We start from the raw sequence: 119,589 nt of genomic DNA on the forward strand, positions 1-119,589 counted from the left end.
TGAATTATCCATAGATTCAGTACACGTTAAGATGAATTGTTCATTCATCTGGAATACTATGTCTAAGTCAAACTTTTATAAATGTATAGTTATAAGTAAACATATTTAATTGAAGCAGTCATAACAAGGTACTCACGAAAAGGGATGCCTTTTATTACCCTCTCTAAAGGAACGAGTATCTAAGTTTTACGTAAAGACATATTGAATTATCCATAGATTCAGTACACGTTAAGATGAATTGTTCATTCATCTGGAATACTATAACTTCAAATACTCATTTATTATCACATTTCGTTCATTAATGAGTGACGTTAAACAAACACTGTTTGTTATAGGCCTAATATATTGATTTTTTTTCGGGACATAAGAGGTATCAATTGACCAAAAGGGACTACATAATGGTTCATTTGTGATATTTTTTTTTATCTAACAGTCATTGTTGTATTAAAGCTAAATATAAGTAGATAGGTGAGATAAGTATTTGATCATTTATTAGTCAACATTACATTCTATAATGATGCAGCTTGGGTTGGATTTTTCGAAGACATTTTGCTCGAATCGTCTAATATTAAACTAGATTTTTTCATATATTCAACTATGACGAAAATAAATAGTTAATATGTAGAATAACGAGTATTATTGTACAGCAATAATTTATTTCAAACAGAAAGTAACCAAAAGTTAGCGTGCAATAAATCTTCAAAATTCATGACGTCATCAATGAAAAAATCTTAGTTTAAACCGATTTTTACTTTCAAATATTATATTGCTATACAATAAAAGGGTTATTGCATGAATATTGGGGAATATTGTCCCTCGTAGAACATATATTGCACTCGCAAGCTCGTGCAATATTCAATTCTACTCGAGACAATATTCCCCAATATTCATGCAATAATCCTATATTACCAAGAAAAGCAATCATATTCAGTTTATTCCACACAAAAAAAAAACCGGTTGCATACAAAACGGGTTAATACATCACTGTACATGTTTCATTATTTTCAAATTTCTGAGTCATAAACGTATATTCAAGGGGTTTCAAAGCACCAATATATTCTTATTGTATAGCTTTAGAGACCATTTTGCAAACTTGAAGTTACATGGTTAATAAAGCTTATAAACAAGAAAAAAAGGAGGTTAAATTTTATTTGTTAACTTCTTGAAAGGGTTATTTTTTCAATGAGCATATTTACCTGTCATTATAAGATATTGGTATTTAGTAAAATCTTAACCGGAAATTGTGATTTTATTGCCAAATACAAACATAGATAAAACGTAAATAATGCAAAATTGTTAAGGCTTTAAATACATATCTTTTTGAGTAAGTTTATGCAAGCTCACGAAGTGTATTGTGTCTTATACTGTTAGAGATTTATAATCTTTAAAAACCTTAGTGTATCAATGTGTTACGCGTTAATTATGAGCAATAATAATCCAGTAGTTCGTGCATTTTTCCGGGTAGGTTCAAAAATAATTTTAAAAATTTATTTCACTGTGGGTTAGCATTTATCAGCTGTTATTATCCTATAGATTTACAACTGGTAGTTATGTTGATAATTCAGAAACGTTATTGAAGGTGGTGCATGACGTATGTGTTAATTAGTTCTTTTGGTGTGTCGTTTGTATGGAAGAGCTGTTGTCTATCTTAAAGAGGACCAGAATTTCATAATTGACCTCAACATTGCTAATAACACTTTCCCACGACATGTGTTATCAAAATGTCCAAAGTATCATTGGCCTAAATCCATCAATTGAAAAACAACTTTAAAATTTGATGGATTTAGTCGAGGATTATGCCAGGCAATGCGCTAAGCGCGAGAAGGAAGACTTAGATAAAGGCAACAGTAGTATACCGCTGTTCAAAACTCATAAATCTATGGACAAAAAACTAAATCGGGGTAACAAACTAAAACTGAGGGAAACGCATTTAATATTAGAGGAGATTAACGACACAACAACTTTGTTCCTGTTTGGCTTTATAACTTTTGTGATATGAGCGTCACGTATGAGTCTTATGTAGACCAAACGCTCATTTGGTCTATGAAAATATAAAATGCCAATACAAAGTCAATAATATTACTTTTGTTTTAAATTTGCTTGATGTGTTTCAATTTTTTTGTAATGTCATGTTGGATTGAAAATATGTAGGGATGTTTACCAATGTATCTTTCATCGGCTTGGAGACAAAATGAAAACAATGAATGATAACATGTTAATGTATACCATTTATACACTGGAAACATTGATAGTAGGTATCTTTAGTACTTGATATTTCATTTAGGTATATATAGGTGTCGTTATACGTTAATCAGTTATATTGAAGATGTGTATGTCTTTGTAAATCAACATGATCAACAAACCACGTCGAATTAAGGGCACTTTTAAATCTAATTTTAGATCTAACTCCGTCAAATTCGTTCACCCTGTCTTCAAATTTGCAAATGCAAAATTTATGTACAAAATACACAATATTTTATTAAGTGCGCGTTTTTCTTTGAATGGTAACGCAAAATATATATTCACAAACAGTTTTCTGTTGTATGGCTAGATATGAAGAGGGCTGACAAACTAAAAAGTGAATTCAGCATCCCAAAAGAAAGACAATATCACTTGAAAGACGATGAAGCTTTCTTGTAAATTGGATGAGCTTTGTATTTAGTACTATATTGAGATTATGCTATGTGTCATGTAATTTATTATACTGAATGTCCCATCATTATTGTCTTTTACAGATGAATTGTATTAAAAAATTCATCTTCACAAAAGGAAGTCAATATCCATTGAAAAGAGTATAGAGCTTTCTAGTGAATTGCATGAGCTTTGTATTTAGTACTATATTGAGTTTGTGTTTTGAGTTAATAAAAAAATCCTAGTAACAGAAACCTTATGTGGTTCCCTCCCGCTGCTTCTCTGTGAATCACTCATTATTATTAGGCAACAAGAAGGACAAGGTCTGGTCTGCTCGGATATGTGTCAGGGAATATCTTCTCATGACTGAGAATTGTGAGCAAATACATTAACAATCCCCCTTTACGTTTAATATCCATCTGAGGAGATTTTTTATTCACAACAAATCACTTGGTATCGAGTTCACTATAAATGTTAATAATTGACTTTGTTCAAATATAACATTTTCCTATGTAAAAAAAATTCAGGATTCCAGGATTATAAAACGTCAGGAAAGCTTCGACAAGTTTGGCTTTTTACTAAAACAAATATACACCGATCATCATATCTAGATAACATCCTAAGCAATTAGACTAATTATAATTGAATCAAATATAAAATTCATTTTATGATGCTTGATTCGTGTGTATAGTCTTCAGTATAGATTGATTAATTGAAAGCAAACTTATTAAACTTTAAACACCTTTTAATTTGTTTAATGCCATAAAAGACACGTAATCAATCAATCACGTAAAATGAATGCCGGCAAACATATTTAAATGGCAAATAACTGGAAAAACTAAGCAAAGCAATATTGACAGAATGATAAAATATCATAAATAATACACCATTCAAAATATGACGGTGAATAGTATCAGCTTGTATCATTAGCCAAAACCCGTATCGGTAATTCTCTGAGGTATTAAATATTCTACTAGCAATTTGAATCATGTCGAAAAATGCATAAAGTAAAAACTTACAGTGTGTACAAATCAACCTATTATATATAAAAAAAACAATTCACAAATATAGATTTTTGAATTACTCCAGAGAAAAAAATTGATGGCATGTTGTGTTCATAACACACAGATCGCAACATGCACTTTTCAAACGCATTGACTGCATATTGACTAAAGATTTGTCACTATAAAACAGACCAAATACCGATCACAGCTGATTGCTTTATGTGTCAAGTTGCAGTGAAATGGGAATATTGTTCTGTGTTGATGGCAGCAATGTCATTTTGATAAACCATACAGCTATATATGTTTTTCTGCTGTACTGATTTTGTGTCATGAATATATTTTTGCTATTATGTGATCATGGTTAATAAAATGTGCGTGCTGATTTGGATGCAGTTTAAATATTATAAGATTTGTTAATGTATTGATAGAAAATGCAAAAGATATTTTTTATATGACTGACTGAATTGCTCTGTTGATATAGATTTTGCAAGTAGACAGACTATGCAATCTGATTCTGTATAGCTATCGATGTTCTGAAAGCAACCGATGTCGTTGCTTTTGTATAGACAACAGAACAAATATCCGATGGAATAACATAAACTTTTATAGAAATGTCTCCTATATAATATCTAAAATCCTAAGAGTCGGGAATATGTTGATAAGTCTGTTGAAATATAAGCATATTTAACCTTGTCGCCAACTCTTGTACGCGTATTAAATAGAGAATAATACATTGCAAAATCCGTATCATACGCTGTTTCACATCGAGAAACCAATATCAGCCAGAGGGCCTTTAGGCACGAGGGATGATTTGGTCGAGGGTGATACGGCATGTGATACGGATTTTGCATTGTATTATACGCTTTATCATATATTTCAACAGGAGAGTATATATGAACTGCTTTCTGATCCCTAGCACCTGGGTAACCTTCAGTTCTACTTTTGTCATGTTTTAAAAGCTTTAAAAGAACTGCTCAATTACTCATCCGAAGCACATTGGTTACCTTACAATTTGCGTACTGAGGTAGAGTAGGGGTGTGATAAAGGGTGCGCCTCAAAGTTGCGCGATATGGATTAAACCAGGCTATTTATCAAATATTCAGAACTACTGTATTTACTACTAAATGTATGACAATGTCTATCACTGCTTAACGGATACCAGCATAAAGAAAAGTGATCCTATCTCCGTATATAGTGATTATAGATATAATGTAAAAACCATATTCATCATGTCAGAGACGAAATTTTACCAAGCCATGTGACAACTAATCTTAATTATGATAGGTATAATTTTTTTTCCCTAATTAATAAACGAGGGTTAGATGTTGTTTTTTTTACTACGTTTTTCATGTAGATTAAATGACTGTCCTCTGCACAGTAAAAACCATTGTTTATGACTTATGACTAGTGCTGTCATTTTTATCTATAGCTAAGCAGTTCAGCACACATATTTTCTTAATAATATTGGTCTTTTCTAATTAATTAAAGTACACCAAGTTCACGATGTACTTGATCTATTAGTACTCCATGATATATACATGGTTTTCCATCACGCAAAGATCACTGATTGTGATTTATAGGATTGTAGGATTAAAAAAGCAAATTCGATTAAAGGTAGCTAATTACAGTCAATTTCATTAGACCAACTTCGAACTTTTCTTAGAATTGAAATAACATTTATTTTCAAATTGACTTGCATCATAGGTAAACATAAAGTATTAGCCTGAAATTCAGATTATCCAGATTAAATTATAATGTACTTAATGGTTTAAGTTCAAATGACATTGATTTGAAGTATTATTCGAAAACAGCTGAATAAACAAATCTAACAGCCAACCAAGTAATTAATTTGATGTATGTTTAATAACAATGATAGTCTGGGTCATACAAGGCTATAACAGTATTTACCGATAGTAAATACCGGAAATTACCTAATCATAAAGAAGAACCAATGAAACAGAACATTTCAAAAACATCAAATACCCCAAAAAATAGAAGAAAAACAAATTGATAATCCTTGAGTTTTATACTGTGTTAAATACATTTGTGTTGATGTTTAATAACAATGATGGTCAAGGTCATACAAGTCTATAACATTATTTACCGATAGTAATTACCGGAAGTTACCAAATCATCAAACAGAACTAATGAAACAAAATATTTTAACAGCAAATACCCAGAAAAAAAGAAGAAAACGAACTGATAATCCTTGGAGTTTATACTGTGCTAAATACATTTGTGTAATTATTAACGGGTCAGGATTTGTAAGCTGCAGAACTGATAATCCTTGGGGTTCATTCTGTGTTCAAAACCTTTGTGAAATTTATAACGAGGGCAGGATTTGTAAGCTGCAGGAGCAATTAGATGCTATATTAAAACATCACACACATATTTGTTCAGGTCTCAAACAATGTCAAATAAGTGCATAACATAGATCAAAACATGCTCGTGTTGTTATGCCTAACACAGTGTCGAACGTGTTGGTGTGTTAGTGCACAAAACAGCGTCCAAGATGTACGTGTCTTTGCTAAACACAGCGTCAAACAAAATATGTTTCAGTGCACACCCCAGTTTACATAGATACAAGAAAATGTGTTATGAGTGCCAATGAGACAAATCTCCATTCAATCTCAGTTTGTAATAGTTAACCATTTAAAGTTCGGTCGTCAACACGGAGTCTCGACTCATACCATGTTGTTTTTCATGAATGTTTTGGTTTCAACCCTAATTTTAAAACAGCGTCCGACGTACGACTAACGTACATGAACAAACGACAACAACTGAACTTCAGGCTTCTGATTAAAGATAGCAATATACCGAATGTAGGGGGTAAAACATGTTTGTGAGCGATCACCCTTCCCTAATATTGGACAGTGGTGTCACAGCACAAATAGAATAACTTATCTCATTCAGACGATCAAGATCGATACAAAGCAGAAAAACACCAAACAAAACACAGACAGGACGTGGCAGGGTTTTCATCCATCTACAATCCCTTACAAAAATAAGCTCAGTAAACCCTTTGGGTCAGGTAAGTTCACAAATGAACTAAAAAAGAATATAGTTTAACTAATAGTTCGAACTAGGACTAAAGCTAGGTTTGGTCAAACAAAAAATGTCATATTTCTTATGCATATACGTATTTAAATTTTGCCTTACGTTGTGTTTTTCCAATTTTTTTTTAAAGAAACATAACATTAATTTTTCTGTTACTGGCGTTAGACTCCTCGGATGGAACAATTTTAAGTATTGTAGGTTTTACTGTACTTCCCAGCATATTTGTATTTTGCAAATGGCAGATAATCACTTCTGGAGATGCAAAATGCTTTTTTTGTAATCAAGAATGTAATATATTAGTATGATTGCACCTGGGCTTATAATTGTTAATTTGTAACACAATGAAACATAAAAACGAAAATACCCAGTTGAAATTACCGAGTAGGGACCGGTTAAAGTCACAAAAGTAAAAATTATTTCACATGTTAGATTATCAGAATTTATCACAAAGGAAAATTCACATAAATCGCAATCATGTACAGCATAATACATATATTTCAATACCAGTATGTCATTCTAACAAACGCCAACTTCATCAGATCTTTTAAAACTCTAATATTGCTTGTGTTTTATTAGCTTAGTTTGCATTGCTAGGTTCCATTTTATATTACGCATATACGTTTTATGTGTATATGCCTCTTCCTTTTACTGGGTATAATACATACGTTCTATTTGCTCGTAAGCCTATTTTTTTGTATATACTACGTTTATTTGACTGTAGATTCCCATTCTTTTTTTTTTCTTTTTTTTTTACATGTATACTACATGTACGTTTTAAATGTATTTGCCTCCTAATTCGTTTTATCTGTTTATGCCTCTTCTCTTTTTGCATGTATATACGCTTAATTTGTATACGCACCTTCTTGTTTATACAGCTTCATACTATGTTCTTTGTGTGTATTGATACGTTTTTTTTTGTATTTCTAGTATATGCTTTCTATTTGTTTCTTTTCTATGTTCGGATTAGTATTGTTATCTTACTAGTTTACTAAGTACTAAGATCTAACAATCAATTCTAAATCCAATCACTCACGATGATATTTATGTTAATGATGCTGTTTAAAAACCATGGTAACTAACGTTTTCAATCTTAATTCATAATAACCTCCTGTCTTGTAATCAACCGGATGTATTGACAAGACGTCCATAAAACCCGGATGTGCAAAATCATTTCAAAATGTAATAAAACGTAAAGCGTAAACTGGCCGCCGTGATAAGAAGCAGTTATTATGATTAAATTGAATTTCCATTTAAGGACTCGGCTATTCCTTCTTTGAACTGATCATCAAGTCTCAAGATCAACAATACAAAAGGTTAAAAAGAATTTTGTCAATATATCTTTATCATTTAAAACAGTTCATTTATATCACGAATACTATATATGGATGTCATCAAAATTATAATCTATATATATGTTTGCTCTTTATTCAAAACTGTGTTGATTATAAGGATTTGTTTGTTAACTAAATAAAATGTTCCTCCCCGTTTTGAGCTTCAGATTTCTAGTTTATATGATAATCAAAAGTATATGTTCCACTACATGTATATCATGCACTATATGTAAATAATTAATTATTGAATGAGAGGGGCATATACAACTTACTAACAGTATACATATGCAATTGACAGTTTGCTTAAAAAGCTAAAAGGTCATATTGTAATTTCACCATCATATTCCACATTTCCACGTTTCGATTTCTATTCGGCGTTCATGTTGTTGGGGTTATTTTTGCTGCGTATTCCTACTAAGCATGCAGCTTCTAAAAAAATTGCTATTTTAAGTCAAAGCAACCATTGTAGTTATAAAGACATTTCACTGGTATATCTATACTATTTGTAACTTTTTTTCACAATGCATATGCCATTTAAGAATATTTAAGAAACAGTTGAATTATTTATCATCTTCGTCATCCGGTTATTGACGAAAGCATCAATACTAAAAATAATTTCTGGATATATAATAACAGTTTGATTGTTTTAATGGAATATATTAAGTCGATACAATGGCGTGACTATGCAGTGCATTAAATCCCGTAACTAAAATAACATTGGAACACAAAAAAATAAGTCCTGTAAATGTATCACAAATCGGATTTATTTTGTATATCAGTATATGTGGTATTTGATAAGAGTATATTTATCCAATGACATTTTGTTTTAAATCATTACATTTGAGTGTAAGCTTCTTTTTACCGATATATACTTATTTGTTAAATATCCAACCAATGTAAAGTGCTGGTGTGCTGATAAAGTATATTCAAGGCAATGGCTGATCGACATTAGTGATAACAGACGTTAAACTAATTGTTCGGTATTTAACCGAAACTGCCCGGCCATCCTATAAGTGTATATAGTTATCTACAGTAAGTTAACCCTAACAGGGATGTCAAATGAGCGACTCTCTAAATGGATTTAAATGAATGACGCTCATCCTTCTATCTCTCCCGGTCAGCTTTTAAAGTTCTGTATATAGTGAGTCGTCCGTTTTTCGGTGCGGGATGCATAAATACGCGGACACATCCAATCGAGGTATATATAAATATGAAGCTCTGTGTAGGAAGAGTTCCCTGTTGTCTACATTTTTTGAAAGTTTGCAACTCAAGTGGTGTTTATAATTAAAGGTGGCTGAACCGATTCATTGTCTTGATTACTCATTTGTTCTCGTTATGAATATGTATGAAATATTTGCCATTTGACGATATAAGGCAAATCTCGATCAATCTCACTCTCTATACTCTTAATTGTATATTTGGATGATATTTTTAACTGATGATATATATGTCTGGACACATTTAAAAGACAGAGAAGTGAAAATGTTAACAGTTTGAAAAATAAATATTGTCTACTAGATTGAGAATTTCATTTCTATTCATTTTGCAAATCATCCCATTTATTTATCAAAAATATTACAATTTACAATGTATCTCGCACAACGTTTAGTACGACATATTTTAAACAAAATACATGTATAAAATGTAACAAACACTTAAACACTTGTTCAACTCATTGTGTTTCCTAAAGTATCAATGAATAGAATAAATATATAATAGATAAATATCGATAACCATTATATTGTTTTTGAAAATGTAAATATTGAAGCCTTATAGATAATTTGAAGAAAGAAAAACATAGCCTGAAACACAGTTGAAATTTAACCTAATTTATTTGTATTGATTAAGTGTCATATTATGTTTGATGGTCTGAATGGGTGGGGATCTTCATTTCGGTATTCTTTTAATTTTTATGACATTTCACTATATATTTTATATTGTTTGCCCATTATTCTCTTTTTAGGATATTTTAGTGCTATATTATATTCTATTCTGAAAACCCCGCCCTCAATCGTGTAATGCATGTTTGTATTACCGCATTTTATTTTTACCCTCAGTTTTCCGTAAAATATGTAATCAAATGGTATGTAATGCAATGTGGTTTGATTTTAAACAAGAGGCTTACATACATGTATGTATATTTTTTTATCATATATTCAGTAGTAGGTACAGTAGTTTTGAATATTTGATAAATAGCCTGCTGTGTTATCCGTATCGGTCAACTTTGATGTAGACCCTTTATCGCATGTCTACGCTTTATCGCATTCCTACCCTTTATCATGTTTATATCACCCCTACTTTTTTATTACACCTTTACTTGGAAATATGAAAATAGCACAAAAGTTAAAATTAAAAAATCTTCAATGGGTCTAAAATGGAATGGTCATTACGGCATTTTTTGAATGACGTCATTGTTTGGTATTTGACGTCACAGACGACGAGCTTTTATATTTTCTCTCACACGAAATGAAATCTTAAAAAAACTATATGCTGCAAGAGGGTTTAACTTTTAATTTTGATATTCAAAAGTGCACATTTTACTCACCAATCTCAAAGTAGTCATATCGGGGGCTTTTATATCTGACTATGAAGTATGTGCTTTGCTCATTGTTCAAGACCGTACGGTGACCTATAGTTGTTAATGTCTGTGTCAATTTGGTCTCTTGTGCACAGTTGTCTCATTGGCAATCATACCACATCTTCTCTTATATTTTATTTATTACAGTATTCCTGTTTTTATTTTGTTGGTTAAGTGCTACTATTTTTTGTTAATAGGTTTTATTCAGAATGTGTTTTATATACATATAAGATTACTAAAGTAGGACACACAAATGAAAAAAAAATACAAATAAAAAAAAATAATACAATAAACAAAATATTTCTGTGAACTACAGGACGCAAATTGTAAGTTAGCCCAGGTGCTTCGGATGAATAATTAAGCAGTTCCTATATGATAAAACTGTGAAAACAAGGCACAAATGATCTGAAGGAAACCTAGGTGATTTGAATCAGTAAGCAGTTCCTATATACTCTCCTATTGAAATATATGATAAAGCGTATAAAACATGACAAAATCCGTATCACATGTCGTATCAACCCTCGACCAATATCATCCCTCGGGCTTAAAAGCCCTCGGGCTGATACTGTTATTTAGGGATGATACGGCACGTGATACGTATTTCGCCATGAACTATTCTCTATAATAATAACGTTCTTTATTCTTAACATATTCAACCCGTATACACTGTATATTTCGAAAATGAACAGTAAGATCATTTTACCGAAACTTAAATGACGCCCCATAAGATAAAAATAAGGTGACTAGTTACATGAAGATTGTCATCGAGACAACTCTCCATCAGAGACCAAATCGAGTATTAGAAATACAATGTTATACGCTACCGTACAGACTTACATTGCTCATTTCTAAGTTATTTTATCTGATTATGATTGTGCATTTTTTTTAAATGAATTCTACAAAATAAATATCGATTCTGTAAAACGGCATCGTTAGATAATTCATACATTTCAATCGTTGATATATACATATATATATATATCACCATCATTGATGGCGATCCGATGGATACATCTGTTGTAGGGTTGTCACTGACTCAGACGTACTTATGAATATAATTATTTTCTGTGACTGTATCTTTCATTAATTTGTAGGATCCTTTACTATAGATAATTTAGCTGATCTGTAAACAATAACATCTTCATGCCTTATATATCATGTACTGTAGTACGCTGCTAGATTAAAACTGACATGGAAAGGTAACACATGCCCACCGAAAGCTCTTTTATTGAGAGCCCAGGTGGTAGTGTGGTCTAGCGGGACGGCTGCAGTGCAGGCGATTTGGTGTCACGATATCACAGTAGCATGGGTTCGAATCCCAGGGAGGGAAGAACCAACAAGTTGCAAAAGCAAATTTACAGATCTAACATTGTTGGGTTGATGTTTAGACGAGTTGTATATATATTCAATAAAATTTACATCTGAATTCTCTATGGAGAAAATTAACTTCCTCGATACTACGAGTTACATCAAGAACGGAACCATTATAACGGACCTTCATACCAAACAAACGGACAAACATCAATTCCTTTCTCCAAAAAGTTGCCATCCTAAACACTGCTCCCGTGGTATCCCATTCAGCCAGGCATTACGAATCAAGAGAATATGCTCTAATGAAAATACGAAAGATGCTAGACTTGGACAACTTCGTAAACATCTAGTCGTTCGAGGATACAATAACAACATCATTGATAGCGCTTTCGAAAGAGCAAACAAAACTAGTCGCCAAGAACTTCTTGAGTACAAAGATAAGAATAAAGCAGCTAACAGAACACCCCTTGTACTCACTTACCATCCTGATTTTAAAAATGTGTCATCCATTGTTCAGAAGCATTGGAAAATTATAGAAAATGATTTAAATCTAAAAAAAGTATTTTCATCACCACCAGTCATGGCCTTCAGAAGACCTAAAAACATCCGTGACAAATTAGTGACTTCTGTATTAGTAAAGCAGCCTACTATATCACCCGGTTGCTACAAACAATGTGGTCGAAGGAATTGTTTGTGTTGTAAAGCTGCCAATACAAGCAGTTCTTTCATCAGCTCCGTTACTAAACAAAATTATACCATCTACTCAAATTCCAACTGCAAAACGGAGAACTCAATTTATATATTAACATGTGACACTTGTGGCATTCAGTATGTGGGAGAAACAATGGACAAATTTAATATTCGGCTTAATAACCATCGTTCATCGTACAAAACCAACAAAAACTGTCCTCTCACAAGACATCTTCGTTCTACGAAACATCCTTTTGAAAATGTCACTTTCCAAATTATAGAAGTCAACACCGAGTGGGACACCACGGCGAGAAGGAGAAGAGAAAACTTTTGGATCCACCAACTCCACACTTTAGAACCTGATGGTCTTAACGAAAAAGACGAGAAAAGATACAGGAAAGATAAAGAATAATTTAAAAACAAAGCATCGTCCTTTTTATCCCGTAATATCGGCCAATGGACGTTGCTAATTTCAACTTCCAATTATGTATTTTTAAGGCAGCTAAATCCAAGAGCAACATATACATGGAGCTGCAAAAATAAATTTATTTATTTTTTTATTTTAAAGGCAGCTCAATCCAAATTCAACATAGACATTGAGCTGCAAAATTTTCTTATTTTCAAGGCAGCTAAGTTCAACATATACATTGAGCTGCAAAAGTTTCTTATCATCTACATCCGATTTCACCTGGATAGATGCACGCTTGATAAAGCTAGTTGGTCTAGCGAAATATTGCGTTTATTTTCATCATTTTGTAAATATTTTAAACATTCTTATATTTACATATTAAATAGTGTGTTAAAATTACATTGTTAGGCAATCTATAATTTTATTTGTGTAATTGAATTAATCTCTGTACTGATTAATCCACACTCCCATATATTTGTATGTCATGTGCTGCTATTTATAGGCACTTATATATATCAAAGGGGGGAATCTACGTCATCACGCAGGGTGTCGACGATCGAAATTGGACCACCATCTTGTCGCTTCAAGGTAAGAATTAAACTTATTATGCCAGTTATATGATAGTTATGACTATACAAAATAGTCCACCAAAGACTATATAAAGTAGGAAAATAAATGAGCTATCGCTCAATATTATTGGTTATCTCAATTTTGCAAACACTTCGATACAAGTTTTAGGAATTAGGTCAAACATGCAGGATATCGGCAAAAATTTTCATAACAACATCTTGATAATCAAGAACCGCCCCGTTTATCAACAAATGAACATGTCCGAATTCTTTATTGTACTCAAGAAAAAACTTGTTACTCACAAATATCCGTCATTATGGTCGAAAAACGTCTTATTTTTTAAAAATGGAAAAAGGATGTCGGCAACACATCGAATATTGAAGGATGTCGGGGACACATCATATACTATTTTTAACACATATGTTATTCAACATTTGACTAGGAATAATTTCTTATTTTTTTCAGATAAAACTTATGGTTATGACAAGACGCAAATCAAACCTAAACTTGTGCAGGTGGAAACAGTCGCGAATACAACCTGATGTTGACCAGCGACCAGATCACCCACTAAATCGCCAACCGTAAAAAAATCAAAACAATGCAAATCCTCATTTGTCATCAAAGTAAAATTACCTGCCAAAAATATTAAGTTTCACCCAAATACTGAAGAAATTTCATCAAAATCGACAGTAGATTTGAGCAAAGGTCACGAAAGAGGACCAACAGGACCATGCATACGATTGTTTGCAGATCAACTTCAGAACGACATGTTACATGAAATAGAACATGAAATAGAGGATCCCCCAAAAAAATGACAATCTGCAAGAATTGATAGCACCAAGTTCAATCCACCATTTTTTTCTTCTAAAAATGTCCTGTACCAAGTCAGGAAAATTGCCATTGTTATATTATATTTCGTTTCTGTGTTTGTTACATTTTAATGTTGTTTTTCTATTGTGTCGTAGTTTTCCTGTTATATTTGATGCGTTTCCCTCAGTTTTAGTTTGTAACCCGGATTTGTTATTATTTTTCGATTTATGAATTTCGAACAGCGGTATACTACTGTTGCCTATTAAACATCCAGTAGATGTAGGGCCAGATGAAATGTCATATTATATAACATTCACTTGTATAAAGTCTAAGATTATAACTTAAACACGCTTATTAATACATGAAAAAGCTCTATTAGATTTTAAATAGAAATACGTAATATTTCGCTAAACAAATCAGCTTCATCTCTCAAGGTGAAATCGGATGCATTTTTTGTAGCTTAATCAATACAAGATTTGAGGAAAAGTGTAACTATATATATCAAAAAGACTTGGTCCAATAATTGACCCCTGTGGAACTCCTGGCTTTACTGAAACGATATCTGAGTTTCACCTTCTAAAACTTTTTTTTTCGAATGTGTTCAAATATTGAATCCTGAAATTGAGTGCATGAAATGGAAGCAAGCAAGGGACACTAATCTTGGTTTTTTATCGTATCTTTATAATGGTTGATAAAGGACAATTACATTGTTAATATATTAGTGTGTCCCCGACATCCTACGATATTCGATGTGTTACCGACATCCTTTTTTCCATTTTTAAAAAATAAGACGTTTTTCGACCATAATGACCGATATTTGTGAGTAACAAGTATTTTCCTGAGTACAATAAAGAATTCGGACATATTCATTTGTTGATAAACGGGGCGGTTCTTGATAATCAGGATGTTGTTATGAAAATTTTTGCCGATATCCTGCATGTTTGACCTAATTCCTAAAACTTGTATCGAAGTGTTTGCAAAATTGAGATAACCAATAATATTGAGCGATGGCTCATTTATTTTCCTACTTTATATAGTCTTTGGTGGACTATTTTGTATAATCATAACTATCATATAACTGGCATAATAATTAAAATTCTTACCTTGAAGCGACAAGATGGTGGTCCAATTTCGATCGTCGACACCCTGCGTGATGACGTAGATTCCCCCCCTTGTATATATATATATATATATATACAACTCGTCTAAACATCAACCCAACAATGTTAGATCTGTAAATTTGCTTTCGCAAATTTTTGGTTCTTCCCTCGCCGGGATTCGAACCCATGCTACTGTGATATCGTGACACCAAATCGCCTGCACTGCAGCCGTCCCGCTAGACCACACGACCACCTGGGCTCTCAAAAAAAGAGCTTTCGGTGGCCATATGTTACCTTTCCACGTCAGTTTTAATCTAGCGGCGTACTACAGTACATGATATATAAGGCATGAAGATGTTATTGTTACAGATCAGCTAAATTATCTATAGTAAAGGATCCTACAAATTAATGTAAGATACAGTCACAGAAAATAATTATATTCATAAGTACGTCTGAGTCAGTGACAACCCTACAACAGATGTATCCATCGGATCGCCATCAATGATGGTGATACATGGCTGTGTACATAATGTATATACAACTCGTCTAAACATCAACCCAACAATGTTAGATCTGTAAATTTGCTTTCGCAAATTTTTGGTTCTTCCCTCGCCGGGATTCGAACCCATGCTACTGTGATATCGTGACACCAAATCGCCTGCACTGCAGCCGTCCCGCTAGACCACACGACCACCTGGGCTCTCAAAAAAAGAGCTTTCGGTGGCCATATGTTACCTTTCCACGTCAGTTTTAATCTAGCGGCGTACTACAGTACATGATATATAAGGCATGAAGATGTTATTGTTACAGATCAGCTAAATTATCTATAGTAAAGGATCCTACAAATTAATGTAAGATACAGTCACAGAAAATAATTATATTCATAAGTACGTCTGAGTCAGTGACAACCCTACAACAGATGTATCCATCGGATCGCCATCAATGATGGTGATACATGGCTGTGTACATAATGTATATACAACTCGTCTAAACATCAACCCAACAATGTTAGATCTGTAAATTTGCTTTCGCAAATTTTTGGTTCTTCCCTCGCCGGGATTCGAACCCATGCTACTGTGATATCGTGACACCAAATCGCCTGCACTGCAGCCGTCCCGCTAGACCACACGGTTATAACATCTTCATGCCTTATATATCATGTACTGTAGTACGCCGCTAGATTAAAACTGACGTGGAAAGGTAACATATGTCCACCGAAAGCTCTTTTTTTGAGAGCCCAGGTGGTCGTGTGGTCTAGCGGGACGGCTGCAGTGCAGGCGATTTGGTGTCACGATATCACAGTAGCATGGGTTCGAATCCCGGCGAGGGAAGAACCAAAAATTTGCGAAAGCAAATTTACAGATCTAACATTGTTGGGTTGATGTTTAGACGAGTTGTATATATATATATATATATATATATGAACATTTATGTATATGTAATGTCTGCGTTTTAGATAATACAAACCGAACCAGATCGGGATACTAGGATCGAGACAATATCAGTTAACTACATTTACAATATCACAAAAGTTTACTTATACTCGTCTATTTGTTTAAGAAAATGGAAGCTCCTGGATTAAGTTAACATATCTGATATTCGTCGATTAATTAATCTGTGTGTATAAATAAGGTATAAATGTAACGAAAATGTACGCTGTGTATAACTTACAAGAACCCAACCGTCACATAAAATTAAGATAGTTTGATTTCTAAAAAGTATGTTATAATTCTACTGCTAAAACACGATTTGTGAGTATTTAAATAGAAAAACACATATTATCAAATTAGCACTTCCGTAATAAATACAGTCACTTATGCATTTTAAATCCAACTATAATCTATCACATCGGTAATAAATCGATATAAAGCAGGTATATCTACATTGTAAACTTGTTCCAATTGTGAACTTTCCATTTCAAGTAGCAACATTTCAGCAGTACCTGCATACTGGGTATATATCTCCTAATTGATACGATATTCCCGTGCTTGCATTTCCTATCATGATTTTCTTGATAGAGTGTTGCTGCTCACAAGGAAGCTATTTTTCCAAGAGTTTCCAAATGGAGAAGTTGAAATCATCCCTTCGTAAATTTTACTGACGCTATCACGAGTTGGTTGACCGTTATGGAATAACCGTTTCACAAATAATATCCCTTTCATGAATGTGACCTACCGAATTAGACTATTTACCTGATATGTTATCAAATAAGCAACACGACGGGTGCCACATGTGAAGCAGGATCTGCTTACCCTTCCGGAGCACCTGAGATCACCTCTAGTATTTTGTGGGGTTCGTGTTGTTTATTTTTAGTTTTCTTTGTTGTGTCATTTGTACTATTGTTTGTCTTTTTTTCATTTTTAGCCATGGCGTTGTCAGTTGACTTTAGATTTATGAGTTTGACTGTCCCTTTGGTATCTTTTGTCCCTCTTTTTTGTACCATAGTTCTTGTCATTAATAGCATATTGACAACGTAAACTATCTCCATATATTACAAAAAAATTCATAAAAAAAATAATTTATAGCAGATACAACTAATTGTAACGAGAATACGACAAAATATACTAGCTCTATATAATACAAAAATATCATAAACTAATAGCAGATCTAATTTAAACGATAAAACAACCATAATCTGCAATCAATACGTGAACTTATATCTTGTTAAAAAAACACTTACATTAAGTAAATTTCTTCGTATTTCTTTTATCCAGGTAAGACTATATTAAAGACGATTCAGTCACCGATAAATCCCACTCTGTATTTTTCATCTTACACCTTAATGATGACTGTCTCTAGGAAAAATTCCATAAAACTTAAAATAAAATATCCCAATTAGTGATCCATGACCGGAAAACAAATTTTTAATCACGTCATTGTATACCGTTAATTGTTCAATAAAATCGTTATCTTGTCAGTAGCAGGGTTCATACCTTTACTGTAGGAAGTATTTCTTTTTTTCCTGGATTCAGTATAAGCACGTGACAGTGTGGTTTTTGTATCGACAGATTAATGAAGAACTGTGACTAGAAATAAAAGGACAGATGACTAAACGCATAAGCTTGGAGAACTTAACAAACGAAACACATCTTGAAAGGAGCACAGTTTAAAACAAAAAGAAAGGTTGTATCACAATATGTTAAGAGAAAACGGTACTATTTATTATGCCATAGGCAACAATACTAATATTTTCTAAGTTTATCACTTTTTATTATAAAAACCTGGATAAAAAAGTTATGTGTGGTGCTAGTACTTTATAATTCTGTTTTGAAAATTAAAGCCAAATAGTATCATGACCAAATTTCAACGGAGCTTGTTTATGTTATTCATGCCCACCAAATTTTTCACCAAATTTATGAAATTTTGGAAGTCTTTTCAAATGGTTTTCTAGAAAATATTTCAATAGGTTTCATATATATTAAAAATATACACAATGCATTTATTCATAGATAAGTAAAATAATTATATTGCACCCTTACATCCAATCACAGCGCTCCTAATTTGATTTCTGCACCTGCCTTGGGTACACAAAAGGCCTACCTACTACTATGAAAATGTGATAGTACTATTTTCCCTAAATCTTATACGTTTTACAAAATTCAAACCCGAAGAGTTAATAACAATACAATGCCGAAGGGTTTGCTAAACCCGGACAGTGATTAATCTATAGACGATAGATATGGACCCTAACATTTCCAATGTTTTTCTATGTTGTTAATTATTTACACTGTTCTTACGATCTGTAAAATTCTTAACATTAAACGTTGTGTTTTGGTTTTATATTCCAAACTTGGTAGTTTCGAACTCGTTCGTCAGCATGAATGTCTCCACTTGAACATGTGATATAATTTTATTCAAAACATATATATATATATATCATTAAAAGCTCCCACGCCAGAACACCACTGTTTTAGGTTGGTCTTACAATCACGGGAATGAACTAGTTCTTCGATGATTTTATACAACTATTCCAACGGTTGAAGATAAAAAAAAATAATAAAAAAGCTTTGAATGTCAGTATGCAATACACTATATTCAAATTATTAGCATTTTTTTATTGATGTCTAACGATTGTCTTCACAAAAACATATTATATAAAATATCAAATTTCTTAGCAATATGTTGTCATAGTTATTTCCCTTTATCCGCAAGTAATATAAATATCACAAGGAAATGATTTAAATGCATTTTGAAACTTATGAGTCAAGGGGAAATCCCTTGGATATTGTTTTTTAAATCTAAAGATAAAAATACGTTATATTTTTACGAAAAAATTCATGGTAGCTGAATGTTTGTTTTCATTTAACCATGGGTTGGGCATTTATATTCGATTATTTTATCCCGGGCGATAGCGTAGTGTGTATATTTAAACTATAAATTTGGAACCCTTTTGAAATATTTTTCATAGACATTTTCGAAAAGACTTTTAAAATTTCATAAATTTGGTGTAAAATGACAGCGAGCATGGATAACATAAACAAACCCATTCGGAAGTCGGTCATTATATTGGGCTTCACATTTTAGAATAAAAGACTTACACCTCACATAAATTTTATCCAGGTTTTTATTGTAAAAAGTGGTAAATTTAGAAAATGTAAGTATTGTCGACTAAGGCAGCATTAATAGTAACGTTTTTCCTTAAACATGTTAAATAAAAACATATCTACGGCGGCAATGGCACATTTTGATTCTAATATAATAAATTCGGTAATGTAACCGTTAAACACATTTACACACTATTCATTTTTGTCTGTTCCGTGAAACTCCGACATGATAATATAAGCAATATTATATAATACAATAATATTTTTTTTAAATCTCATTGTCCACCTGTTCGGTGAATGTTTCTTAATTGCGTACAAGAAACTTCAAAACACCCTTGAAAAAAATACACACTGTTACAATCAACGTTCTATTTGAATAGTAACTGTTGAAGGTGAGTATGATTGCTCTGCTAGTCCATGTCACATATTAGCCTGCGATTCTTTAATTAAAAAAAATGCCTCAGTGTTGATATACATTATATGCCCTAAATACCTTTTTGATATAATAGTCACTGTCTTAAACTAAAGTTTTGACTCCCTTAGGCAAAGTGTACCTTAGATGAATGTTGCTATAACTTTTTTGTCCTTTAAAGAAGTACATTTTTATGACTGTCTGTTAAACCCTTGACTTTCAAATATTCGGCTTTATAATTTAGCGCTTAATCCATTAAAGCGCTAAATCGCAGGAAAATTCTAATGGTTATTTTCTTTTTCTTATATATGTATTAACCCTTGACTTCGATATTAACTTGTACTATTTAAACAAAACTTACCTACTCATAACACTTTGTGTTTATTGTATCGTTTATTCGAATACCGATTTTTTTCTACACTAGTTTGCAAACAATACAGTATAGATCCCGTGTTGAGCCCCGCACACTCTAACTATAACTTTATATTGAAGTGAGTTATTTTTAAATCCTTGTCATGATTACACAGAGTTTTTTTAATCAACGGGAAAACATATTTATATGAACGGTAAGTATTTATCTTGATAAAACATTGATTTAGTTTTTGAAAAATTTTAAACAAATCTCATTAACTTCTTAGGTAGTATACATTTTATGTATATAATACACGCTAGACTTCAATCAAATATTAGAACAGTAAACGTCTAATGAATGTAGCCATCATATATATGTATGTCCTTGTCATTTGTGTACAAAAGTTTTAACTACAAGATGTCAACAAGGTCAAGAAGGAAAAACCATGTTGTATAAACTGGGAAATCAAAAACGCCAATTTATATCGTTGTTAACTGTATTATTGAGTTGTTATTAACTAATTACTAAAATTTGAAAACAAAATCAAATGTATGTATAGGACTCGGAGATGTGATAGGCATGCTGATTTGGATAGTCACACTGAACATGTCCTGCACCGAAATGATAGGATCTTTTCGCTAATGCACACAAGTGTGCTCTGACGCTGATGTGCGAAATTCCGCAAGACGCTTGATGGCAAATTTGAAATTTACAGATGTTCAAATATGATGATTGCCTCATTTTAAACCTTATTATTTAAAGCAAAATTCGTTTATTGATTGAGGGATGTACGTCGAGCGGGCCGGGGGATGGTCGGCTGCCAAACAATGATCAAGTTAAAGGTCAAGTTAAATTTCCCTGATTTCAGCTTTTTTCGTTGTTCAGATATAGCCCTTTCCTAATGTAATTTGATAAGAAATATTGATGAATAATTTTTTTTTTAATTTTTTTTTGTGTTTGTACTTGATCATATTTACGGTTTAAGATTTGGATACTAATTTAATAATAATCTATTAGTTGTAAAGGATATATTTCATTACATACTATGGATAAGGTTGTAGAATTATAAATGAAAGAACTTTGTTTTGGAACTATGAACTGCATTCATGATTGCATATATAAAACATGTATAAATTGTTTTAAAATGATTTCCACCTTTTATCAAGATAACAAACCATCTGGTAGTTTTCAATCTTCAAACTATAACTGGAGTGACAGATTTATTTGAAACTATTACTTATATTGGATGATAATTTAAAAATGAATATAATCGTACTTTAACCTATAATGGTTTACTTTTTAAATTGTTATTTGGATGGAGAGTTGTCTCATTGGCACTCACACCACATCTTCCTATATCTATAAAACCTCATCAAGATCATATTTGATGACATCATATATAATTTAAGACAACTACGGTTAAATCATATCTAGTAAGTTATTGCTCTGTCTGTCTGTCTGTCTGTCTGTCTGTCTGTCTGTCCGACAATCCGGCAAATCAGTTTTCTACACTGCTTTTTTTCCGGTCGGATATTTTTGTTATGATCCTTTAAAATTATCAGTTTTCCGCACTTTTTTTTACATTCTTGAAGATATAAATTTGATTATTGGTAAATAATTAACACCATGAAAAGGAAGATATCAAGTTATAATTAAGTTCCTATTCAAACAATGTTCACCGTCAGGGGACTAGGTTTTGTCGTTGTTTTGTTTTATATTTACATTATTGGTTCATGGAAATTAAGTATGGTTTAACTAAGAAGTTAAATAAAAATGCTAAGACTTCTTTGATATGCTTATTCTAGTACTTAGATTTTGAATACTTCACCATGATAATAGATAAATGTCCAATTTGAAATGGTTCAGTTCATTGACAAAATTTATTTTGTGTCACAAACTTATGCTGTTTCATATATTCAACAACATTCAGAGCTTTTTTAAGCTTAAATATTGTGTATACATTTACTCATCTGTCGGGTTTGCTGTCTCTCAGACAGTCTCTTATTTTATAAGTTTGCATACACAAAACATTCAACATTGTAGTAAAAACAACCGGTGATGTATTTTAATTCTTGATCTTATTCACAACAGCCGTATACTTATATATAGACTTTTTTCTAAGTTATTTACAAGGGATATTGTAGACTTCACATTACAGTGTGTCTGTGGACTTGAAATTCAATGACTGAATTAAATGTAACAGCCAAACTCTCGATATTTCACATAACCAATGTCGAAAACAGACATGAATATCAATAATGTGGTCATTTTTATAAATTTCCTGTTGATAAAACCTTGAATTTTATGGCAAACTTAGGATTTTTGTATCGCATATCATAAATTACCTTAGCCGTAATTAGCACAATTTTTTTGAATTTTGGACTCTCAATGCTCGTCAACTTTGTACTTGTTTGGTTTTAAAATTATTTTGATATGAGCGTCACTGATGAGTCTGGGCGTACTAAATTATAATCCTGGTACCTTTGATAACTAATTATATACAAATCTTGAATTACATTAGCTGTGCTGAAACCTTACACTTTTATTTTAAGAATATAGTTTACATACTCCATTTACTTGTAAGCAGTAACATATACTAATAAGACCATTTCAATTAATTTTCACAATAAGATAGCTAATACATACGGTGACAATACATATTCCACACCCAGGAAACCGGATCAATAAATGTATTCAGAAAATTAAAATAAAGGTAAGCAATCATGTACACACTTAATATGTAAAGTTTAAAAAGCCAGATAACAATTAACCATGTCACACACTGATAACAATCAACAAGGAATGCAATACTGTGCATGTATTCATATATATTATTGATTTCTTACTTCAATTAGCTGATACGATATGCAAACTGACATTTGTTGCAACTAAGGTAAGTGTGAATTCTGTTTGTTTCCATCAAGAAATATTTGATATTCATGTAATATATACCAATAAACGACTGCGTAATAATGCTTCAAGACAAGCCATATTAATGAAAAACATAAGTTATTTTTTTATTGAGAGGCATTGATAAATACTCTAGGTTATTTCAAAATAATATATAGATATAGGAAGATGTGGTGTGACTACATTTGCATTTATGGAAATATCAAAACAAAATACAAAAGGTGGAGGTCAGATGAAGCTTCGGCAGATTGATTTATACAAACACTAAGGGTTTTAAAACTTTACTTTGTGATTTAACGATTATAACGTAAATCAGATATATTTTGCAATGACAGACATACGAAGGGGGTAATTTCAAACACTATTTAATTAAAACTCAATATATATATAGTTTACAAACACTTGAGGTGTGTAGTAAAGGACTATTATGAAATGAAAAGTACATATGTGTTGAATTTATTTTTACGATTTAATTTCCAGTCCAAGATGTTGCCATCCGATTTCCTTAGAATGAAAAAGTAACACTTTGGACTTAATGTGTGCAACCCCCTTTGTGTATCTCTATAAATAATGAAACATTAGGGGGTAGACAATAAAGTTGAATTTTCTTCATTGTAATAAATTAGATCATTATGTGCATGGTTCATCGGAAACCATAGAAAAAAGCTATTAAAATCGTTTTTTCATGCTTTTTGCCTGTGTTTATCAAGCATTTCAGTGCATTTCATCTTTATTACCGACGAGTGCAAAAGTTTATTGTCTAAATTCAAAGAAGAAATTCGTTTAAATAACCTACGAGAAGAAGGTTGACAAATAACTGTTTATGTATATTACTCAACATAATTAGACAAATTCGAATGTCCAATATGCCATTTAATGCATGTTCAACTTCACTATAATGATCATCAAGACTCACCTTTGTAATAAATTAGTCACGACTGCATTATTTAAAAATGTAGCTTTATAACTACCGTAGAAACAGCTTGTTTATTAGGCTTCTGATCTAATAATGTAAAATCTAAAAGAAAAATTTAAATGTATTTTATATATAGAAACATAACACGGAGAACTGTCCTTTTCTAATATCGTAAGTAAATTAAGTAAATCTCACAATAAGCAAATGTGAGCATAAGTCTTGTCGATAAGGGGAAGTGTAAGAGACAAATAAATTATGACTCTGAAGAACATTTTAACAAGTATACAACACATTGTGATAATTGTATATTATGCCTACGGCTAACATTTTACCGATGTCATGAAATTTAAGTTAAAAAGATAACATTGGATCAATGATGTGCCATGACAGCATACGAGTTCTGACTGCAGGATTGATTTAATCATCCTAATAGAATCTATGGTACGCTATTTCATTTACGTGAACCCAACATCTCCTCAAAGTTATGGAGTTGATGAGGAATTGTCACTTTTATGCATATCTTGTCTATTCGATAAGAATAAAAGGCAAGTTATATATTCTTAATACGATTTGGTGTCGATAGAAGTTTCAAAATTGAAGAGAAAAAAAGGGTACAGCTCAAATTATTTTTTTTGTTCAGAGGCCTACTAACTTTTAAGCAAGCTGTTTCTACCGGAGTAATGTAGCTTCATTTTGAACAAATGCAGTCATGATTGATTTAATGAAAATATTGAGTCTTGATACATTGGTATAAAACTGTTATGATCGTATTGTGAACATAATAGTGAGGTTGAAAATGCATCAAATGGCATACAAATGTAAATCACATTTGAAGTTTTCTTATAATGTTTGGTATTTTAGTGCCTACTTTTCAATTTAGTCTAGATTTAGACAAAGTAGAAAAATTTCTTGAGAAAAAGTAAAAGCAAAAAAGTTATATAATTGAAACTGCCATTTAGTTTAAAAAAAAACATTTTTTTATACAAAGTTTCATATGACTGTAAGAATTAAATATTTTTTGCATTTAAAAACAGATAGTTCTTGTGTGGACCCTCTTACATAGTTGTTATGACGCTAAATGTATTTAAAAAATCCTTTCATACGTTAAGTTCAAGTTTAAATTCATATTTAGATATTTGTCATTACGACGCAGTTGAAGAATATCATACCTAGCTAGTGGCAAGTTTAAATGTCAATCTTAAATTAAGTTTAAAGAGCTCATTTTTCCTCAAATTTGAAGGGTAAATATAACAATGAAGAGCATTCATTCAATCAGATTGTCCTATATAAGAGAACGACTATATTATATATCTTAATTTCACAACAAACCAAATTACTGTTGTATAGAGATACACACAATAATTACATAGTGTACATGTATATGTACAGACATACATAAATTACACGAAAGCAAGAGGGAGATACATATCATATATTACGGTTTAGATATTAAACTAAATGATATCAAGTACATGAATTACCCAGGAGAGCCTAAATAAATATTTATCAGTCTTATAAATTTGCACAAGTTGTTAAGATCAGAAATATTTTTACTATTCATCAATTCATTAAATTTTAATGAATTTTGTTGATTTCTATGACAGAGGAACTACAATACCTAACCTATGTGAACACATACAACATTATCATTGATTTATGTCATTAAATTTTCTGTCTTGATTTGGACAATGTCTAATCGAGATGGCAAGACATACGAAATACGAAAACAAAATATTACGCAATAATATATATCTGAATATACGTCACCACTGAAAAAACATATCACTCTTTCACTATTACAAATCAACAGCAAAAAACAAAAGTGTTCCGGCATTGGGTTGAGCTTAAAAGCGATACAAAACTAGAATAGCGATATCTGTTGATTTGTTCATGTATGATCAGAATACGCATCGCAGTATGAGGTCATAAATTATGTCACCTATGCAATGGCGATAACTTTCTTGACAGGGAAAATTGCTGCTCGGCGTATCGGTCGTATTTAAAGACAAATTTTCCTATTGTATCATTCAATATTTGTAGTACAGCTTTTCAGCTAGTTGGAAGTTAAGCAATACAATCAGGTTTAAACCACAATTTTCGTGGTAAAATTCCTTTTTCAAATACCGAGTATGGTAGTTGGTTGTACTTATTCCATTGATTGATAGCGTTAACTTAATTTTTTTTAATTTGCCGGGGAGTTTGGCGTTTATATTATACCTTTTTTTTTAGTCTATTTGAACAAACTTTATGTATGTTTCAGGACGATGTCAGAACAAAATATGACGATCGCTAACACAAATAACAACGAGATCGAAAAATACAACAGGCTGATGTCTATCTTCCACATTGGAACAGATGTTAAACGAAACTTACTTGACCATTACCTACGTGTAATAGACAAACAATTATATATACTCGATTGGTTAGCCAGTCAAAACACTAACTTCCTGCTTTTTGAAGACGTTAAACGTGCTCTAAGAAAATCCTCGACTATAACAGTGGAAGATCTTCTTGTTAGTACTATCGACACAATTCTTAAGTGTTACTGTTTTGACATGTTTTGGGATTGTTGTTTGCTGAATAAAAGTCTAAAAGATATTCTGAATAGTCATAAAGAAATGTTATACAGAATATATGTAAATTCTAATAGCCAACATGAAACTAAAAGTTTTACAAAAGCTCAGTGGGACATCATGTTCGAACGTAGAGAAAATGTCAAAATGAATGAAAACGAAAGTGAACATTGCTTATTTGCATCTAAGGATATAACTATATCCTGCCTAGACAATACGATGAATTTGTTGATTCTGGGTGTAGTGTGTCCATTATTCAAATCAGTGAATGTTGTATCAGAATGCCAAAGTCAGATAACAAAAATTGCTGTCCAACAACGTAAAGTAACAGGACGTGAGTTTTCTGATATATGGGACAAATTGGAAGCACATATAGATAAAATAAGTAGTCATTGTCAGCTTTCTACGTGCTTCATGGATGAATGCTCAATTATGAAGGAAGCAATATTGAACAGATCTGAGACTCGAAAAAACAGACAATCGATTCTAGAGGATGCTTTAAATAATCATAATTTCATTAAGGTATATGGTAATACAAGTAAAAATATAATGTGCATTTAATTTATAGCATTCATATAGTTCGTTAATTGTTATGAAATGAATATGATTTATTATCCTACTATTTTACAAAACATCTGTAGTACCTTCGTTCAGATATTTTTCATGAATTTCTTACTCGAAAATAGATGGACCTAAATATTCAAATGCATGTAACAAAAATAAAATTACAATATACAAAGTTTAAGCTTGAACGATGATTGAAATCTTCTTGCTTTAAGTTTACCTGCTGTATTTTCTATTTCAATTTCAAAATTTAATTATATCATTTAATATATTGCTGTTCCGTTAAGTAATCACAACAATTAGAATGCAAAAACAAATACCGGTGTTTATGTGTATGGCATCATAAAAGTACGCGTAATTTAGAAATTCGTAATACAGAAATGATATGTTTCCCTTCGTATCAATTATGAACACTTATCATGAATAAAATCAGTTTAAACAAGGTGTTATATGTTAAAGGGACAATATAACGCAAACATTAAAAACAAAGTACCAATGTCATGATAAAAGACAAAAAGCAAAAACATGAAAAAGAAAAGCGTTGAAAACTAGAAAATGTTAAACAAGAACCACATTAAAAACTTGACTGCCCAAAGAAGGGCAAAACATATTATGTTCCACATGTGACACTCGTCATGTTGATAACGATTGCACACGCTATATATTTCAGGATACACAGTTTTGTAATCGTGCACGGAAGGAGCTAGTCGTTATCATGCTCGAAACCAATGTAAATCATACAAAGGCATATTGTGGTATGTTGATATAATTTTTATAATGAAATATTAGTGAAATGATAATGATGTACGAATGCAAAATCTGATGAGTGGAATTCTTTGAAAATGCATGTTTTTATATCCAGCAGTTTTATTATCATAAAGTTTTTACAATCTTAATATCAATTTATATTAAGATACGTTTCCGATTTCATTTATCACTATTGTAACTTTTGTAGATATTAAGATATGCACATCAACATAAAATACAAAGAATTGTGGTTGATAACAAAAATATACTCTTCAATATTGTATGAGTGACTTTTAGAATGCATTGTTTCAATCGTTCCAATATCTCTAATAGGTGTAATACCGCTTTTTTTTTATTTGTGAATTCTATAGAATATTTTGTAAACTTGGAGTTACATGGTTACCAAAACTTGTACACAAAATAAGTAAGAGAATAAATTTGACTGGTTGGCTTCCAGTAATGATAATTTGTTTGTATAGTACTGGACTGGGTAAAACTTTACGCATGCCGAGTATTTCGTTATTTGAAAAAAAGAGAAGTCTGCACATTTTTTTTGAAAGGGAAAATTTAACAAAGACTAATACATGTAATAGTGGAAAAATAATAGTGGTATTGCACCTAATATGGGAAGCTGTACATGCACCTTTGACCTTGTTGGTAATCTCATGTAAAATATCTTGCTATTCAAGTGAAATATTAAAAAAAAAAAAAAAAAAAAAAAAAAAAAAAAAAAAAAAAAAATTCTGAGTCGATTGAGTTTCCAAAACACATTGTATGAGAAAATTATCTTGAAATAGAATATTCAGTTGGCAGAAAGAGCGGGGGGGGGGTCTTTTTCTTCTTATATCTGATATTCTACTATGATAGAGCATTTTCCTAGTACGTCCTTTTAAAAAATTATAGCTACAAGTAAGTGAAATTATTTTTAATGCTGCAACAACAAATTTCTCACTCAAAGAGAAGGTTTGTATGTCCCTCTCTGGCAATTGTTATATTATAGTTCGTTTCTGTGTGTTACATTTAAACGTTGTGTTTCCGTTTGTTTTCTCTTATATTTAAGTGTGAATTCACATTACTAAAAGACGTGTCACGGTTTTGATGTTACATTTGTTATTCGCATCGGATTTTGTCTAATGCTTATCATGTTTCTGTGTGTGTTACATTTTAATATGGTGTCGTCGTTCTCCTCTTATATTTAAAGCGTGTCCCTCAGTTTTAGTTTAGTTACCCCGATTTTGTTTTTTGTCCATGTATTTACCATGTTTGAACAGCGGTATACTTTTGTTGCTTTTATCTGGAACGCAGCATAATTTAATGTTTACGTAAGGACTTACTGAAACTTCGTTTGAAACAATAAACTTGTATACGGATTGTTCATTCTGCTAAAACACTTCATTTACTCATTTCTTATAACATTTCTATCATAAATGAATGAAAGTTACCCCAATATGTTTGTCTTTTGGCCTGACAAGTTAAAATTTTGAGGACATGCGAGTTATAAATTGACCAAAAGAGACCTTATAAAGAAGGCAAAGAGGTCTGTTAGTGGTATTTATGATCATTTAGTGGTCCACACTATATTATATCTTGATGCAGCTTGGTTTGAATTTGTCGAAGAAGTTTTGCTGGAATCGCTGTAGATGTCGTCTTTCATTATACTATATGTTTCTCAAACTATTGAACTGATTATGACAAAACTTGAAAGAAATGCTTGAAATAACCATTATTACAAAGGGTAAGATCACATTCAGTTTATGAAACAAAAATGTTTTCTTTAATACGCATTATAAAAATGACATTTTACAGGCTTAAACACCTGTTAAACCGAATTCAGGATCTATATAATTATATATTCTAGGAATGTTAATAATATATATATATCAGTCTAAAGATTTGCACAACGGTACTGATATAAGGTGTTATTAAACGAAAATGTTGTTATAAAATCGTGTTGACAAATATTTCGGCTCAACAAATGGCCTTCTTCTTGTGTCACAAGTTTTAACAATACTGATACATAATGTATAAGGTGTGAAAATAGATCAGGTGATAATACAGGTAAGTTTTGGTCGATTGATTTTAATCCTGAATATCATAATTTAAACAAAACACTAAAAATCAATATACGTGACTGTGTATATTAACAATAAAAATAAATGAAACAAAACTGTTAGTATTTCTTATTGATGCCGTTTGGGTGATGTACATTAAGTTCCTTTATCCAAAAGCTTTCCCGAACCTGTCGCTGTGCATCACTCCAGTGAATGTTCTGTTCAATCACTAAAATTTTCATGCGGTTAAAGTCATCAAGTTTGTGATCTGACTGTCTGAAGTGCTGAGAGACTGGAAGAAGTGGCTTCTTAGATATATCACTCCTATGGTCATTGAGGCGTTTGTGGAAAGGCTGCTTTGATTCACCAACATATTGGAGGCCACAAACCGAACATTCTAGTATGTAAATAACATTCATACTTTTGCAGGTAACATTGCAAAATATCTTATAGTTATTTTCGGTTGCCTTACTGTGAAATGTTGACGAATGCTGCATCTGTAAACAGCATTTGCAGCGTTTTTCTCCACACGAACGACATTCTCCAGGAGTACTTCTATTATCAGACTCACTTGAAACTCGCTTGAAGAAAAGGGGCTACAAACACAGAAATATCAAAAAAAGCTTTCAGAAAGCGGAGTCAATTCCGAGGAGTGAACTATTGGAATACAAAGTTAAAAAGAAAAGCAAAAGGACTCCATGTGTTCTAACTTATCACCCATCTCTCAAAAACAGCTTTGGTGTCATTCGTGAGCATTGGAAATCAGTTGAAAAGAATTCCAAACTGTCCAAGATTTTCCCTGAGCCTCCAATGATAGCTTTTAGGCAACCTAGTAGTCTACGGAACCTACTAGTGCGGGCTGAAGTGTCTGATAATAGAAGTACTCCTGGAGAATGTCGTTCGTGTGGGGAAAAACGCTGCAAATGCTGTTTACAGATGCAGCATTCGTCAACATTTCACAGTAAGGCAACCGAAAATAACTATAAGATATTTTGCAATGTTACCTGCAAAAGTATGAATGTTATTTACATACTAGAATGTTCGGTTTGTGGCCTCCAATATGTTGGTGAATCAAAGCAGCCTTTCCACAAACGCCTCAATGACCATAGGAGTGATATATCTAAGAAGCCACTTCTTCCAGTCTCTCAGCACTTCAGACAGTCAGATCACAAACTTGATGACTTTAACCGCATGAAAATTTTAGTGATTGAACAGAACATTCACTGGAGTGATGCACAGCGACAGGTTCGGGAAAGCTTTTGGATAAAGGAACTTAATGTACATCACCCAAACGGCATCAATAAGAAATACTAACAGTTTTGTTTCACTTATTTTAATTGTTAATATACACAGTCACGTATATTGATTTTTAGTGTTTTGTTTAAATTATGATATTCAGGATTAAAATCAATCGACCAAAACTTACCTGTATTATCACCTGATCTATTTTCACACCTTATACATTATGTATCAGTATTGTTAAAACTTGTGACACAAGAAGAAGGCCATTTGTTGAGCCGAAATATTTGTCAACACGATTTTATAACAACATTTTCGTTTAATAACACCTTATATCAGTACCGTTGTGCAAATCTTTAGACTGATATAATTTTTTCCTTATCTGCATAGTATCGCCTATTCAAGACGATCCGGTACATAGTAAATTTGCTGGTTGGTCCTTTTTATAGACTTTTATATTATTTTCCCCCTGAATGACCTGTATCATGTTACTCACATAATCCCAGCAAATTTAAGTTTTTAGCTCTTATATCATGAACATCAATGATTATTTTAAAGAACTTAGAGCTATTAAACAAAAACAAATTAGAACTGAACACCATTTATCTAATTTGATTAACTACGAGTTTAATGAACGTATTCCTAACGGACTACAAATCAAGATCAAGCCACAAGCACCTGGCTCTTTATCCAAAACACTACTTCGCAGATGGGACCAAACCCTCTTCCATTGTTCAAAGCGGTTAGTGGTCCTCCTCAAACAACACTGCGAAGGACATCTCAAAACTCTCACTGGCGAGTTTAACACCATTTTGAATAGCTGCAAAAGAGATCTAACATCTGACAATTGTGATGCTATCAACACTCGTCTCAAGGATATAACTACTATACAATCCAACAACTTAAGTGAAAGACAAAAACGAAAATTCCGCAGGGATGGCATAGAATACACACACCCTTCCTTACCATCAGAGAGAAAGACTAAACGAATTAGACGCTTTAAACGTAGACCTCAAAAGACTGATTCACCCTCCAACATCGTGGTCAATCTTTCTCAACACCAATTAACGGACTCGGAAAAATCTCTTCTCTCTAGAGGACTTAACTTCTGTCCTCTACCTGCTCCTGTCAATGACACCAAATTGTCGGAAGACCTTGACAATTTTGCCAGAAGTCTACGTATTAAGGAATATTTCGCGTCGAAGGAGGATAACATAATAAGCGCGGATGGGTACTCAGAAATTTCAGAAGAAGAGAACAACTACAAATTTATTAAAAAGAGTTCTTGGATCCCTAGACCGAGCAAAAATGCTACCTTGGAATCTTTTATTGATAACTTTAAGTCGGACATTATTAAAAACACTAAAAATAACAATAAACCTTTTGACAATCTTACCAATGAAGAACGGACTGCACTTAAAAACTTACGATCTAACAACAATATCGTTATTAAACCTGCAGACAAGGGCAGTGCAGTGGTTGTCATGGATAAAACTGCCTATATTCAAGAGGCTGAACGACAACTTAGCGATGCAAGGTTCTACCAAAAACTAGACTCTGATCCTACTACATCTTTCAGCAGAGATATTACTAATAGTTTGGTAGAAATGCATGCCGATGGTTTCATCGATGACAAAACTCTTGAATATTTGAAACCAGAAAACCCAAAACCGGGCAGATTTTATCTATTACCTAAAATTCATAAGGCCAATAACCCAGGAAGACCTATAGTTTCAGCGAACGGTCATCCGACGGAAAAAATATCGGAATTTGTTGACTTCCATCTTCGTCAACATGTTGAAGACTTACCATCTCACATCAAAGATACAACCGATTATCTTAGAAAAATGCAGGCCTTAAACCCACTCCCCTCCGACACGACTCTTGTTTCCATGGATGTTACCTCCCTCTACACTAATATTCCACATGCAGATGGCATCGATGCATGCAAAGAAGTTTGGAATTCCAGACCAGTGAAATATCCACCTACTGAATGCCTGGTCAAAATGCTCACGCTGGTACTTAAGAAAAACAACTTCACTTTTGATGGAGATCATTATTTGCAAGTAAATGGAACTGCCATGGGCACCAAAATGGCTCCGTCATATGCCAACATATTTATGGGCAAATTAGAGAAACAACTCCTTGAAACTTCCATCGAAAAACCGCTTTCCTGGTTTAGATTTATAGATGATGTGGATATGAAATGGAATAACAGCGACGAGGATTTAGACACTTTTATCACTCATGCCAACAACATACATCCAAGTATCAAATTTACTCATGAGAAGTCTAAATCCAAAATCGCCTTCCTCGATACTTCAAGTTCGCTCACAGAGGGCATCATATCTACAGATTTATATTCTAAGCCTACTGACACTCATCAATATTTGTCCCCTAAAAGTTGCCATCCTGCTCATCTTACCAAGAGCATTCCATACAGTCAGGCACTTAGAGTCAAGCGAATATGCTCCAACACAGAAACAACTAAAAGACAACTGCGTAAACTTGAAACTCGCTTGAAGAAAAGGGGCTACAAACACAGAAATATCAAAAAAAGCTTTCAGAAAGCGGAGTCAATTCCGAGGAGTGAACTATTGGAATACAAAGTTAAAAAGAAAAGCAAAAGGACTCCATGTGTTCTAACTTATCACCCATCTCTCAAAAACAGCTTTGGTGTCATTCGTGAGCATTGGAAATCAGTTGAAAAGAATTCCAAACTGTCCAAGATTTTCCCTGAGCCTCCAATAATAGCTTTTAGGCAACCTAGTAGTCTACGGAACCTACTAGTGCGGGCTGAAGTGTCTGATAATAGAAGTACTCCTGGAGAATGTCGTTCGTGTGGAGAAAAACGCTGCAAATGCTGTTTACAGATGCAGCATTCGTCAACATTTCACAGTAAGGCAACCGAAAATAACTATAAGATATTTTGCAATGTTACCTGCAAAAGTATGAATGTTATTTACATACTAGAATGTTCGGTTTGTGGCCTCCAATATGTTGGTGAATCAAAGCAGCCTTTCCACAAACGCCTCAATGGCCATAGGAGTGATATATCTAAGAAGCCACTTCTTCCAGTCTCTCAGCACTTCAGACAGTCAGATCACAAACTTGATGACTTTAACCGCATGAAAATTTTAGTGATTGAACAGAACATTCACTGGAGTGATGCACAGCGACAGGTTCGGGAAAGCTTTTGGATAAAGGAACTTAATGTACATCACCCAAACGGCATCAATAAGAAATACTAACAGTTTTGTTTCACTTATTTTAATTGTTAATATACACAGTCACGTATATTGATTTTTAGTGTTTTGTTTAAATTATGATATTCAGGATTAAAATCAATCGACCAAAACTTACCTGTATTATCACCTGATCTATTTTCACACCTTATACATTATGTATCAGTATTGTTAAAACTTGTGACACAAGAAGAAGGCCATTTGTTGAGCCGAAATATTTGTCAACACGATTTTATAACAACATTTTCGTTTAATAACACCTTATATCAGTACCGTTGTGCAAATCTTTAGACTGATATAATTTTTTCCTTATCTGCATAGTATCGCCTATTCAAGACGATCCGGTACATAGTAAATTTGCTGGTTGGTCCTTTTTATAGACTTTTATATATATATATATATATATATATATATATATATATATATATAGGAAGGTATGCGTGCCAACGAAACAACTCTCCATCCAAGTCACAGTTTGTTAACGTAAACCACCATCTGTCAAATACAGTCAAAACACAAAGTCTTGGTTCACACTGCACTTCCAAAATCTAGTGGAAAACCACACACACGAGAAAAAGCAACGGAATAGTCTTAATACATAACGAAAAACGAGAAACACTTATGAATCACATCAACAAATAACAACTATTAAACATCAGTTTCCTGAATTAGAAATGGTGCACAGTTTGAAAACAGAGGTGGAAATTAATAGACCTACTAAACACTTATCAAAGCTGGTATATATATGAAATAGAGAGACAAGCTATAATCTTTAAAAAAAAAGGTAAACAGAAAAAATAACAAAGCATTACACATTGTATGAACAGGTTAAACTAACAAGAGTGGACGATTTGGGAGTACTCATACTTACTGAAAGTCAGTTAATGACCAAACACAATTAATAATAAAAATCAAGCATCAGAGACTAAAATGACCCAAAACAAATTACAGGGATTTAGTATTTTAACGTCATTGAAAGTCTAAGAAGACTTGACTTGATTTTTAAAAAAAGTTATCATATTTTATTGAAATGTGTACATTTGTTAGTTTCAAACATCAAGTACCGGTACCATATCCCGGCCTCGTTAACATTAGTAAATAACATATTTATACAGTTGTTAGTATTTGTTAGTCATGTTAGAATTATACATTCAATTTTCAATATTTGAATAAAACAAAAATTGTACCATGTCAGTAATTTAAAAAAAAAAGAATTTTGCCATTAAGATTTTCAAACATAATTAAAAACCAATTCTTCAGAGAACAATTGAAGGTCTTTCCACCTCGATAATAAGATTGAAATTTAGAAAAAGACGTAAGAAAGGGTCACTCCGTGTTGATGTAATTTGGTACCTGAACTGATATAGAAAAATAAGATTTATAGGTATATGCAGAAGACTTTATTGTTTTATAATGAAAAAAAACAAATTTAAAGCAAAGGTCAAAATCTAGAACGTCAAGTTGACCTTTGACCTTGACCTCAATTTCAAGGTCATAGGTCAGTGATCTCAAATCAAAAGACCCCAGGTCAATCACTTGTACGGTTGTAGAGAAATATCGATTTCAAATACAAAAGGGGAGAAAACTCCTAAAAGGGTTGACCAAAACACTTCGACTTATTTGGGTTGAAGTTGCCCCTTGCTGAAAACAGTAATTTGGCAAACACATCGTATCATTAACTGTTACAGTTTCTTTTGAATAACGATAACAAGCAAAATTCAAAATTTATAACATGACCTTGACCTTTGACCTTGATCTCAACTCCCTTTATATGGACCAAGTACTTTATATGAAAAGACTGTAGGCCTTTACAACTTATACTGTATGAATTAACCCAACATATCGTTCATTTTAAATTTTCAAAGGGAAATAACTCCTATAAGATGTCTTCTGATCACCTCTGTCAAATCAAAACAAATCATTATTAAGAGTAGATAACCAATTTGGTGAAAAAAGTTTGTAAAAATCTTTTACGGTTTTAGAGATATAGCGATAACAAGAAAAAGGGGACGCGGGGAGATAACTCCTATAAAAATAAGTGTTACTGAACAACATCGTTGGCCAAACATCCATTCGATATGTTGTAAAACAAAAAAGCATCCCAGACGGCAGAAGAAAAAAAAATAATCAGAAGAAAAACAAAAGGTCTTTCAACGAAAAGTGGAAAGACCTAATAATCAGAAGAAAAACAAAAGGTCTTTCCATGAAAAGTGGAAAGACCTTATAATCGGTATAACAAATGCACAGGTTTTGAAAAAATATATATATATTGCTTTTATTATTAAATTTCTTTTTTTTCCTTTTTGCACATGAACATAATAAGTTACACGCATTTGAAAGCATACTAGTTATATATACACTAAACAGAAGATATATAATATATTTAATAAACACAGCTGTTTTAGTTTGATACTATTTTAAGACAGAGGCTGTTTAGATATGAAATATATATACATTATATGTGGAGTCTTGATTGATTGAGTTAAGTCTGCCAATTGATATTTTATCGTATGTTTTTCTATGTTGTGTTGTTATGCTATTGTTTCAGAAAAAGGGAGAAGGTTTGGGCCCATTAAAACGTTTAATCCCGCTGCAAATGTTTGCACCTGTCCTAAGTCAGGAATCTGATGTACAGTAGTTGTCGTTTGTTTATGTAATATATACGTGTTTCTCGTTTCTCGTTTTGTTTATATAGATTAGACCGTTGGTTTTCCCGTTTGAATGGTTTTACACTAGTAATTTTGAGGCCCTTTATCGCTTGTTGTTCGGTGTGAGCCAATGCTCCGTGTTGAAGGCCGTACTTTAACCTATAATGGTTTAATTTTTAAATTGTTATTTGGATGGAGAGTTGTCTCATTGGCACTCACACCACAACTTCCTATATCTATCTATTTGTTTTTTTTTTGTTTTTTTTTTGTTTTTATGATAGTAAAGGAGTCTAGGGGTTCCAATAGTTTCTGACCTACTGAGTAATTTATTTTTATAGAATATATTTTGTTCTATTAATAGGTTTTCCGTTGAAGTGCTATTATATTGGTTTGTTCTATATATAAGTTGCTTCTATAAATGTAGAATTTTGTTAACAGAAGTATTAAGTTTTTTATATCAATTTTAGCTGTTTGTGTTAAAATATTTAAAGTTAGTTCTATTTCTGTCTTCTCAAATATCCAGGAGTTATAATATTTATAAGGTTCTCCCCATAATTTTGATATATATGAACACGTCAAGAATATATGTTCTATTGTTTCGACCCCTCCGAACTTAAAACTACAAATATTTGTATTTTTTATTTTTATTTTAAGGAGTAGTTTATTCGTGCCTAAAATTCGATGTAGTTTTCTATATTGAAACCACTACAATTTTGAATTTTCTGTAATTTAAAAGTGCAATACATGAATATTTTTCCAATTGAAGTTTTCATTGAGAATTAATTACCATTTTTATTCACATTTTTGTTTAGGATTTGACTTTTTACCATTTGAAATATTATACATATCGTTTAAACCTTTCTGGGATTTAAAAACAAACTTTAACATTTAGTGCAAAACTGGACCGTTTTCTCTCTTAAAGTCATTTGGACATATTTGATATTTTTTTTAAATACTTTTATTATTGCCAAAATTAGGCCTTGATATGTTAGAAAAATAGTTTTGATATTATATACATTATCAAAGTGATCAGAAGTCATACACATTTTCACCTTCCAGTAAAAAGTCATTGATCAGCCAAACCCCTTTTTTGTCCAATCTTTATATAATACTGAATGATTACCAATCTGTATTCCATCATTCTTCCATAAAGGGCATGTTTTAATTTGAGAGTTATTTTGTACATTTTGAAGATCTTGCCAAGCATCAAATACTTCCTTCCAAAATAGATTACTCAAATTTGTATAAGGACCAAGAAATTGCATTTCCAAAACATTCAAATTTTCTGAAAAGAGGAATAGTTTCACTAGTTTTGAATTATTTCTTTTGATTCTTCTTATCCAGGTTAATTTAAGACCTTTTATATATTTTTCAATATTTTTTTTATTTTTAGTCTTCATAAACTGTGCGGTTTGGATAAGGTGTCTCTATTGACTTTATCTGGTTTGTTATCACAGATACAGGAAATATTTTATCAGTAAAATGTTTAAGCTTTGTGCTATTTGGACTTGGTATGGATAGGAATAGATGGATTAATTTTGATATTATAAGTGTTTTTATTACTGTTATTTTTCCAATTGGGGAGAGAGTTTTATTAGTAAAAGTTTTTTATAATGTTTTTAATTTCTTTCAGCCTGGGGTTATAGTTTAAATTTTCCATTTAATATCCATTGAGAAATTTATCCCAAGAAGTGTAAATCTTGTGTCTTGTCTGGGTAGTATTCTCAAAAGGATCAATTATATCATAAGTTTCAATAACTTCAAAAAAATTGTTCTCTTGATCGTGGATTATCTATATTTAGATACATTTTAGTTGTATGCATCTAATGCCTGATTTTGAACTAAGTTAAAATCTACTGTCAGAATAACTTGTTGGTAATTAAAGTTTTCTATTATTTCATTAACTTTATTATAAAAAGAGGGTGGGTCATTATTTGGTCCATATAAATTAACAAGTGTTATATTTTTACCATCAATTGAAATATCTTCACCAAGGAAATTTCCATTATCATCTTTTTTTTTATCTTATTTATTTCATATTCAAGATCATTTGCAAATAAAATGGCAACCCCTCTTTAATTTGAAGCAAACGAAGTAGGAAAGCATGCTCCTCCCCATTGGTTTCTAATAAATGATTCTTCTTTTTCAGTAACGTGTGTGTCTTGCAGACAGTAAATATGACAGAGCTTTGATTTCAAGTATAAGAACACATCTCTCCGTTTTTTTCTAGAATTTAAACCTTAACAGTTGTATGAGAAAAAATCTAATGAATCCTTAGTCATTTATTTAGCTTAGATATAGCACAAACATTCCATTTATGATTTTTATTCCTTTAATTACACTTTGATTCATAGAACTGTCTATGAAAACACAAAGCTGTAATATTATATATGAATAAACAAGTTGATATATAAATCTACCTTCATGCATAAATAAATATTTATAAAACATTGTGCAAACATCATAAGAATTAAATTAAATTAAAAAAAAAGCAAGAGTGGCAACAATTATGATAGTCATATTATGATATGTTTTCTGATTTTTTATAAAGAAAACAAATTTCGATTACCTGTTTCCAAAGAAAGGGGCTAATGGCGAAAAAACTAACAAATGTATACCCACTCAAAAACGAAATGTCAATAATCAAAGAGAAAATTAATTGTAAAATTGCAAGCCATATGTTTTAGTCAAGGTTTTAGTCAGTATAGTAATGTTATGGCTATAAACAAAGTTTATTTTTAGTGTTATATAATTACTCTAGTTATTCCTAGGGTATATTTTTATTTCATTTTTCATTATTGTCCAAAGAAAGACATTGGTATCATAACTAGAAGATGGACACATATTTTGACACTTTAAAATGTTTTTCGTATATATGTCCTGTATGTTGGTTATTTATAAGAAATATGCAAACTAATTGTACAAAATGTACTACAATAACAAAATAAATAACCAACCAAGTGAAAAAATCAGCACAAAAAATCCTTTTAGCACTAGGCAGTATGCGCTTTCATATAAATGAATACAAGCAATTGCAAACATGTTTCAACAGTTACAATGTAAGCATGTCAAGCCTAAAGCAAAAAATAAATAAAATGGCTGTAGCCAAGAAGTACAACTTGGGTTCAACCCTAAACTATAACTATGCTCTCAGAAATAATTTATCAATTAAGATTTTAAACATTTTAGCCCATTGTTAAATATCCACATGAAAGTTAAATATATAAATGCATATTAAGAAAGTGGTCTCAAAAAGAGAAATGATTCCCTATTTATTTCCTTTTTCTTCAATTTATTTTCATTGATTCATATTAATTGATTCATAGGCCTCTGCCCTTTGTTAGCCTTGTATTATTTTAATTTTAGTTTCCTGTGTACAATTTGGAAATTAGTATGGCGTTCATTATCACTGAACTAGTATATATTTGTTTAAGAGCCAGCTGAAGGACGCCTCCGGGTGCGGGAATTTCTCGCTACATTGAAGACCTGTTGGTGACATTCTGCTGTTGTTTTTTTATTTGGTCGGGTTGTTGTCTCTTTGACACATTCCCCATTTCCATTCTCAATTTTAATTATTTATTTAAAAGTAATATGAGCGAGATCTTCTGTATTTTTGACTATTTAAATTGGAGTTACATATAAGTTTATAGTTTTAGGATTGTATCCGTTGCTCAATTGCATAATTATTAACAAATGCCAGCTCATAAACTAAAAGCACATAGAAGCACATAGAAGAACAATTCAACACACTAAAATATACTTACACTCATTGTAGTATTTTAAAATGTTTAAAAGAAATAATAAATACATTAGAAATTGTAGATATTTGTACAAATGTGCAAGCTTAGTATATGTATTTTACTGGAGACAAAAAGCAGATATCTGAAGCAAAGTCAGTAAATTTGTCAATAGTGATAAAAGTATGTGACAGAATATTTGAAAGTTTTATGCAAGTTAGCAACAACGGAATTGCTTGCAAAAATGCCACTGGTCTCTTGAACTAGTGCGTGTTTCAAGGATCACAGTGACTCCTGAGTAACGAAAGCGTGTTTCTAGTTTTTCACCTGACCTAATCTTGTATGCAATTTTTGAAAGTTCATTTCGGGCTTCTCTCGTGCATGAAAGCAGATCATCTTCAATGCGGATATTCTTTCCGGCTAAATGTGACCCATGTGATAAAAATAGCTCTTTATCGGCATAATGTATAAATCTAATTATTATGGGATTTGGTCGTTTTTTCTCTGCTGAATGCTGCCTAGCTGGTGTTCTTTAAGCATTTGCAAATGGGAAGCTTTCTACTGTAGGGTTTCAATTTTTAGATAATTAATCATCAGGTCTTCGATTACTTTCCAGATGTTTTCACCACTCTTTTTAGACATGCCATACATTAAAGCATTATATTTGCGGTCGTGTTTTTCAAAAAGTAACTGCTTCTCTTTTAAATTTTTCAAGTTAGTCTCAACACTCTGGCTCATTGACTCAAACTTATCTACCTCTAGAGATTGCACATTGAGTTCTATAGCCTCAAAACCTCTTTGTAAATCATTGTGATCTTGCCTTCATTCTTTTAATGCCTGACCTGTTTCTGAGACTCTGTTTTACCTCCTGCACTAGATTTGAAAATTTAGTTTAAATTTTATCTAATTTCTCATTAAATTTATTTAATTTGAGTCTACTGCCAAAATAAGGGTTTTCTGATCTTCCAAAGTTGTATTTGAGGGCTTGTCATGATGATATCAGTATATTGTGTCTAAAATATCAATATTACCTTTATAATTCACATATACATGTATGACGTAACATGTAAATGTAAATGTAAAAAAAATATCAACGATGAAGCGATGAAACTATGTCACAATACCACGATTGAAAATTGCGTAATAAATATCTTAAAACTAAGTAAAACCTCATGACGATTGTTTGTTTTTATCGTTGCAATATTTTAAGTATTTCTATTACATATATTGAGTATCTTGTTGTTTTCCACGGACTTAAACAAATTTAGTTATGTTTTAAATAGCTGATGGCAACATCGATATGTGTGCCAATGTTAAAATGTTAACTATCTTCAAAGATCTAAGTACAACATTATTAACGTTAAACTTTACTTATATGTTTGTAGAAAGGTTCGATGAATTTACACGGGTCAAATAGTGATTTCCGCGCTTTTAGTACATTATTACCGATAAATTTGGTATGAGAAATATCGTTTTAAAATAGGTACCAGCCAAATGATATAATTCAATCTTTGTATTTATGAAAGAATTTGGCAAACATTTCAAGTAATTTATGGTAAAGAAATCCAAAATTTTTTAATTTTCCAGTGACGCATTGATAACGTTCGTTAAAATCTATGATATCACTACACACTAGGACATAACTTTTTGTCCCGGAGGATATCACCAGCAGAGTAGTCAACACCGCATGCATATCAATGTTATGGTCATGTGTATACATTTCCAGTTTACAAACTTGTGATCTTGTTTAAATACTAAGGATTTTTGTTTCCCAGGCATATATTACCTTAGCGATATTTGGCACAATCTTTTATAATTTGAGTCCTCAATGCTCTTCAACTTTGTACTTGTTTAGCTTTGTAACTTTTATGATCTGAGCGTCACTAATGAGACTTATGGAGACAATTTTGGTCGTATATTTAGTAACTCTGGATTATTAAACGAAACCATAACGTCAACATATATAATGCTTATTTTGATGTTTTTGCTTTTTACAACATTAATTTTGACATCAAATTTAATATGCCTGTCATACTATCAAATGAATTATATCAAAACCTTCGAGTTGACAACAATATACACCACGATACAACATGAATAATACTTCACTATTTCATTAATATGTTATCACTCGCTACAAACTTATTGTTTTTGAAATACAATTATGCCTCTTTTTTTTATAAGCTCTAAGTCAAAGATGTTTCACCATCAAAATCAGTATGCTAGAGGTTTTAATGGACACACTATTGTTTTCAATTTGAATTGAGGTAGAATGTTTAACCGTATGTCAAAACAATGTGAGCCCTCTTCCTTGCTGCAGATTTAGGAAAACATTTGTTTTTATTAATAGCAATATATTTATCAGATTTAAACGACTCTATACAAGTAGGTATTATACGCAATTTAATTAAAATTGCATCAACTCAACAATACAATTCAATGCAATCTTTTGTTAACTCTTCAGGAAAGGACATACCTATCCAGCTTATTGACGGAAATTACTTGAACGGTGCATATTCACATAGTGTGATGGAGCAGGCAGGTAAATGAACACATAATGTGTTGGTTTTTAGTCAATACTTATTTAACATGTCTTTACACAGTCTAGTAAATTTCGTTTTTCGCATTCTTAAATAAACACACAATATTGATTAAATAGTCAAACCTGAATGACTAAAATACATTGTTCTACGAAGGAACAAAAAATTCTTTTAAACAAATTTACTTTGTTAAAATAAACAAGTTATAGGAACTGACATTGTAAGCATATTTCAGTGACATCATAACATTTATACAAACACTTGGACAAGTTATTGCAAAAAAAATTAAATCACTGCCTTTTTTCGCGATTGTGTCACTATGGAAAACGACAAATATTCATGTTCTTTGTAGGTACTTGGACTTATGATCGATGATTGTACATCTGCATATAATTATAATCACTATAAATTATAACAAGTACTAAATCAAAATAAAAAAACGTGGTTCATACGATTGCTATGGAATCAACGTTCTTTCAAATTAGTTTTACTATCATATATATATATATATATATATATTGATAGAATACATGTATTTACATTACTTGTCTTTAAAATCTGTCATATGCAGTCTGCGTTTGCGCGTACGTCCCATAGCATCAATTGTCAATTGATGCCATGTAAGAAATTGACGTTATCCAATCAAAATGAATGTTACAACCATTGTTGCATTAGAATTGAGGATCATGGTTCCAAAATTTATTGGTTTAATGATAAAAAGTAAAGAAACGCGGGTTTTCATACTTATATAGTGTTGCCATTAAACGTATTTACTCTTTTATGCCCATTTGTCATCTATTACGAAAACTCACACAGATTCCTGTAATCTTTGACATTATAATTCAAAACATATGACGTCACAACTAAAACATCATTGTTGGGTGACATCAAAAGGTGATTCGGACTAGATAAAAAGTCATTCGAAGGTAAAACATAACTGTATACTTAACGTGTAAATACGTTTATTTTCCAAAACGTGTAGTATACAGCAAAATAAGATTGTATTTATCATCCAAATTAATGAATACTTATATTCTAATAATACATAAATCTCGTTTAAATTGTTTTGCATTTGTCATTTGGGGCCTATTAAAACTTACTCAGATGCACATGTTTTGCTAATTCTTGATTGTCGTACGGGACCTATAAATGATAATTTCTATGTCATTTGGTCTCTTTTGAACATTGTTATAAACTTCCTTGTAAACTCCACTTTGAACGATCTTTTTTTATTTTTTAGAAAAAGACTTGCAAATAGTCATTTCTGTCTCCACCAACCAGGTAAGAATAAAACTGATAAAAGGCTTTTATAGAATAAAATTGAGAATGAAAATTGGGAATGTGTCAAGGAGACAACAACCCGACCATAGACAATTCATTTTAGAATCAAGCCAGTGATCTTTCTATCTTTTTACCGATCCTTCCATCTATCTTTCGATCTTTTCAACTATCGATGTATCGATCAATATATCTGATTATCTATCAATCGATATATGTGTTGATCTTTATATTTACTGAGTCAAAACAATTTTTTTTCGTTGTTTCTGCCAAACACAATATTAAGATATCTTTTATATAATCCAAAGGTTCACCTGTACCTTTTTTCTAAGTGATTAAGAAACGCTGAAATTGGTAAAATTTTAATATTGGTTTAATCAAAATATTATGTAATTATTACAATACTTGTTTTTAATTACCTGCTTCCTATTATTGATAAAATCATTTGTTAAAAATGTATAGACAATTCGTCTCTGGTATGCATTGTTGATGTTGGTACATTTCATTTGAACTATGCAAAACATAAAACACTACAACAAGCAACAGGAATTGAGAGCAATCGTTACATGTACTTTGCCATTTAATAATTTAGTGAATGAGTATATGTCTTGACGAGTTGTTTTCAAAATTATATGTCACCGTGCTTCGAGAATATTAAGTCCAAAATTTTAAGATCTTTGCACTTTTAAATGTTGAGCACATAACTTAAATTTTAAAGTAGATCTTCTTTGTTTTAATAAAAAAATAATTAATTTGGGGCTGGGATAATCGAACTCAAAGGAAAATAAATTCACATAAAAATCTGATGTACAGTAGTTGTCGTTTGTTTATGTAATATATACATGTTTCTCGATTCTCGTTTTGTTTATATAGATTAGACCGTTGGTTTTCCCGTTTGAATGGTTTTACACTAGTAATTTTGGGGCCCTTTATAGCTTGTTGTTCGGTGTGAGCCAAGGCTCCGTGTTGAAGGCCGTACTTTAACCTATAATGGTTTACTTTTTAAATTGTTATTTGGATGAAGAGTTGTCTCATTGGCACTCACTCACTCACTTCAAATCAAGAATAAAATGCTCAAATGCGAGATTTGGGATCCGTCTAATTACGGAAATCTTGTGATTCCTTAATTTCCCCACGTTGTTCTACATTAACTAAATATATATAAGTCTGCTTTTTTTTTTTAAATATAAGTCTTAAAAACTTGCACATTTTCATTATCCTTTAGTTTTTCACAATACGAAACGCAATATACTTATATCTATCTTAAATTCAAATTTGTTTGGTCGAAACTATGCAATTACATTTGTTTTTGGAAGACTTGCAGCAATTTAAACAGATATGGCATTTGTATTGTGTATTGTTGAATTCCATATGTTGAAAGACGGATGTTTTAATTGTTTCTGTAATTGGCCTGTTCATTGACTCATCTAAAAACTTTCTTCTCCTTTTTTCCCAAGAATTTTCACATATATTCATAAAATAAATAATTTAAATGATTATAAAAAACTCTGCCAATAACTTTGAATTTGATCGAATTGGTATGAGAAAGACAGGACATTTCAACTTTCCTAATGAACTCGAGGGTTGGTGTTTATGTAATATTAAATCATCTTTCAACATCAATAAAAATTTAACTTCAAAGCACGCCACTACTACTTAACCACCTAATGCCGTCCCTCGTAAGCTTTATCTGGGGGTTTAACCCAGTACATGGTATATTGGCAAGTAAATAGTCTACTTTTAAGATCATCCATTTTGTCTGATTTAAAGAATATTATTGTTAATTTCGATGCCACCATATCAATTTACATTCACACATGAAAAGCCTAGGTGTTTGAGTGGTCTTGTTGTGATATGAACGTTTTTTGATGATCAGATTGAGACGTATTCATACACATACATTGCTTTAATACAGTTTCAAAACAGCTTTTTTACATGTTTGATACTTTTAAAGTTTGCATCTTGTACATATTTTTTTGTTCATTGGTATTTTAATTGGCTTGTTTGTAGGTATATTGCAAGAAAGACAGCATATATTTTTAGGCGTTATTATAAATAATATTCAAACAAAAATAGCTAGTCTTACTTTTGTCGAATATATTTTCACAAAACCAATAGATAAAAAAACAATTGAATTCAAAATATGTGTTTTAGTCTTCTTTTGCAGGGAAGTGGTGAGAGTCAAGAAGAAAATGAAGGATTAAAAGGGAAGATTAAACCGCATGGTAAATGATATATTAGACGGGGGAGTATTGCACTTATTAATTTTCAAATACCATTCACTAACAAGTAGCACGGCTTTTTTTAACCAATCTTTACTCTGATCGAATTAACAAAACTTCAGAATTGAACAAAACACCGACAGACAAAGGTTTATGTTACAATAAAAGGAAAACATTCGAACACTTAATCAGATTTCAAAAATACCATTAGTATAAGTAAAAATATTATAGCATAAAAAAATATTCAATAAAGTGGGACGGAAGTATTTACATTCTGAAATTTGGGTTGCTCTTCTGTACTTAAGTTAATGTATATGATTGTGTAATAATACAGTATATACTGAACATACTTTTCCATACGGAGGATTAAAGTAGGTATAGATAAGTATGAAATAGTTGAACATACAGGTGCAATCAACATTTTTGAGAGTATTTAAATTTTGCATGCATTGCATTATGAAAGATAGAAATACAAGCAATAGTGGTCCTATTTTTTTTTTAATATATTCAAAAAAAAAGGTAAGCAATTATCATACATATACATATTTAAATTAATTTCTGAGTACTTCAGTTAAATTTTCAGCAGTATTACAAGGTAGTGTAAGTTTTAAAGAGGCTACCACTATCCCTATATGGTTAAGGAAATACAACCATGCCACCATTTCGGTCACTGTCAAAAGTTTTAAATTTGGTAGGCTTAGCAAAAAAAATCAAATATCCGAGAATGGTTTATTAGATCTACCAGGTCCATGTGCCGATTTGCTGTGAAATACAAATAGCTCATGGTAAAATAATAATTTGGTAATGATATCATCTCTTTCAAAAAAAAAATGTACAAGCAATTGCAATTGTATTCGAACAAACATTAACTTGCTGTTCGTTCGATGAAGCATCATTATCGTTTTCTGTTCACATGATCATGATAAAGCAACAATTATTACGTGGAGTTTTTATATTATGCTTCGGATATTGTACTTTATTTTGTGTCACAATATGCAAGTTGATTTTGTTTATCTATTTATGTTTTAGATCTAGAAGAAAAAGGATATAACCACAACCATTTGAAAATAGTACAACTAATCACAGGTATTGCGACACATGCTCTAGTTGATGTTTTGAAACTTCGACTTCCAAGTGCTAATTTTGGATATTTCTTTAATGGAATGAAAAATAGGATAGCATTACTATTGGATGAACGTGAACACCAATTATTGTATCCAGACAACTCAAACTATAATGGCGACTTGTCAGATCTAGATATAAGCCTTCTTTATATTATTTTAAGGAATTTAAACACCATTATCCCTCACGAGAATCGTTGGGGCAATAGGCCAAAGGATGATGATAGATGCTTGTCTGCAAATATCGATAGAATACGAATTTTCAAGAATAATTTTGTTTCTCACTGTTCAAAATATTCTTTAGATGAAGAAGACTTTTTAAAAACATGGAAAGAAATCAGTAAATGTATCATCGAATTAGGAGGCGAGGAATACAATCAAAAAGTTGACGTCTTATTTACATCAGCTATCGATCCGTTAATGGAATTGGAACTTGTCTGCAGTGCTCGTGAGAAATTTGAAGAATCAAAAAGAAATGAGAGGAAGGTTATCATTTTAAAGGGTATTTTTTTATCAAGAGTTTGTTCTAATTTTCCCAAGCTGTCAGTTTTTACTCTCAAAGGTTTAAAATTAATTGGTTTGTAAAGCATCAGCTTTGCATGCACATGGTGTATTTGGTTTTCGTTTATTATAAAAAAAAAAACCACCATGTAATGTTAGGTTGAATCTTTATAGGGTTTATTATCATGATTATAGGCATTGACTATTGGTCCGGCTAGCTATTGAAAAGACAAATACTATCTATTCGTCCGGCAATCCAGAAAAATATCTTTTATCTACTATTATGTTATTATTGCAGTCATACATGATCAAGAATAACGAATCTGCCTTGGGTAAATGCTTTTTGTAGTATCACTTGGAGAATGTAGTGGCAAATAATTTCCTTCAATGTAATCATTTGTTCCAAATTCCCCGCGAGCAAGTTAATGATTAAAAACTGATGATTAAGCAATTAGGAAATATTCATAGTTCAGAAAAAAATCTAAATAACTTTAAAATTCTCATGGATATAAACTTGTAAAGTACCAACTTTGGTTGATTCTACTGATTGTTCTATGAAACACGCCGATATGATAGGTTCGCATTATTTTTAAAATGTTGTCAGAGCTAATTAAGTTGACCACACTTGGCACAACCGTTTTGATAACATACGATCGGTACGAATTTAGATTATGAAGATTCAGGTGACAGACTTTGATTATAATATAAAAACAGCAGGTGATCTGCTCATGGTTGAATGTCATACGGAAATCTTTTTAAAAAAATCAATTCATGTTACAAATAAGTTGGTTGCACGCATCAATCCGTACTACGGTTGGTAATTTGACGAGCGAGTCTGTATTTTCTAAGCACGATAACTCTTTTATCAAATATGACACTTCTAACATGCACATAAAAACTTAAATACCTCCAAGTCTGTGTTACTAAACAACGTTTATTTGATATTGAATTATGTTGGCAAATAATTGAGTTTAACATATATGTTGTTATACACATATGGAACCACAAATTCAAGTGACAAACACAATATTTTTGCAACGAATCATACATAATTAAATATTATACAGATCACGAAGTGACATTTGCAATTGCCATTGTTCCTTTTAACGAGTATGGTTTTACATATCTCAATTGATACGTTATTCGTGTTCATGTTCACACTTTACGGACGTCATATATAGAAGTGTGCTAACGCCTAACGCAGAAACTGCTCCAACAAAGTTATGAGGAAGATAGATCAAAAATGACAATCCGTAAATTTAACGGACACTATCACGAATTGATTGATCCATACGATGTATCTTTGTCCAAACTTAATATGGACATTTTTACCACGTGTTAGATTGTGGTTGATCATAATGTATTCTGATCTTTTTTTTATACAAAAAATGACTTATTCCCGATAGTGACTATTTTGCTAGTGTGAAATTGCATTCCTATAAGACGTATAAGACGTGTCATGGTACTTTTCCATCCCAAATTAAAATTTAGTTTTTAAGTTATATTTGTTATTGTTTTCGGATTTTGTTAAATGTCTTAACATTTGTAATTATATATCTTATTTTTTCTGTTATATTCGTGTCGCTGCGATATAGTCTTTTTGTGATAATGCGGCGTAAAGCAACCAACAATCAATCAATCAATGTTATATTCATGTGTTATGGAAAAGATAATTGATCACCAGATCATTTATCAGATTTTAGTTTGGATAAACAAAATTTACACGTCTATATATTTGGTTTACAGTTTGATTAAGGAGAACGCCGACATAAACAATTAACTTTCGTATTACTACAACAATTTGATATTAATTAGCATTGTAATTTTCACTGTTGATAATTAACGTTAGATAAGTCATACAAATCTAATCTTGAACTTCATCTAAATTCTTTTTTGATTTTTGAAACACGTTTTAGAAATTCAAATGTGACGAACTTTGAGGGTAATACTGGTTATGGCTAACAAGACTGTGATATTTTGTCATTTATCCGTTTTATTCTGTAGCTATTCACCACTTCAGTGGAATCATTTACTGTAAACCAACTTCTTTTCGCGGATACTTAATTTCGCGTTTATCCCTAGCTTGTCCAATTCGCGGCGATTTAGTTTCGCGAGTTTCTAATTTACTTGATGTAGTTTGATAATGAAAGATATAAGATATACATATTCACGACCATTTAATTTCGCGTTATTTTTCTACTCGCGAAAGTCGCGAAAATAAATCGCTCGGGATATTAAGTTGGTTTACAGTATGTCTATTATGTAGTTATTTTATTAAATTTACTGTTTGCAAAAGTATATATTATTCTAAATTCTAAATAATATTAAAGGATGTTCTTGTCCCAGATATATAACCTTGACCATATTGGTCACGACTTTTTGAAACTTTTCGTCCTCGGTGCTTTTCAGTTTTATCTTTGTTTTGTCTTTCAAACTTTTTTCATCTTGGCGTCGCTTGTTAGTCTTATGTGGACATGGCGCATGTCTGGCGTATTAAATTGTTAACAAAGTACCTTTTGTTGGCTTTTAATTGTTTGTTTCTCTGTGATATAATTTCTCCCGTTTATTTGTATTAAAGTCCTGTCATGTGATGTTGTCATTTAAAAGTTATAACTAATATTGCCATTGAAGCGGGAGTTTTGACATGCCACAAAACCAGATTCAACCCACCATTGTTATCTTAAATGCCCTGTACCAAGTCAGGGAAATGGCCATTGTTCGTTTCTGTGTGTGTTATATTTTAATGTTGTGTTTCTATAGTGTCGTAGTTCTCTTATATTTGATGCGTTTCCCTCAGTTTAAGCTTTTATATTGACGCAAAATATCTTAAAGATCAATACTAAAATTGCATTGAAATTGTTCACTCCTTTATGTCTGAATATTATGTGATACACTACGTGTTTAATTCAAATATGGCAGAAGTCCTAATTCATTTGTATCAGGGATATACGATGTAAGTATATACCTCATGAATGCATGTGGTAATGATTCATTGCGTTATTCATACAACGCTTCTTTACACATAGAAACTAGTTGTTACTGTTCAGTTGTGACAACTGTCAATAGAAATTAAAACAAATATTGTTTTCAATGAAATTTGAAATTGTATAGTTTTAAGTAGCTATAGTTGACCAAGTCAGACATTTTTAGAATATTTTAACACTTCCATACTCAAGATATTAAAGGTTTTGAATTGTATACAAAGTATTTGACTGTGTGAAAAAAGGATGATTTACCTTGATGAAGCTGCGTCACTTCAGCTTGCAGGGGATCTTCTTTTTTGTTAATTTCGTAACATAATAATAATTCATCTATAAAAAAAGCTCAGCTTCAAAAGATCTATCATACGGATTAAAGTTTTCGATATTGACATAGAAACGGAAAGCAATGGTACCATATGTTCCTGTCATAAAGGAAGGGGTCATCTTTACCAAGTTTTGTCTAGTCGAACTAAGATTTAACCTCAAACTAATTGCAAAAAAAAAGTTTTAGTTCTAATCTATAGCATAAACCCTAAATATACACAGACAACAGTCCCATAAAATCTTACTCGAGGAAAACTCAAAATTCTATGGAAATTAACATTGTCGTCAGTTTTTTTTTTAATTTCTTGAAAGTTATGTTACGTTGATGGTGTAATACGTTTGTATTTGTCTAAATTATATATTCTTCTGCTCATGAAATGTACAAAACCGAAGTGTAATGGATAGTTTTATTTTTTTGAATGCATTTTTCATTAAATAAATTGCAGAATTGAAAATTTGTGACCATTTTGAAAAATAATGTGAAAATTTGCATTTTTTATGTCGATATATTATAATTTTTCATCATCTTACTTGTCTAAAGAAGCTTTAAATCACAAAAAGAAGAATACATGCTTAATTTTTTTTTATTAAATTTGAGATTCCTCACCTTGACATATTGAAAAATTCAATAAAGTGTCAACTAATGAATATCGATATTTAGATTATAGCTTGATAAGAGTAATGATAACCCCTTTAGAGTTGTTTGTTATACTCTAAAGTCTGCTAAAAAAAGAGAATCAATACATTCGGCTGAATAAGAGCGGTAAAGTTATAATTTTATATCAATTTCTATTGATATATCTACCTTTTTTGCAAGAGTTATCTCCATTTTCAATGCAAATCTCCATAGGAATTTTAAATGGTGATTTTTTTAGTCTTCTTCAAGTAAGATGTTATGGGACTTTTTTCTGTGCATATTTTGGGTATCTTGCTAAAGATTAAAACTTAAAAATATTCTGTTTGTATGCTAGATTGGCTGGACTAGTTGTAGTTTCTGAACGTAGCTCTTCTGACATACCTTAACAGGTGATCTTGTTTGTTATCAACGGTCATATTCGATATTTTAAAGCCCTGTTGAAATATATATATAGCCGGACTGCTGCAGTGCAGGCGATTTGGTGTCACGGTATCACATTAGCATGGGTTCGAATCCCGGCGAGGGAAGAACCAAACATTTGCGAAAGCAAATTTACAGATCTAACATTGTTGAGTTGTATATACATTATGTACACAGCCATGTATCACTATCATTGATGGTGATCCGATGGATACATCTGTTGTAGAGTTGTCACTGACTCAGACGTACTTATAAATGTAATTATTTTCTGTGACTGTATCTTACATTAATTTGTAGGATCCTTTACTATAGATAATTTAGCTGATCTGTAACAATAACATCTTCATGCCTTATATATCATGTACTGTAGTACGACGCTAGATTAAAACAGAAAGGGAAAGGTAGCACATGGCCAGCGAGAGCTCTATTTAAGTAGAGCCCACGTGGTCGTGTGGTCTAGCGGGACGGCTGCAGTGCAGGCGATTTGGTGTCACGATATCACAGAAGCATGGGTTCGAATCCCGGCGAGGGAAGAACCAAAAATTTGCGAAAGCAAATTGACAGATCTAACATTGTTGGGTTGATGTTTAGACGAGTTGTATACATATATATTTGGTAGTTAACCGAGTCTAAATTGAAAACTACGTTCAAACCTATGATTGCGTTGGATAAAAACCACAGCTTTTATACGTGGGCATGTAAAACAAATGTCGTTGTAGAAGGGTCGTAGAACAGCACAAACAACATTTTCCAAAAGACCAAAAAAGTGAAAAGTATATTTAAACAAAACGTATTTGACTAGCAGGTCGAACAACTGATGTTCTTTAACCCTGCTGACTGTCATTGACGTTTTCCAAATAAAATTTATCAAAAGATGTAACAACATGGATCTTAATATAAATTTAACACTAAACAGACAAAAAATTACTTTTGGCCACGATGTTATGCCACAAACATACGGTGTCAATAATATTTTAGTACACCAGATTCGGATTTTGACAATAAATGTCTTTTCAGTGATTTTAAGGATCGAAATGGTATTTGGAAGGCCATATAAAAAGTATATGTGGTAGTTATTGAAATTGTTAAATTACACGTATCATGGACAATCTACAGAACTCAGTATCTCACAAGGAACTATCATAGAACTATGAAAAACACAAGTAACGCTTCTCAGTGTAATGGATATAAATGTTCGGGTAGCAACACCCGGGGCTAATGGTTGTGTTCCAAAGTGCGTTAACCAATATAAAAATCCCAGATTCGGGGATATACAATTAATCTTATTGAATATAGAAATTGTACAATGGGAAGAATTTCTGTTTGGTAAACAAATTTAGAATTATGTCCCATGTGACGCTGTTTGCTGTTTTGATTCTGTTCTTTGTAAAGGATCGAATAGAATAAAAATTTACGTATAAAATGTCTATCATAAACATTTAACTTTAAATCTTGTTTACAAAACATGCGAGGCTTTAAAAAAAATGTATTGCAGACGGTACTGTAGTTCTACCTACTAGTAAACATACATGGTTTAATTCGGCTTATTAGACAATCACTATCATTTTTCTAACCTAACAACATGGATATAAATACGTTGTAGTATATATTTATACAATACATGTCTTCCCTTTTCAGAAAGAAACGATAATATAAAGCTGAATCTAAATATTACCAACAGACAACAAAAAGACAATGTACAGGAGAAGACATCAGGTAAAATATTAATCGAAAAATTGTGACAGACTTTTCTACTGTAAATTAGTTTTACTAAGGAAACACATTGTATCCCAAAACCTGTAATGAAAACAAACGCAAAAATATTTAGGGATAACAGGTAAATGTGTACAGCAAACTTAAGTACACTTTACTAATATATACTAATATTAGGGGAAAAAAATTTAGAATGGAAATGAGGAATGTGTCGAAGAGACAACAACCCGACCAAATAAAAAAAAACAACAGCAGAAGGTCACCTACAGGTCTTCAATGTAGCGGGAAATCCCCGCACCCGGAGGCGTCCTTCAGCTGGCCCATAAACAAGTATATACTAGTTCAGTGATAATGAACGCCATACTAATTTCCAAATTGTACACAAGAAACTAAATTTAAAATAATACAAGGCTAACAAAGGCCAGAGGCTCCTGACTTGTGACAGGCGCAAAAATGCGGCGGGGTTAAATATGTTTGTGAGATCTCAACCCTCACCCTATACCTCTAACCAATGTAGAAAGTAAACGCATAACAATACGCACATTAAAATTCAGTTCAAGAGAAGTCCGAGTCTGATGTCAGAAGATGTAACCAAAGAAAATAAACAAAATGACAATAATACATAAATAACAACAGACTTCTAGCAGTTAACTGACATGCCAGCTCCAGACTTCAATTAAACTGACTGAAAGGTTATGATTTCATCATATGAACATCAGGCACAATCCTTTCCGTTAGGGGTTTAGTATTATACCATCATAACATATATGAGAAGAACATAACCAGTGTCATGCCAACAACTGTTTTTAGAATAAATGTTTTTAATTCAAATGCAAAGACTTTATCAGTGACTCAATATTAACGCCAAAATATGCAAGCTTTAATGTCTTGACAACAGGATCGTAATTATATCCCTTCATAATAAGTCTATACAGAGGTTTTGTTAGTTTATGAGGTGAATACTGACACCTTTGTGCTTTATAAAGAATATTTCTATAAAAAATTGGATGTGAAATACCTGAACGTATAAGAAGTCTGCATGTTGAGCTATATTTACGAATGATGTCCTTATACCGATGATAAAATTTAGTAAATGTTTTGACTAGTTTGTGATATCGAAAACCCTGGTGTAATAATTTTTCAGTAATACATAAATTTCTCTCGGTAAAATATTAAACATTGTTACATACACGAGCGAATCGTACAAGTTGAGATATATAAACACAGTAAGATGGTGACAAGGGAACGTCACCATCTAAAAATGGATAATTAACGATAGGAAATGAAATATCATCCCTTTTATCATAAAATTTAGTATTCAGCTTTCCATTAGTGATATCGATATCAAGATCGAGGAAAGGGCAGTGGTCATTGTTAGTATTAGCTTTATTTAAAGTACGTTCAACAGGATAAATTTCATTATACTGCAATCAGCTATTTTACTATACAGAAAAAAACTATACGTATAAAAGTTAGCTTTATACGTCAATGACCTCAACTAACCTATAAGCCCCGCCTCCTTGCCGGAACTACTGTATTTCATCAACAACGTCACGTCACGACCATGACAACGTAAAGTTACAATGATCAAACTTTTATGAATTTAAACTTTTATGTAATTGGTTACTCATATACCATGTTTATCAAATGTTATTGATTAAATTCATTTTCCCTTTTAATTCCTTAATATGTCAATGTCTTACCGCCTGGACTACGTTCATAGGGAAATCCCCCAAAATGGAACCCAAGAGGGAAATTCAAAACATTTTTTTCTACAATTTTTGTTACATATTTTTTTCATTTTTCATTTTTTTTTCGATTTCAGTATAAAGACAATATACGTATAGTGTCTTGAAAAATGAAATTTATTTGTATTCGGCACGAAACGGGAAAATGCTCGGTAGAACCTCGCATTTTCTCGTTTCTGAGCCTCATACAAATAAATTTATATTGTCTAATTAATATACATACTGAAGTCGTCATTATTGAAATTATTATCAAATATCATCCAAATATCTAAAAGTAGTATTAAATTTGTTTATCGAATGTTGTTTCGATGGGTCTTTGCATATTTTTGTCATAAATTGTAACTCATAACAATACAAAAACAGGTCCGAAATAAGTTGTGCACAGTAAGTCCCCATTGGAATTCCGATAATCTGACGATATACGGAATCCTCAAAGCGAACAAAAATGTTATCTAGTAAAAATTTTGTTTATTGCTACTAAAAAATGACCTAAAAGAGGTTGAACATATATATTCACATTCTGATTTTCTAAATGCCCATTTAGTTAGGGGTGTGAATTTTTTCTTAATGAGAATGTGAGGCAATGTGGTATACAGGGTGGACAAATCAAAACTTTGAACAGATTCGAAATCACCAATATAAGCATGCAATTTATCAAGTACTTCCAACGAGTTCTTGACACTCCAAAAGTAATTTATTCCACTATTTTCGAAGGCCTTATTTGTTTTTAATTGTACCAAGTGTGCTGGTAAGAAGAATAGATAATTTAGTAGTTGAACAATGGCTTGAAGACGAAATAAATCTATATTTGTAAGGGGTTTTGTGTAGCTTCGGAAGCAAATACATAGTTGGGACTTTGATTGTTTTTGGCTCTGATTGTAAAGCGGTAGCTAAACGTTTATGTTTGTTACAGATTTCGTTTTCTGAAAATGGAGTCAGTTGGAATGTTGGTGAATTGGTGATTTCCTTTTTCAGAACCTCAATGTAAAATTTACGTCAAACAATAATAATATTATTAGCAGCTTTATCGGACGGGGCAAAAACTAATTCTTTGGCTAGTTCTTTTAGTTTATGTTTGATACGAGAAATAGGTTTATTATGGTTATTGTTAATAGTAAAATGTTCTTTAAAATGTTGAATACGTATGTCAACTATCTTCATTACCGAGTTAAAAAAGAGTCCAAAGATTTGTTGTCAGCTTTTTCCCGTTTTATCCATTTCATACAGTGAGTATGGAGTGAGTCGTGGATGATATTATGACACTCATTCCAATTAATAATTGACGGGGACGACATTTAGGTCCTTTACTGAGGAATGATTTTAACTCTCGGTCTTGAACGATGTTAAGATCTCCTGTTATACCATGGGAAATGGGTCCATAAATATATTCGGAATTACTGCAATTGACTATAATTAAACACAAATTTCCGGGTAGATTTCTTGTTAGACTGGATCCCGATCGCAATATTAAGTATGTTACACATATACCAATATAACGACCGGGACGAGCTTAACGTTACCTTGAACTTTTTACATCGCTCTTCAAAATCGGAGGTAATTCTTCACTGAACGCCGCCTGTTGGCGAACTTTTGAAAGATGGCGTCCTTGGAGACGCTCCTTCTCAGGATGAACTCCGAGATGTCATCAAAATAAATGTATTTAAAAGACAAGCAGGAACTATGTATTCGTGAGAGAGTATGCTAATATCTAATACCTGGAACGTAGTCCCAGGGACCAGGATAATTTCTTGTAAATATAACAAATAAGAGGTAGCTCAGTGCACACACATTTTAATGTCGATTGTCTTTTTAAATGTTGTTCACGTTGTATTCGAGAATTGAAAATTTCAAACAAAACTTACGTAGGTTAACACAAGTAACTTAATCTTACAACTACATGGAATTATGAGAAAATTCTATAAATTACGGTTGTCTCCCTTCGCCAGATTCAGCATTTTAGATATCAGTAGGATATATATGATATTGTTTTAATTCTAAACAAAACCATGCATCAGGCACGGATCATTCGATTTTCAGGGGTGGAATAATGTGAATTTAGAATGGAGATATTTCCTGGCCTTGATTTTGACTGAATAAAATTAATTTAACAATTGGCCAGCACCTTGAGTTTAAAAAAATCCAACATTTTCCCCGTTCAATAATTTTCAAAACAAAATCCCTTAAAAATGTTAAACATACGGTTTTTCTTTGTATAATCATATCTACTTAGGAGGGGCCTTGAACTGAAATAAACAGACAGAATCCTCGAATGTATGTTGAAACAAATTTTGGAAGAGAACTCACAAAACCCAACGGCATAATAAAAAAATGCATCAAAAAAGATAAATCGGAATATAGAATTGTGTTGGCAAACTAGAACAAAATAAGCTGAATCGAATTTTTGGAAAAAAGTTGATCCATAAACCCTCCCCTAAACATCTAAAAGTAAAAGGGTTGCTTCCTTATCAAAAACACGTATCTGTATTTACCTAAACGAAAGTAAAATGTGTACAAAAATTAAAAAATATTTTGTTACAGAAAAATAATTTACCAAACACGTTTTTGGGCATTTAAAAGTCAATATTTCCATTCCTTTTTATCTGTCTTCTCGGGACGGAGAGAATTTATCGACCTCATTGAACCAGAATACCAAAAGGTCTGCATGGTCGGCGTTCTATCGAACTGACAGAAAGGAGTTCGAGTATTTTATTATACCTCATAAGGTCGTGTCAAGTAGGATAAACAGTACTGTAGTTTTATCGGAAATAGAACGGTACACAAGCTTTAAAGTCAACAGGTTGACAAGTGTTTTGAGGTTACCAATATGTTGAAAAGTCGTTAAATGCATTGGTCGAGTAAAGATTAACGAATCGACAGGTTGACTGATTACATTTCATAGTTTACTTAATATTTTGTTTTTCAATCGTTGTGTCCACCGTTTATCAATTGTGTGTCCTTCTCCGACCCTAATTAGCACGGGTTTAATACTTCAACTCTACTAAATTAGTTTTTTGATAATTCTATCGATTTTATTATTTCAACCGGGTTAACTTGTCCTAGCTTACTCGGTTGGTTACTATTATGGTAACTATATATAAACATTTATCTCATCCCTAGTAATCATAATTAAGTTTTGCCTGGTTGAAATAATAATAATCTATTAAAAGAGTTCACGTAAAATTTGTTTAACGTAGCTATATGTCTTACCAAGAATCGAAATTGAAGATGACAGATGTAAAAGGATGGCAATAACTGTTAGGCCTCATACAACTTTCGTTCAATCCAAACACCAAATATTATTTCTTTATATTCAAATAACCAATATCACGTTGGTACAATCAAAATTGATTCATTATATTTGATCGCAGTACTCTCACTATAATCTAGGTCGAACTTGCTTATAATTACCAAGCAAGTCATGTAAGGGACCGTTTGCGTATGCTTTACCAAATATGTTCATGCCATGAATTAACAGTATGTTAAGAATGTTCCGATACCACAAACAAAATCGCCCAAGAAGTTTGCATTGTTTCATCAACGTCATTCAGGGGTAAATGCAATTTGTGTCTAAGGTGTCTGTGTTGTACCACAGAAAGTATACCTTTCTCTTCCCACGACAGCATTCTTTTTTCAAAGTAATTACCTTTCCCAGCGATGCTTCGAAAGATAACAGTAGCCTATGCTAACTTTAATTTATCTGCCTGTACGTCCGTCCGTCCGTTCGTAACACAAATATTGTTACTCATAAATCTGCATCCCTCAATGGATTCTACACATGGTAATTTAGCACACTGCGATATGGTTTTTCTTTCACTTGCCATAATGTACTTTCCAGGTAAACGTTTCTTAACTGCTTTTCTTGTTAGATTATAGCACACGGAAACGACAAAGTTCATTCGTTTTAAGAAACAAAAGCTGAGTTCTCAATAAGACACACACAACTTATTTTTTATATTCTCACAAATATTAACAACATCCCTGTATCATGTTAATGACAATCAAATAAAATATCTCCCAAAACTATCTGATACTCAAAAAATCCGGGTATTCTTATATGCTTGAATATTAGGAAACATTACAACCTACATGTATATTTACCTAAATTACTGAATTTGTGTCCTAAATCTTTGATCAACTTTATCCTTTTCAGATTAAATATGTTCAAAAAATGCATTTCCCGTATACTCTTTGAACGCGACACGTCATGTTCAAATTTTATTTGAAAAGAAACTCTTTTTGTACGAAAAAAGGACAAAATTCAAAAATTTGTAAACAAGTTAAAATTTTATGAATAAATTATATCTACCTGACATATGTCCGTTATGATTCCTTTTCACGTTGGTATTTAACTCGCTCCCCACCGGAAGTTAAAAACTAGTACTCAGGTGTACTGTTATGACTTCCGGTCCAGGTAAACGAGATCAGTTTTCACATGGCGCTTGAAAGACACCGCGTGTCAAACTTCTCATTTACGGGGAGGTAGGGTGGTTTGACATATGTCAGGTATGTATAATTTATTCATAAACTTTTAACTTGTTTACAAATTTTTGAATTTTAATTTCATAAATTAAAAACCTACCTGACATATGTCCGTTAGGATTATCTCTGATTCCAAAGCAATCCCTTTCTGGATGTGGGTTAATAGAAGTTTGCCTCTATAGATCTTTTGGAAATATTTTCCTCTTCTTCACATCAGTTCATTTTATAAGTTATATGTACAAACATCTTTGTGTAGTTTTTAAAATTTTATGATTTTTTAAAATATTTTTCTGCATTTTTTATAAAAATGTCTCTCATAACTTCATGTTGTAAGTATTTTCTATATACAGTTAAAAACTACCACTGTTAATATTTTCACACAAATTTAAAAAACATTCTCTCCATCAAACTCGTCGGGAAAGTATTCAAATGTTTAAAAATCCACCTGTACATCTTTTAAGTAAAAATTCACAAAAGTGTTGGTTTGACTCCAATCTGCACTATCTAAAATGTCTTTCATTTTTGCTCCTTTGAAAAGAGCCCAGGAAGGTCCAATTGACCTAGTAGCATGTCCTTTCACTGAAGGAATATCTTTCTTCTGTTTCTTATATAGATATAGGAAGATGTGGTGTGAGTGGCAATGAGACAACACTCCATCCAAGTAACAATTTAAAAAGTAAACCATTATAGGTTAAAGTACGGCCTTCAACACGGAGCCTTGGCTCACACCGAACAACAAGCTATAAAGGGCCACAAAATTACTAGTGTTAAACCATTCAAACGGGAAAACCAACATGCTTAATCACCTTAACTAACCAACTTGCAATAGTTTGTGAAGACACTGATCTATGTGGTTTATTAACAGTTAAAAACAATTTCAGTTCATCTTTGTCATTCTTGTCTCTTAAATCTTCTGTATTCCTCAAATAATGTGTCAAAGCCCTCTTAGGATCTAATAATCTGTTGTTCTCAAAAGCTGAAATAAAAATAGTCTGACTTTGATGAGAAATTCTATCTTATTTTGACAAACCATGACGTAAAAAAGTTACCCCTTTATTTGAACATTAACTGAACTTTCACCAATTCTCAAAGATTGCAAATCCCCACATCTTCTAAAAGTAGTAATTGCAATAAAAAAAAATGTTTTCCAAGTTATATATTTTCATTGGTTCATAAGGTTCTTTCTTTAGTAGGTCTAAGTCTAAGACTAAAGGTAAATCCCACTCTGGTACAAGTTTTCGATTAGGCGGTCTCGTATTAAAAACCCCTTTTAGTAATTTTATAATGTAAGGGTGCTGACCAACAGGGATTTTTTCAATAGGAGATAATACTGAAGACAGCATAGACCTGTAACCTGCAATTGTCCCATATTGTAAACCTTTGTCAAATAAATGAGTCAAAATTTTTTCTAAAGAAGCTGTATAGGGATCAATATCCCGTTCAGAACACCAGCTATTGTATTTTCTAAATTTAGCTTTATAGTCTTTTTGAGTACCTGCCCGCCAAGATGCTGACAAGATTTTCCTAGCGTTTTCAGAAAAAAACCTTTTGTTTTGAGCTGCTGGTCGATAGTAGCCATGCAGTTAACTGAAACACTTCTGGGTTCGGATGTGCCACTTTTCTCTTGCCCTGAACCAGCAGATTTTCTGCTAGTGGAAGTTTTAGAGGCCAAGCTACAATGTACTTGTAGTTGTAACAACTGGGGATACCAATGTTGTCTTGGCCAATGTGGAGCTATCAGTATTATCTCGCACTGAAATTTTTGCATGTGCTGTACAATTTTTGGAATTAGTGCAAGAGGGGGGGGGAATGCATAGGCAAACATGTTGTTCCATTCTATGGACAGAGCATCCACTGCTAATGTTTGTGGGTGATTCATCCATGAGCAAAAAACAACTGCTTTTTTGTTTTCGTTCGTCGCAAAATGATCGATTGTTGGATGCCCCCAATTTTGAAAAAATTGATGCACAACTGAATTGTCTAATTCCCACTCTGTTGCCTGAATTTTTATCCGACTCAATTGATCTGCTAATACATTGTTTACTCCCGCAATGTGTGCTGCTTTCAGATAAATTTTGTTTTCTAGGGCAAACATCCATAAATCCCATGTCCTTTGACATAGCTGAAGTGACCGAGTCCCTCCTTTCTTGTTTATGTATTGGACTACTGTAACATTGTCCGACCGAATCAAAACTAGGTCTGATTTTGTTTTAAAGATCTTTCCTGCATAATGTTTGCTCAAGACAACCACCATTCCAAATTGGGCTTTTAGGTTTGGAGTACATTGAAAATCTAAACTCCTTTTGATGGGGTCCAATTTCGAAGTAAATGTAATTGGACAGGCCTCATAAATAACCTGGCATTCGGAATCAACTCTAGACAAGATGCCATTTTCCCTAATACTTCCATGTAATGTCTGGCTGTTACCATGCCATTCATTACTTTTTGTACTGATAGAAATAGACTCTGTATCCTGTCCTGAGTTGGTAAAACCAAACCTTGATCGAACATCAACACCGCTCCCAAATAAGTGATTGTTTGATTTGGTATTAAACTGGAATTTTCGTGATTGATTAAAAAGCCTAATCGAACAAGGAGATTCAACTTTATTTCTCGATCTATTACAAGTTTTTGTTGAAACTGATTGACACACATCCAATCGTCTAGATATACTGCTAGACGTATGTTTTGTTTTCTTAAATGGGCAGCAACTACTGACACCACCTTCGTAAAAACTCGTGGTGAGGATGTTGGGCCAAAACAAAGGGCTTTGAACTGGTACACTTGCCCTTGAACAGAAAATCTGAGGTATTTCCTGTGATTTTTTAATACTTTTATATGAAAATAAGCGTCTTTTGAATCAAGACTTATTGCCCAATCTCCTTGTTTTACTAAGTTTAACACTTTTGAAATTGTGTCCATTTTGAAGTGTTGCTTCCGAAGATACTGATTTAGTGGTTTCAAATTTATAACCGGTCTCATTTGTCCATTCTTTTTTGGAACTAGAAATAACGTACTGTAAAAACCTGTCATTCTTTCTTTGACTGGTACTTTTTCTATAGCCCCTTTTTCCAAAAGAGAATTTATTTCTAAATTCAAAATATCCAAATTTTTTGTACTGACTACTGTCTTTTTATTCCATGAACAGGAGGTTTTTGCAGAAACTCCAGTTTGTAACCGTCTTTGATTATTGACAGAACCCACTGATCCCGAGTTATCTGCTCCCATTCTTGTAATAAATGTGTTAACCTCCCCCCGACCGGTATGTGTATCTTCGGAAACTTCACTTTCTCACCTTGTCATCTAAAGTGTCCTGAGGGTTTTCCTCCTCTACTGTTACTAGCGCCTCTTGTAAACTTAGGGATCCGAAAATGTGGCACTTCATTTTTAGTTTCACTATGCCCAACTTGTTTCTCAAACTGTCTACTATTAAAATTTGGCTTTTTCGAATAAGCAGAACTTTCTGATGACTCTGTTTTGTCCTTTACAACATAAGGTTTCTTAGAACCAGATGCTTCTGAAGAAGACACAGTCTTTCTCTTACCCAAATAGGACGTTTTAACACTAATGCCTGGTAGTAAATCGTCCAGAGCTTTAGTTTTCTTTTTACGAGTCTTGAGAAATTTTTCAAAGTCAGATCCAAACACACCATCGGCTGATAATGGTAAATCAGACAAGTCTCTAGTCTCATCAATTTCATACAAACCTGTATCAGTCATAGCTACTTGCCTTCGTACAATGTGATGAAAAGTACCTGTACGCCCCACTTGATCTAAGCTTTTAGTGGACATGGCAAATACATCTCTAACCTGTTGTTTTGTAAGCAAACATCTACTTATCAAATCATCAATAGTAGGAACCAGTAATTTTTTTTCAGTATCTTCATGTACTGGAAAATTATCTTTGCTTTCTTCAGCAAAAGCAGATACTAAGTTAGGATGTTCAGCTCTCCAGCTATTTAACAATACCTGTTTTTGAGCCTCGTCAATTTCAATGCCCATTTTCTTTTCAGACTTTTTTGTCAAGTCATCATCCCCAAAGAGATCAGATAAACACGTTTTTGTCCCTACCGACAAGTGTTCTTCATCAGAAGACTTTGTGTCCCACTCATTGTCACTTTCACCTAATATTTCATCGTCCCTTGGTCTAATAGAAACATTGTCATCGGAATTTTCGTTTTCTGACAATTCCCGGCGCAAACTTTGTGCTTGTTCACGACCTTCAGGTTGTCTTTGTGACAAACCTTTTGCCTCAGATATTTTCGGCACAATTCCTGGCTTGAAACAATGTAATTAAAGTGTCAAATTTATCAATTACATTGTCCAACTTACTGTTCATTTTCTCTTCTAAAATGTCATATCTGGTTCTCCGTTTCTTCTTCGTCTTTGAACTTGAAGAACGGGTTTTACTAATACCAATGGCGGTTCCCGCGCCATGAGCACTGCACTCATATCGTGGTTCATCCACGTGTTCACTAGTACTGTCGCTATTCATTATAGTTATAGTATATAGAAGTTTTATATACCACGCTGAAAAACACGACCGTCTTTCAAGCGCCGAGATAGAAAACTGATCTCGTTTACCTGGACCGGAAGTCATAACAGTACACCTGAGTACTAGTTTTCAACTTCCGGTGGGAAGCGAGTTAAATACCAACAAGAAAAGGAATCCTAACGGACATAATTATGTCAGGTAGTTTTTTAATTTATGAAATTAAAATTGAACATATTTAAAATATACCTTTGTCCCCTGCGAACAAACTGTTACTTTTCGTTTGTTAGGATATAAGACCAGTGTAAACTCTCGCTTGTTGTGTACGTTTTTTTGAATAGATTTAATCTAGATCACGATTTTACAATGACCAAGTCAAGCTGTATTACGTACGTCAAAAGCAATTTTTGTTTAGTTTACAAGTTAAATGGTCAACGGAAGATAACAAGAAACTTTTTTTTTTTAATATTAAGGTGTATAACGTTTTAATTCGTCACAAACCTTTAATTTTATATTATACCTTTCTCACATTTTGATGAAAGTTACGAACGAATTTAAAGGAATCATTTATCACATGTCCATGTGATTAGGGAATTTCCGATTTGATTTTTCTCTGACTTCAGCATTTCTGTGATTTTAATTTTTTCCACGAAAACGTGTCTAAAAAAACATTTAGCTTATCGCAAAATCAAACACGCTTTTAATATCTGAATTTTTTTTTTTTTTTAAAGTTTATATATACTAACGTCCAATACGTTACTTTTGTAAACAACGATCTCATACAATTGCGCAGGGGATTGTTAAAGCATGCGTTTCACGATTAACGTTTTTTTTTGGAAATTATTGAAGTATTTTATTCTGAAATAAATGTAGGAAAAAAATGATTTTTTATTTAATACTAAAGTTTAATTTTTTTTAAATGTGACCTTTGCGATTGCAGGAAACGCACATAAAAATGAAATACACGACTGCACATCTAAAAATTAATGTACGTTCTATGAAAAAGGGGGAAAATTGATGTTCATGTGACCCCCCCCCCCCCCAGGTAGGTTTTTAATTTATGAAATTAAAATTGAACATATTTAAAATATACCTTTGTCCCCTGCGAACAAACTGTTACTTTTCGTATGTTAGGATATAAGACCAGTGTAAACTCTCGCTTGTTGAGTACGTTTTTTTGAATAGATTTAATCTAGATCACGATTTTACAATGACCAAGTCAAGCTGTATTACGTACGTCAAAAGCAATTTTTGTTTAGTTTACAAGTTAAATGGTCAACGGAAGATAACAAGAAACTTTTTTTTTTAAATATTAAGGTGTATAACGTTTTAATTCGTCACAAACCTTTAATTTTATATTATACCTTTCTCACATTTTGATGAAAGTTACGAACGAATTTAAAGGAATCATTTATCACATGTCCATGTGATTAGGGAATTTCCGATTTGATTTTTCTCTGACTTCAGCATTTCTGTGATTTAAATTTTTTCCACGAAAACGTGTCTAAAAAAACATTTAGCTTATCGCAAAATCAAACACGCTTTTAATATCTGAATTTTTTTTTTTTAAAAAGTTTATATATACTAACGTCCAATACGTTACTTTTGTAAACAACGATCTCATACAATTGCGCAGGGGATTGTTAAAGCATGCGTTTCACGATTAACGTTTTTTTTGGAAATTATTGAAGTATTTTATTCTGAAATAAATGTAGGAAAAAAATGATTTTTTATTTAATACTAAAGTTTAAATTTTTTTAAATGTGACCTTTGCGATTGCAGGAAACGCACATACAAATGAAATACACGACTGCACATCTAAAAATTAATGTAAGTTCTATGGAAAAGGGGGAAAATTGATGAGTTTACACACAACCTTAAAGGAAACAGCTTTTATTTAACTACTAGTAATTAGATATATAATAAATGTAAAAGAATAGTAGAATATCAACATCAATCTCAATATAAAGTTGTATATGAACATTACATTGTTACAACTGTATAACAAGCCTTAAAAAAACACAACAGACACCGACAGAAAAGAGACAACAAGCCAAAGGGTGTTTCATTCTATTTAAACTATGACTTCTAATTGTAAATAATACACTGATGTGAAGTTCAAGAACAAGGAGTCAGCCTGGGCATGTGTCTGCTGAGTAGAGGCAATCGGATGAGTCATACGTGTACTCCTAAAAAAGGGACGAAAGATACAAAAGATGCAGTAAAACTCATAAATGTAAAATAAAATGACAACGTCAAAGCTAAAAATGAAAAAGACAAACAGACAAAAAATAGTACACATGACACAACATAGAAAAATAAACAATAAACAACACGAACCCCACCAAAAACTAGGAGGGATCTCAGGTGCTCCGAAAGGGTAAGCAGATCCTGTTCCACGTGTGACACCTGTCGTGTTGCTTATGTGATAACAAATTCGGTAAATGGTTTAATTCAGTAGGTCAAATTCATGAAAGGGAAGGGGATTGTAGTTACGACGTTAGGAGCATATCCGATATCATTTGTTAAACAGTTATTCCATAACGTTCAACCAACTCGTGATGACGTCAGTAAAATTTATGAAGGGTTTAATAGCTTCCTTTTGAGCAGCAACCCTCTATCACGAAAATCATGATAGGAAATGCAAGCACGGGAATATCGTATCAATCAGGAGATATCTAGACGTTAGTCAAGATATGAGGCAGACTTAACTATATCTGTAGTATCCTCTATCTTTTATGTTTTAATACTGTTGCAAGATGAAAGAGAGTTAGATTGTATGTACTCTAAAAGATCTTTGGAATTTTTATGTATCCACATCTGATTTACGCCACCTCTAGAATAGGTTGTTTTACAATTACTTCGAAGTCCGTCTTTGATTGCTGATGAAAAAGATGTTAATAATTTAGAAAAAGGTTTCGTAGAGCACTTGGACCAAGCAATATACCGTCGTTTGTAAGGACACTTAGGTAGTTTATGTATTCAATACAGTGATGGAAGATCCATTTCTTCATCTTTGGTAGAAACTCCAAAGGAACATAAAACAGACATGTGATTATCCAGGATTTCCTCTTTGGTAAGTGTCGTGAGAATATATGTTTAGTTTCCATGTGAATTGTCAAAACCTTATTCGGTTATCAAGCAGTTAATGTAGTGAGTTTTACATACAAAAACGATGTTGTTTAAGGATTTATCTGAGTGGACAACAACATATTTGTCATGGAGGTAGGATAAGTGTTTTGCAACATTCGATCTTTAAAGATTAAAGTAGCATGGGCATTGATAGACCAATTCAGTTGTTTGATTCTGATTTGTATCAACTATGTAATCATGAGCTCTAATCATAGATAAACTAACAAAAGGTATTGCTTTGTTCATTTACATCCACATTTTAAAACCTAAATGTTAATAATGAAAATAAATCTACAATATTGCACTATCTGAATTGAGTAATGACGATTTAACAGTAAGCATGCGTTGACGATTGATGATTATTTGTCGCTTATCGTCCAGCTAATATGCAAATATTTCATAAATGTTCAGGATAAAACTGCAATTATGCGCAGACGGAATAATATCAAAGGTTAGTCTAACCGGGTGTATATTTCACGCAAATATATCAATTTAGTAATTATTCGGGTTGTTATGTTATGTTATCTTAGTTTTTGTGTTATGGAAGAGAGGACAACTACTGTTTGAACTTAAATGTGTTTACCATTTGTCAATGAGTAGATTTTACACAAAACGTACAAAAAACAACTACAAACATATATTACAACTCTCAACGAACCAAGTAGCTATCTTTTAACAGAAATCATCTTTGTCCCCTGTACAATTCTGGTATCACCCATCATTGCTTTGCTGTTCTTGGTATCAAGCTGTTGCAATATGAAGACGTGAACATAGATTAAAAACCTGTACCAATTTGCAGCTTATCTGCTTTACAGATATTATAATAATTTTTATTGATTGTCAATAAACATTTACAATGTTTGTGGCAATACAAATTTAAACAAACAATAAGCAAAAAAAGAATAATATACGACAGTTAATCCAATAGACACAAAATCATAAGTAATAGATTTATAACAATACAATATTCAATATCCATGTATAATAAGACCTCTGTCCTCAGTTTGAATGACCTTTTAATAAAGAAGCCAATAATTATAACATGTCTAAAAGAAGCGGGTTTAATATATACAATACTTTTTGATTATCAGGTTAATGATAAAATGTTCCTCATCTAATTGTATATCAGTATATAAATGATGTCTAACATTTTCGTTTACCTTGCAATGGAGAATAAAACGATATTCATTTTCGATGACTTTGCAGGTTTTACATAGTATTCGTTCTCCAGGAATTTTAATGTAACAACCATTTTCAATTTCAAGACCATGGTCACTTAAACGAAGTTTAGTAAAAATTATTCTCGTAGAAAAATCATTAAAACAATAAGTAAAAGTTTGCTTCAAGTGAAGGATTTAAGTTTTTTTACAGTAACTTTTGTCATTTTTTTTATTTTACTTTTATATAAATCTTTTAAATAGTTATTTATCTTATTTTTAATTTCTAATTTAAAATGACTTACATATGGTATTGGCCGCTTCGTCTTGAAAGCTATTGTATAGTAAGACATTTTTAACATATGTATACCAAGAATTTATACCATGAAAATCAAGGGATTTGAAATTTCATTCAATAATGGGTTTAAATTATCAATATTTAATTTAGCAATGTACATGTATACAATAAATTGCGTTGTGATACAATTTTAAAAATGGGGGACTCACTTGTTCCACTCTCGCTCCTATATTTGATGAGGTTTTCTTGGTTAAAAGAAGGTATTTACAAAATGATAGATGAATTTTTGCAAAAGGTGTTTTATCAATTAAGTTGCGATGGTCAATTTCACAATTCCTTGGGCGGCTCTATGCTTTGCTCTATGGTACACAAGGAAATAATCCACAGAGGATATTTCAGAGTTGTAGGTCAAAATATGGTTTACCAATTTATCAACGATATTACTATTATTATCATACCGAGTACCTTAATAGTAAAACAACAACAAATAAAATCAAACTATGAATAATACAATGTGAAAACCTCTTGTTTAAGTTTTTTGTCTGAAGGTTGCATACATACGGAACGGTTTTCATGTACATTACACCATATGTTAAACAGCAGTTGTGTGATTAAATGATACCATTGCCTCATTGCCAAACACCTATGATTGTCATACGCATGCGAGGATGAACGTCACAATCGACATATTATGTTTCTTCCAATTTGTTGTTTGGCTACTTCTTTTAAAATGTCACTTAATCGAAATTTACTATATTGTGGATTTATTTTTCGTACGTACCAATGTTTTTGAATGAATGAAACTTGCATTTTTGTGAAAAGTTGAGTTCGTAGTGTTAGCAACATTTGCCTACATTCCTTTACAAAATATGTATTTCGTTGAATATTTAAATACATGGATCCTTAGTACCAACTAAATCAACAATTAGTCTTCAACATTTTATAATACATCCATAGTATTGAGATACAAAAAGCCTAATATTTTCCTCTGCATAACATAAAACTGCAACTTATAAAACAAGCTATAATTTGCATATGGTCAACTGCATTAACGAATGATAGACACAACACATTAGCAGCATGCACTAACTTTTAAATGTGTTTCCAACTATTAAACATATTGAATACTTAGTAGTTAGATAACGTTGTATAAAAAGGAGGTTATAATAATTGAATTATATCAGTTGACAAAGAATTGGTCAACGTTTGATCATGTTGTTGTTTCATCTTCAATATAATTTTCAAACACGTGATTGTTTTGTACTGTTAATATTTTGATCAGAAGATCCTTCCTACAAAGCTACACAAAGAGCAAGTAATAGGGCAACACAAGGAACTGAGGCACCATCCTCACCTATGGACACCACATCACTGTACTGTAGATCGGATTCGGATTCCGGAAGTACTGCAACAGAGGAAACGACAGACAATGCAACCACAACCAACTTGCCTAGTGGAGATAATATGCAACCAGGTATTCAGTATACATGTACAAACGTCAGTTTATAGACACACACTGTATATTCTTATCTTTTTTAAAACCTCTGTCAGTTCTGTCAATACTGAACACATGTTACCCGATATAACATCATGTTTGATTCAATGTGTCTGCTAGTATTTCAATTCACACTTTGAAAAATAGTCAGTTAAAATATATCGCAATTGAGTATGTTATCTGTTAGAAAACACTCATGCATTATTATTCAAATCATAAAGCAAGTTCCAAAAGCAAATGGTTCTTAAACCAAACGATAGGCAGAAAAGATTTGAACAATGGAAACGCATACAAATGTCTTCATTATTTTTGTGTTATGTCCAAACAGGCAATTGTTCGAAATACATGAACATCAACTTTTTGATGTTCTTGTGATCAGAATTGGGATCATAAGAGTTTGTTCTCTCAAATGTGGAGTAAAACTTAGAAAAACTCCAGCAAAGTAACATGTGTGAGTAACATCCTCCATTCAAAAATCAAAAAGACAAATTGAAAAAAAGTTGGTCCTGCTATGTTTCTTTTAAAATAGAATGACCATTATACATGTTTAGTCTAGTTTCAATTCGCTCTTTGAAAATAAATCACTCAGATTCAAACCAATAATTAGCATGATGTCTGATGTCTTGATTAGCAACATCTTTGATACGTTTGTGGAGGTGATCATCAACACAAAATCGACATCGCATGGGAATCAACAGTTCTTCTCGCCGATTTGTTCCTTTGTTCATATGAGAAGTTTTTTTGAATAATGAAAATAGAGGTTGCAATATCCCTAAACTTCACTTTCCCTTTGCTAATGAACGGTGTCAATATATACTAAATAAAGTCAAGTCTGCTTATGAGGTTGGCTAACAATACAAAAAGATAATTGGTTTCGGATGAGGCAAAATTTGATCAAACAAAGGGTGAGGTTCTTATTTCAAAATACCAGCATTCTATCACCGACAACATCCTGAACATATATTGTATCAATCCGTGGTGGATGCTGTTCATTATGGGTTTGATAAATCATTATGTGAGTTTAAATTGGTAAAGTTAAAATGAATCCTCTGGAAATGGTCACCTCGGTGGGTTTAACATCCTCTTCTTTCAGAATTTAGCCTACATAACATAGACCTATTATTTGAATCATTGTGTTTGACTATCAATTTGATAGCTTTCGCTGCCTTTTTTGTGTTTTTGAAAAAAGCACTATACTTATTATCATTCCTATCATGCAATTTGAAATATTTGTTTACCGTATACAATAACATGATATGAATACAATTTACATTTCATATAGGATTGCTTACTGTTTTCGTTTTAAGTACGTGGTTTTTATCGTAATGTAAATCGGTCCATAAAATTCTAGGATAAAGTTTTCTGTTTAATTTTCACCGCATCATTACATTTCTGGTTGTGAATCATACAGCAAATAAATCAACAAGTTATCCTTTGTTCGTGTACTCTCCTTATATGACATTGTAAAAAAAAGACGTCGTACTGGGTACAAAGGTCAGAATAATTTTTCTATCAAGCAAAGTAGTTATTGTTCTGTAGACAATGACATGAATTCTTGATTCTTGTGCAATGAATATCAATGACATTATGTTAATACAAGTATGTACCTCTTATTGTTTTTTGTAAAAATATCCAAAAACAACACTCAATCTGCAATTAATCAATGGTTACGATCTGTAATCATAAACTCATCATAGATACCAGGATTAAAATTTCATATTTACGCCAGACGCGCGTTTCGTGTACAAAGGACTCATCAGCGACGCTCGAATCATTAAATGTTTAAATAGTCAAATACAGAACGAATTCGAAGAGCATTGCAAACCAAACTTTCCTAGGAGAATGGCCAAATACATCTACGATTATCTATTCCTGAGGTGAAAACACCTGATGTTTTAGATTTTTTAAGAGTTAATTGTATTCCTCGGGGAAACACATCTCCACCACCACCAAAAGACACGGACAATAAGGGCGACAATGCTTTACCGATGTCAAAATCTTGAAAATGTATCAAGAATATACAAATCAAGATAACAGTACAAACAGAGGGGAAATTTTTAAAAGGACAATATTGAGTACATTTACAGGGTGAGCGACTCAGGCCAAACAAGTATTTTCCGTCATGCGAGCAATTTAAGATCCAAGATAATACAATTATGTTTTTTTGTTATATTAACCTACGATTTTCTTTTTGCATTAAGGAAACATTCCGTTGGTACTAAGTCTACATGGAAGAGATTTACCAACAGTTGTTGAATGTAGAACACGCATTCAAAATGTAAGGATACCTGAAGTGCAAATTACATTTGTTAAAGAGGGTTCTATCATTATTGGATTGGATGTAGCGCCTCCAGCTTTTCATAACGTCGGAAATTTTATTGCAATAATAGATACATTGGTGTCAATCCTACTGCAAGGAAATGAGCACAGTTCGTATGTTGTTGTTTCTGTAGACTTTTTAGACAGGAATAATGGTAAGTGTTTGTTTTATTTTGCTAAATACGATGAGATAAAAAGTAATGTTAAGTGAACGTCATAAAGCACCACACACAGCGAAAATAGTTACATACTACAGTTTGCAATAGCATGGGTTCGAATCTCGACGAGGAAAGAACAAGAAAATTGCGAAAGCAAATTTACAGATCTAACATTGTTGGGTTGATGTTAAGACGAGTTGTATATATATATATATATATAACATCTACATGCCTTATATATCATGTACTGTAGTACGACGCTAGATTAAAACTGACGAGGAAAAGTAACACACGGCCACCGAAAGCTTTATTATTGTAGAGCCCAGGTAGTCGTGTGGTCTAGCGGGACGGCTGCAGTGCAGGCGATTTGGTGTCACGATATCACGGTAGCATGGGTTCAAATCCCGGCGAGGGAAGTACAAAAAAATTGCCAAAGCAGACATACAAATCTAACATTGTTGGGTTGATGTTTGGACGAGTTGTATATATACTCTGTACTAAAAAAAATTGACACCGTATGTTCATGATGTTTGTGGCATAACATCGTGGCCACAAGTTACACATTTTTTTCCTGTTTAGTATTAAATTGATATTAAGATCCATTTTGTTATATTTTTTTTTTATTTGGCAATCGCCAATGGCAGTCATCAGGGTTAAAGAACATCAGTTGTTCGACCTGGTAGTCAAATGCGTTTTGTTTAAACATACTTTTTCACTTTTTTTGTCTTTTGGTAAATGTTGTTTGTGCTCTGTTTTTAGACCCTTCTACAACGGAATTTGTTTTACATGCACATGTATAAAAATTGCGGTTTTTATCCAACGCAATCATAGGTTTGAACGTAGTTTTCAATTTAGAATCGTTTATATATTATTATGTTTTGGCTTGTATCATATTTTCCTTCCGGTTTATATGATCCGTTCATCCTATATTGATTCTTAAAATTCAAAAGTGTATCTAAAAATGAGGGTACTTTTTCTAAAAATGATGGTACTTTTTATATGGCCTTCCAATACCGTTTCGATCCCAACATCACTGAAGAGACATTTATTGTTGAAATCCGGATCTTGTGTACTAAAAAAAATTGACACCGTATGTTTGTGGCATAACATCGTGGCAACAAGTTATCAAAAAAAAATCTGTTTAGTATTAAATTGATATTAAGATCCATTTTGTTCCATCTTGTGATCAATTTTATTTGGCAATCGCCAATGGCGGTCAACAGGGTTAAAGAACATCAGTTGTTCGACCTGTTAGTCAAATGCGTTGAAAACTACACTCAAACCTATGATTGCGTTGGATAAAAACCGCAATTTTTATACGTGTGCATATAAAACAATTTTTTTTGAACAAGGGTCTAAAAACAGCGCAAAGCCGTGGTGTAGTGGTTAGTGCACAAACTAGACTACTAGCACAAAGGTTGCTGGTTCGATTCCCGTCTGGGATGAAAATTTCAGGAACTCAATTTTCGGCTCTCCCTTGACACCATTTGCGAGTATGGTCTTGAGGAAACGATGATAGTCCGTCGGAAAGGGACGATAAATGGCTGACCCGTGTTAAGAGAGAGCCATATCTCTTGCACGTTAAAGACACCCTTGTAGATTTCGAAAAAGAGTAGGCTAATGCCGCTACAAGGCAGCACTCGCACCCGCAAAGTGGAAAGGGATTAATATAAGTTGCAAAACTTGTTTCCCAATCCACTATAAATAAATATGTTTAAACTAACAGCGCAAACAACATTTTTCAAAAGACCAAATAAGTGAAAAAGTATATTAAAAAAAAACGAATATGGCTAACAGGTCGAACAATTGATGTTCTTAAACCCTGCTAACTGCCATTGGCGATTGCCAAAAAAAATTGATCACGAGATGTAACAAAATGGATCTTTTTATAGATTTAATAATAAACAGAAAACGATAAACTTGTGTCCAATATGTTATGTCACAAACACAAGGTGTCAATATTTCTTTAAATTTTTTTTTGTACACCAGATCTAGATTTCGACAATATGTGTCTCTTCAGTGTCCCTTATACTATAAGGATGCACACGTTAAAAGTTTTAAAAGTATATTACTTAGCAATTCTGGATATATTAATTAGATAATAGTTACTAATTACACCAGTCCAAATAACAAAGAAAACAAAACGGATAATCTAACAATTGACGAAATTCTGATTTTATGCCTTAGTAACAATATACATTATACATGTTATGAACAATTAACGTTATGTTGTGAATAATATGTATCATCAAATAGATATAAAACAGTTAACAGCGGCGCCATCAAAAGTATAAACACTGAAAAACGCATGACAAGTTGAAGTTGGTGATCAGCTTATAATTTGTATCAAGTATTTTTGAATCAACAATATATACTTATAATCGTTTTAACTTACTTATGTACTGTTTCAGTTTTTTTATACTATCAATTATACATGTTTTATTTAAAGAACCACTCACCTTTTTTCAACCGTCTCTTATGGAGGATAAAGGTGGTTGTTTAGAGAAAGACGAGGCCACGGTACGTTAACAAAGTAGAGTAGAAATATAAAACGTTCTTGAAAACATAATAATGCAGCATCGCACAATGTATAAACATTACACTACATGTTATTTAATATTTCGTTAAAACGGATATATCATACAGAAACCATTGAATTGTGATATATGATTTATAGCAATGCATCGTTTGTTCCGATAGCATATTTAATTAAACTGACTTACAAGATCTTACAATACCTTCTAATTAAGAATAGGCTTTAATTTTGAAAGACATTAACACAATAGTTTAAGTCATTTGTACCATGGATAAGCGTGATTCATGAAAAATAATCAATTCGCCCTCTTTTTCAAGAATCAACGCTTATCCATTGTATCAATGTCACGTATTTGATCTTTATTTTTGCCAATTTAATAAAGTACTTTCTGTTTTGAATTTTCAAAAGAGTTTGTTTTTTCTACTTTTAAAAGACATGATTTTAATACACTTTTTACTCATTCTTAATTTTTAATCTACTTTGAACACAAGCAAATGTTATTATGTTAGATCAATGTCCAGGAAAATATAAGACACCTTCATGTCATCTTTAATGTGTATCATTGGCTTAAGATATGGTAAACAAAATGTTGAACGAAGCAGAAGCTTACATTTTATTTTAAAATTGAAGATACTGTGTTTGATATTACCAATAGTTTAATTGGTGTGACGTCTTAACGGGTAAGACAATATACCAGGTACATGAGAATGTCTCCTTTTGGACATGGAAATCGAACACCTCCCATATCTTTATAAAATTATACGTATGCCTCTTTTTTGAACCAAATGCTACAAAATAGCATCCCATTCACCAGCTGAAATTACAATAACGTTAACTAAAGATACAAGAAGGAATGCGTCATGTATTTTTCTTTACAAAAAATGAGTTCCTATAGGCAATCTAAAACTTGTTTGAAGTCATTTATTATACTGGTATCTTCAAGTTGTTCATACTATGCATAAATACTAGCACGCATGCGATAATTGTAAAAAGAATAAGATTGTTTTAATGTCCATTTTTATGCATAGATCATTTTAGTAAAAAAAAGATGAAATATATTGTAAGAAATAAAGAACAATTTGATGAAATTTGATACAAGTAATAAAACTTGAAGGGCATTTAGTTAGAATTTAGAAAGGAAATGAGGATTATATCAAAGAGACAAAAGCTTGAAAGTGCATTTAAAGATCGAAACAAATTGTGCACATCCTGCTACAAGCATGCCATTTGGCATAAAGCGTCCTCAAATATTCCTCTTTTATATCAGATAGGGAGGTATTTGATGTCTGCCTAATATTATTTGATACATAGCTTTGTTATATACTAATTTTTGATATATTATGTATATTAGATTTCTTCAAAAAATCTAGTTCCGGTAAAATCCAACATGGCGGACATTGTAATAAAATACGCTTATTTGTTAGGGAGGATAAGTGAAATGTGTTGTAGCGTATTGTTCTATTAAAATATTGTACAGAAACCTTTCGATGGTACTTCATATGGATACAATTTATAGTACATATGTTTTTAACAATCCTACCTCCGGTAATATAAAATAACGCGCACATAGAAATATCTTGTTTAACTCCTTCATTTAACTTTATTTAAAATGTTTAAAAAAATGCTTTTTTTTGTGATGGTCATTACATTTTTGGCTTTAAGTTATCCTGAAAACCACTTATTCTTTATTTTGTTGTAAAATACTTTAGCGCCCGGACTTAGCAGTATAAGAGCCCATTCAAAGCTCGTCCCTAGACATCCCTAGACATCTGCTTGAGTACATTGCACGTTTCACACGCTGGAACAGACTAGACCAATTTATGGGAATAACCTCAATTAGCCTTTGATAAGATAAGATTACTTTTATTTTGTTGTAAAACACTTAAAAAACTTAAAAAAAGAAAATAACACTTCCGGTAAAAAAACAATATAGCGTAAGTATGAAGGATGAGTCCTCAATCCATATTCTCGATGTAAAGTTTTTGGATAGTTTGATTAAAGCAAAATAAAGTCACTGAAGTACTAACACATTTTTAAAATTATTACTATTTGGCCAATACATGTTTATTTACATTCAACACCACAAGCATACAAAGCAGTGCACGGGATACCTGATTTTTCAACGAAAACAATGACCGCGACAAGCTCCTGACAAGATGATGAGGCCTCATAAGAAAGAGTTTTTCAAAAAAGTGTCCATGGATCCTCTTTGTCCCTCCGCCATCCATTAGCGCCTGGACTAAGCAGTATAAGAGCCAATTTTAAGCTCGTCCCTAGACATCTGCCTTAGTACATTGCACGTTTTACACGCTGGAAAAGACTGGACCAAGATGTGGAAATGACCTCAATTAGCCTTCCCTTTGATAAGATAAGATAAGATAAGATAAGAAAACTTTATTTTGATTCGGAATAAGTTAAAATATTCGACACAAGCTCTAAGGAGCTTTTGACCGAATATGAAACTTAAATATATATGTTTTTATCCAACGCAATCATAGGTTTGAACGTAGTTTTCAATTTAGACTCGTTTATATATTTTTGTTTGGGCATGTATCATATTTTCCCTCCGGTTTATATGATCCGTTCATCCTATATATTGACTCTTAAAATTCAAGAGTTAATCTAAAAATGAGGGTACTTTCTCTAAAAATGAGGGTGCTTTTTAAATGGCCTTCCAAATACCGTTTCGATCCCTAACATCACTGAAGAGACATTTATTGTCGAAATCCGGATATGGTGTACTAAAGAAATATTGACACCGAATGTTTGTGGCACAACATCCTGTCCACAAGTTAACAATTTTTTTTCTTTCTGTGACGTATTAAATTTATAATAAGATCCATTTTGTTACAACCTGTGATCAATTTTATTTGGCAATCGCCAATGGCAGTCAGCAGGGTTAAAGAACATCAGTTGTTCGACCTGTTAGTCAAATGCGTTTTGTTTAAATATACTTTTTCACCTTTTTGGTCTTTTGGAAAATGTTGTTTGTGCTGTTTTTAGACCCTTCTACAACGAAATTTGTTTGACATGCACACGTATAAAAATTGCGGTTTTTATCCAACGCAATCATAGGTTTGAACGTAGTTTTCAATTTAGACTCGTTTATATATTTTTGTTTGGGCATGTATCATATTTTCCCTCCGGTTTATATGATCCGTTCATCCTATATATTGACTCTTAAAATTCAAGAGTTAATCTAAAAATGAGGGTACTTTCTCTAAAAATGAGGGTGCTTTTTAAATGGCCTTCCAAATACCGTTTCGATCCCTAACATCACTGAAGAGACATTTATTGTCGAAATCCGGATATGGTGTACTAAAGAAATATTGACACCGAATGTTTGTGGCACAACATCCTGTCCACAAGTTAACAATTTTTTTTCTTTCTGTGACGTATTAAATTTATAATAAGATCCATTTTGTTACAACCTGTGATCAATTTTATTTGGCAATCGCCAATGGCAGTCAGCAGGGTTAAAGAACATCAGTTGTTCGACCTGTTAGTCAAATGCGTTTTGTTTAAATATACTTTTTCACCTTTTTGGTCTTTTGGAAAATGTTGTTTGTGCTGTTTTTAGACCCTTCTACAACGAAATTTGTTTGACATGCACACGTATAAAAATTGCGGTTTTTATCCAACGCAATCATAGGTTTGAACGTAGTTTTCAATTTAGACTCGTTTATATATATATATATATATATAAAACATTAAAAACATTCTAAGTTGACATATAAAACAACTTGTAATAAAAAGTTGAATCTCAAATTTAGTCCTGATATCTATGATGAGTTTATATACATCATGTACATGGCAAGCAATAAAAATAAGCATCAAATTTAAAATAAAGTAAAACATCCTAGACCAGAGTAACCAAAATGCAAAATGAATAATAAACAGCTCAAGAGTTATCTGCAAGCAGAATAGCGACATTCCAAACCGTTCCAGGAGTGAACAAGATTCTTTTTTTAAATGTGAAAAAAACTATTTTTAGTCCTGAAATGGTTTGGAAGGCTTTTCCATAAAGTAGCAGGAGCAAATTTGACGTACTTTTTCCTGATAACGAGTTGTGGAATTTCCAGAATATGGTTCTACCTGAAAGAATACTTATTTTTATTTATACTCACCAAACTTTGTTAGCACATATAGTAGCCATATTGTTTATAATCTTAAAAGTTGCTAGAGCCATTATTCTTATCTGTCTGATCTGCAAGGAATTGCGCAATTTTTTTTCTTTCTTCGTTAACCCCATCTAAATAGTTCAATCTAACAGTTACTCTAATTTATGTAGCCTAAACAATCATCTGCTTTTTTTCCTTTTCATACAAACAAAAAACTGTATCACAACCGATAAAGGCATGGAACAAAATATGGAACATTATAAGTGTATGTAATCACTCATTGCATATTGCATTTGAAATGTCATGGATTGATATCTATCCAAAGATTTTGTTGACCTCCAAAACACAAGTTTGTATACCCCTTTGTCACGGAATAGCGAATCAGTGAGACAGCATCACCAGTAACTACTGCTCGAATCATTTCAGTCCGTGATTCTTTCCATCAGGCACATGCACAATGATTCTAGTGTCTCTTAATGTGAACATGATCCTAAACTTGAAACATCTTGATGTGGTGGATGAAATAGAACATCCTGAACATTTGTTGCTACAATTACCTTTTCCTGAAAATTTTATTGAGCAAGCTGCTGTGAATGATAACCAATAAAGTTATTCCTTATTGCCGTCATTTCTTAGACAAACTTTGCCACTTTTGAGGATTTTTTTTTTATCCTGGACTCGTCTGTGTATTGTGGATTTGTTGTAATTCGTTGGATGTTAATTTTCGTAGATTCCGTTGGTACAGGTGAACCAAAATAGCATGTTCGACGAATGGCTCTATGCAGATTTGTTTATGATAAAATATTATAGTGGCCACCATACTACATTATTTTCGAGGTTTGGGTCTTAAATAAACAAAACAATATGTGCTCTGATTATTTTTTCCCGCGTAATGACTTTGTACAATCCATATAAAAAGAACGGCAACTGTTTGTGTAGAACGACATTCAAGGAAAACTATGATATGAGTATATAGCATGATTATTTAAAATCCTGATAAGGAATACTTCGTTTATTTAGTGGTGGTGATCGTAAAACATGATACATCGTATTAATCATGCATCTTCATCTAATACTGTTCGGTTTTAGGATGTTAAAGAAGAACTTTATAAAAACTGTGTGGAAGTCAGCTATAAAAAAGAATATATTTGTACAACAGGAGACGTCAAAGAACAATACGAAAATATTATAACAACAATCAATCTGCAACGCAAACCTGTGTATGTGCCAAGATCCTCAAAAGAAATTCAAAGTATGTGTTTGGAATACATGTACATGTTTAATCATTGTTTCCCTGCTTTGGTTAAGTTGTGTATTTACTTGACAACTGATAAGTTACATGTTTTTGAAAATATGCATTTGTTGATGAAACTCATCAGATTTGTCAGCAGATATGAATATCAACTGGTAAAAACGCTTATGATAATTCAATTGCTCTCCCCTAGCTATGTGACACATATTTTTTTACGTTGAAAAAGACGATGTGGTGTGATAATCAATAAGGCAACGCTTTACAAGAAATCAAATGGTGAGATACTTGATATATTTAGGGTACCGTAGGGCCTTCGAAAATGAGCAAAGCTAGTACCAGATTTACCATAGTTGTTAGCTGTCCAATGTAAGATACAAGACGTTCATATCAACGTGAGTTCATTTTTTATTAACCTTATATTGAGTCTTCTTTTTTCTATGTTTTTTTTAAATAAGCATGTAATTCCTATATGTGTGCAAACACCGATATGCATAATTTACGAAACACAATTGTCCAATAAAAACCACTTTAAATGTTTTTATATTTTGAATTAGACTGAACAAAGAATTCTTTTAGTGAGAACATGTTTTCATCTTGATAGTTATGTTATGTTCGAAATGGAATATTTAGGTATTTAAGTTCCCAATATCGCTTCAAAAAGCAACATTAACGATAAATTTGAATATTGTTCAAAAGACTTGCTGCACAGGAATACTAGATATGGGTTTTTTACTAGCGAGTAGTAGTAAATCAACTGTAAATTCTGATCTTGTTAATTTTTGCGTATTTCCAATATGTCCCAGGTAAAGTGCTGCAAATAAAGACACAAGCTAAGGGAACAACGTTTTATTTGGATGAGGCATCGGAAACATTTAGACCTGAAAGTAGGTGACATAAAAGTTAATATTCCTAACCACGAATGTGGGTACTTTGCATTTCCGACTAGAGTGTATTACTAAGCTCGTTTAACTAAGCATTTACCGTATGAACTTTCGAATTGATATTTAAAATTAGTTCTTTTCAAATATCTAGAGCAACAATAAAGTTTAAACAATTTATTATGATAACAACTACTGACAATAGGTAACTATTAGGTCTCCAAAAGCGTCATTTGTTACAGTTTAAAGGGTTTCGAGTTAATTATGTACAAGTAGATTATTGCTGTGGCGCTCTTTTATCCGATAGTGCATCATTATCGAAAACGAAAGATTTAAATAAATGTTGCTGTATTGAATATACGGAAAAGTTGGATAATACGTTTCGTTTTACCTACGTATTATATGTTAGCAATGACAACATAACAATATGACGCTATGACAATGCACAATAATCTCAATATGGGTCTTGTATTTGTTTCCATGAAATTGAAATTTCATTAAGATAAGAGGTTGAAAATATTACGGGGGGCATTCAAAAATCACAGATCTCAGATAGTATGACCACGCAAAGATCATCTCACTACCATACACTATGCCAAAGTGACGATTTCAATTTTGAAATTATGAATTTTCATTATCTTAACAGCAATTTACCTATTTCATCTGTGTATGAAGTAAACATGTCTAGCTCATACGATATCCTAGAGCACGCTGCTGGTTTTCAGACTTTGAAGAACGCCATTGGTGTCACCGCAAAAGATTGATAAGACAACTTTTGTTTGACAAGTCTTTTTTTTCTCAAAAATAAATATTCGGTACAACTTTACAAAAAATACGAGATGGTTTTATGCTGTAGATTCAATTCTAGGTGTGTCGGTGTGAATGTGTCCACATATTCAATTTGAACACGGGAGGTTTTCATAGTGTTGTTTTCATTTTGTATAGTAGTTATCAATATATGTCATTTCAGAGTTGTTTAATTTCTTTCTGTGACATTTTTTTTTTGACCAAATCACTACTTAACATCAAGATTCAGCATCCAATTTTTTTCAACATGTATTTTCATCCCCATACTTAACATTTCATGCATTAAATATAAAGAAAGGAATTTGGGAAATTGTATAAAAAAAATATGCAAGATATATGTTCCGGACCATATGAGTATCTGGACCATACGCGTATGGTCATGACCATATGGGTATATACTCATATGGTCCGACCATACGCGTATGGTCGGACCGTACGCGTATGGTCGGGGTAATCAACACGTATACTTTTAAACTCTTCATTTGGTGTGACCCTTCTGGTTGTTACGTCATTAAAATGTAATTTTATTATATATTAAAACAACTTATTAAAAAAAAAAAAACAGTTTCACACAGTTAATAATACTTACTATTTGTAAGTACAATTATAAGAAGATGTCAAAATCAAATAAACATATTGTTAAAGGAATTTTATTGTTTAAAGTAGGTTACATCACCGGCAAGGATCATGATATTTATTTAAAGATCATGATATTTTTTAAGACAGTTTTGATAAGTAAAATATTAAAAGTGTATGTTTCTTTATTTTTTTCTATTCTTTATTTCTATATTTCTATTCTAATCTTAATTATAAGACCGGTAAAATAGCATTTAAGAGCTATGAAATAGCCACTGTCTTTATTTGATTTGATCTTTACTATTCATTTTACGATATTGGGGATCTAGAGTTGCACATTTTCGATCTAAAACAAGCAATCGCAGAAAAGCTACATGTATGGTACCGTGTGAAGGTCATTCGAAATATACAAAAGTATAGACGAATACAATTAGCGATGAAAACTAAGATCAACTGACTGTGGCATCAATATTTAATGTTTATGTAGCTTTTGAAATGTAAAACTAATACTTTCTTTTTTGTAAACACATTTGTTTTTAAGATAAAGTTTATTGTTTTATTTCTATTGTATTTTTGAAAAAAAATACCTATATGGTACAAATACTCATATGGTCCGGCTCGTTAATAACCAAAAGAGTATAATACTCATATGGTCCGACCATACGCGTACGGTCGGACCATACGCGTATGGTCGGACCATATGAGTATACGCATATGGTCATGACCATACGCGTATGGTCCAAATACTCATATGGTCCGGAACATATACACTGTTAACAGTAGGGACTATATTCGTAGACACCGAAAACCAAAGGACGATAACTGTGTCCTCTGACCACTTGAGAACATCAATCACCATAAGTTTACCGATTTGTCCATTTAATCATGAGATAAAAAGATTAAATTATTATTATACATTTGGTAGAATTTATCAATGTTAATATATTTGATTTTAGATCCAATGGAATCAACCCTTACAAATATTTCAGATAAAACGGCTGAGCAGGATGCAATATACAAAATGGATTTAGGTATGTTTTATACTGATATATTGTACAACATACTTGCATTTAAAAACTTTTTAGTAGATTGGATTTGAGTAAGAAGATTTGAGAAGGCATTCATATTTTGAATTTTAGAAATTCTTCTTGAGATATTCTTCTGCAACGTTAACGTTAACACAAATTATTGGTATCCTTGATTTAATATTGATAATATATTTGTAACGACATAACATTTCACATCATTTATCTACATGAATTTTCCTTAAAGATTTTTTTCATTAATATTTTTAAGCGATAAAGAATGTTTTTTTGCACTTGATAATTTTCAGGTAATTATACAAAACTAGTCCGGTCATCGATCAAAAACGCAAGTAACGTGGGAAAACATGTCTGCGACGGTTTAATTTTCAATTTTAGAGTCCGATCTTGGCAAGATAACAGAAAATCCACGAGCTACTATGCAAGAATCTGTTTCTCCAATGAAAAAAAATGTTGTTAAGCGAAATCTCCACATTCCACACTTTTATATACACCTGTTTTTAAATTTGAATCATTCGGTAAACTGGTAAAGGTTATGACCCGTAAACGTCTCTTACAAAGATGAAAAGTGCATGCAATATTGCAAACTACTTTACAACTAGTATCTCAATTGTTTGTAAAACTATTTAAAGGTCTTTCCTGTAAAAGTGATGTTTTCGTAATGTTCTTTGGACGACCTTTCGTTTGATATACGACAAGTATACCTTCTGAAACTTTTCGCTTTTTACACTTAATGACCTCATCCGCCTACATATTTGAGATCGGAAGAATGATATATGTGACACAGGGTAGATGACCTTTCATTTGATATGCGACAACGCTATGTTCTAAAAAGTTTCAGTTTTGCACTTAATAACCCCATCCAACCTATTTTTGGAGGTTGGGAATTTGATATTTCAAAAGTACACATCATGAATTTTCATTTGATATACAACAACTCTATCGTAAAAGAAAATTTATTTGTTGCACTCAATGACCCCATCCAACCATTTTTTGGGGGACGTCAATTTGAAATTTGAAATATACGCTTTATGTTCTTTCATTTGATATGCGACAACCTTGCCATCTGAGAAATTTGAATTTTTGCACTAAATGACTCCACCCTTCCACCTGGGATGAAAAAGAGGTTTAAAATTTTCATTTTTAAGTAGAGTTTATTGAGACCTTCAATTTGATGTATCAGATGACCCCATTTGACAAAGTGCCAAAAATGATGCAATACCAATGATATAAATAGAAGTTAGGAAACTTACAAAGTCAACGCAAAACATGAAAATATCAAAATGATTTTTTGGTGTTTTATTAAATGGAATGTTTTTGATATTTGTTTAAACATATAACTATGTTAACCTCTTCAATTTCTTTAACATTTTAAATGGTAAGCTGTTGTTGATTCAGAAATACATGCCGCCGCTCGCAAAATTTCAAACTGCATTATCTCGAAAACGACAATAGATATCTCAAATCTGTTAAAGGGTAAATGATCTACAGTTAAAGGACAACATTATGGAAAAAGATTTGGGACTATTTCAAAGTTCACCAAGGTCACAATTAATCATCAAATATATGATGCAATACCAAACTTAAGAACCGGAAGTCGTGGAGACATGGAACTACCACCATTCAACTCAGGACCACTTGACCTTTCAAATATCACAAGGTCAAGGTCATAGTATACTGTGGAGGTCTTGAATTACTGATCATTTTTGCTGTTTAAAGTAGGTTGATATCTGTTACTTTTAACAAGATAAACACAAAATACTATACTTTTAAGAATCATCCCGTTATTACTTTTTAACAGACAGTCGGACATTTTTGGACTTATCATATAAAATGTAGAGCTCGTCGAGAGGAACATTTTATACGCTGTATGTATGCAGCAAAGTCTTATCGTTTTCCTAATATGTAAGCTTCAAATTGCAGCGTAATTTTTTTTTGCACTCAGTGACCTCTGACCTTGACTGCATATTAAAGGTCACATGAATTAAAGATTATTGGTGAAGGTCCCAAGTCTCTACGACTTCTGGTTCTCGAAATCCTATTCAGCCTCACATGGTAATACATCATGATGAGATCTACATTATGTCCAATTAAGGTCTTGACATCTTTAAAACCAACGAGGGGGGGGGGGGCATGTTGAAAAAAATCAATAAAAGGGAGATAACTCCTAAAGGGGATGATGAAATCCTTAACAGGGTCACTTGATAATACATCTTGGTGAGGTCTAGCGATGGTCCATATTTGGTCTTAATAACTTCAACAGAAACAAGAGGCGGGCATGTCAAAATAATGTTGGAAGAAAAACAAAAAAATTATAAAAATTGAAATGGAGCTTACATCAATAGATATAAACAATTCACCAAAGTTTCATGGACATTGGTGAAAGCCTTTTTGAGTAATTGTCCAAAGTGTTCAAAATCCCCCTTTTTTATGAATAAAGCCCCATAAATCCAAAACTTAAAATCTGAAATCATAAAAATCGAAATGGAGCTTACATCAATAGATATAAACAATTCACCAAAGTTTCATGGACATTGGTGAAAGCCTTTTGAGTTATTGTCCAAAGTGTTAAAAATCCCTCTTTTTTATGAATAAAGCCCCATAAATCCAAAACTTAAAATTTGAAATTTGTAAAAATTGAAAGGGAGCTTACATCAATAAAAATAAACAATTCACCAAAGTTTCATGGACATTGGTGAAAGCCTTTTTGAGTAATTGTACGAAGTGTTAAAAATCCCCCTTTATTTATGAATAAAGCCCCATAAATCCAAAACTTAAAATCTGAAATTAAAAAAAAACGAAAGGGAGCTTACATCAATAGATATAAACAATTCACCAAAGTTTCATGGACATTGGTGAAAGCCTTTTTGAGTATTGTCCGAAGTGTTGAAAATCCCCCCTGTTTTATGAATAAAGCCCTATAAATCCAAAACTCAAAATTTGAAATTTGTAAAAATTGAAAGGGAGCTTACATCAATAGAAATAAACAATTCACCAAAGTTTCATGGACATTGGTGAAAGCTTTTTTGAGTAAATGTCCGAAGTGTTAAAAATCCCCCTTTATTTATGAATAAAGCCCCATAAATCCAAAACTTAAAATTTGAAATTTGTAAAAATTGAAAGGGAGCTTACATCAATAAAAATAAACAATTCACCAAAGTTTCATGGACATTGGTGAAAGCCTTTTTGAGTAATTGTACGAAGTGTTAAAAATCCCCCTTTATTTATGAATAAAGCCCCATAAATCCAAAACTTAAAATCTGAAATTAAAAAAAAACGAAAGGGAGCTTACATCAATAGATATAAACAATTCACCAAAGTTTCATGGACATTGGTGAAAGCCTTTTTGAGTGTTGTCCGAAGTGTTGAAAATCCCCCCTGTTTTATGAATAAAGCCCTATAAATCCAAAACTCAAAATTTGAAATTTGTAAAAATTGAAAGGGAGCTTACATCAATAGAAATAAACAATTCACCAAAGTTTCATGGACATTGGTGAAAGCTTTTTTGAGTAAATGTCCGAAGTGTTAAAAATCCCCCTTTATTTATAAATAAAGCCCCATAAATCCAAAACTTAAAATCTGAAATAACCAAAAAAAACGAACGAGAGCTTACGTCAATAGATATAACAATTCACTTAAGTTTCATGGAAATAAGTGAAGGTGTTTCTGAGTTATTGTTCGAAGTGTGGACGACGGAAGGACAGACAGACGGACGGACGGACTGACGGACGGACGGGCGGACGGACAGACAGACGGACGGACGGACGGACTGACGGACGGACGGGCGGACGGACGGACGGACGGAAAACGGTATACCATAATACGTCCCGTCCCGGGCGTATAAAAAGGCAAATGAACATAATGACAATAAAACATAAATAACAACAAACTAATAGCAGTTAACTGACATGCCACCTTCAGACTTCAATTAAACTGGTTGAAAGAATATGTATTCACCATATTAATATGTGGTACAAACCCTCCCGTTAGGGTTTTACATATAGTATCATACCATCATAACATATATGAGAAGAACATACCACAGTGGCGCTTGTCATGCCAACAACTGGTTTTTTAATACATGTGTTTAGTTCCGATGCAAAGACCCTATCAGTGAATCAATATTAAAGCCAAAATATGCAATCTTTAATGACCTAACATAAGTATCGTAACTATATCTCTTCTTACTGAGTCTATTTAAAGGTTTTTGTAGCTACTGAGGTGAATACTGACATTTTTGTGCTTTATAAAGAATATCACCATAAAAGATTGGGTGTCAAATACTTGAACGTATAAGAAGAATGCATGTTGAGCTACATTTACGAATGATGCCCTTGTACCAAGATAAAATTTAGTAAATATTTTGACGAGTTTGTGATATCAAAAACCCTGGTGTAGTAATTTTTCAGTAATACATAAATTGATCTCGTTAAAATCTAAAACATTGATACTTACACGAGCGAATCGTACAAATTGAGATATATAAACGCCGCAAAATGGTGAAAAGGAAACGTCACCATCCAAAAATGGATAATTAACGATAGGAAAAGAACAATCATCTCTTTTATCATAAATTTTAGTGTTAAGCTTTCCGTTCATGATAAAGATATCAAGATCGAGGGAGAGGCAGTTCACTATAGTAAACTTCATATAGATGCTCCTATTTTCAAATTCGGGTAGTTATCTTTATATCCAGTCAATAAGTGTATACAAACATCATGTTAAACAAATAAGATATTATTTTTGTTTAAACAAATTCAACAATGTACAGTAACTTATTACTTTCAGACTACGAAACTGACGAGGATAACGTGTGTGTGTGTCGTGGATGTTTTAAGGAATTCTCTACACTGGAAGCATTGCAAAGACACAAACTAAGCTTTTGTAGACAACAAACTGGTACATCAGGTAAAACATGCCTTGAAAATAAATCATAATACATAAAATGCTCCAACTCTGTGTATACATGTAGGTGCAAAGTATAAATATAATAGTTTTTTTTGGGGGGAGAGGGGGGATTCTGCAAAGGAGACTTAAGCAAAGATGTCTCATGATGAATTAATTGTATAACTCACTGTGTCTAGAAAGTTGGTCGTCCGATGCATTTTCTAGAATATAGGTGGAACAAAAGAGTTCCAAATCTATTTGAAAGCCTAGGGTGAACAACAAAATGTCTTTGAAAACGCGAGCAACCGTATCACAAGAATGGAACGGAAAAGAATAGCCAAATCCTGATAACTTCGAACTTGCTATGTATAGTATATAAATGTGTCAGCCATAAATAATATCTCGTTGAACTGATTGCGTAATGGCAAAAAAGTGATGCAATGAACACCAAGTATCATATTATCTTTTATATGCGAGTCGTCATTCGACCGTATAAAATATAGACCCGTGTGAAGTGAAATTATTATCGCTTTCAGCAGTTTGATTTACAAAATATGTCACAAACAACCTAGTAGTGATTGCGTGTATTTCTCTTAAAAGCATCTACGAAATATAAGGTGTGTTAGATCAGTTGGATTCTTTTCTAATATTGACCAAATTAACATTATTAAAAAATGAAGTATATTTCGTTTAAAGAATAGTATTTAATTTTTACCGTAATCTTGAAATTGAAAATGTTTGTTTCATTTTAGAAAAATAACATCACAACAAAAGAATGACTTGGTTAATGTACATGTTACAACCCTATTTGAAATGTGTATCGTTATTTAATAATTTCTACAGACGGCTAAAAATGCTATTAATCCCATAGACGACAATAGTTGCTTTTTACGAGATAAAGACTTCGAGTATTGATTTGAACTTAAACTTATTTTGATATTTACGTCGAATGTATTTAATGGTCGATTATAACCTTCAATACATTGCGGTTAACATAAATAGTTCAGGAAACAGAACTACTGAAATTACGTGTTATGTATAAATCGAAGGTAACATAATAGAATTATTTCCCTGTTACATGCACGTTGTCAAATATTACAATGTTATCGACTATGCACATGATGGAGCTAATCTTGAAATGTTTCAATAGAATTATGGTATGATTTGTACAGAATCATATATACATTTTTTTAGTTTGAATGCATTATTCCTTTTTTCTATATATTATGTATTTGTATAAAAACTTACTGTTATGTATTTTTTTATTAATCTCAATTTAGTGAAAATCCTTGCATCCCTGCATGCTTGTGTTTTGCACAGTGAAGGTTACAAAAGAAGCTTCTAAATTATTGTTTATCGAAGTATAAATTAAAGGTATACATTCTTATTGACCAATCTTATTCAAGTATATATAGATATATAGAGTTTGGCAGATAAAAAACTGTGTATGACCAAAACAACATTTTCCCAACGACTGCATTCTTCTCATACCGTTGTAAGCTGAGTATATATTCTGCAAGGTAAAATGGCCGGAAAGACAAAATAGGGATTTGGTGCCTAGAAACATTGCACCATTCAGTCAGTAACTATAAACAGAATCATAACTAGACCAATTGGGCAATATATGTAAATTGTCTAATCTTCTTAGTTTTATGTTACTCCAACTGCTACAGATTTCAAACCAGAGCCTTAAAACTTTTTGACAATCACCAACTTGCGTCAAGACCCTTGTACATAGACGACAACGCTAGACCACACAGGACAATGGTTGTAACCGAGTACAAAGACCAAGAAGCCATTGACACTATATCTTGGCCTTCCAATACTTGAATGCCATTGACAGAAATCTCAATTGCAGAGATCCACCACTTCAAAATGTTAGAGTTGCAATTGTTTGTGAATGGAATAATTCCGCAACTAAACCTCAGAAGGCTTGTACAGAGTATGAGATGCCGTGTTATGGAACTGTACCGTTGGAATGGTGGTTACACATCCTGTTGACTCAAATATTGATATCAAATTTGCCGAACATATCAAATATTATTTGTAAAGAATTTAAATGAAATTGGGGAGATTAATGTTTGTAAAAAAAATAAAATTCACAGTGAAATTTAAATTCTGTTTCTGATTTGTGTTATATGCACTATTTACGGGGCGCCGAATGGGACTCTTGTGGTTTTGTACTCAACATTCAATTTTGTACGGACAAAAGTGACTTTTGTTCAACAAAAATGAGTTCAGTTTAACAAAATTTGTATCATACTACTAATTTAAAATTTTGTCATACAAAATTATCTATCAGCGGACAAAAGTCACTTTTGTCATGACAAAATTCATTTTTGTTACACAGACTTGACTTTTGTTACATAATTTGAAAATTGGGCGACAAAAGTGAATTTTGTATTCAAAGTAGTTTAGTTTGGTTTCTGTAGACTAATTTGCATACAAAATCGACTTTTGTTACACAAAATTGACTTTTGTGAGACAAAATTGACAAAATTGACTTTTGTCTCAACAAAATTGACAAAATTGACTTTTGTGAGACAAAATTGACTTTTGTGAGACAAAATTGACTTTTGTGAGACAAAATTGACCAATGTGAGACAAAATTGAAAATTGTCTCAACAAAATTAACAAAATTGAATTTTGTCTCAACAAAATTGACAAAATTGAATTGTGTCTCAACAAAATTGACAAAATTGGATTTTGTCTCAACAAAATTGATTTTTGTCTCACGAAAGTAAATTTTGTCTCCGGGAGTCAATTTTGTCGTCACAAAAATGAATTTTGTCGTCACAAAATTGACTTTTGTCTCAACAAAATTGACAAAATTGACCTTTGTCTCAACAAAATTGACTTTTTAAAATTATCTATCAGCGGACAAAAGTCATTTTTATTACACAGACTTGACTTTTGTTACATAATTTGAAAATTGGGCGACAAAAGTGAATTTTGTATTCAAAGTAGTTTAGTTTGGTTTCTGTAAACTAATTTGCATACAAAATCGACTTTTGTTACACAAAATTGACTTTTGTGAGACAAAATTGACAAAATTGACTTTTGTGAGACAAAATTGACTTTTGTGAGACAAAATTGACCAATGTGAGACAAAATTGAATATTGTCTCAACAAAATCGACTTTTGTCTCAACAAAATTAACAAAATTGAATTTTGTCTCAACAAAATTGACAAAATTGAATTTTGTCTCAACAAAATTGACAAAATTGAATTTTGTCTCATCAAAAATTGACAAAATTGAATTGTGTCTCAACAAAATTGACAAAATTGGATTTTGTCTCAACAAAATTGATTTTTGTCTCACGAAAATAAATTTTGTCTCCGGGAGTCAATTTTGTCGTCACAAAAATGAATTTTGTCGTCACAAAAATGAATTTTGTCGTCACAAAAATGAATTTTGTCGTCACAAAATTGACTTTTGTCTCAACAAAATTGACAAAATTGACCTTTGTCTCAACAAAATTGACTTTTGTCTCAACAAAATTAGCAAAATTGACTTTTGTCTCAACAAAATTGACAAATAGATTTTTGTCTCAACAAAATTGACAAAATTGACTTTTGTCTCAACAAAATTAACAAAATTGACTTTTGCCGCAACAAAATTAACAAAATTGATTTTTGTCTCAACAAAATTTACAAATTTGAATTTTGTCTCACAAAATTGAATTTTATCTTTCAAAATTGAATTTTGTCTCACAAAAGTTAATTTTGTCTCACAAAATTGAATCTTACCTCACACAATTGACTTTTGTGATTTAATTTCCATATCAGGTAACAAAAGTCAATTTTGTATGCAAATATAAACTGTTTCTATTTGCATACCTTTTAGACAAAATTGGCTTTTGTCATGACAAATATGATTTTTGTCTACACAAATGAATTTTGTCATCACAAAATTGAAGTTCTCACAAAACAAGTCTGTAGCACATAGTTTTGTAAGACAAAAATGATTTTGTTATGACAGAATTGAATTTTGTACAAAACCACAAGAGCCCCATTCGGCGCCCCGTACTATTTCTATGAACGCAAAATGTACATGCATAGAACCTGAATAAGTGACCAAACTTAAATATATGATTTGTAAATGATATATGTTTGCAAAATTGCTACATGAATGTTTTCTTTTTTTCGAGAAATAACAGATTTTTTTAAATGAAAAAAAAATCGGTGCAATGAAAACAGGTGGTGCTTAATTGTTGGCTTATTCGAACAAAAACAGGTAACTGTACGGCTTTCAACAGTGCTCAAACTCATGTCTTGTAATAAGCTATGGAAGTCTACGGTATGACTTAATGTTTAACAAACAAATCGAAAAACGAACAAAGGACTGCTTATCATAAAAATGATAACGAAGATCACATTGCTACAACCACTGAATTACAGAAGCCTGACTTGAGACAAGATACACAGAAAGTTGCGGAATTGATATCTCAATTTCACGTATTCTGGTTAAATTACACAATAGTACAACATCAGAAAACTGTTTGAAAATATCTACAAACATCAGATCAGTACAAACAAACTGAGAAAGAGACAAAAGGCATACGGTACCGATTTAGGAGTGTTATTTCTCAATTGATGATAAATGCAAATATAAATAAGTTTAACAAAATTGCAATGGTTAAATTGTGTCAAGTGTTCATTAACGTCAGGCGAATTTGATAAACATTCTGATATCGTTCGTATTCTCAAGTAAAAGAAGGTGATGTTAAAATTCATTTTGATTGAAAACCAAGTGATCATGATTTGGAAATTACCCCAAAAACTCAGTCAAAAAATATAAATGGGATAAATATAAATATAGATGGCAAGCCGAGCGCCGTTTACGTTCGGTATCGAATAATTTAAGAATTTCTCTGAATTGTTAGCAAAGGATAAAGTACACATAGGCAAAAACATAGATGTATGTAAATAAATGTCCAACTGTATTTATGACCTGTTTTCCGCAATATAGGCATATAATCGTCGTCAGAATTCCATTGGTATAAATTACATCACGCATCTCGAATTTCTTCGTGCTTGAAAAGTGTTTGATGTTGTTACGAAAGAAAGGGACGCTGCAGGTCTTGATGCAAATACGCGGACGCAGGCTGGTGTGATATCGGTATATTAAGAAACGGCATAACATGATAAGGGTTTCTTTGGCTTGGATAATTCCGTACAACTTCGAGACACGTTTCTTTATTTGTATGGTTTGCATTTTGCATGAAGGGGATGCAATAAACACCAACGGTTCAGACATAATTCTTATCCGCAAGTAACTGGCTGTTGTATAAAGAGATATTTCAAAGTCAATGCAGGTGGTCTTTGGCACAGCAAATTTGTTCCAAAATGTCTCCGAGCATTTGAAAAACCAGAAAACAAGGATAAATGTATTGTTACAGTATTACAGTATTACAGTACAGGTCACTTTTGTAAGTAGCTCGTTATTTATAAATAACTTTTTAAATAGGGGTAGATTTCATTTAACGCGTTAATACCACAGTTCCACTAGGCCACGATCGCACTATGATCTGTGAAAAAAATGTAAACTTTGATGATAATAGTACGATCATGTAGATCGCAGTAATGTCGTATCACGGTCGTGGTGAGGCCTTCAAGATCGTGATGAACGAGGCCAACTTTGAACATGTTCAAAACAATCGTGGTGCGGTCGTGGCGAAATCAGATCGTAGTAGACGCGTAGTGATAGCGAACTAAGATCGTAATAAGATCGCAAAGATCGTTGTACCATCGTAGCGAGAGCGTAGCGAAAGCGTGATTCTATTCGGAGAGTCTATGCTACGATCTCACAGCGACGTTATTACGACCTTACTACGACCACCACGTTATCACTGCGACCAAACTACGCTTCAACTACGACTATATCACGCTGTTCACGACCATAGCACGATTCTAGCACGCCCTTGCCGTCCTTATCATGCTCTTCTTTCGACCTGACTACGTTCATACTACGACCATCATTCTCATTGTTATTTTCAAATGGAATATATATAAAAGCTCCCTAGATTTTAATTGTCTGTATGTAATTATCCATTTGCTCTAACGGCTCAACCATGCTTATCGTTTTACATAGATAAGACTGTTGGTTTTCCCGTTTAAATCGTATTACACTGGTAAATTTTTGGTTCCTTTATAGCTTGCTGTTCGGTGTGAGCCAAGGCTCCGTGTTGAAGGCCGTACCTTGACCTATAATGGTTTACTTTTATAAGTACTCAATTATAATCCTGGTACCTTTGATAACTATTTATAATTTATTATTTGGATGGAGAGTTGTCGCATTGGCACTCATACTACATCTTCCTATATCTATTGACACACCAGTGTCATCTCTCCTATCGTTTTCCTAAATATCGTCATTTGAGCTATATGGACCAGCAATAAGATTGTAATTTACGTTGGATTTGTCGGTCCGACATCTCTGCTTGATCAGGATTCACTACTTTGCTCCCTCTGCCTTTACATCAACTCCTACCACCACGCCCACATGTTCTAGTATATTTTGGTGGCATAATTGTATAGTTTACGAGAAACATATAAGTCAGAAATAGAAGGGATGGAACTGTATTGAGATGGAACACGAGGTGACGTTATTGATGAGAACGTAGTAAGGGACGACAATAAAAAATTAATTGCAGGTCATAGTAGTAATGCAGTAAGAGTTTACGGAAGGACTTCTGCCGATCAACAAATATATGCACCTAACATCTTGTATGGATTTAGACTAGTATATGGAAGTAAGAAGGCAAATCCATCAGCAGCTGCTGGTGCACCAGTTGGTAGTGTTCGGTTGAATGTTCAACAGACGGGTGACAAAATGACTGTTACTTGCAACTTTTCTTTCAATTTTTAGATAAGATCAATTCATGTAGAATAAAATGAATAAACTATGTTTACAAACAGTTACAATAGTTTTTTATTCAGGATAAAATAATGACTGACACGGGTCATTATTTTATGCCTTAGAGCACATTTCATTGAACAATGTTATCGTCCGGGTTGATTATGCAGATAAATGACCTTTCGTTCTGAAAGCAATTAACTCCATATAAGTTTATAATTGTAAACTATCAACATATTAAACTAATAACATATTCATGAAAAAAATGCAAATTCAAAAATGTTCAGTAACTTATTACTTTCAGACTACGAAACTGACGAGGAAAACAGTAGTCTGCGAGGTGTATGCTTTGAAGAATTCTCAACTCTGGAAGAAATGCAAAGACACAAACTAAGCTCTTGTAGACAACAAACTGGTACTTCAGGTAAAACATGCTTGAAAATAAATCATAATACATTAAGCTCTCAATATAAGTATATAACTGTATACTATCAACATATTAAACTAATAACATACTCATGAAAAAAAGCAAATTCAAAAATGTTCAGTAACTTATTACTTTCAGACTACGAAACTGACGAGGATAACAGTAGTCTGCGTGGTGTATGCTTTGAAGAATTTTCTACTCTGGAAGTATTGCAAAGACACGAACTAAGCTCTTGTAGACAACAAACCCCTACTTCAGGTAAAACATGCTTGAAAATAAATCATAATACATAAAGCTCTCCATTCCTGTATATACATGTAGTCGCAAAGTATGAACAGAATAGTTTTTGTTTCTGCGAAGAAGACTACTGGAAAATATGTCTCATGAGAAATCAATTAGATAACTAACTTAGTCTAGAAAGTTGGTCGCCCACATTTTCTAAAATAGGGCTCGAACAAAAGGGCTACAATTTTGTTAAAAAGTCTAGGGCGAACAGTAAAGTGTATTTGAAAACGGGAGGCGAGCAACTATATCACAAGATTAGAACGGAAAAGAATAGCCTAATCTTTAAAGCATCTACCGTGCTATGTATATTATCTAAATCTGTTATCAGATTATATCTCGTTTAAATGAATGAGAAATGACAACGAAGTAATACAATAAACATCAAATATCATAGTATCTTGAATATGCGAGTCGTCATTTAATCGTATAAGGCCGTGTTCACACTGACCTAAATTCGGTGTTGTGTTAGTGTAACTCACACGTAAACTAAACACAATTGCGTTCCCATTGATAAAACTCAATGTTTACATATAGTTTAAATCACGTTTTACCTACACACAGTCGATAGTCAATGTAGGCCTTATGTAGGTTAAATGTACACAAAACTAGGCATTTAGGACATTAGTTTTATCGTGTAAATATTTAAGGAGGAAATTATTTTTGAGTAAAATTGATATTTTTGATATTTATTAGTTGTCTAAATTTTACAGATTTTTTTTGTTAAATAAAATTAACGTACTTTATAAACTCCTAATCAAGACTCACAGCAACATCATTGCCGAACCCATAAGGCAGCAACCAATTGATTTTCGGGGGAGGGGCTAATATAGTTGAGTATAAAACATAAAGGCAAGGGGGTGGGGTGGTGAGCTATGGAGTTTGTTTTGGAAACAAAAAATGTTTCCAGTTTTTGGCCCTGAAAAAAATTTGTTTGTTTCACCCTCAGCTGCCACTATATATAATGCTAAAATTGATTTCGACTTGTCACCAAAATTTGTTCTGAAAAAAAATCAATAGTTCACGCCTCCCCCCCCCCCCCCCCCTCCACAAAAAATGAAGTAAATAGTTGCTGCCTAATTCATTTGAAAAAGTTGACTTGACGTACACAGAAATATTCTTCACTGGTCTTTACTAAAAAAAACGATTCACGCATAAATGCATGACTAAAAAAAATGTAAGGTAAATGATATGTTTGTCTAGTATCTCAGATCCGTTATCACACGTAAAATAAATTAAAAAAAAACGTTACCCTATTCCTTTACCAAATACTTTTTGGAGAAAAAATACCATTTGAAACGAAAAGAAAAGATAAAAATGTAGTGATGCCTAATATCTCAATCCTCTTTTTTTCGGCTGTAAGCACGCTGTTGCAGCTAACGTTTTCTAATGCGTTATCGAGACATCTCTAGTATATTCAAACTACTGCCAACTATAAAAATGGTTTTCATAAAGTAGCAACCACTTAACTTAAAAAAAGGGGGAGGGTTATTTTTTTTTATCTGAGTCAGATTTTTTTTTCGCGCGTACGTTTTTATTCCTTTTTTTTCGATGCTGGTGATCAAATACTTTTTTTTCAATAATTAACACTATAATGTATGGGGAAACTCTTGATTCAGAATAAAAAAAAATTATCATCTGTATGACCATCTTTTTTTTATCAAATTGGGGATCGGAATATTTCCATTTCCATCCCCAACCCCCCTTTTGAAGTCAAATGGTTGTTCCCTTACCGCTAGAATTTTTTTTCAAAATTTTGAATTCAGTTCTACGTAATGAACATTTAAATGACATATAGTTTACCAATCGGAACAAATCTTATGTACAGGTACATTTGTAGCTAAACAAGGTGTATAGAAGTGAACAAATGTAATGTGAAACCAGTGTACACTACACTAAACTAATTGTAAACATGTTTACTCTACACGGCGTTTGGTGTGAACACGGCCTAATATATACACTTGTTTTTATCAAAATCATTATCACTATTCACAATTTGATCATCTGATTAATGTGTGTCGCAAACAAACTAGTATGAATTGCGTGCATTTCTCTTTTAATGCATCCACCAAATATAAACTGTGTTAACCCAGTTGGCTTCTTTTGAAATATTGGCCCCCTATTAACATTATTCAAAATTGAAAATTACCGAAGTAGTATATTTCATTTAACGAATAGATTTTGATTTTATAGTTATCTCGAAATTGAAAATGTTTGTTTCATTTAGGAAAATACATTACAATAGACGAATGACTCGGTTAATGTACACGATATAACATTATTTATACTTTATACTTTTTATCTTTATTTAAAAATTTCTACAGAGTGCTAAAAAAGTATTTTTCCCAGTAAACGACAATAGTAGCTTTTTAACGAGATAAAAACATAATGAATTTGATTTTAAACTAGACCTAGCTAGAATTTGAACAAAATCATTTGGAACTTTATTTAGTTTTGACCAATAAATATCTTGGTTTAATACAGAGCATAACGCAGTATTTAGAAATAAAAAAATACCGGATGCACACATCGACAGATCAAAACATACAAAGTCTTCAACCTTCAACGCATTGTGAATTTTGTGGTTAACATAGAAGATCAGGAAACAGAAATAATGAAATTACGTGTTATATATTAATCACAGGTAACATATTATAATTATTTCCCGGTTAATGCACATTGTCAAATATTACAATTTGGTCAGTTAGGCACATGACGGAGCTTATATTGAATTATTTCAATGAACTAATACATTGGTTTGAGTTATATAGAATTTCATTTGGTTTCCAAAATCACTTTGACTACGTGATTATATACCTTGTAAGTCATTTAGTATGGAATACCGTAGCTGTTTTATAGTGTTAATATCTAATGTGTTTTGTCGATTTATCGTTTTGTCTTTACGTTCTGTCATTTCTGCTTTGTGATATGTGTAAGTTCCTTTATTATCAGCCACTACATCTCTGTGTAATGTCAAGTTAGTTGTGTGTTTGTCATTCCCTTTTAAAATCACTTTATTGATTTCATGTTTATTTTAGACAAAGACACTACTGCCATATCATTAGCACTTTATCGATACTTGTGTGAAAAAATAGTTGGAACTGAAAGTCATGTTAAAACAATCAGACTTATGAATAATATCTGGGACAATATGATAAGCAGCAAGCATCTTGTATCTATTATAAGTGGCAGTTTTGGAGAAGGGCTTCTGATGAGAGGTAGTGATTTGACTGTGATAACTATATCAAAATCAATCGAGGTGAATGCAGATGAAAACAAACGACTAGATCCTAATATATCATGTTTTAGGATGGATACAGAAGATGTAAAACCTGGTTTTACGCATTTGCTCGCAGAAAACTATAGTAGAACATTTTTAAGATGCTATGAAGAAATTAATGGAAAACTTTATTTATCGAGTACATTATTAAAACGTTATCTATTTGTCAATCGAGATACTCACATAATTCATGGACCGTGTTTATCGGACAAATTCGGACTTATTGACGATTCAATGTGCTTACATTGTAAAACATGGATATCACAAGCATCACAATGGATATCAAGGTCAAGTAATTCATGGCCAAGCAATGATGTCAAACAAAGTATCATAAAACATGGAGTACTTTTTCTACCAATCGGAGTCAAGGGATCATTCAAAGAAGATATAGAATGGCGAATATCTTTTTCTGTTGGTGAAAAAATGCTGATAAGCACTTTCACACATACACAATTATTATGTTATGCCCTCCTCAAAATTGTTTTGAAAGATGTCATAGCAATGAACGCCGAATGTAAAGATTTACTCTGTTCATATCACCTGAAAACAATTATTTTCTGGATATCAGAGGAATTACCTCAATCCATATGGAAACCTGACAATCTTATACCTTGTTTTAAGCGATGTTTTAGCAGGCTTATTTATTGTGTGGAGTATTCATCTTGTTTGCATTACTTTATTCCGGAGAACAACATGTTTGAGGACAGAATAGAGGGCCGTGCTCGTAGAGAACTTCTAAATACACTATATACCCTTCGTTGTTACGATTGGCGTTGCGTCTTATTGTCAGATCAACTAACTGAATGGCGGCCTGAATTAATGGTAATGGATGACATCGCGTTACATACATTGCATTTAATCGAGGTTAAAAAAACACTTTATTCTGAACATTTATATTGGCCAAATTTTATGGATTTTAACATACGAACTTGTACCTACAAAAGAAATTTACACAGGCTACTTGTTTGTGACAAATCCGCAGTAAAATACTTACATACATACTACCTGTCAAGGTGGTGTGCACAATATGCACAGTCTATTTCACTGACTTTTACTAGAAGTAATAAGCTACAATACAAACAGTATACTTCATGTCTTTGTACTTTGCTACAGAATATTCACCATGACGCTGTTTCTGGTTGGCTGATGTTAGCTTCGTTGTTCTATAAGTCAAAACAATACCAATTAGCGTTATTCATCCTTAGGTATTCTTTGTCGAAATTTACTTCCGAAAAACTTTACAGATTCATGGAAATGTCAGATATTCATTACCGATTGCTCAAACTGATATCATTTCAAAAGAAAATAATAGTTCGAATATGGAAAATATTGCTTGTAGATGATATAACTTTTCATAGAAACTGCGAGCTCATCCCAGATGAACTTCAAATGGAGGTGGAAAGTGGAGATTATTTTGTTTCCTCCATAGTTTATTGTTATTTTCTTACATTTTTGTGTCATTATCATCTAAATAATGTCAGACAATGTCACAATGCCATCGAAGATTTGGAACATATAATAAGAGAAAAATATCTTATCGGGAAAGATAAAACACTTCAATATCAGGTTTACAGAATTCTTCGTATTGCTTCACACTTATTATGGAACCGGGGTGCCGCTCGTCAAGCAGTCAAAAAAAGAAAGACTCTGATCCCGAATTTAATACTAATATGATAAGAACTTCTTCAATGAGGTCATTGTACAATTTGTACATCCAGTTGGACAAATGATTTTTAAAGGATAGACTTATTCCGGAGTTGTAAACTGTTTTATTAAAACATGTTTTCTTTTGCACTTTTATGTATGTTTAGTAAGCAGCTGGGTTTTTTTGTTGTTATTCGAAATTCAATTTATGACTATCAACCAAAGAAATACCATTAAAATATGATATACCAAGAACCAAAACAAACACACTTTATAATGAGAAAGATGAATATTTTAGATATACTTACTGGAGATGTGACGAGATTATTGAAGCTGTTAATTTTATCCTTGATAATATATGTACGATTCGGCAACAAAATGGAAAACCCGTGTAAACGGAAAAATCCACATTGCTTTACAATATAGAAATGGTATTCTACTAATTAGACATGTATTGCGTTAGGAGATCATTGTCATATTTTGTTAATAGAAAAACAAACAAGGGAAAAGTTCTATATCGAGGAGCAAGTGATCATAATACTGGCGTTTCTAAACACGCTATGGTATCAGGGCCAATGCAACAACTCTCCATTTCCATATTGTGAAAGTACACCGTTATAGGTCAATGTACGGTCTTCAACACAGAGCCTTGGCTCAAAAACGAACAGCAAGCATAAAGGTTCATAAAATTACTAGTTTAAAACCATTCAAACAGGTAAACATGTACCTCCGAAAACAACATATTTCTTGTATTAGGATGTATACTTTTCCAACAAATTGTCGGCATTCCTGTGGTATAAAATCTGTAATCCTCTCCATTTCCATATCAATCTAATTATTCGGACAGGTAACATAATCAAGAATATCATTATTCATTTGGTGTTCAGCTGCTACTCAGACATTATTAAAACGATATTAGTATCTGACCTGAAAGAAATTAAACCAAGGTAAATAAGACAATTTCGTCCGTTTTCTTAAATAGTTCATTGGGAGATATTTATTACTTTGTTGATAAAATCCCCTATCTCCACTTTAGGAATCATTCATAGTGGTCTTGAAAATAAACGTGCAATACACTAAGATTCAAATTAAGTAGATGTAAGCAATTATAGACAACAATACTGTCATAATCAAGGAGAAAACAAGCATACCATTGTGTCAGCTATAACGGGCCCAGACATGTAGAATAGGGTACAATTAAAAAAGAAACACTAACGACATAATTTATTGCAAAACAGTTCATGAAAAACAAACTTGACAGACACGAAACAACAACAACCGGTTACCTAGTTATAGACTGTGTTTTAGGACAGGTACATACGGTATATAAAAATATAGGAGGTATATTTTCTGGTTAATGTCGTTGTTTATCATCTTAAATACCTATTATAGTATTCATTTTGATTTGTCTTTGCAAATTTTTAACCTTTTCCGATTTATCAAATTTTAGTAATATCCTTGTTGAGTGGCTCACTTTTTGTACATTTTGAAAGAAAAACACTTTAAACCTTTCTATTTCTCTACTCGATGCAAAAAGAAGTATTTCTTTTAATTTTTGGTACTTTTGAGAATTTTGTTAATAAAAATAACATTATGGGCTTTCCGTTTTGAAATTAAATGAAAATTTGTATTTTCTTATGTTTTCCCCCTAGTTTTGCTATTTATCATGTTCATCACTAACTTATTGAATACATTGATTAACAAATGTAGTTTTGCTTAACGTATTTCATCTGCAGAATGGTTGCACGGATTGTTATATATCAAGACATGTTCTATCTGAATTGCATGAACAACTTTCGAAAATGCACTTTTTCGATCACAGTGTTTCCATTAGTTTTTTACTCAAATCAAACTCAACAAGCAAAGTTTATATCTACCTTTCGTTGTTTCAATGGTTGCAACTTTATATTATATAAACTGACAAGATATATTATTCGAGATAACTACAACAAGGTAAGTTAAATGACTGGTACACACAAATCTTTGAAATGTAAAAAAAATATAGTTAAATATTTAAGATGTGTGACGTTGATACCAAAACAGATAATGTAGTATGCTATAAAAATGGATTTCATTAATATTTGTCTAAATGCAAATATGTTAAATGTACTTTTCCTATCTTCAACTTCTCATTTTTTTTAAGACATCCATACACCTGAATTATTCTTTTAATGCATTTTCATGTAACTTACGTAAGCGCGTTACTGTTTTTGATATTCTGAGGTCATTGATGGACTATATTTTGTTCTGCGGTTTGTATGTTGTGGTGTCATACCACCATTGATTTTCCGTGATTGAAATTGAGAAAGGAAAGGGGGAATGTGTCAAAGCGTCAACAACCCGATCATAGAGCAGACAACAGCGGAAGGCAACCAAAAGGTCTTCAATGTAACTCCCGCACCCGGAGGCGTCCTTCAGCTAGCCCTTTAAAAAATGTGTATACTAGTTTAGAAATAATGGACGTCATACTGAACTCCGAATTATACACAAGAAACTAAAATTAAAAATCATACAAGACTAACAAATGCCAGAGGCTCCTGACTAAGAACAGGCGCAAAATTGCGGCGGGGTTAAACATGTTTATGAGATCTCAACCCTCCACCTATACCTCTAGCAAATATAGAAAAGTAAACGCATAACAATACGCACATTGAAATTTAGTTCAAGAGAAGTCCGAGTCCGATGTCAGAAGATGTAACAAAAGAAAATAAACAAAATGACAATCATATATAAATAACGACAGACTACCAGCAGTTAACTGACACGCCAGCTCCAGACCTCAATTAGAATTATTGAAAGATTATGTCTTCATTATATGAATATCAGGCACAATTCCTCCCGTTAGGGGTTTAGTATCATAATATTATAAAATATATGCGAAGAACTGAACCCATGTCATGCCAATAACTGATTTTTTTAAATAAATGTGTTTAGTTCCTGTGAAAAGACCCTATAAGTGAATCAATATTAAAGACACAAAAAGCAATCTTTAATGACCAGAGAGTATCGTAACTATATCCCTTCGTAATAAGTATGTTTAAAGGTTTTGTAAGCTTTTGATGTGAATTCTGACTTTTTTGTGCTTTGTAAAGAATATTACGATAAAAGATTAAATTTGAACTACCTGAACGTATAAGATGTCTACATATTGCGTTATAATTCCTTATACCGATGATAAAATTTATTAAATGTTTTGACTAGTTTGTGATTTCGAAAACCCTGGTTTAAGACATTTTCGGTAATACATAAACTTATTTCGCTAAAATCTAACACGTTGTTACATACATGAGCGAATCGTACATGTTGAGATATATAAACACCATAAAATGGTAATAATGAAACATTACCATCTAAAAATGGATAATTAATGATAGGAAATAAAAAAAATCCTCTCTTTTATCATATTATTTTATTTTAAGCTTCCCTTTAATGATATAGATACCAAGATCGAGGAAAGGGCAGTGGTCCTTATTAGTATAAGCTTTATTTAAAGTAAGTTCAACAGGATAAATTTCTTTAGTAAATATACTGAAGTCGTCATTATTAAGAGCCAATATCATCCACATATCTAATGTTTTGTTAGATTTTTGTATCAAATGTTGTTTCGATGGGTCTTTTCTAATTTTAGTCATCAATAGTAACTCATACCAATACAAAAACAGGTCCGTATTAAGTGGTGCACAGTTAGTTCCCATTGAAATTCAAGTAAAAATTCAAGCGCAAAGATAGTATCAAAGAATGTCCATTTAAAATTGTTCTGTTGTTTATTACTTCTAAAAAATGACCTAAAAAAGTTTGAACATATGTACTCGCATCCTCACTTTTTAAATGCCCAGTTAATTAGGGATGTGATTTTTTTCTAAATAAGAATATGAGGCAAAGTGGTACATAGGGTAGAAAAATCGTTGAACAGATTCAAAACATCACTATATGCATGCAATTTACCAAGTACTTCTAACGAGTATTTGACACTCCAAAAGTATTTAATTCCACTATTTTCAAAGGCCTTATTTGAACAATTTATTATCACGTTTTTATTGTACCAAGTGTAGTAGTAAGTAGAATAGACAATTTAGTGGTGGAACCATGGCTTGAACATGAAATAAATTTATATTTGTAAGGTTGTTTGTGTAGCTTCAGAAGCCAGTACATAGTTAGGACTTTCATTGTATTTGGTTCTGCTTGTGAAGAATCAGCTAAACTTTTGTGTTTGTTACAGATGTAGTTTTCTGAAAATGAAGTCAGTTGGAATGTTGGTGAATTAGTGATTTCCTTTTGCAGAACCTCAATATAAAATTTACGTCAAACAATAATGATATTTTTAGCAGCTTTATCAGCCGGGACAAAAACAAATTCCTTGGCTAGTTCTTTTAGATTATGTTTGATACGCGAAATAGGGTTTTAATGGTTTTTGAATATAAAATGGTCTTTAAAATGTTGTTTACGAATGTCAACAATCTTAATTTTTTGTCAGCTTTTCCCCGTTTTACCCATTTCAAACAATATATTCGTTTAGTAAACTTTACTGTTTGCAAAAGCATTAATTGTTCTAAATTATAAGGATGTTCTTATCCCATTAGAAACATAGCCGTATTTGACACAAACTTTTTCAACTGTTGATCTTCAGTGCTGTACAACTTTGTACTTTTGTCACTTTCGATCTTTTATATCTGGGCGTCACTGGTGAGTCTTGTGTGGACAAGGCGCGTTTTTTTCGTATCAAATTTTAAACCTGATGTTTTTTGTTATCTATTAATCATGTGTTTCTTTGTCTACTATGTTCTCCTATTTATTTGTATTGCAGTCCTGTAATATTATGTTGTCATTTCAATGTTACGTTCTCCTATTTGTTTTTATTGTTTTCCTGTAATATTATGTTGTCCTTTCCATGTTATATTTAACATTGCCATTAAAGTGCGAGGTATGGCATGCCACAAAATCAGGTTCAACCCACCATTTTTATCCTTTTGAAGATGTCCTGTACAAAGTCAGGAATATGGCCATTGTTATAGTATTGTTCGTTCCTGTGTGTTTTACATTTTAACGTTGCGTCGTTTATTTTCTCTTATTTTTTAGTGTAAATTCACATTGCGATAAGACGTGTAACGGTACTTGTCTATCCCAAATGCATGTATTTGGTTTTGATGTTATATTTGTTATTCTCGTGTGATTTTGTCTGATGCTTGGTCCATTTCTGTGTGTGTTACATTTTAGTGTTGTGTCGTTGTTCTCCGCTTATATTTAATGCGTTTCCCTCGGTTTTAGTTTATTACCCCGATTTTGTTTTTTGTCCATGGATTTGTGAGTTTGAAGAGCGGTATACCACTGTTGCCTTTATTTATGTCCTTTTCTGAGGAATGATTTTAACTATCGGTCGCAAACTATGTTAAGGTCTCCTGTTATAACATGGGGAATGGGGCCATACATGTATTTGGAATTACTGCAATTACATGAAATAGGTGTATTTTCACTGACATTTACATCTGTAGACAATTGGCTATAATTAAACACATATTTCGGGGTAGATTTCTTGTAAAGATGACAAATAAGAGGGAGTTTAGTATTATCAAAATATCCAGGAATTTGGTCTTTAACAGAATGGTCGTTAAAAATACCGGCAATATTTAGAAACCAAGACCTTTATTGACATACTTTATTTTAATAAAATGTTTTTTATGATCTTCAGGGCGGTCAATTTGGGGAAACAGTTTAGAATAACAATATGCCATTATAATTTGAACGACTTCATACTTAGGACTGCAATATGAGATTGTGTTGCAATCCTCTAAAACTTTATTTAATGTATCTATAGGTAAAGAACAGAGCTTGGTTTACAGATAATGTCTTCCGTTGTTTTTTTAAATAGAAATCAGGTCCGAAATGTTTTTTATGGTTGGTCCGAAATTTTCTTTGATTGCATTTTTTTCTACGTCCAAGAAAGCGATTTTTACGAACAGTTTTTGAAACTTTATCTAAAATGTAATATCTTACCAATTCCTATGATATTATCATTAAGACCGAGAGGGTAGACTGTCTGAATTTTTTTAATCCAAGTCAATTCAATTATTTTCCGTGATCGTTTTACTTTCAATGAAATTCACTAGGCTGCTTATTTACTACTTCTAAAGGTCGAACTGTAAAAGATTTATTAGGATGATTGTGCTTCTTAAGATGTTGATAAATGATACTTTTGAATTTGGTGGGTCTTTTAAAACAATATAGGTGTTCTTATGTGCGTTTAAATATCGTCCAGTTTCACCCCGGTTTATTTCGTGTGAGTAAATAAATAATACTGTTTTTTTTCAAGTTATATCAGTTTCAAAATTTGAAGAAAATGTTTGACCATTATGCGTGGTCGTTATCGTATTGTTGGTGGAAAGACGGGGACATGTAAGTTATTTTTTGGCATGAAACTTTTGAATTATAGCTCTTCATCTTTTATATAAGCTTTGGATTTCAAATATTTTGGCCATGAGCATCACTGAAGAGACATGTTCATCTGGTACCGTTTATGCTACTATCGATGTATCGATAGAAGGGTAACCATGATTTTTTTGGTAAAAAAAATAGCGATGAAAGTATTTTTAGATAAACAATTTTGAAGATTGAGGCGTGTAGATACCTTTTGAACGGGTTAAATATTTGATACTTTTTCCATTTCTAAGCTTCATGTTTTTGTTTTTTTTGGTATGTGGATTTTATTAGAAAGGAGCAAAGACTGGCTTCCAGAACATGAACGAATTTATCTTTGTTTTAAATGAAGAAATACTTGGCATGAATAAAGTTTCATCCTGTCCAGTACTATAGAAAAAGCACTACATAACATTGCATTGCATATACGAAAATAATCATCATTGCAAGTTAGTCAATCAAAGTGCCCCCATTATTTACCTGTGTACAAATTATAGTACCCTTGTTACGTCGAGTTTTCAAAATCTTCTATGTAAATCCTATACTACGCAATAAAATGTAGGATTAATTAGCGTTTTCAGGAGCCTGTTGTTCAGTTGTTGACGTTTGCGATTGTTGATTTGGGTTCATAATTGTGTCTCGTTTCTCATTTTGTTATATTAATAGGAGACACTGTTGGTTCTCTTGTTTTTTACATAAGTAAATTTTGGTCCATTATGGCTTGCTGTCTGTTGTGATCCTTGGCTCTGATTGAATGCCGTTCTTTGGCCTATACTTAATTTCATTTTACACAGTGCGACTTCGATGGAGAATTGTCTTATTGGCACTCATAAAAATATCTTCGTTACATTCGTACGTGACGAAAGGTGTTACACCTAGGTTAAACATGATAAAGACGAACGTTTCTTTCATAAAAATAAAAAAATTAAAAACTTTCTGGAAAACGGAGCATTTTATGTAAATTTCCTTTTTATCTCATACGCATATATCTAAATTATATATAGCTATATTTATTAATATTAACTATAAATAAGGATTATACAACAGTACTACATTTTTTTTTATAGATGACTTTAAAACATATAAGCATCCTAGCTTTTGATTTCCCATTTTATTATATACTTTCCCTTTTAAATTTTCCTCGGAGTTCAGTATTTTCGTGATTTTACTTTTTATCCACGAAATAGAAATAGAAATTTGGATTTTTTAAGATGTTTCAATGAATTGATAATTGATAAATTGTTGTAGTCTATAGTGTTCGGTTAACACGAACGTCAGGTTTGTCCTCAAATAATTGATATATAAAACGCGATAAAAATGATCTAATTTCATTTTGAATCACGGATGCGACTTAAAACCACGAGTTAAAATAATGATTAATTATGACAGGCATAGTTTCAGTTTTTGATGACAAACCTTTAAAAATAAAAATAAAAAAAACAACTTATCATTTTGACTAAATTCCTCCTATCTTCCATAGTTTTCAGGGCGCCGCGGTGGCCAAGTGGTCTAAGCATCTAGTACTGTAATCACAAGCCAATTAACACTGCGGTTGCGAGTTTGAATCCCGCTTTTTACGGGCTCACTCGACTCCAATCTTAATTGACTAGGATGGACAGTTTTCTTATCGAAGGTATGGGGTTTTCTACGTGCACTCCGGCTTTCTCCACTTATAAAAACTGGCCGCAACAAAATAGTTCAATAGTAGTTTTTATAAGACTTAGTGTAATTAAAACACCAAAAATCAAATCCTTACTTAGTAGTTTTCAAACACTATGTTAATTCCTTTAAAACAAAAAAGTCTAATAATAATATGATACAAGATAAAATTCAAGATATCAATCTTAAACGTACAACTGTTTTATTCTCTATATTGTTCTAACATAAAAATGTATTTCAGGTTGTTGTACGTTGGAGATGTGCATAGACTTTGCAAACTTCTTATAGGCAACGGTGGTGAATGCTTTATGCATCTCATAATCTTATCTGTATTTCAACATTTGGAATAATATGGATAAGGTTCAGCAATGCAGTAACATGATTGGATGTACGTTTTTAACGATTTCATTCAACGATTTTTAGAATTTGTGTTAAAGCATGATGAGTGTATGTTACAAGAAAGAACTATTTAAAGATGTGCATTGGTATTGTTTGAGTTTCATATAAGAAGAAAAGCAATCTAGAAGTTGTTTACAATCTCTTTTATAATTTAAAAAGAAAGTTATTATAATTTTTGCAGAAGTATTCATCAGACATGATGTCTAAGTAGATACTATATGCATAATCTAAAGGCCCCATTGGCCGAGTATTCTTTGGTAGCTAACTTCTCTTAGCTTAGCCCGTTACAAAATTTACAAAAAAATGTCTATTATATTGTTAAAATGAACATGATGAATGTAAACTTTTATATCTTTTATCTCCTAAAAATTTCAGCAATGATGTAACCAATGTCACTGAAGGACACAACAACTTGCCACCATATAATGTGGCATTAAACTAAGTAGTATAATGAGCGAAATAGAAATAACCAATTAACTGACAATGGACGACGATTGAATCCGATTTCAAAAGCTAAACCTGGTCGGTCTTTCTTACAATACGTCCCCCAACCAATATTTAAAAGTAAACTGTTATTATATTACAAATCGGAAATCCAATTTCGTAATGGATACTTGTCGTGTAATAGCTGTTTAAATCCGATATATGATAGCTGTAAATGAGACATAATGTCCAGGTGGACTGATAAACGCTTATATCTTTAAACCTTTAAAATAAAAAAAAGACAGCTCACTTTATATAGTTTCATTCAGAAAATCAGGGCAAAGAATTTTAAAAAAATTAATTGTAATACAACTTTATATAAACATTATATACAGCCCATAACAGAGTAGTGATCGAATTCGCGTTTCTTTACCGTCAGAATAAGTTACATTATCGACAAACTTATTTCAGAAGTGACATAATTTAATTTTCTTCATCGACAAAATATTTCATGTCCAACGTGTAAGTTTTCATTGTTTAAGTCGATTTTTTTTCTAACACAGTAAAACATTTTTTGTAATCAACCTCTATCATTGGCATTTTCAAATACAGGATCTCCGAAATTTCTATCATTGGTTACGAGGAAATAATTATTCAATTGAGATATGTCTTTGTTCATGACACATATTATGAAATACAAAGGAGTTGAAATAATCAAATACTTTCGAAAAGGGGGGCGAAAAATACCAAAGGGACAGTCAAACTCATAAATCTGAAACTAACTGACAACGCCATGGCTAAAACAATAGTACACATGACACAACATATAAAACCAAAGAATAAACTACACGAACCCCATCAATAACTAGGGGTGATATCATGTGCTACTGATGGGTAAACAGATCCTGCTCCACATGTGGCACCCGTCTTGTTGCTTATGTGATATCAAATCCGGTAAAAAGTCTTATTCGGTAGGTCACATTCATGAAAAGGAAGGGGATTGTAGTTACAACGTAAGGAACATATCCGATTTCATTTATGAAACGGTTATTCCATAACGGCCAACCAACTTGTGATGGCGTCCGTAAAATTTACGAAGGGATGATTTCAACTTCACCATTTGAAACTCTTGGTTTAATAGTTTCCTTGTGAGCAGCAACCCTCTATCAATAAAATCATGATAGGAAATGCAAGCACGGGAATATCGTATATATTGGGATATATATAACCCGTATGCAGGTGCTGCTGGAATGTTGCTACTTAGAAATGGAAAGTTCATAATTGGAAAGCTGATATCATCTCTTTTGTTGTAAAGTTTTCGAACTGACGGAAACAAACATAGATACTCTAGAACGCGTGTTCTGTCATAAATAATGGCTTCGTCGTGCGAATCGACGAGATCATGTTACATGTAACTGATCTTAGCTGTAGAAACAGTTGGTGCGACCTCGATAAAACCTTTATCAATTTAATAAAAATGATAAATATTCATGACCACAATGATAATGAATTTATTGGAGTCACATCCACTTGTTATATCTTTCACTATTGTGACGACGCGCTATGAAATTCAGATTAATTTATAAATGAAGAAAATTTTTGTGTTTAAATTTTTTTTTTTTTTTTTTAGATATGTGAGATTTAATGGTCAAACTTGTTCATTGTTCATTGTTAACAGACATTTTGAGATTTTTATTGTAAAAAAATGGTGTTTTGTTTTAAGAAATCAACATTCAAAATTTAGAACTTCATGAACATGTACAGGAAGCTGAATCTATTCCCTTCTTAAAATTGTGCTTCGATCTGTTGCGTCCTTAAAATGTTCTGACCGTCCTAAAATTGAATGTACGGAAATGTTTCGGTAAATTAAATTCAAATCCGAATTGAATGTTTATGACACACAAAAAGAGAAAACAGAATCTCTTGATGACCAAACGTATGTACACATTGGGCGATTTAGAGCTTTTCAGAAGGAGTGATATTCAGCCCTTGTTTAAAGCCTTGTGGAGACCTCTATAGATTTTTAAATTCCCTCCATTTTTCTCATAGATGGAGTGTGGTCTCTCTGTAAATTACCACATATCTTTTCATTTTCCTATTTATCAAAGGTTCCATGTGAAAATTTCTATTGGATCATATCTGTTAAACTAAATGTACAAAACAGCTCAGGAAAAGTCGAAATTTCTTTTTCAAACCCGATCTAGAAATCCAATTTTATCTAATAGAGCACCTTACATTATCGTCAATGAGTTCAGGCATGTGGAAAATTATAATCATACACAAGAAAGAAACCCTGAACAGGCTTTCAGGAATAATTTTTACCTATTTAATATTGAATAAATATTAACATGTACATGTATTTGATAAAGTACCGATATAACAAAGAAACTGCCCGGTATCCGACGTACACTTTTTACTGCATGCGTAGTCGGGTGCGTTCACTACGAGGACACTTGTACCCAACTACGCGTGAAGTTTGAGTACAGAATCGTCCCATGCAGGACATTTTCTATGTTAACCTAGTATATTATCCGACAGTTAAGAATAGAATCTGGTCAAATTTTGAAGTTGAACATATGGGATTTTTTTATTTTTTCCATGGAGGAATGGGCCTGGTAGTTTTTAGAAAACAATATTTTGACCCTGATTTTGACTTATCAAGACGTCCTTCCATAAATCTTTTTTTTCTGTTCTGAGTGTAAAGATATGACTACTTTTCGCCTGATCGAAATGGTGCATGGACATATTTTGTTTCATATTATTAGAATTATTTTCAATATTATCGGTATTAAACTTGATTATCGACACATGAAAGTTTTTTAGCAATCTTTTTAACGTGAAAGTACCAATAGTTCGGTCACTACTCAATTAAGTTTGTCGATAACGTAGCTTCTTTTGACGGTAATGAAACATCAATTCGATCACTTCTCTGTTACGGGCTGTAACAGACAATCTGCTTTCTCATGTTTCTTTTCTATGAATAATGTAGGTACCGATAAAGTGTAAAATGTGTGACTGATAATCCGGTTATAGTTGTAAGCAGAAGACAATAATTTTAACCAATAAAAATATAATTTGTTTATGACTACTATCACAATATTCTTCTCTGTATTTTAAAAAAAGTCCTTTATAATTTGGTATAAAATGATGCAAGAAGTCAAGATAACATTGAGAATGGAAATGGGGAGTGTGCCAAAGAGACAACAACCCGACAATAGAGCAGACAACAGCAGATGGTCACCAACAGGTCTTCAATGTAACGAGAAATTCCCGCACCGAGAGGCGTCCTTCAGCTAGCCCCTAAACAAATATATGTTAGTTCAGTGATAATGAACGTCATCCTGAACTCCAAATTGTACACAAGAAACTAAAAGTTTAAATGATACAATACTAACAAAGGCCAGAGGCTCCTGATGTTGGACAGGCGCAAAAATTCGGTGGGTTTAAACAAGTTTGTGAGATCTCAACACTCCCCCTATACATCTAGCCAATGTAGAAAAGTAAACGCATATTAAGATGTCTATTTTTGACGGCTAAATGATCTGTTCCCTACATTTTTCACACTTAAGTAGAATTAATACATTGTAAAAGCCATTTCAAATTGTTGTTCGCCCGATGATAATAGACTTGCCACACTTCTTAAAGGCAACTGCAGTCAATAGTTCATGCATCTTTTAATCGTTTCAGTATGGAAATGGATAACATTGACACAGTTAAAAAATGTAGTCAATTTATTAAATGACCCTTTAAATGGTTTTATGTAATGACCTGAACGTCAACAGCATGTCAACAATTGCTAAACAATTATCAGACAACATCAACATCTGCCTTATAAATATTTCTTAGACTCATTAAAATCATAAATATACGGATATCAACATAGATTAAACATGATAAGCCTATAAATGAATTTGTCTCAGATTGAAAGGTCCCGTCTTTTATCGAATTCTGTTCTATTTTAAGTCAAGATAAACTCATCATAATTACCAGGATTAAAATTTAATATTTACGCCAGACGCGCGTTCCGTGTACAAAAAAAAAGACAAATACAGGTAACAAGTCTAAACTATGCAAATGGACTTGAACTTATAAAAAACGATATTTATTGTGTCAACATTAAAAGTGTCCCGTATTATGACAAATCAGCTGCATTATTTATTAATATGCAATAGCGGCAAATAAATGGTGTGAGTATATCTTTGTTATAGAAGGAAGCATACGCGTCGCAAAAAAAATCCACTCAAAATCAAAGGCACTATAGATACATGGTAAGTTTAATTTAATTTAGCCAAAAAAACTTACGTCTAACATCGTTTGGATTGGTTTTAAAATATTGTTTGTAGAATATACGGTGCCATGGAAAAAAACAAATAATATTTGTTTACTGTCTTAAGATTATCTTGTAGAATTTGTCTAAATCTTGTACAACACGCAGTAAGAATCTTAAACAAATAAACAATTGTACATCGAAAAAACTGTTTTATTTACATGTAATCGTAACATGTATCATTCAAACTAATATAGGAACAGTTCGGTGCTGTTTTTACATGTGAGCATTTAAGAACTATTCTAATATGTTATCAGCAAAAACATATGTATAAAACCCAGTTTATAAATTGTTCCTTTAGCAAATTCAATTACGGTTATACTCAACAAATTACACTCGCTTGAGAAGAAAAATTAGAACTCAATAAGACATTTTCAAAACAAGATAAGCAAACTATCATGCAGGTATTTTCTTATGTAGACAATAGTGACTGAAACTTTGTTGTATAGCTATCCAAACTGCTTAATTGTATGACAGTTGCATATATTATATTATATTGAGAACAATGTATACAAAACGCACATATATTATAGTACAAACATCAGAGATTAAATTACAGCAGTAAACATTGGTCAGGTTGTTGTCTCTTAGACACATTCCCCATTTCCATTCTCAATTTTGTATTGCATCATAATCTTAATCCTTATCATAATGAATAACTGGTTCAACTACGAAAAACAAAATTGCACATAGACAACGAAAATAGAAAAAATTAACAAAGTGAATTTAAAGGTGACAACATCACAATAAATTAATGGCAGGTTTATAAGTCCCTAGAAAGAATAAAGTTTAAATGAATGCCCTTCCTTTTTTGATTCGAAACATATAAATCCACGTGCGGACAAAACACGATTATTTCATAAAATAAAATTCTAATCAATTCAAAGATGCGGCCGAAATTCTTAATTGTAGATACTGACAATCAAGTAATCAACTTAGTTCAAATACATTATACAAATCTGCCTGATGTAAATGGTGATATATATTCATTTGCAATTAAAAATCATCATTTAAAGTTGGATAGTGTTCTACTTTGTCAAAGTTTCTGCACATCTATAAATTGTAAACTCATGTTTCTAATACTTTTAAGTATTTTGTAAATAGATTCAAGGGACACACTGCAAATTTAATCAGTTCATATGCATTTCAAATTTATAGTGTCTGCTTGAACTTTGCATTGCATAAATAAGATAAGATTATATTAGGAAACATTTGCACCATTTAATTTTAACTATTTCTCATTGATATCAATGACAACTACCAGAATTAACAGGAAAAGTAATGAAGACTAGCCTTTGTTAGAATTTAAATTTAGGATGATATAATTAATGATACCAATTTTCTTGCACCAGATGCACATTTCGACAATACATGTCTATTCAGTGATCCTCGTGGCCAAAATATTTGAAATACAAAGCTTATATAAAAGATGAAGAGCTATAATTCATAAGGTCAAAAATAGACTTAGGAAAATATCATTCGTAATTTTTTTATAAATGCCCCTGCTTACTGTATGTGTACTATTCAGCATTTCTCCTTTCCCCTTCCTAAAAAAAAATACCGAATTTAATGTACACGTATTCTACAATTTTAGTATGTGGATCATTTTAATACGTATTATTTTACAAGCAGACACTTTTTTTTATACAGTTTTGAATTACCGGTACAAATCGTCCTTCACTAGATGTGCATTTTGACTATACACATCTGTGCCCCATAAGTGTATTCCCTCAAAACATGTCTTTACAGTAATGCTCGAGGTAAAAAGAAAATGAAATACAGCTATTAAGAACCTAATAAACTAGAAAAAACGTAAAGTATTACATATTATGGAGAAGAAATCAGAGGTTTGGATGAGGGAGATACTCCAAGACTCCAAGTTCTTTCAAAACCGTCGATTTAAAGTCAGGATATTATCGGATTCTAGTAGCCAATTAAAAATGACTAAAAACAGGCTTTTCCAGGGGTGGTGGTCTCTGGCAGTTCAGGAGAATGCCAATGTTTATGTAATAGAGATTTTAAAATTGAACACAGAGCTTGAAGGTCCCATAATAATGCAGACGCCTTAAGTCGACGTCCTTGCTATAATAAAGAATGTCCTCACTGTGCTAGAGCAAAAATAAATTATGAATTGGTTCCAACTCATTAAAACGTTTTAACGGTTGAAAAATGTAATAATAATGTCTCTGTTCGTGGATCTTGCAGAAATGTTTATGATGTTAGTGAAAATCAATCAATTACAACAACTAGTATTAGCTGTATAAATGAAGATAGGCTAATATGAAAAGTGACGAAATGTGCCATTAAGTAAAGAGTCATGTAATTCATAATGAATTTAAAAGTAAGGGTCCAGATAAAACCCCTGATGTAATCCCTGTTCAGTCTAAGATAGTAAAAGTTTGTACTTAGGATTATTGTTGCAGTCAAAATGAGAAGGACGAACCAGTTTAAGAGATAAATTTTGAAAATGTTTCAGAATCTCAATTATCTGATTATTTAATCAGTATATTAATCCAATGGAAAATAGATGAAGTTAAACCCATATGGGCAGATGTATCCCTTATGACTCCTGAAATTAATTTTACTGGTCAAGATTAAATTCTTTAATTCTTATCAATGGAATCTTTTATAGGGAAAGCTATATAGGAAATATTTCTATATATTGTTCTTCCAACTAATTTTAAAAGGTTTGTTTTGAACCAGTTCATAACACAGTGACCGGTGGTCATCTTGGTGTAAGAATGATTCTAATAAAAATTAAACAGAGATATTTTTGGTATAAAATGTGACAGGATGTTGAATTTTTGATATGGTAATGTGTTTAACATAGAAGCTTATTTATTCTCTTAATGTAATAACTTGTGTTTTAGCCGTAAGAATCTAAATCCCAGCAGTGCCATAGTTAATTTACAAGAGGAGCCATATTTTATTGTGTATTGGCGGTCTTTTACACGAGATTGCCTGTGAACATAACAAACGCTTTGCTTGGTTTATCCACTGACCAGAAAATCATAAATATAAGGTTGGCGAAACGAAATTTAGATTTATTTTTACCGCCTGCAAGAGCAGTCGGAATTTAGCAGTCCGTAAAAGAGGGACGAAAGATACCAAAGGGACAGTCACACTCATCAATCTAGAATAAACTGACAACGCCATGGCTAAAAATGAAAAGACAAACAGAAAAACAATACTACACATGACACAACATAGAACACTAAAGAATAAATCCCACCAACCTGACAAAAACTAGGGGTGATCTCAGGTACTCCGGAAGGGTAGGCAGATCCTGCTCCACATGTGGCACTCGTCGTGTTGCTTATGTGATTATAAATCGG

The 119,589-nt window shown here is 32.2% G+C and overlaps 2 protein-coding genes across 2 annotated transcripts; both read left to right on the top strand.

The window, feature by feature from the left end:
* The first annotated feature begins 26,868 nt into the window (after window positions 1-26,868).
* On the top strand, window positions 26,869-83,244 carry LOC134690213 (uncharacterized). The gene is made up of 12 exons (XM_063550188.1): window positions 26,869-27,720; window positions 28,433-28,517; window positions 43,894-43,971; window positions 45,210-45,250; window positions 47,415-47,472; window positions 48,499-49,092; window positions 55,092-55,169; window positions 71,754-71,945; window positions 74,168-74,440; window positions 76,893-76,963; window positions 82,190-82,352; window positions 83,156-83,244. Exons 1-12 carry the CDS (start codon window positions 26,890-26,892, stop codon window positions 83,242-83,244), a joined length of 2,553 nt encoding a protein of 850 aa, XP_063406258.1. The 5' UTR covers window positions 26,869-26,889.
* A 2,300-nt stretch (window positions 83,245-85,544) lies between these two features.
* LOC134690214 (uncharacterized) lies at window positions 85,545-103,181 on the top strand. The gene is made up of 5 exons (XM_063550189.1): window positions 85,545-85,644; window positions 90,445-90,564; window positions 97,707-97,826; window positions 97,968-98,087; window positions 101,150-103,181. Exons 1-5 carry the CDS (start codon window positions 85,548-85,550, stop codon window positions 103,063-103,065), a joined length of 2,373 nt encoding a protein of 790 aa, XP_063406259.1. The 5' UTR covers window positions 85,545-85,547; the 3' UTR covers window positions 103,066-103,181.
* The last annotated feature ends 16,408 nt before the right edge of the window (window positions 103,182-119,589 follow it).

This window comes from Mytilus trossulus, chromosome 11 (assembly GCF_036588685.1).
Source record: "Mytilus trossulus isolate FHL-02 chromosome 11, PNRI_Mtr1.1.1.hap1, whole genome shotgun sequence".
Classification (NCBI taxonomy): domain Eukaryota; kingdom Metazoa; phylum Mollusca; class Bivalvia; order Mytilida; family Mytilidae; genus Mytilus; species Mytilus trossulus.

Coding starts and splice junctions, on each gene's coding strand:
- LOC134690213 (XM_063550188.1), top strand. CDS start 26,890: ATGTCAGAACAAAATATGACGATCGCTAACACAAATAACAACGAGATC. Junction 27,721..28,432: donor ATAATCATAATTTCATTAAG/GTATATGGTAAT, acceptor TATATATTTCAG/GATACACAGTTTTGTAATCG. Junction 43,972..45,209: donor TAGTGTGATGGAGCAGGCAG/GTAAATGAACAC, acceptor TTTATTTTTTAG/AAAAAGACTTGCAAATAGTC.
- LOC134690214 (XM_063550189.1), top strand. CDS start 85,548: ATGTTAATATATTTGATTTTAGATCCAATGGAATCAACCCTTACAAAT. Junction 85,645..90,444: donor AATATACAAAATGGATTTAG/GTATGTTTTATA, acceptor TATTACTTTCAG/ACTACGAAACTGACGAGGAT. Junction 98,088..101,149: donor ACAACAAACCCCTACTTCAG/GTAAAACATGCT, acceptor TGTTTATTTTAG/ACAAAGACACTACTGCCATA.